At 34.8% G+C, this 143,172-nt stretch overlaps 1 protein-coding gene across 1 annotated transcript; it reads right to left on the reverse strand.

Annotated features, from left to right (window-relative positions):
* Positions 1 to 50,253: 50,253 nt before the first annotated feature.
* On the reverse strand, positions 50,254 to 116,337 carry LOC137388340 (sushi, von Willebrand factor type A, EGF and pentraxin domain-containing protein 1-like). The gene is made up of 37 exons (XM_068074826.1): positions 116,304 to 116,337; positions 101,446 to 101,627; positions 100,341 to 100,482; positions 97,626 to 97,754; positions 93,877 to 94,058; positions 93,010 to 93,165; positions 90,269 to 90,397; positions 88,688 to 88,902; positions 88,151 to 88,275; positions 87,219 to 87,326; positions 85,654 to 85,836; positions 83,621 to 83,803; positions 83,325 to 83,507; positions 83,029 to 83,211; positions 82,733 to 82,915; positions 82,437 to 82,619; positions 81,722 to 81,872; positions 80,734 to 80,843; positions 78,927 to 79,109; positions 76,740 to 76,919; positions 74,216 to 74,397; positions 73,038 to 73,173; positions 70,504 to 70,632; positions 69,181 to 69,363; positions 68,149 to 68,328; positions 66,520 to 66,690; positions 65,716 to 65,895; positions 64,086 to 64,256; positions 63,258 to 63,437; positions 60,558 to 60,728; positions 59,773 to 59,952; positions 58,431 to 58,601; positions 54,013 to 54,192; positions 52,755 to 52,925; positions 51,831 to 52,022; positions 50,692 to 50,818; positions 50,254 to 50,347 (listed from the first exon to the last, which is right to left on the reverse strand). The coding sequence occupies exons 1-37, from the start codon at positions 116,335 to 116,337 to the stop codon at positions 50,254 to 50,256; spliced, it is 5,922 nt and encodes a 1,973-aa protein (XP_067930927.1).
* Between the last annotated feature and the right edge of the window lie 26,835 nt (positions 116,338 to 143,172).

Below are 143,172 nucleotides of genomic sequence, written 5' to 3' on the forward strand. Positions count from 1 at the left end.
CACTGTACTAGATGTCTAACTTATCACACAACTGATCACTGTACTAGATGTCTAACTTATCACACAACTGATCACTGTACTAGATGTCTAACTTATCCCACAAATGATCACTGTACTAGATGTCTAACTTATCACACAACTGATCACTGTACTAGATGTCTAACTTATCACACAACTGATCACTGTACTAGATGTCTAACTTATCACACAACTGATCACTGTACTAGATGTTTAACTTATCATACAACTGATCACTGTACTAGATGTCTAACTTATCACACAACTTATCACTGTACTAGATGTCTAACTTATTACACAACTGATCACTGCACTAGATGTCTAACTTATCACACAACTGATCACTGTACTAGATGTTTAACTTATCTCACAACAGATCGCTGTACTAGATGTCTAACTTATCTCACAACTGATCGCTGTACTAGATGTCTAACTTATCACACAACTGATCACTGTACTAGATGTCTAACTTATCACACAACTGATCACTGTACTAGATGTTTAACTTATCACATAATTGATCACTGTACTAGATGTCTAACTCATCACACAACTGATCACTGTACTAGATGTCTAACTTATCACGCAACTGATCACTGTACTAGATGTCTAACTTATTACACAACTGATCACTGTACTAGATGTCTAACTTATCACACAACTGATCACTGTACTAGATGTCTAACTTATCACACAACTGATCACTGTACTAGATGTCTAACTTATCACACAACTGATCACTGTACTAGATGTCTAACTTGTCTTGCTGCTGATCACTGTACTAGATGTTTAACTTATCACACAACTGATCACTGTACTAGATGTCTAACTTATCACACACCTGATCACTGTACTAGATGTCTAACTTATTACACAACTGATCACTGTACTAGATGTCTAACTTATCACACAACTGATCACTGTACTAGATGTCTAACTTATCACACAACTGATCACTGTACTAGATGTCTAACTTATTACACAACTGATCACTGCACTAGATGTCTAACTTATCACACAACTGATCACTGTACTAGATGTTTAACTTATCACACAACTGATCACTGTACTAGATGTTTAACTTATCTCACAACTGATCGCTGTACTAGATGTCTAACTTATCACACAACTGATCACTGTACTAGATGTCTAACTTATCACACAACTGATCACTGTACTAGATGTTTAACTTATCACATAATTGATCACTGTACTAGATGTCTAACTCATCACACAACTGATCACTGTACTAGATGTCTAACTTATCACGCAACTGATCACTGTACTAGATGTCTAACTTATTACACAACTGATCACTGTACAATATGTCTAACTTATCACACAACTGATCACTGTACTAGATGTCTAACTTATCACACAACTGATCACTGTACTAGATGTCTAACTTATCACACAACTGATCACTGTACTAGATGTCTAACTTGTCTTGCTGCTGATCACTGTACTAGATGTCTAACTTATCACACAACTGATCACTGTACTAGATGTCTAACTTATCACACAATTGATCACTGTACTAGATGTCTAACTTATCACACAACTGATCACTGTACTAGATGTCTAACTTATCACACAACTGATCACTGTACTAGATGTCCAACTTATCACACAACTGATCACTGAACTAGATGTCTAACTTATCACACAATTGATCACTGTACTAGATGTCTAACTTATCACACAGCAGATCACTGTACTAGATGTCTAACTTATTACACAACTGATCACTGTACTAGATGTCTAACTTATCACACAACTGATCACTGTACTAGATGTCTAACTTATCACACAACTGATCACTGTACTAGATGTCTAACTTATCACACAACTGATCACTGCACTAGATGTCTAACTTATCACACAACTGATCACTGTACTAGATGTCTAACTTATCACACAACTGATGACTGTACTAGATGTTTAACTTATCACACAACTGATCACTGTACTAGATGTCTAACTTATCCCACAACTGACCACTGCACTAGATGTCTAACTTATCTCACAACTGATCACTGTACTAGATGTCTAACTTGTCTTGCTGCTGATCACTGTACTAGATGTCTAACTTATCACACAACTGATCACTGTACTAGATGTTTAACTTATCACATAATTGATCACTGTACTAGATGTCTAACTCATCACACAACTGATCACTGTACTAGATGTCTAACTTATCACACAATTGATCACTGTACTAGATGTCTAACTTATCACACAACTGATCACTGTACTAGATGTCTAACTTATCACACAACTGATCACTGTACTAGATGTCCAACTTATCACACAACTGATCACTGAACTAGATGTCTAACTTATCACACAATTGATCACTGTACTAGATGTCTAACTTATCACACAGCAGATCACTGTACTAGATGTCTAACTTATTACACAACTGATCACTGTACTAGATGTCTAACTTATCACACAACTGATCACTGTACTAGATGTCTAACTTATCACACAACTGATCACTGTACTAGATGTCTAACTTATCACACAACTGATCACTGCACTAGATGTCTAACTTATCACACAACTGATCACTGTACTAGATGTCTAACTTATCACACAACTGATGACTGTACTAGATGTTTAACTTATCACACAACTGATCACTGTACTAGATGTCTAACTTATCCCACAACTGACCACTGCACTAGATGTCTAACTTATCTCACAACTGATCGCTGTACTAGATGTCTAACTTATCTCACAACTGATCGCTGTACTAGATGTCTAACTTATCACACAACTGATCACTGTACTAGATGTCTAACTTATCACACAACTGATCACTGTACTAGATGTTTAACTTATCACATAATTGATCACTGTACTAGATGTCTAACTCATCACACAACTGATCACTGTACTAGATGTCTAACTTATCACGCAACTGATCACTGTACTAGATGTCTAACTTATTACACAACTGATCACTGTACTAGATGTCTAACTTATCACACAACTGATCACTGTACTAGATGTCTAACTTATCACACAACTGATCACTGTACTAGATGTCTAACTCATCACACAACTGATCACTGTACTAGATGTCTAACTTGTCTTGCTGCTGATCACTGTACTAGATGTTTAACTTATCACACAACTGATCACTGTACTAGATGTCTAACTTATCACACACCTGATCACTGTACTAGATGTCTAACTTATTACACAACTGATCACTGTACTAGATGTCTAACTTATCACACAACTGATCACTGTACTAGATGTCTAACTTATCACACAACTGATCACTGTACTAGATGTCTAACTTATTACACAACTGATCACTGCACTAGATGTCTAACTTATCACACAACTGATCACTGTACTAGATGTTTAACTTATCACACAACTGATCACTGTACTAGATGTTTAACTTATCTCACAACTGATCGCTGTACTAGATGTCTAACTTATCACACAACTGATCACTGTACTAGATGTCTAACTTATCACACAACTGATCACTGTACTAGATGTTTAACTTATCACATAATTGATCACTGTACTAGATGTCTAACTCATCACACAACTGATCACTGTACTAGATGTCTAACTTATCACGCAACTGATCACTGTACTAGATGTCTAACTTATTACACAACTGATCACTGTACAATATGTCTAACTTATCACACAACTGATCACTGTACTAGATGTCTAACTTATCACACAACTGATCACTGTACTAGATGTCTAACTTATCACACAACTGATCACTGTACTAGATGTCTAACTTGTCTTGCTGCTGATCACTGTACTAGATGTCTAACTTATCACACAACTGATCACTGTACTAGATGTCTAACTTATCACACAATTGATCACTGTACTAGATGTCTAACTTATCACACAACTGATCACTGTACTAGATGTCTAACTTATCACACAACTGATCACTGTACTAGATGTCCAACTTATCACACAACTGATCACTGAACTAGATGTCTAACTTATCACACAATTGATCACTGTACTAGATGTCTAACTTATCACACAGCAGATCACTGTACTAGATGTCTAACTTATTACACAACTGATCACTGTACTAGATGTCTAACTTATCACACAACTGATCACTGTACTAGATGTCTAACTTATCACACAACTGATCACTGTACTAGATGTCTAACTTATCACACAACTGATCACTGCACTAGATGTCTAACTTATCACACAACTGATCACTGTACTAGATGTCTAACTTATCACACAACTGATGACTGTACTAGATGTTTAACTTATCACACAACTGATCACTGTACTAGATGTCTAACTTATCCCACAACTGACCACTGCACTAGATGTCTAACTTATCACACAACTGATCACTGTACTAGATGTCTAACTTATCACACAACTGGTCACTGCACTAGATGTCTAACTTATTACACAACTGATCACTGTACTAGATGTCTAACTTATCACACAACTGATCACTGTACTAGATGTCTAACTTATCACACAACTGATCACTGTACTAGATGTCTAACTTATCACACACCTGATCACTGTACTAGATGTCTAACTTATTACACAACTGATCACTGCACTAGATGTTTAACTTATCACACAACTGATCACTGTACTAGATGTCTAACTTATCACACAACTGATCACTCTACTAGATGTCTAACTTATCACACACCTGATCACTGTACTAGATGTCTAACTTATTACACAACTGATCACTGCACTAGATGTTTAACTTATCACACAACTGATCACTGTACTAGATGTCTAACTTATCACACAACTGATCACTGTACTAGATGTCTAACTTATCACACACCTGATCACTGTACTAGATGTCTAACTCATTACACAACTGATCACTGCACTAGATGTTTAACTTATCACACAACTGATCACTGTACTAGATGTCTAACTTATCACACAACTGATCACTGTACTAGATGTCTAACTTGTCTTGCTGCTGATCACTGTACTAGATGTCTAACTTATCACACAACTGATCACTGTACTAGATGTCTAACTTATCACACAATTGATCACTGTACTAGATGTCTAACTTATCACACAACTGATCACTGTACTAGATGTCTAACTTATCACACAACTGATCACTGTACTAGATGTCTAACTTATCCCACAAATGGTCACTGTACTAGATGTCTAACTTATCACACAACTGATCACTGTACTAGATGTCTAACTTATCACACAACTGATCACTGTACTAGATGTCTAACTTATCACACAACTGATCACTGTACTAGATGTCTAACTTATCACGCAACTGATAACTGTACTAGATGTCTAACTTATCCCACAAATGATCACTGTACTAGATGTCTAACTTATCACACACCTGATCACTGTACTAGATGTCTAACTTATTACACAACTGATCACTGCACTAGATGTTTAACTTATCACACAACTGATCACTGTACTAGATGTCTAACTTATCACACAACTGATCACTGTACTAGATGTCTAACTTATCCCACAAATGATCACTGTACTAGATGTCTAACTTATCACACAACTGATCACTGTACTAGATGTCTAACTTATCACACAACTGATCACTGTACTAGATGTCTAACTTATCACACAACTGATCACTGTACCAGATGTCTAACTTACCTCACAACTGATCACTGTACTAGATGTCTAACTTATCACACAACTGATCACTGTACTAGATGTCTAACTTATCACACAACTGATCACTGTACTAGATGTCTAACTTATCACACAACTGATCACTGTACTAGATGTCTAACTTACCTCACAACTGATCACCGTACTAGATGTCTAACTTATCACACACCTGATCACTGTACTAGATGTCTAACTTATTACACAACTGATCACTGCACTAGATGTTTAACTTATCACACAACTGATCACTGTACTAGATGTCTAACTTATCACACAACTGATCACTGTACTAGATGTCTAACTTATCCCACAAATGATCACTGTACTAGATGTCTAACTTATCACACAACTGATCACTGTACTAGATGTCTAACTTATCACACAACTGATCACTTCACTAGATGTTTAACTTATCACACAACTGATCATGGTACTAGATGTCTAACTTATCACACAACTGATCACTGTACTAGATGTCTAACATATCACACACCTGATCACTGTACTAGATGTCTAACTTATTACACAACTGATCACTGCACTAGATGTTTAACTTATCACACAACTGATCACTGTACTAGATGTCTAACTTATCACACAACTGATCACTGCACTAGATGTCTAACTTATTACACAACTGATCACTGCACTAGATGTTTAACTTATCACACAACTGATCACTGTACTAGATGTCTAACTTATCACACAACTGATCACTGTACTAGATGTCTAACTTATCACACAACTGATCACTGTACTAGATGTCTAACTTATCACACAACTGATCACTGTACTAGATGTCTAACTTATCACACAACTGATCACTGTACTAGATGTCTAACTTATCCCACAAATGATCACTGTACTAGATGTCTAACTTATCACACAACTGATCACTGTACTAGATGTCTAACTTATCACACAACTGATCACTGTACTAGATGTCTAACTTATCTCACAACTGATCACTGTACTAGATGTCTAACTTATCACACAACTGATCACTGTACTAGATGTCTAACTTATCACACAACTGATCACTGTACTAAATGTCTAACTTATCACACAACTGATCACTGTACTAGATGTCTAACTTATCACACAACTGATCACTGTACTCGATGTCTAACTTATCACACAACTGATCACTGTACTAGATGTCTAACTTATCCCACAAATGATCACTGTACTAGATGTCTAACTTATCACACAACTGATCACTGTACTAGATGTCTAACTTATCACACAACTGATCACTGTACTAGATGTCTAACTTATCACACAACTGATCACTGTACTAGATGTTTAACTTATCATACAACTGATCACTGTACTAGATGTCTAACTTATCACACAACTTATCACTGTACTAGATGTCTAACTTATTACACAACTGATCACTGCACTAGATGTCTAACTTATCACACAACTGATAACTGTACTAGATGTTTAACTTATCTCACAACTGATCGCTGTACTAGATGTCTAACTTATCTCACAACTGATCGCTGTACTAGATGTCTAACTTATCACACAACTGATCACTGTACTAGATGTCTAACTTATCACACAACTGATCACTGTACTAGATGTTTAACTTATCACATAATTGATCACTGTACTAGATGTCTAACTCATCACACAACTGATCACTGTACTAGATGTCTAACTTATCACGCAACTGATCACTGCACTAGATGTCTAACTTATTACACAACTGATCACTGTACTAGATGTCTAACTTATCACACAACTGATCACTGTACTAGATGTCTAACTTGTCTTGCTGCTGATCACTGTACTAGATGTCTAACTTATCACACAACTGATCACTGTACTAGATGTCTAACTTATCACACAATTGATCACTGTACTAGATGTCTAACTTATCACACAACTGATCACTGTACTAGATGTCTAACTTATCACACAACTGATCACTGTACTAGATGTCTAACTTATCCCACAAATGGTCACTGTACTAGATGTCTAACTTATCCCACAAATGATCACTGTACTAGATGTCTAACTTATCACACAACTGATCACTGTACTAGATGTCTAACTTATCACACAACTGATCACTGTACTAGATGTCTAACTTATCACACAACTGATCACTGTACTAGATGTCTAACTTATCACACAACTGATCACTGTACTAGATGTCTAACTTGTCTTGCTGCTGATCACTGTACTAGATGTCTAACTTATCACACAACTGATCACTGTACTAGATGTCTAACTTATCACACAATTGATCACTGTACTAGATGTCTAACTTATCACACAACTGATCACTGTACTAGATGTCTAACTTATCACACAACTGATCACTGTACTAGATGTCTAACTTATCCCACAAATGGTCACTGTACTAGATGTCTAACTTATCACACAACTGATCACTGTACTAGATGTCTAACTTATCACACAACTGATCACTGTACTAGATGTCTAACTTATCACACAACTGATCACTGTACTAGATGTCTAACTTATCACGCAACTGATAACTGTACTAGATGTCTAACTTATCCCACAAATGATCACTGTACTAGATGTCTAACTTATCACACACCTGATCACTGTACTAGATGTCTAACTTATTACACAACTGATCACTGCACTAGATGTTTAACTTATCACACAACTGATCACTGTACTAGATGTCTAACTTATCACACAACTGATCACTGTACTAGATGTCTAACTTATCCCACAAATGATCACTGTACTAGATGTCTAACTTATCACACAACTGATCACTGTACTAGATGTCTAACTTATCACACAACTGATCACTGTACTAGATGTCTAACTTATCACACAACTGATCACTGTACTAGATGTCTAACTTACCTCACAACTGATCACTGTACTAGATGTCTAACTTATCACACAACTGATCACTGTACTAGATGTCTAACTTATCACACAACTGATCACTGTACTAGATGTTTAACTTATCACACAACTGATCACTGTACTAGATGTCTAACTTACCTCACAACTGATCACTGTACTAGATGTCTAACTTATCACACACCTGATCACTGTACTAGATGTCTAACTTATTACACAACTGATCACTGCACTAGATGTTTAACTTATCACACAACTGATCACTGTACTAGATGTCTAACTTATCACACAACTGATCACTGTACTAGATGTCTAACTTATCCCACAAATGATCACTGTACTAGATGTCTAACTTATCACACAACTGATCACTGTACTAGATGTCTAACTTATCACACAACTGATCACTTCACTAGATGTTTAACTTATCACACAACTGATCATGGTACTAGATGTCTAACTTATCACACAACTGATCACTGTACTAGATGTCTAACATATCACACACCTGATCACTGTACTAGATGTCTAACTTATTACACAACTGATCACTGCACTAGATGTTTAACTTATCACACAACTGATCACTGTACTAGATGTCTAACTTATCACACAACTGATCACTGCACTAGATGTCTAACTTATTACACAACTGATCACTGCACTAGATGTTTAACTTATCACACAACTGATCACTGTACTAGATGTCTAACTTATCACACAACTGATCACTGTACTAGATGTCTAACTTATCACACAACTGATCACTGTACTAGATGTCTAACTTATCACACAACTGATCACTGTACTAGATGTCTAACTTATCACACAACTGATCACTGTACTAGATGTCTAACCTATCCCACAAATGATCACTGTACTAGATGTCTAACTTATCACACAACTGATCACTGTACTAGATGTCTAACTTATCACACAACTGATCACTGTACTAGATGTCTAACTTATCTCACAACTGATCACTGTACTAGATGTCTAACTTATCACACAACTGATCACTGTACTAGATGTCTAACTTATCACACAACTGATCACTGTACTAAATGTCTAACTTATCACACAACTGATCACTGTACTAGATGTCTAACTTATCCCACAAATGATCACTGTACTAGATGTCTAACTTATCACACAACTGATCACTGTACTAGATGTCTAACTTATCACACAACTGATCACTGTACTAGATGTCTAACTTATCACACAACTGATCACTGTACTAGATGTCTAACTTATCCCACAAATGATCACTGTACTAGATGTCTAACTTATCACACAACTGATCACTGTACTAGATGTCTAACTTATCACACAACTGATCACTGTACTAGATGTCTAACTTATCACACAACTGATCACTGTACTAGATGTTTAACTTATCATACAACTGATCACTGTACTAGATGTCTAACTTATCACACAACTTATCACTGTACTAGATGTCTAACTTATTACACAACTGATCACTGCACTAGATGTCTAACTTATCACACAACTGATCACTGTACTAGATGTTTAACTTATCTCACAACTGATCGCTGTACTAGATGTCTAACTTATCTCACAACTGATCGCTGTACTAGATGTCTAACTTATCACACAACTGATCACTGTACTAGATGTCTAACTTATCACACAACTGATCACTGTACTAGATGTTTAACTTATCACATAATTGATCACTGTACTAGATGTCTAACTCATCACACAACTGATCACTGTACTAGATGTCTAACTTATCACGCAACTGATCACTGTACTAGATGTCTAACTTATTACACAACTGATCACTGTACTAGATGTCTAACTTATCACACAACTGATCACTGTACTAGATGTCTAACTTATCACACAACTGATCACTGTACTAGATGTCTAACTTATCACACAACTGATCACTGTACTAGATGTCTAACTTGTCTTGCTGCTGATCACTGTACTAGATGTTTAACTTATCACACAACTGATCACTGTACTAGATGTCTAACTTATCACACACCTGATCACTGTACTAGATGTCTAACTTATTACACAACTGATCACTGTACTAGATTTCTAACTTATCACACAACTGATCACTGTACTATATGTCTAACTTATCACACAACTGATCACTGTACTAGATGTCTAACTTATTACACAACTGATCACTGCACTAGATGTCTAACTTATCACACAACTGATCACTGCACTAGATGTTTAACTTATCACACAACTGATCACTGTACTAGATGTTTAACTTATCTCACAACTGATCGCTGTACTAGATGTCTAACTTATCACACAACTGATCACTGTACTAGATGTCTAACTTATCACACAACTGATCACTGTACTAGATGTTTAACTTATCACATAATTGATCACTGTACTAGATGTCTAACTCATCACACAACTGATCACTGTACTAGATGTCTAACTTATCACGCAACTGATCACTGTACTAGATGTCTAACTTATTACACAACTGATCACTGTACAATATGTCTAACTTATCACACAACTGATCACTGTACTAGATGTCTAACTTATCACACAACTGATCACTGTACTAGATGTCTAACTTATCACACAACTGATCACTGTACTAGATGTCTAACTTGTCTTGCTGCTGATCACTGTACTAGATGTCTAACTTATCACACAACTGATCACTGTACTAGATGTCTAACTTATCACACAATTGATCACTGTACTAGATGTCTAACTTATCACACAACTGATCACTGTACTAGATGTCTAACTTATCACACAACTGATCACTGTACTAGATGTCCAACTTATCACACAACTGATCACTGAACTAGATGTCTAACTTATCACACAATTGATCACTGTACTAGATGTCTAACTTATCACACAGCAGATCACTGTACTAGATGTCTAACTTATTACACAACTGATCACTGTACTAGATGTCTAACTTATCACACAACTGATCACTGTACTAGATGTCTAACTTATCACACAACTGATCACTGTACTAGATGTCTAACTTATCACACAACTGATCACTGCACTAGATGTCTAACTTATCACACAACTGATCACTGTACTAGATGTCTAACTTATCACACAACTGATGACTGTACTAGATGTTTAACTTATCACACAACTGATCACTGTACTAGATGTCTAACTTATCCCACAACTGACCACTGCACTAGATGTCTAACTTATCACACAACTGATCACTGTACTAGATGTCTAACTTATCACACAACTGGTCACTGCACTAGATGTCTAACTTATTACACAACTGATCACTGTACTAGATGTCTAACTTATCACACAACTGATCACTGTACTAGATGTCTAACTTATCACACAACTGATCACTGTACTAGATGTCTAACTTATCACACACCTGATCACTGTACTAGATGTCTAACTTATTACACAACTGATCACTGCACTAGATGTTTAACTTATCACACAACTGATCACTGTACTAGATGTCTAACTTATCACACAACTGATCACTCTACTAGATGTCTAACTTATCACACACCTGATCACTGTACTAGATGTCTAACTTATTACACAACTGATCACTGCACTAGATGTTTAACTTATCACACAACTGATCACTGTACTAGATGTCTAACTTATCACACAACTGATCACTGTACTAGATGTCTAACTTATCACACACCTGATCACTGTACTAGATGTCTAACTTATTACACAACTGATCACTGCACTAGATGTTTAACTTATCACACAACTGATCACTGTACTAGATGTCTAACTTATCACACAACTGATCACTGTACTAGATGTCTAACTTGTCTTGCTGCTGATCACTGTACTAGATGTCTAACTTATCACACAACTGATCACTGTACTAGATGTCTAACTTATCACACAATTGATCACTGTACTAGATGTCTAACTTATCACACAACTGATCACTGTACTAGATGTCTAACTTATCACACAACTGATCACTGTACTAGATGTCTAACTTATCCCACAAATAGTCACTGTACTAGATGTCTAACTTATCACACAACTGATCACTGTACTAGATGTCTAACTTATCACACAACTGATCACTGTACTAGATGTCTAACTTATCACACAACTGATCACTGTACTAGATGTCTAACTTATCACGCAACTGATAACTGTACTAGATGTCTAACTTATCCCACAAATGATCACTGTACTAGATGTCTAACTTATCACACACCTGATCACTGTACTAGATGTCTAACTTATTACACAACTGATCACTGCACTAGATGTTTAACTTATCACACAACTGATCACTGTACTAGATGTCTAACTTATCACACAACTGATCACTGTACTAGATGTCTAACTTATCCCACAAATGATCACTGTACTAGATGTCTAACTTATCACACAACTGATCACTGTACTAGATGTCTAACTTATCACACAACTGATCACTGTACTAGATGTCTAACTTATCACACAACTGATCACTGTACTAGATGTCTAACTTACCTCACAACTGATCACTGTACTAGATGTCTAACTTATCACACAACTGATCACTGTACTAGATGTCTAACTTATCACACAACTGATCACTGTACTAGATGTCTAACTTACCTCACAACTGATCACTGAACTAGATGTCTAACTTATCACACACCTGATCACTGTACTAGATGTCTAACTTATTACACAACTGATCACTGCACTAGATGTTTAACTTATCACACAACTGATCACTGTACTAGATGTCTAACTTATCACACAACTGATCACTGTACTAGATGTCTAACATATCACACACCTGATCACTGTACTAGATGTCTAACTTATTACACAACTGATCACTGCACTAGATGTTTAACTTATCACACAACTGATCACTGTACTAGATGTCTAACTTATCACACAACTGATCACTGCACTAGATGTCTAACTTATTACACAACTGATCACTGCACTAGATGTTTAACTTGTCACAGAACCGATCACTGTACTAGATGTCTAACTTATCACACAACTGATCACTGTACTAGATGTCTAACTTATCACACAACTGATCACTGTACTAGATGTCTAACTTATCACACAACTGATCACTGTACTAGATGTCTAACTTATCACACAACTGATCACTGTACTAGATGTCTAACTTATCCCACAAATGATCACTGTACTAGATGTCTAACTTATCACACAACTGATCACTGTACTAGATGTCTAACTTATCACACAACTGATCACTGTACTAGATGTCTAACTTATCACACAACTGATCACTGTACTAGATGTCTAACTTATCACACAACTGATCACTGTACTAGATGTCTAACTTATCACACAACTGATCACTGTACTAAATGTCTAACTTATCACACAACTGATCACTGTACTAGATGTCTAACTTATCCCTCAAATGATCACTGTACTAGATGTCTAACTTATCACACAACTGATCACTGTACTAGATGTCTAACTTATCACACAACTGATCACTGTACTAAATGTCTAACTTATCACACAACTGATCACTGTACTAGATGTCTAACTTATCCCACAAATGATCACTGTACTAGATGTCTAACTTATCACACAACTGATCACTGTACTAGATGTCTAACTTATCACACAACTGATCACTGTACTAGATGTCTAACTTATCACACAACTGATCACTGTACTAGATGTTTAACTTATCATACAACTGATCACTGTACTAGATGTCTAACTTATCACACAACTTATCACTGTACTAGATGTCTAACTTATTACACAACTGATCACTGCACTAGATGTCTAACTTATCACACCACTGATCACTGTACTAGATGTTTAACTTATCTCACAACTGATCGCTGTACTAGATGTCAAACTTATCTCACAACTGATCGCTGTACTAGATGTCTAACTTATCACACAACTGATCACTGTACTAGATGTCTAACTTATCACACAACTGATCACTGTACTAGATGTTTAACTTATCATATAATTGATCACTGTACTAGATGTCTAACTCATCACACAACTGATCACTGTACTAGATGTCTAACTTATCACGCAACTGATCACTGTACTAGATGTCTAACTTATTACACAACTGATCACTGTACAATATGTCTAACTTATCACACAACTGATCACTGTACTAGATGTCTAACTTATCACACAACTGATCACTGTACTAGATGTCTAACTTATCACACAACTGATCACTGTACTAGATGTCTAACTTGTCTTGCTGCTGATCACTGTACTAGATGTTTAACTTATCACACAACTGATCACTGTACTAGATGTCTAACTTATCACACACCTGATCACTGTACTAGATGTCTAACTTATTACACAACTGATCACTGTACTAGATGTCTAACTTATCACACAACTGATCACTGTACTATATGTCTAACTTATCACACAACTGATCACTGTACTAGATGTCTAACTTATTACACAACTGATCACTGTACAATATGTCTAACTTATCACACAACTGATCACTGTACTAGATGTCTAACTTATCACACAACTGATCACTGTACTAGATGTCTAACTTATCACACAACTGATCACTGTACTAGATGTCTAACTTGTCTTGCTGCTGATCACTGTACTAGATGTTTAACTTATCACACAACTGATCACTGTACTAGATGTTTAACTTATCACATAATTGATCACTGTACTAGATGTCTAACTCATCACACAACTGATCACTGTACTAGATGTCTAACTTATCACGCAACTGATCACTGTACTAGATGTCTAACTTATTACACAACTGATCACTGTACAATATGTCTAACTTATCACACAACTGATCACTGTACTATATGTCTAACTTATCACACAACTGATCACTGTACTAGATGTCTAACTTATTACACAACTGATCACTGCACTAGATGTCTAACTTATCACACAACCGATCACTGTACTAGATGTTTAACTTATCACACAACTGATCACTGTACTAGATGTTTAACTTATCTCACAACTGATCGCTGTACTAGATGTCTAACTTATCACACAACTGATCACTGTACTAGATGTCTAACTTATCACACAACTGATCACTGTACTAGATGTTTAACTTATCACATAATTGATCACTGTACTAGATGTCTAACTCATCACACAACTGATCACTGTACTAGATGTCTAACTTATCACGCAACTGATCACTGTACTAGATGTCTAACTTATTACACAACTGATCACTGTACAATATGTCTAACTTATCACACAACTGATCACTGTACTAGATGTCTAACTTATCACACAACTGATCACTGTACTAGATGTCTATTTTATCACACAACTGATCACTGTACTAGATGTCTAACTTGTCTTGCTGCTGATCACTGTACTAGATGTCTAACTTATCACACAACTGATCACTGTACTAGATGTCTAACTTATCACACACCTGATCACTGTACTAGATGTCTAACTTATTACACAACTGATCACTGTACTAGATGTCTAACTTATCACACAACTGATCACTGTACTATATGTCTAACTTATCACACAACTGATCACTGTACTAGATGTCTAACTTATCACACAACTGATCACTGTACTAGATGTCTAACTTGTCACACAACTGATCACTGTACTAGATGTCTAACTTATCACGCAACTGATCACTGTACTAGATGTCTAACTTATTACACAACTGATCACTGTACAATATGTCTAACTTATCACACAACTGATCACTGTACTAGATGTCTAACTTATCACACAACTGATCACTGCACTAAATGTCTAACTTATCCCACAACTGATCACTGTACTAGATGTCTAACTTATCACACAACTGACCACTGCACTAGATGTCTAACTTATCCCACAACTGACCACTGCACTAGATGTCTAACTTATCACACAACTGATCACTGTACTAGATGTCTAACTTATCACACAACTGATCACTGTACTAGATGTCTAACTTATCACACAACTGACCACTGTACTAGATGTCTAACTTATTACACAACTGATCACTGTACTAGATGTCTAACTTATCACACAACTGATCACTGTACTAGATGTCTAACTTATTACACAACTGATCACTGTACTAGATGTCTAACTTATCACACAACTGATCACTGTACTAGATGTCTAACTTATTACACAACTGATCACTGTACTAGATGTCTAACTTATCACACAACTGATCACTGTACTAGATGTCTAACTTATTACACAACTGATCACTGTACTAGATGTCTAACTTATCACACAACTGACCACTGTACTAGATGTCTAACTTATCACACAACTGATCACTGTACTAGATGTCTAACTTATCACACAACTGACCACTGTACTAGATGTCTAACTTATCACACAACTGATCACTGTACTAGATGTATAGCTTATTACACAACTGATCACTGTACTAGATGTCTAACTTATCACACACCTGATCATTGTACTAGATGTCTAACTTATCCCACAACTGATCACTGTACTAGATGTCTAACTTATCACACAACTGATCACTGTACTAGATGTCTAACTTATCACACAACTGATCATTGTACTAGATGTCTAACTTATCTCACAACTGATCACTGTACTAGATGTCTAACTTATCACACAACTGATCATTGTACTAGATGTCTAACTTATTACACAACTGATCACTGTACTAGATGTCTAACTTGTCTTGCTGCTGATCACTGTACTAAATGTCTAACTTATCATACAACTGATCACTGTACTAGATGTCTAACTTATTACACAACTGATCACTGTACTAGATGTTTAACTTATCACACAACTAATCACTGTACTAGATGTCTAACTTATTACACAACTGATCACTGTACTAGATGTCTAACTTGTCTTGCTGCTGATCACTGTACTAAATGTCTAACTTATCATACAACTGATCACTGTACTAGATGTCTAACTTATTACACAACTGATCACTGTACTAGATGTTTAACTTATCACATAATTGATCACTGTACTAGAGGTCTAACTCATCACACAACTGATCACTGTACTAGATGTCTAACTTATCACACAACTGATCATTGTACTAGATGTCTAACTTATTACACAACTGATCACTGTACTAGATGTCTAACTTGTCTTGCTGCTGATCACTGTACTAAATGTCTAACTTATCATACAACTGATCACTGTACTAGATGTATAGCTTATTACACAACTGATCACTGTACTAGATGTCTAACTTGTCTTGCTGCTGATCACTGTACTAGATGTCTAACTTATCACACAACTGATCACTGTACTAGATGTCTAACTTATCACACAATTGATCACTGTACTAGATGTCTTACTTATCACACAACTGATCACTGTACTAGATGTCTAACTTGTCTTGCTGCTGATCACTGTACTAGATGTCTAACTTATCACACAACTGATCACTGTACTAGATGTCTAACTTATCACACAATTGATCACTGTACTAGATGTCTAACTTATCACAAAACTGATCACTGTACTAGATATCTAACTTATCACACAACTGATCACTGTACTAGATGTCTAACTTATCCCACAAATGGTCACTGTACTAGATGTCTAACTTATCACACAACTGATCACTGTACTAGATGTCTAACTTATCACACAACTGATCACTGTACTAGATGTCTAACTTATCACACAACTGATCACTGTACTAGATGTCTAACTTATCACGCAACTGATAACTGTACTAGATGTCTAACTTATCCCACAAATGATCACTGTACTAGATGTCTAACTTATCACACACCTGATCACTGTACTAGATGTCTAACTTATTACACAACTGATCACTGCACTAGATGTTTAACTTATCACACAACTGATCACTGTACTAGATGTCTAACTTATCACACAACTGATCACTGTACTAGATGTCTAACTTATCCCACAAATGATCACTGTACTAGATGTCTAACTTATCACACATCTGATCACTGTACTAGATGTCTAACTTATCACACAACTGATCACTGTACTAGATGTCTAACTTATCACACAACTGATCACTGTACTAGATGTCTAACTTACCTCACAACTGATCACTGTACTAGATGTCTAACTTATCACACAACTGATCACTGTACTAGATGTCTAACTTATCACACAACTGATCACTGTACTAGATGTCTAACTTACCTCACAACTGATCACTGAACTAGATGTCTAACTTATCACACACCTGATCACTGTACTAGATGTCTAACTTATTACACAACTGATCACTGCACTAGATGTTTAACTTATCACACAACTGATCACTGTACTAGATGTCTAACTTATCACACAACTGATCACTGTACTAGATGTCTAACATATCACACACCTGATCTCTGTACTAGATGTCTAACTTATTACACAACTGATCACTGCACTAGATGTTTAACTTATCACACAACTGATCACTGTACTAGATGTCTAACTTATCACACAACTGATCACTGCACTAGATGTCTAACTTATTACACAACTGATCACTGCACTAGATGTTTAACTTATCACAGAACCGATCACTGTACTAGATGTCTAACTTATCACACAACTGATCACTGTACTAGATGTCTAACTTATCACACAACTGATCACTGTACTAGATGTCTAACTTATCACACAACTGATCACTGTACTAGATGTCTAACTTATCACACAACTGATCACTGTACTAGATGTCTAACTTATCCCACAAATGATCACTGTACTAGATGTCTAACTTATCACACAACTGATCACTGTACTAGATGTCTAACTTATCACACAACTGATCACTGTACTAGATGTCTAACTTATCACACAACTGATCACTGTACTAGATGTCTAACTTATCACACAACTGATCACTGTACTAGATGTCTAACTTATCACACAACTGATCACTGTACTAAATGTCTAACTTATCACACAACTGATCACTGTACTAGATGTCTAACTTATCCCACAAATGATCACTGTACTAGATGTCTAACTTATCACACAACTGATCACTGTACTAGATGTCTAACTTATCACACAACTGATCACTGTACTAAATGTCTAACTTATCACACAACTGATCACTGTACTAGATGTCTAACTTATCCCACAAATGATCACTGTACTAGATGTCTAACTTATCACACAACTGATCACTGTACTAGATGTCTAACTTATCACACAACTGATCACTGTACTAGATGTCTAACTTATCACACAACTGATCACTGTACTAGATGTTTAACTTATCATACAACTGATCACTGTACTAGATGTCTAACTTATCACACAACTTATCACTGTACTAGATGTCTAACTTATTACACAACTGATCACTGCACTAGATGTCTAACTTATCACACCACTGATCACTGTACTAGATGTTTAACTTATCTCACAACTGATCGCTGTACTAGATGTCAAACTTATCTCACAACTGATCGCTGTACTAGATGTCTAACTTATCACACAACTGATCACTGTACTAGATGTCTAACTTATCACACAACTGATCACTGTACTAGATGTTTAACTTATCATATAATTGATCACTGTACTAGATGTCTAACTCATCACACAACTGATCACTGTACTAGATGTCTAACTTATCACGCAACTGATCACTGTACTAGATGTCTAACTTATTACACAACTGATCACTGTACAATATGTCTAACTTATCACACAACTGATCACTGTACTAGATGTCTAACTTATCACACAACTGATCACTGTACTAGATGTCTAACTTATCACACAACTGATCACTGTACTAGATGTCTAACTTGTCTTGCTGCTGATCACTGTACTAGATGTTTAACTTATCACACAACTGATCACTGTACTAGATGTCTAACTTATCACACACCTGATCACTGTACTAGATGTCTAACTTATTACACAACTGATCACTGTACTAGATGTCTAACTTATCACACAACTGATCACTGTACTATATGTCTAACTTATCACACAACTGATCACTGTACTAGATGTCTAACTTATTACACAACTGATCACTGTACAATATGTCTAACTTATCACACAACTGATCACTGTACTAGATGTCTAACTTATCACACAACTGATCACTGTACTAGATGTCTAACTTATCACACAACTGATCACTGTACTAGATGTCTAACTTGTCTTGCTGCTGATCACTGTACTAGATGTTTAACTTATCACACAACTGATCACTGTACTAGATGTTTAACTTATCACATAATTGATCACTGTACTAGATGTCTAACTCATCACACAACTGATCACTGTACTAGATGTCTAACTTATCACGCAACTGATCACTGTACTAGATGTCTAACTTATTACACAACTGATCACTGTACAATATGTCTAACTTATCACACAACTGATCACTGTACTATATGTCTAACTTATCACACAACTGATCACTGTACTAGATGTCTAACTTATTACACAACTGATCACTGCACTAGATGTCTAACTTATCACACAACTGATCACTGTACTAGATGTTTAACTTATCACACAACTGATCACTGTACTAGATGTTTAACTTATCTCACAACTGATCGCTGTACTAGATGTCTAACTTATCACACAACTGATCACTGTACTAGATGTCTAACTTATCACACAACTGATCACTGTACTAGATGTTTAACTTATCACATAATTGATCACTGTACTAGATGTCTAACTCATCACACAACTGATCACTGTACTAGATGTCTAACTTATCACGCAACTGATCACTGTACTAGATGTCTAACTTATTACACAACTGATCACTGTACAATATGTCTAACTTATCACACAACTGATCACTGTACTAGATGTCTAACTTATCACACAACTGATCACTGTACTAGATGTCTATTTTATCACACAACTGATCACTGTACTAGATGTCTAACTTGTCTTGCTGCTGATCACTGTACTAGATGTCTAACTTATCACACAACTGATCACTGTACTAGATGTCTAACTTATCACACACCTGATCACTGTACTAGATGTCTAACTTATTACACAACTGATCACTGTACTAGATGTCTAACTTATCACACAACTGATCACTGTACTATATGTCTAACTTATCACACAACTGATCACTGTACTAGATGTCTAACTTATCACACAACTGATCACTGTACTAGATGTCTAACTTGTCACACAACTGATCACTGTACTAGATGTCTAACTTATCACGCAACTGATCACTGTACTAGATGTCTAACTTATTACACAACTGATCACTGTACAATATGTCTAACTTATCACACAACTGATCACTGTACTAGATGTCTAACTTATCACACAACTGATCACTGCACTAAATGTCTAACTTATCCCACAACTGATCACTGTACTAGATGTCTAACTTATCACACAACTGACCACTGCACTAGATGTCTAACTTATCCCACAACTGACCACTGCACTAGATGTCTAACTTATCACACAACTGATCACTGTACTAGATGTCTAACTTATCACACAACTGATCACTGTACTAGATGTCTAACTTATCACACAACTGACCACTGTACTAGATGTCTAACTTATTACACAACTGATCACTGTACTAGATGTCTAACTTATCACACAACTGATCACTGTACTAGATGTCTAACTTATTACACAACTGATCACTGTACTAGATGTCTAACTTATCACACAACTGATCACTGTACTAGATGTCTAACTTATTACACAACTGATCACTGTACTAGATGTCTAACTTATCACACAACTGATCACTGTACTAGATGTCTAACTTATTACACAACTGATCACTGTACTAGATGTCTAACTTATCACACAACTGACCACTGTACTAGATGTCTAACTTATCACACAACTGATCACTGTACTAGATGTCTAACTTATCACACAACTGACCACTGTACTAGATGTCTAACTTATCACACAACTGATCACTGTACTAGATGTATAGCTTATTACACAACTGATCACTGTACTAGATGTCTAACTTATCACACACCTGATCATTGTACTAGATGTCTAACTTATCCCACAACTGATCACTGTACTAGATGTCTAACTTATCACACAACTGATCACTGTACTAGATGTCTAACTTATCACACAACTGATCATTGTACTAGATGTCTAACTTATCTCACAACTGATCACTGTACTAGATGTCTAACTTATCACACAACTGATCATTGTACTAGATGTCTAACTTATTACACAACTGATCACTGTACTAGATGTCTAACTTGTCTTGCTGCTGATCACTGTACTAAATGTCTAACTTATCATACAACTGATCACTGTACTAGATGTCTAACTTATTACACAACTGATCACTGTACTAGATGTTTAACTTATCACACAACTAATCACTGTACTAGATGTCTAACTTATTACACAACTGATCACTGTACTAGATGTCTAACTTGTCTTGCTGCTGATCACTGTACTAAATGTCTAACTTATCATACAACTGATCACTGTACTAGATGTCTAACTTATTACACAACTGATCACTGTACTAGATGTTTAACTTATCACATAATTGATCACTGTACTAGAGGTCTAACTCATCACACAACTGATCACTGTACTAGATGTCTAACTTGTCTTGCTGCTGATCACTGTACTAGATGTCTAACTTATCACACAACTGATCACTGTACTAGATGTCTAACTTATCACACAATTGATCACTGTACTAGATGTCTAACTTATCACACAACTGATCACTGTACTAGATGTCTAACTTGTCTTGCTGCTGATCACTGTACTAGATGTCTAACTTATCACACAACTGATCACTGTACTAGATGTCTAACTTATCACACAATTGATCACTGTACTAGATGTCTAACTTATCACACAACTGATCACTGTACTAGATGTCTAACTTATCACACAACTGATCACTGTACTAGATGTCTAACTTATCCCACAAATGGTCACTGTACTAGATGTCTAACTTATCACACAACTGATCACTGTACTAGATGTCTAACTTATCACACAACTGATCACTGTACTAGATGTCTAACTTATCACACAACTGATCACTGTACTAGATGTCTAACTTATCACGCAACTGATAACTGTACTAGATGTCTAACTTATCCCACAAATGATCACTGTACTAGATGTCTAACTTATCACACACCTGATCACTGTACTAGATGTCTAACTTATTACACAACTGATCACTGCACTAGATGTTTAACTTATCACACAACTGATCACTGTACTAGATGTCTAACTTATCACACAACTGATCACTGTACTAGATGTCTAACTTATCCCACAAATGATCACTGTACTAGATGTCTAACTTATCACACAACTGATCACTGTACTAGATGTCTAACTTATCACACAACTGATCACTGTACTAGATGTCTAACTTATCACACAACTGATCACTGTACTAGATGTCTAACTTACCTCACAACTGATCACTGTACTAGATGTCTAACTTATCACACAACTGATCACTGTACTAGATGTCTAACTTATCACACAACTGATCACTGTACTAGATGTCTAACTTACCTCACAACTGATCACTGAACTAGATGTCTAACTTATCACACACCTGATCACTGTACTAGACGTCTAACTTATTACACAACTGATCACTGCACTAGATGTTTAACTTATCACACAACTGATCACTGTACTAGATGTCTAACTTATCACACAACTGATCACTGTACTAGATGTCTAACATATCACACACCTGATCACTGTACTAGATGTCTAACTTATTACACAACTGATCACTGCACTAGATGTTTAACTTATCACACAACTGATCACTGTACTAGATGTCTAACTTATCACACAACTGATCACTGCACTAGATGTCTAACTTATTACACAACTGATCACTGCACTAGATGTTTAACTTATCACAGAACCGATCACTGTACTAGATGTCTAACTTATCACACAACTGATCACTGTACTAGATGTCTAACTTATCACACAACTGATCACTGTACTAGATGTCTAACTTATCACACAACTGATCACTGTACTAGATGTCTAACTTATCACACAACTGATCACTGTACTAGATGTCTAACTTATCCCACAAATGATCACTGTACTAGATGTCTAACTTATCACACAACTGATCACTGTACTAGATGTCTAACTTATCACACAACTGATCACTGTACTAGATGTCTAACTTATCACACAACTGATCACTGTACTAGATGTCTAACTTATCACACAACTGATCACTGTACTAGATGTCTAACTTATCACACAACTGATCACTGTACTAAATGTCTAACTTATCACACAACTGATCACTGTACTAGATGTCTAACTTATCCCACAAATGATCACTGTACTAGATGTCTAACTTATCACACAACTGATCACTGTACTAGATGTCTAACTTATCACACAACTGATCACTGTACTAAATGTCTAACTTATCACACAACTGATCACTGTACTAGATGTCTAACTTATCCCACAAATGATCACTGTACTAGATGTCTAACTTATCACACAACTGATCACTGTACTAGATGTCTAACTTATCACACAACTGATCACTGTACTAGATGTCTAACTTATCACACAACTGATCACTGTACTAGATGTTTAACTTATCATACAACTGATCACTGTACTAGATGTCTAACTTATCACACAACTTATCACTGTACTAGATGTCTAACTTATTACACAACTGATCACTGCACTAGATGTCTAACTTATCACACCACTGATCACTGTACTAGATGTTTAACTTATCTCACAACTGATCGCTGTACTAGATGTCAAACTTATCTCACAACTGATCGCTGTACTAGATGTCTAACTTATCACACAACTGATCACTGTACTAGATGTCTAACTTATCACACAACTGATCACTGTACTAGATGTTTAACTTATCATATAATTGATCACTGTACTAGATGTCTAACTCATCACACAACTGATCACTGTACTAGATGTCTAACTTATCACGCAACTGATCACTGTACTAGATGTCTAACTTATTACACAACTGATCACTGTACAATATGTCTAACTTATCACACAACTGATCACTGTACTAGATGTCTAACTTATCACACAACTGATCACTGTACTAGATGTCTAACTTATCACACAACTGATCACTGTACTAGATGTCTAACTTGTCTTGCTGCTGATCACTGTACTAGATGTTTAACTTATCACACAACTGATCACTGTACTAGATGTCTAACTTATCACACACCTGATCACTGTACTAGATGTCTAACTTATTACACAACTGATCACTGTACTAGATGTCTAACTTATCACACAACTGATCACTGTACTATATGTCTAACTTATCACACAACTGATCACTGTACTAGATGTCTAACTTATTACACAACTGATCACTGTACAATATGTCTAACTTATCACACAACTGATCACTGTACTAGATGTCTAACTTATCACACAACTGATCACTGTACTAGATGTCTAACTTATCACACAACTGATCACTGTACTAGATGTCTAACTTGTCTTGCTGCTGATCACTGTACTAGATGTTTAACTTATCACACAACTGATCACTGTACTAGATGTTTAACTTATCACATAATTGATCACTGTACTAGATGTCTAACTCATCACACAACTGATCACTGTACTAGATGTCTAACTTATCACGCAACTGATCACTGTACTAGATGTCTAACTTATTACACAACTGATCACTGTACAATATGTCTAACTTATCACACAACTGATCACTGTACTATATGTCTAACTTATCACACAACTGATCACTGTACTAGATGTCTAACTTATTACACAACTGATCACTGCACTAGATGTCTAACTTATCACACAACTGATCACTGTACTAGATGTTTAACTTATCACACAACTGATCACTGTACTAGATGTTTAACTTATCTCACAACTGATCGCTGTACTAGATGTCTAACTTATCACACAACTGATCACTGTACTAGATGTCTAACTTATCACACAACTGATCACTGTACTAGATGTTTAACTTATCACATAATTGATCACTGTACTAGATGTCTAACTCATCACACAACTGATCACTGTACTAGATGTCTAACTTATCACGCAACTGATCACTGTACTAGATGTCTAACTTATTACACAACTGATCACTGTACAATATGTCTAACTTATCACACAACTGATCACTGTACTAGATGTCTAACTTATCACACAACTGATCACTGTACTAGATGTCTATTTTATCACACAACTGATCACTGTACTAGATGTCTAACTTGTCTTGCTGCTGATCACTGTACTAGATGTCTAACTTATCACACAACTGATCACTGTACTAGATGTTTAACTTATCACACACCTGATCACTGTACTAGATGTCTAACTTATTACACAACTGATCACTGTACTAGATGTCTAACTTATCACACAACTGATCACTGTACTATATGTCTAACTTATCACACAACTGATCACTGTACTAGATGTCTAACTTATCACACAACTGATCACTGTACTAGATGTCTAACTTGTCACACAACTGATCACTGTACTAGATGTCTAACTTATCACGCAACTGATCACTGTACTAGATGTCTAACTTATTACACAACTGATCACTGTACAATATGTCTAACTTATCACACAACTGATCACTGTACTAGATGTCTAACTTATCACACAACTGATCACTGCACTAAATGTCTAACTTATCCCACAACTGATCACTGTACTAGATGTCTAACTTATCACACAACTGACCACTGCACTAGATGTCTAACTTATCCCACAACTGACCACTGCACTAGATGTCTAACTTATCACACAACTGATCACTGTACTAGATGTCTAACTTATCACACAACTGATCACTGTACTAGATGTCTAACTTATCACACAACTGACCACTGTACTAGATGTCTAACTTATTACACAACTGATCACTGTACTAGATGTCTAACTTATCACACAACTGATCACTGTACTAGATGTCTAACTTATTACACAACTGATCACTGTACTAGATGTCTAACTTATCACACAACTGATAACTGTACTAGATGTCTAACTTATCACACAACTGATCACTGTACTAGATGTCTAACTTATCACACAACTGATCACTGTACTAGATGTTTAACTTATCATACAACTGATCACTGTACTAGATGTCTAACTTATCACACAACTTATCACTGTACTAGATGTCTAACTTATTACACAACTGATCACTGCACTAGATGTCTAACTTATCACACCACTGATCACTGTACTAGATGTTTAACTTATCTCACAACTGATCGCTGTACTAGATGTCAAACTTATCTCACAACTGATCGCTGTACTAGATGTCTAACTTATCACACAACTGATCACTGTACTAGATGTCTAACTTATCACACAACTGATCACTGTACTAGATGTTTAACTTATCATATAATTGATCACTGTACTAGATGTCTAACTCATCACACAACTGATCACTGTACTAGATGTCTAACTTATCACGCAACTGATCACTGTACTAGATGTCTAACTTATTACACAACTGATCACTGTACAATATGTCTAACTTATCACACAACTGATCACTGTACTAGATGTCTAACTTATCACACAACTGATCACTGTACTAGATGTCTAACTTATCACACAACTGATCACTGTACTAGATGTCTAACTTGTCTTGCTGCTGATCACTGTACTAGATGTTTAACTCATCACACAACTGATCACTGTACTAGATGTCTAACTTATCACACACCTGATCACTGTACTAGATGTCTAACTTATTACACAACTGATCACTGTACTAGATGTCTAACTTATCACACAACTGATCACTGTACTATATGTCTAACTTATCACACAACTGATCACTGTACTAGATGTCTAACTTATTACACAACTGATCACTGTACAATATGTCTAACTTATCACACAACTGATCACTGTACTAGATGTCTAACTTATCACATAATTGATCACTGTACTAGATGTCTAACTCATCACACAACTGATCACTGTACTAGATGTCTAACTTATCACGCAACTGATCACTGTACTAGATGTCTAACTTATTACACAACTGATCACTGTACAATATGTCTAACTTATCACACAACTGATCACTGTACTATATGTCTAACTTATCACACAACTGATCACTGTACTAGATGTCTAACTTATTACACAACTGATCACTGCACTAGATGTCTAACTTATCACACAACTGATCACTGTACTAGATGTTTAACTTATCACACAACTGATCACTGTACTAGATGTTTAACTCATCTCACAACTGATCGCTGTACTAGATGTCTAACTTATCACACAACTGATCACTGTACTAGATGTCTAACTTATCACACAACTGATCACTGTACTAGATGTTTAACTTATCACATAATTGATCACTGTACTAGATGTCTAACTCATCACACAACTGATCACTGTACTAGATGTCTAACTTATCACGCAACTGATCACTGTACTAGATGTCTAACTTATTACACAACTGATCACTGTACAATATGTCTAACTTATCACACAACTGATCACTGTACTAGATGTCTAACTTATCACACAACTGATCACTGTACTAGATGTCTATTTTATCACACAACTGATCACTGTACTAGATGTCTAACTTGTCTTGCTGCTGATCACTGTACTAGATGTCTAACTTATCACACAACTGATCACTGTACTAGATGTCTAACTTATCACACACCTGATCACTGTACTAGATGTCTAACTTATTACACAACTGATCACTGTACTAGATGTCTAACTTATCACACAACTGATCACTGTACTATATGTCTAACTTATCACACAACTGATCACTGTACTAGATGTCTAACTTATCACACAACTGATCACTGTACTAGATGTCTAACTTGTCACACAACTGATCACTGTACTAGATGTCTAACTTATCACGCAACTGATCACTGTACTAGATGTCTAACTTATTACACAACTGATCACTGTACAATATGTCTAACTTATCACACAACTGATCACTGTACTAGATGTCTAACTTATCACACAACTGATCACTGCACTAAATGTCTAACTTATCCCACAACTGATCACTGTACTAGATGTCTAACTTATCACACAACTGACCACTGCACTAGATGTCTAACTTATCCCACAACTGACCACTGCACTAGATGTCTAACTTATCACACAACTGATCACTGTACTAGATGTCTAACTTATCACACAACTGATCACTGTACTAGATGTCTAACTTATCACACAACTGACCACTGTACTAGATGTCTAACTTATTACACAACTGATCACTGTACTAGATGTCTAACTTATCACACAACTGATCACTGTACTAGATGTCTAACTTATTACACAACTGATCACTGTACTAGATGTCTAACTTATCACACAACTGATAACTGTACTAGATGTCTAACTTATTACACAACTGATCACTGTACTAGATGTCTAACTTATCACACAACTGATCACTGTACTAGATGTCTAACTTATTACACAACTGATCACTGTACTAGATGTCTAACTTATCACACAACTGACCACTGTACTAGATGTCTAACTTATCACACAACTGATCACTGTACTAGATGTCTAACTTATCACACAACTGACCACTGTACTAGATGTCTAACTTATCACACAACTGATCACTGTACTAGATGTATAGCTTATTACACAACTGATCACTGTACTAGATGTCTAACTTATCACACACCTGATCATTGTACTAGATGTCTAACTTATCCCACAACTGATCACTGTACTAGATGTCTAACTTATCACACAACTGATCACTGTACTAGATGTCTAACTTATCACACAACTGATCATTGTACTAGATGTCTAACTTATCTCACAACTGATCACTGTACTAGATGTCTAACTTATCACACAACTGATCATTGTACTAGATGTCTAACTTATTACACAACTGATCACTGTACTAGATGTCTAACTTGTCTTGCTGCTGATCACTGTACTAAATGTCTAACTTATCATACAACTGATCACTGTACTAGATGTCTAACTTATTACACAACTGATCACTGTACTAGATGTTTAACTTATCACACAACTAATCACTGTACTAGATGTCTAACTTATTACACAACTGATCACTGTACTAGATGTCTAACTTGTCTTGCTGCTGATCACTGTACTAAATGTCTAACTTATCATACAACTGATCACTGTACTAGATGTCTAACTTATTACACAACTGATCACTGTACTAGATGTTTAACTTATCACATAATTGATCACTGTACTAGAGGTCTAACTCATCACACAACTGATCACTGTACTAGATGTCTAACTTATCACACAACTGATCATTGTACTAGATGTCTAACTTATTACACAACTGATCACTGTACTAGATGTCTAACTTGTCTTGCTGCTGATCACTGTACTAAATGTCTAACTTATCATACAACTGATCACTGTACTAGATGTATAGCTTATTACACAACTGATCACTGTACTAGATGTCTAACTTATCACACACCTGATCACTGTACTAGATGTCTAACTTATCGCACAACTGATCACTGTACTAGATGTTTAACTTATCACACAACTGATCACTGTACTAGATGTCTAACTTATCGCACAACTGATCACTGTACTAAATGTCTAACTTATCACACAACTGATCACTGTACTAGATGTCTAACTTATCACACAACTGATCATTGTACTAGATGTCTAACTTATTACACAACTGATCACTGTACTAGATGTCTAACTTGTCTTGCTGCTGATCACTGTACTAAATGTCTAACTTATCATACAACTGATCACTGTACTAGATGTCTAACTTATTACACAACTGATCACTGTACTAGATGTTTAACTTATCACACAACTGATCACTGTACTAGATGTCTAACTTATCCCACAAATGATCACTGTACTAGATGTCTAACTTATCACACAACTGATCACTGTACTAGATGTCTAACTTATCACACAACTGATCACTGTACTAGATGTCTAACTTAGCACACAACTGATCACTGTACTAGATGTCTAACTTACCTCACAACTGATCACTGTACTAGATGTCTAACTTATCACACAACTGATCACTGTACTAGATGTCTAACTTATCACACAACTGATCACTGTACTAGATGTCTAACTTACCTCACAACTGATCACTGAACTAGATGTCTAACTTATCACACACCTGATCACTGTACTAGATGTCTAACTTATTACACAACTGATCACTGCACTAGATGTTTAACTTATCACACAACTGATCACTGTACTAGATGTCTAACTTATCACACAACTGATCACTGTACTAGATGTCTAACATATCACACACCTGATCACTGTACTAGATGTCTAACTTATTACACAACTGATCACTGCACTAGATGTTTAACTTATCACACAACTGATCACTGTACTAGATGTCTAACTTATCACACAACTGATCACTGCACTAGATGTCTAACTTATTACACAACTGATCACTGCACTAGATGTTTAACTTATCACACAACCGATCACTGTACTAGATGTCTAACTTATCACACAACTGATCACTGTACTAGATGTCTAACTTATCACACAACTGATCACTGCACTAGATGTTTAACTTATCACACAACCGATCACTGTACTAGATGTCTAACTTATCACACAACTGATCACTGTACTAGATGTCTAACTTATCACACAACTGATCACTGTACTAGATGTCTAACTTATCACACAATTGATCACTGTACTAGATGTCTAACTTATCACACAACTGATCACTGTACTAGATGTCTAACTTATCACACAACTGATCACTGTACTAGATGTCTAACTTATCCCACAAATGGTCACTGTACTAGATGTCTAACTTATCACACAACTGATCACTGTACTAGATGTCTAACTTATCACACAACTGATCACTGTACTAGATGTCTAACTTATCACACAACTGATCACTGTACTAGATGTCTAACTTATCACGCAACTGATAACTGTACTAGATGTCTAACTTCTCCCACAAATGATCACTGTACTAGATGTCTAACTTATCACACACCTGATCACTGTACTAGATGTCTAACTTATTACACAACTGATCACTGCACTAGATGTTTAACTTATCACACAACTGATCACTGTACTAGATGTCTAACTTATCACACAACTGATCACTGTACTAGATGTCTAACTTATCCCACAAATGATCACTGTACTAGATGTCTAACTTATCACACAACTGATCACTGTACTAGATGTCTAACTTATCACACAACTGATCACTGTACTAGATGTCTAACTTATCACACAACTGATCACTGTACTAGATGTCTAACTTACCTCACAACTGATCACTGTACTAGATGTCTAACTTATCACACAACTGATCACTGTACTAGATGTCTAACTTATCACACAACTGATCACTGTACTAGATGTCTAACTTACCTCACAACTGATCACTGAACTAGATGTCTAACTTATCACACACCTGATCACTGTACTAGATGTCTAACTTATTACACAACTGATCACTGCACTAGATGTTTAACTTATCACACAACTGATCACTGTACTAGATGTCTAACTTATCACACAACTGATCACTGTACTAGATGTCTAACATATCACACACCTGATCACTGTACTAGATGTCTAACTTATTACACAACTGATCACTGCACTAGATGTTTAACTTATCACACAACTGATCACTGTACTAGATGTCTAACTTATCACACAACTGATCACTGCACTAGATGTCTAACTTATTACACAACTGATCACTGCACTAGATGTTTAACTTATCACAGAACCGATCACTGTACTAGATGTCTAACTTATCACACAACTGATCACTGTACTAGATGTCTAACTTATCACACAACTGATCACTGTACTAGATGTCTAACTTATCACACAACTGATCACTGTATTAGATGTCTAACTTATCACACAACTGATCACTGTACTAGATGTCTAACTTATCCCACAAATGATCACTGTACTAGATGTCTAACTTATCACACAACTGATCACTGTACTAGATGTCTAACTTATCACACAACTGATCACTGTACTAGATGTCTAACTTATCACACAACTGATCACTGTACTAGATGTCTAACTCATCACACAACTGATCACTGTACTAGATGTCTAACTTATCACACAACTGATCACTGTACTAAATGTCTAACTTATCACACAACTGATCACTGTACTAGATGTCTAACTTATCCCACAAATGATCACTGTACTAGATGTCTAACTTATCACACAACTGATCACTGTACTAGATGTCTAACTTATCACACAACTGATCACTGTACTAAATGTCTAACTTATCACACAACTGATCACTGTACTAGATGTCTAACTTATCCCACAAATGATCACTGTACTAGATGTCTAACTTATCACACAACTGATCACTGTACTAGATGTCTAACTTATCACACAACTGATCACTGTACTAGATGTCTAACTTATCACACAACTGATCACTGTACTAGATGTTTAACTTATCATACAACTGATCACTGTACTAGATGTCTAACTTATCACACAACTTATCACTGTACTAGATGTCTAACTTATTACACAACTGATCACTGCACTAGATGTCTAACTTATCACACCACTGATCACTGTACTAGATGTTTAACTTATCTCACAACTGATCGCTGTACTAGATGTCAAACTTATCTCACAACTGATCGCTGTACTAGATGTCTAACTTATCACACAACTGATCACTGTACTAGATGTCTAACTTATCACACAACTGATCACTGTACTAGATGTTTAACTTATCATATAATTGATCACTGTACTAGATGTCTAACTCATCACACAACTGATCACTGTACTAGATGTCTAACTTATCACGCAACTGATCACTGTACTAGATGTCTAACTTATTACACAACTGATCACTGTACAATATGTCTAACTTATCACACAACTGATCACTGTACTAGATGTCTAACTTATCACACAACTGATCACTGTACTAGATGTCTAACTTATCACACAACTGATCACTGTACTAGATGTCTAACTTGTCTTGCTGCTGATCACTGTACTAGATGTTTAACTCATCACACAACTGATCACTGTACTAGATGTCTAACTTATCACACACCTGATCACTGTACTAGATGTCTAACTTATTACACAACTGATCACTGTACTAGATGTCTAACTTATCACACAACTGATCACTGTACTATATGTCTAACTTATCACACAACTGATCACTGTACTAGATGTCTAACTTATTACACAACTGATCACTGTACAATATGTCTAACTTATCACACAACTGATCACTGTACTAGATGTCTAACTTATCACATAATTGATCACTGTACTAGATGTCTAACTCATCACACAACTGATCACTGTACTAGATGTCTAACTTATCACGCAACTGATCACTGTACTAGATGTCTAACTTATTACACAACTGATCACTGTACAATATGTCTAACTTATCACACAACTGATCACTGTACTATATGTCTAACTTATCACACAACTGATCACTGTACTAGATGTCTAACTTATTACACAACTGATCACTGCACTAGATGTCTAACTTATCACACAACTGATCACTGTACTAGATGTTTAACTTATCACACAACTGATCACTGTACTAGATGTTTAACTCATCTCACAACTGATCGCTGTACTAGATGTCTAACTTATCACACAACTGATCACTGTACTAGATGTCTAACTTATCACACAACTGATCACTGTACTAGATGTTTAACTTATCACATAATTGATCACTGTACTAGATGTCTAACTCATCACACAACTGATCACTGTACTAGATGTCTAACTTATCACGCAACTGATCACTGTACTAGATGTCTAACTTATTACACAACTGATCACTGTACAATATGTCTAACTTATCACACAACTGATCACTGTACTAGATGTCTAACTTATCACACAACTGATCACTGTACTAGATGTCTATTTTATCACACAACTGATCACTGTACTAGATGTCTAACTTGTCTTGCTGCTGATCACTGTACTAGATGTCTAACTTATCACACAACTGATCACTGTACTAGATGTCTAACTTATCACACACCTGATCACTGTACTAGATGTCTAACTTATTACACAACTGATCACTGTACTAGATGTCTAACTTATCACACAACTGATCACTGTACTATATGTCTAACTTATCACACAACTGATCACTGTACTAGATGTCTAACTTATCACACAACTGATCACTGTACTAGATGTCTAACTTGTCACACAACTGATCACTGTACTAGATGTCTAACTTATCACGCAACTGATCACTGTACTAGATGTCTAACTTATTACACAACTGATCACTGTACAATATGTCTAACTTATCACACAACTGATCACTGTACTAGATGTCTAACTTATCACACAATTGATCACTGCACTAAATGTCTAACTTATCCCACAACTGATCACTGTACTAGATGTCTAACTTATCACACAACTGACCACTGCACTAGATGTCTAACTTATCCCACAACTGACCACTGCACTAGATGTCTAACTTATCACACAACTGATCACTGTACTAGATGTCTAACTTATCACACAACTGATCACTGTACTAGATGTCTAACTTATCACACAACTGACCACTGTACTAGATGTCTAACTTATTACACAACTGATCACTGTACTAGATGTCTAACTTATCACACAACTGATCACTGTACTAGATGTCTAACTTATTACACAACTGATCACTGTACTAGATGTCTAACTTATCACACAACTGATAACTGTACTAGATGTCTAACTTATTACACAACTGATCACTGTACTAGATGTCTAACTTATCACACAACTGATCACTGTACTAGATGTCTAACTTATTACACAACTGATCACTGTACTAGATGTCTAACTTATCACACAACTGACCACTGTACTAGATGTCTAACTTATCACACAACTGATCACTGTACTAGATGTCTAACTTATCACACAACTGACCACTGTACTAGATGTCTAACTTATCACACAACTGATCACTGTACTAGATGTATAGCTTATTACACAACTGATCACTGTACTAGATGTCTAACTTATCACACACCTGATCATTGTACTAGATGTCTAACTTATCCCACAACTGATCACTGTACTAGATGTCTAACTTATCACACAACTGATCACTGTACTAGATGTCTAACTTATCACACAACTGATCATTGTACTAGATGTCTAACTTATCTCACAACTGATCACTGTACTAGATGTCTAACTTATCACACAACTGATCATTGTACTAGATGTCTAACTTATTACACAACTGATCACTGTACTAGATGTCTAACTTGTCTTGCTGCTGATCACTGTACTAAATGTCTAACTTATCATACAACTGATCACTGTACTAGATGTCTAACTTATTACACAACTGATCACTGTACTAGATGTTTAACTTATCACACAACTAATCACTGTACTAGATGTCTAACTTATTACACAACTGATCACTGTACTAGATGTCTAACTTGTCTTGCTGCTGATCACTGTACTAAATGTCTAACTTATCATACAACTGATCACTGTACTAGATGTCTAACTTATTACACAACTGATCACTGTACTAGATGTTTAACTTATCACATAATTGATCACTGTACTAGAGGTCTAACTCATCACACAACTGATCACTGTACTAGATGTCTAACTTATCACACAACTGATCATTGTACTAGATGTCTAACTTATTACACAACTGATCACTGTACTAGATGTCTAACTTGTCTTGCTGCTGATCACTGTACTAAATGTCTAACTTATCATACAACTGATCACTGTACTAGATGTATAGCTTATTACACAACTGATCACTGTACTAGATGTCTAACTTATCACACACCTGATCACTGTACTAGATGTCTAACTTATCGCACAACTGATCACTGTACTAGATGTTTAACTTATCACACAACTGATCACTGTACTAGATGTCTAACTTATCGCACAACTGATCACTGTACTAAATGTCTAACTTATCACACAACTGATCACTGTACTAGATGTCTAACTTATCACACAACTGATCATTGTACTAGATGTCTAACTTATTACACAACTGATCACTGTACTAGATGTCTAACTTGTCTTGCTGCTGATCACTGTACTAAATGTCTAACTTATCATACAACTGATCACTGTACTAGATGTCTAACTTATTACACAACTGATCACTGTACTAGATGTTTAACTTATCACACAACTGATCACTGTACTAGATGTCTAACTTATCCCACAAATGATCACTGTACTAGATGTCTAACTTATCACACAACTGATCACTGTACTAGATGTCTAACTTATCACACAACTGATCACTGTACTAGATGTCTAACTTATCACACAACTGATCACTGTACTAGATGTCTAACTTACCTCACAACTGATCACTGTACTAGATGTCTAACTTATCACACAACTGATCACTGTACTAGATGTCTAACTTATCACACAACTGATCACTGTACTAGATGTCTAACTTACCTCACAACTGATCACTGAACTAGATGTCTAACTTATCACACACCTGATCACTGTACTAGATGTCTAACTTATTACACAACTGATCACTGCACTAGATGTTTAACTTATCACACAACTGATCACTGTACTAGATGTCTAACTTATAACACAACTGATCACTGTACTAGATGTCTAACATATCACACACCTGATCACTGTACTAGATGTCTAACTTATTACACAACTGATCACTGCACTAGATGTTTAACTTATCACACAACTGATCACTGTACTAGATGTCTAACTTATCACACAACTGATCACTGCACTAGATGTCTAACTTATTACACAACTGATCACTGCACTAGATGTTTAACTTATCACACAACCGATCACTGTACTAGATGTCTAACTTATCACACAACTGATCACTGTACTAGATGTCTAACTTATCACACAACTGATCACTGTACTAGATGTCTAACTTATCACACAACTGATCACTGTACTAGATGTCTAACTTATCACACAACTGATCACTGTACTAGATGTCTAACTTATCCCACAAATGATCACTGTACTAGATGTCTAACTTATCACACAACTGATCACTGTACTAGATGTCTAACTTATCACACAACTGATCACTGTACTAGATGTCTAACTTATCACACAACTGATCACTGTACTAGATGTCTAACTTATCACACAACTGATCACTGTACTAGATGTCTAACTTATCACACAACTGATCACTGTACTAAATGTCTAACTTATCACACAACTGATCACTGTACTAGATGTCTAACTTATCCCACAAATGATCACTGTACTAGATGTCTAACTTATCACACAACTGATCACTGTACTAGATGTCTAACTTATCACACAACTGATCACTGTACTAAATGTCTAACTTATCACACAACTGATCACTGTACTAGATGTCTAACTTATCCCACAAATGATCACTGTACTAGATGTCTAACTTATCACACAACTGATCACTGTACTAGATGTCTAACTTATCACACAACTGATCACTGTACTAGATGTCTAACTTATCACACAACTATTCACTGTACTAGATGTTTAACTTATCATACAACTGATCACTGTACTAGATGTCTAACTTATCACACAACTTATCACTGTACTAGATGTCTAACTTATTACACAACTGATCACTGCACTAGATGTCTAACTTATCACACCACTGATCACTGTACTAGATGTTTAACTTATCTCACAACTGATCGCTGTACTAGATGTCAAACTTATCTCACAACTGATCGCTGTACTAGATGTCTAACTTATCACACAACTGATCACTGTACTAGATGTCTAACTTATCACACAACTGATCACTGTACTAGATGTTTAACTTATCATATAATTGATCACTGTACTAGATGTCTAACTCATCACACAACTGATCACTGTACTAGATGTCTAACTTATCACGCAACTGATCACTGTACTAGATGTCTAACTTATTACACAACTGATCACTGTACAATATGTCTAACTTATCACACAACTGATCACTGTACTAGATGTCTAACTTATCACACAACTGATCACTGTACTAGATGTCTAACTTATCACACAACTGATCACTGTACTAGATGTCTAACTTGTCTTGCTGCTGATCACTGTACTAGATGTTTAACTTATCACACAACTGATCACTGTACTAGATGTCTAACTTATCACACACCTGATCACTGTACTAGATGTCTAACTTATTACACAACTGATCACTGTACTAGATGTCTAACTTATCACACAACTGATCACTGTACTATATGTCTAACTTATCACACAACTGATCACTGTACTAGATGTCTAACTTATTACACAACTGATCACTGTACAATATGTCTAACTTATCACACAACTGATCACTGTACTAGATGTCTAACTTATCACACAACTGATCACTGTACTAGATGTCTAACTTATCACACAACTGATCACTGTACTAGATGTCTAACTTGTCTTGCTGCTGATCACTGTACTAGATGTTTAACTTATCACACAACTGATCACTGTACTAGATGTTTAACTTATCACATAATTGATCACTGTACTAGATGTCTAACTCATCACACAACTGATCACTGTACTAGATGTCTAACTTATCACGCAACTGATCACTGTACTAGATGTCTAACTTATTACACAACTGATCACTGTACAATATGTCTAACTTATCACACAACTGATCACTGTACTATATGTCTAACTTATCACCCAACTGATCACTGTACTAGATGTCTAACTTATTACACAACTGATCACTGCACTAGATGTCTAACTTATCACACAACTGATCACTGTACTAGATGTTTAACTTATCACACAACTGATCACTGTACTAGATGTTTAACTTATCTCACAACTGATCGCTGTACTAGATGTCTAACTTATCACACAACTGATCACTGTACTAGATGTCTAACTTATCACACAACTGATCACTGTACTAGATGTTTAACTTATCACATAATTGATCACTGTACTAGATGTCTAACTCATCACACAACTGATCACTGTACTAGATGTCTAACTTATCACGCAACTGATCACTGTACTAGATGTCTAACTTATTACACAACTGATCACTGTACAATATGTCTAACTTATCACACAACTGATCACTGTACTAGATGTCTAACTTATCACACAACTGATCACTGTACTAGATGTCTATTTTATCACACAACTGATCACTGTACTAGATGTCTAACTTGTCTTGCTGCTGATCACTGTACTAGATGTCTAACTTATCACACAACTGATCACTGTACTAGATGTCTAACTTATCACACACCTGATCACTGTACTAGATGTCTAACTTATCACACAACTGATCACTGTACTATATGTCTAACTTGTCACACAACTGATCACTGTACTAGATGTCTAACTTATCACGCAACTGATCACTGTACTAGATGTCTAACTTATTACACAACTGATCACTGTACTAGATGTCTAACTTATCACACAACTGATCACTGTACTATATGTCTAACTTATCACACAACTGATCACTGTACTAGATGTCTAACTTATCACACAACTGATCACTGTACTAGATGTCTAACTTGTCACACAACTGATCACTGTACTAGATGTCTAACTTATCACGCAACTGATCACTGTACTAGATGTCTAACTTATTACACAACTGATCACTGTACAATATGTCTAACTTATCACACAACTGATCACTGTACTAGATGTCTAACTTATCACACAACTGATCACTGCACTAAATGTCTAACTTATCCCACAACTGATCACTGTACTAGATGTCTAACTTATCACACAACTGACCACTGCACTAGATGTCTAACTTATCCCACAACTGACCACTGCACTAGATGTCTAACTTATCACACAACTGATCACTGTACTAGATGTCTAACTTATCACACAACTGATCACTGTACTAGATGTCTAACTTATCACACAACTGACCACTGTACTAGATGTTTAACTTATTACACAACTGATCACTGTACTAGATGTCTAACTTATCACACAACTGATCACTGTACTAGATGTCTAACTTATTACACAACTGATCACTGTACTAGATGTCTAACTTATCACACAACTAATCACTGTACTAGATGTCTAACTTATTACACAACTGATCACTGTACTAGATGTCTAACTTGTCTTGCTGCTGATCACTGTACTAAATGTCTAACTTATCATACAACTGATCACTGTACTAGATGTCTAACTTATTACACAACTGATCACTGTACTAGATGTTTAACTTATCACATAATTGATCACTGTACTAGAGGTCTAACTCATCACACAACTGATCACTGTACTAGATGTCTAACTTATCACACAACTGATCATTGTACTAGATGTCTAACTTATTACACAACTGATCACTGTACTAGATGTCTAACTTGTCTTGCTGCTGATCACTGTACTAAATGTCTAACTTATCATACAACTGATCACTGTACTAGATGTATAGCTTATTACACAACTGATCACTGTACTAGATGTCTAACTTATCACACACCTGATCACTGTACTAGATGTCTAACTTATCGCACAACTGATCACTGTACTAGATGTTTAACTTATCACACAACTGATCACTGTACTAGATGTCTAACTTATCACACAACTGATCACTGTACTAGATGTCTAACATATCACACACCTGATCACTGTACTAGATGTCTAACTTATTACACAACTGATCACTGCACTAGATGTTTAACTTATCACACAACTGATCACTGTACTAGATGTCTAACTTATCACACAACTGATCACTGCACTAGATGTCTAACTTATTACACAACTGATCACTGCACTAGATGTTTAACTTATCACACAACCGATCACTGTACTAGATGTCTAACTTATCACACAACTGATCACTGTACTAGATGTCTAACTTATCACACAACTGATCACTGTACTAGATGTCTAACTTATCACACAACTGATCACTGTACTAGATGTCTAACTTATCACACAACTGATCACTGTACTAGATGTCTAACTTATCCCACAAATGATCACTGTACTAGATGTCTAACTTATCACACAACTGATCACTGTACTAGATGTCTAACTTATCACACAACTGATCACTGTACTAGATGTCTAACTTATCACACAACTGATCACTGTACTAGATGTCTAACTTATCACACAACTGATCACTGTACTAGATGTCTAACTTATCACACAACTGATCACTGTACTAAATGTCTAACTTATCACACAACTGATCACTGTACTAGATGTCTAACTTATCCCACAAATGATCACTGTACTAGATGTCTAACTTATCACACAACTGATCACTGTACTAGATGTCTAACTTATCACACAACTGATCACTGTACTAAATGTCTAACTTATCACACAACTGATCACTGTACTAGATGTCTAACTTATCCCACAAATGATCACTGTACTAGATGTCTAACTTATCACACAACTGATCACTGTACTAGATGTCTAACTTATCACACAACTGATCACTGTACTAGATGTCTAACTTATCACACAACTGATCACTGTACTAGATGTTTAACTTATCATACAACTGATCACTGTACTAGATGTCTAACTTATCACACAACTTATCACTGTACTAGATGTCTAACTTATTACACAACTGATCACTGCACTAGATGTCTAACTTATCACACCACTGATCACTGTACTAGATGTTTAACTTATCTCACAACTGATCGCTGTACTAGATGTCAAACTTATCTCACAACTGATCGCTGTACTAGATGTCTAACTTATCACACAACTGATCACTGTACTAGATGTCTAACTTATCACACAACTGATCACTGTACTAGATGTTTAACTTATCATATAATTGATCACTGTACTAGATGTCTAACTCATCACACAACTGATCACTGTACTAGATGTCTAACTTATCACGCAACTGATCACTGTACTAGATGTCTAACTTATTACACAACTGATCACTGTACAATATGTCTAACTTATCACACAACTGATCACTGTACTAGATGTCTAACTTATCACACAACTGATCACTGTACTAGATGTCTAACTTATCACACAACTGATCACTGTACTAGATGTCTAACTTGTCTTGCTGCTGATCACTGTACTAGATGTTTAACTTATCACACAACTGATCACTGTACTAGATGTCTAACTTATCACACACCTGATCACTGTACTAGATGTCTAACTTATTACACAACTGATCACTGTACTAGATGTCTAACTTATCACACAACTGATCACTGTACTATATGTCTAACTTATCACACAACTGATCACTGTACTAGATGTCTAACTTATTACACAACTGATCACTGTACAATATGTCTAACTTATCACACAACTGATCACTGTACTAGATGTCTAACTTATCACACAACTGATCACTGTACTAGATGTCTAACTTATCACACAACTGATCACTGTACTAGATGTCTAACTTGTCTTGCTGCTGATCACTGTACTAGATGTTTAACTTATCACACAACTGATCACTGTACTAGATGTTTAACTTATCACATAATTGATCACTGTACTAGATGTCTAACTCATCACACAACTGATCACTGTACTAGATGTCTAACTTATCACGCAACTGATCACTGTACTAGATGTCTAACTTATTACACAACTGATCACTGTACAATATGTCTAACTTATCACACAACTGATCACTGTACTATATGTCTAACTTATCACACAACTGATCACTGTACTAGATGTCTAACTTATTACACAACTGATCACTGCACTAGATGTCTAACTTATCACACAACTGATCACTGTACTAGATGTTTAACTTATCACACAACTGATCACTGTACTAGATGTTTAACTTATCTCACAACTGATCGCTGTACTAGATGTCTAACTTATCACACAACTGATCACTGTACTAGATGTCTAACTTATCACACAACTGATCACTGTACTAGATGTTTAACTTATCACATAATTGATCACTGTACTAGATGTCTAACTCATCACACAACTGATCACTGTACTAGATGTCTAACTTATCACGCAACTGATCACTGTACTAGATGTCTAACTTATTACACAACTGATCACTGTACAATATGTCTAACTTATCACACAACTGATCACTGTACTAGATGTCTAACTTATCACACAACTGATCACTGTACTAGATGTCTATTTTATCACACAACTGATCACTGTACTAGATGTCTAACTTGTCTTGCTGCTGATCACTGTACTAGATGTCTAACTTATCACACAACTGATCACTGTACTAGATGTCTAACTTATCACACACCTGATCACTGTACTAGATGTCTAACTTATTACACAACTGATCACTGTACTAGATGTCTAACTTATCACACAACTGATCACTGTACTATATGTCTAACTTATCACACAACTGATCACTGTACTAGATGTCTAACTTATCACACAACTGATCACTGTACTAGATGTCTAACTTGTCACACAACTGATCACTGTACTAGATGTCTAACTTATCACGCAACTGATCACTGTACTAGATGTCTAACTTATTACACAACTGATCACTGTACAATATGTCTAACTTATCACACAACTGATCACTGTACTAGATGTCTAACTTATCACACAACTGATCACTGCACTAAATGTCTAACTTATCCCACAACTGATCACTGTACTAGATGTCTAACTTATCACACAACTGACCACTGCACTAGATGTCTAACTTATCCCACAACTGACCACTGCACTAGATGTCTAACTTATCACACAACTGATCACTGTACTAGATGTCTAACTTATCACACAACTGATCACTGTACTAGATGTCTAACTTATCACACAACTGACCACTGTACTAGATGTCTAACTTATTACACAACTGATCACTGTACTAGATGTCTAACTTATCACACAACTGATCACTGTACTAGATGTCTAACTTATTACACAACTGATCACTGTACTAGATGTCTAACTTATCACACAACTGATCACTGTACTAGATGTCTAACTTATTACACAACTGATCACTGTACTAGATGTCTAACTTATCACACAACTGATCACTGTACTAGATGTCTAACTTATTACACAACTGATCACTGTACTAGATGTCTAACTTATCACACAACTGACCACTGTACTAGATGTCTAACTTATCACACAACTGATCACTGTACTAGATGTCTAACTTATCACACAACTGACCACTGTACTAGATGTCTAACTTATCACACAACTGATCACTGTACTAGATGTATAGCTTATTACACAACTGATCACTGTACTAGATGTCTAACTTATCACACACCTGATCATTGTACTAGATGTCTAACTTATCCCACAACTGATCACTGTACTAGACGTCTAACTTATCACACAACTGATCACTGTACTAGATGTCTAACTTATCACACAACTGATCATTGTACTAGATGTCTAACTTATCTCACAACTGATCACTGTACTAGATGTCTAACTTATCACACAACTGATCATTGTACTAGATGTCTAACTTATTACACAACTGATCACTGTACTAGATGTCTAACTTGTCTTGCTGCTGATCACTGTACTAAATGTCTAACTTATCATACAACTGATCACTGTACTAGATGTCTAACTTATTACACAACTGATCACTGTACTAGATGTTTAACTTATCACACAACTAATCACTGTACTAGATGTCTAACTTATTACACAACTGATCACTGTACTAGATGTCTAACTTGTCTTGCTGCTGATCACTGTACTAAATGTCTAACTTATCATTCAACTGATCACTGTACTAGATGTCTAACTTATTACACAACTGATCACTGTACTAGATGTTTAACTTATCACATAATTGATCACTGTACTAGAGGTCTAACTCATCACACAACTGATCACTGTACTAGATGTCTAACTTATCACACAACTGATCATTGTACTAGATGTCTAACTTATTACACAACTGATCACTGTACTAGATGTCTAACTTGTCTTGCTGCTGATCACTGTACTAAATGTCTAACTTATCATACAACTGATCACTGTACTAGATGTATAGCTTATTACACAACTGATCACTGTACTAGATGTCTAACTTATCACACACCTGATCACTGTACTAGATGTCTAACTTATCGCACAACTGATCACTGTACTAGATGTTTAACTTATCCCACAACTGATCACTGTACTAGATGTCTAACTTATCGCACAACTGATCACTGTACTAAATGTCTAACTTATCACACAACTGATCACTGTACTAGATGTCTAACTTATCACACAACTGATCATTGTACTAGATGTCTAACTTATTACACAACTGATCACTGTACTAGATGTCTAACTTGTCTTGCTGCTGATCACTGTACTAAATGTCTAACTTATCATACAACTGATCACTGTACTAGATGTCTAACTTATTACACAACTGATCACTGTACTAGATGTTTAACTTATCACACAACTGATCACTGTACTAGATGTCTAACTTATTACACAACTGATCACTGTACTAGATGTCTAACTTGTCTTGCTGCTGATCACTGTACTAAATGTCTAACTTATCATACAACTGATCACTGTACTAGATGTCTAACTTATTACACAACTGATCACTGTACTAGATGTTTAACTTATCACATAATTGATCACTGTACTAGAGGTCTAACTCATCACACAACTGATCACTGTACTAGATGTCTAACTTATCACACAACTGATCATTGTACTAGATGTCTAACTTATCACACAACTGATCACTGCACTAGATGTTTAACTTATCACACAACTGATCACTGTACTAGATGTCTAACTTATCACACAACTGATCACTGTACTAGATGTCTAACTTATCCCACAACTGATCACTGTACTAGATGTCTAACTTATCACACAACTGATCACTGCACTAGATGTTTAACTTATCACACAACTGATCACTGTACTAGATGTCTAACTTATTACACAACTGATCACTGTACTAGATGTCTAACTTGTCTTGCTGCTGATCACTGTACTAAATGTCTATCTTATCATACAACTGATCACTGTACTAGATGTATAGCTTATTACACAACTGATCACTGTACTAGATGTCTAACTTATCACACACCTGATCACTGTACTAGATGTCTAACTTATCGCACAACTGATCACTGTACTAGATGTCTAACTTATCCCACAACTGATCACTGTACTAGATGTCTAACTTATCACACAACTGATCACTGTACTAGATGTCTAACTTATCACACACCTGATCACTGTACTAGATGTCTAACTTATCGCACAACTGATCACTGTACTAGATGTATAACTTATCACACACCTGATCACTGTACTAGATGTCTAACTTATCGCACAACTGATCACTGTACTAGATGTTTAACTTATCCCACAACTGATCACTGTACTAGATGTCTAACTTATCACACAACTGATCACTGTACTAGATGTCTAACTTATCCCACAACTGATCACTGTACTAGATGTCTAACTTATCACACAACTGATCACTGCACTAGATGTTTAACTTATCACACAACTGATCACTGTACTAGATGTCTAACTTATCACACAACTGATCACTGTACTAGATGTCTAACTTATCCCACAACTGATCACTGTACTAGATGTCTAACTTATCACACAACTGATCACTGCACTAGATGTTTAACTTATCACACAACTGATCACTGTACTAGATGTCTAACTTATTACACAACTGATCACTGTACTAGATGTCTAACTTGTCTTGCTGCTGATCACTGTACTAAATGTCTAACTTATCATACAACTGATCACTGTACTAGATGTCTAACTTATTACACAACTGATCACTGTACTAGATGTTTAACTTATCACATAATTGATCACTGTACTAGAGGTCTAACTCATCACACAACTGATCACTGTACTAGATGTCTAACTCATCACACAACTGATCACTGTACTAGATGTCTAACTTATCACACACCTGATCATTGTACTAGATGTCTAGCTTATTACACAACTGATCACTGTACTAGATGCCTAGGTTATCATACAACTGATCACTGTACTACATGTCTTATGTAGACCCCTTAATGTTCACAATAATTATCAAGGCAACAACCACTATTTTATTTAAAAGTATTTACTTGTCCACTTCATTCTACAATTTCATTTATTGATTTCGAAGCCCTGTGGTGAGGCAAAATTTCGGCTTTTCCACACCTTCCTGTTACATCTAGTAATAGTGCATAGTTATTTATTCTAGAACTGTGAATCTGCAATAGTGCTCCGCATGTCGTTTTCCTCTGATTGATTGGATATAGCGGTAACATGTTCAGTTTGTTTTAAAAATGATTTAATGATTTGAATGAAGAATGATTTGAAGTGGTGATTTCTTATACATTTTCATAAAAACGAACTTTGATGATACTTTTAAAAGTTTAAGCAAGAGTGATGCTGATCATTTCATCACATGCAAGTTGTCTGAGGATCATACGTGCCACGAAAGAAGCAAGAACGCCCTTTTTTGTTGTAGTCCACTGGGATTGTCATACTTTGTGCTTAGTAGTAAGGTGGCTATTTAACTATTTTGAATGCAAGATTCTGCTATCAAAATTTTGAACTTTTCCAATAGCTTTTCATGTGCTTTTCATGTGATCTCGCAATGAACTTGCACCCTTAACTCATTTTTAGCACATTATGTTTAGCAGCAATGTTAATATAATACTGGCAATCATGTTCTGGTTACTATTAAAATTAAAAGGAACATCCGAACTACGCTTTGATTTGTGAAGACAATGAATCTAAATCATTAATCGGTAGTACTAGTCCTGTTTAGATTTTATTTCCATGGCTAAAAATTATTTCATAATTTGCAACTCGGAAACGCTCATGGGCAGTTTGTTGAGCTCAGATCTAGATGTGCTAGTCTAGTTAATATACACATGTTAATTTAACTTCTGGCAGCAATATTATTCTAGGATCAGCTGTAAAAACCCACTTGTAGTCATATAGTTATAGAGCATATTTAAATCCCATAATTGAGCTTTGAACAGATCGAACTGAACTAAAAAGGCTACACAATTTTTAGCGATTGTCAATATGCATTTTATAATAATAGTCTACTTTCTCAAAATTAGTTGGTTTACAGCTGCATCTATATTATTTTACTGAGAGTTGTAAAAATACCTTTGAACTAACAAAATACACTCACATATAGATAAGCTTGCTCAAAGTGCTGACTAATACAAAGCTTGAAATAGTTATTATGATTGTGCAATAATACATGCAATTCATGTTACACTGATATGTGATCATAACTAAGAACTAACAGTATGTGATTAAAGTCAGAATAAGCAGATACAGAGCAAAAAACAGGATCATTATGATGTATGAACATGGCCTTCCTGTTGAAATATAAATGTGATTTAGTACTCACTGCTCTGGAATATTTTGTTCGTTGCACTGAAAGTAATTATAGACTCAAGCAAAGCTTAAATTGATTTTCTTTTTTTGTTTGATTGTGCAACACTAATGAGAATAACTTTTAGCAATTTCTGATAAAACTAAGATTATACAAGCTGCTCATACTGTCTCTCTAGTTCTTTTCATTATGCTACTTATTCAACCAGTATGAATTATTCACTGTTGCTTTGGAGAAGGAGTGGATTCCTCCTGTACAACTGGATAATAAAGGGCATTGTGTACTGTAGTTGTGTTGTGATCCATTCTTTTCCTATAACATAAATAATGCATTTCAAAGGTCCTGATAACTTTCAGTAATCTACCCAAGATAAATAATACACTACACTGTAATGCTAGATGATAATTTATCCATAAAACTAAATAGATTAAATAAAAAGTACAATAAGACATTTTATAGGCAAAAAAGTGAGTAAATTTAATTAACGCCTACTTAGTTGTTCTTGTGCAATAATATAATAATAATAATTGGATCACAGTGACTTTGTTTTGGTATCTATGAATTAGGGTCTACATAATTTTCAGTAATAATAATCAATATTTTCTTACAAATACTGCATTGCCAATAAAACTTTATCTACCACAGAAAGTATTTACCTTTTTCTAAGGATTAAGTACAGTAAGGCCATGATGATGATGATGCAAGCCGACAGGACTGCTGATGTGCAGATGATTAGAACAACCAGGTTGATAGGCAGTGTTGATTGACCTTCTGACTTGACCTCTTTAAAACCATAAGTTGGCATTATGTTACGATAATTCAGTAGTTCCATACCACCTGATGTTTGCATGCTCAGGTGTTACGGAACTGCAAACAAATTGAGTAACTCTAACATGTTTATTTACATGCAGTTAGTTTTACTAGGATTGATTTATGTTGGTACACCGCAGCAAATACTGAGCACTCATTAGTTACTGTGATTTCTGACACAAAATTTATGCAATTCTCTTTCCATCACTATCTACTAAAAATACTTTTTGCTTAGAAAGCTTTAGCAAGTTATTAATCACTTATTGGTGATTAATAATTGATCACAAGCTTCCTAGCACGGATTCTGTTTGATTAAACCACAAAAACCAGTAAAGTCAGTTTAATATAGACACATTTAGTGCTATTACGTAGAAATAATAATAAAAAATTCAAATATTGTAGCATTATTAAAATATTGCACCTTAAATGCAAACAAGACAAAAAGTTGTGAATAATGAGAAGAAAATCGTACGCATTAAAAAGATTTTCTGAAAGGTTTTTGTTTTAAATAGATAAAACTACATAAAACCCAAACTTGTTAGTCAAGGTGCTAAGCAAAAACTTAGTATATGGCTTTATGTCACAGCCAAGTAATAGCAATAAATTAAAGCTAAGCAACAATAGATATCATATTAATATAGACTAATAGAAGAAGACCAGATACTAGTTGTTATTTGAGAGATGGAGTATACTAAACACAAAGTTGTGCAGGTTGATACAGTTTAAAATTATGAGTAAACTCAGCATACAAAAACTAATCAAGCTGACGAGAATAAACTGAAGGAACATTTCCAAAAAGAATTGCCCACACTAAAAAACCAGCAGACTACTAAAAAAAGTATTAGTTAACTTTTTGTTTATATAAAAAGCTGAACTACAAAATGAAAAAGGCCTCAGCAGTTTACGATAGAACACTTGCTAGGAATAATTAACTTATTTTAATCTAGAATAAAAAAATTACTACACTAATAAATAGTTTCATTACTTTTGAGTTTTTGATCAAAAGCACAGTTAGGAGCAATACTCCATTCTCCATTCAACTGACATGTTCTGTGTTTAGAATCGTCAGTGGTGTAACCAGGAAAACATTGAAAAGAGGCTATCTGACACAACTTCGTGCCAGCAATGAAATCTAATTCAGCATTTTCAGGGATTTTAGGCCAATCACAAGATAATGCTACAACAATGAAACATACAGCATCAGTGATATACAGCTATTAAAATATGTACTTCTGTTATGTGAATAGTTAGAAGAAAGTTTTGTTTTACTATTTATGGTTCTGAAGTGAAGAATTAATTTTTATTTGAACTAGTTTTGCATTGTTACTGCTTATAAAGTGTCTACAGCAATCCATTAATTGTGTGTTTCACAACTTTACAATGACTTTAAATCATGAGACAGAAACCTATCAAAATGAGATATTCTGAATACAGCTAACAGAGACTTGATATCTGGAGATAGTACAACTTAAAAATAAACATTTTAAGTTTACATAAACACTGACTTATACAAACCAAAAAAGGTGCATTTTTACTGCAACCAAAATTCACTGAAGTTTCAAATAAAACAAGGTTTTCTATCAGCTCAAACCATCATTGGATAACACGTTTTTGTATGACACAAAATTGGGAAAAGTAAAAGATATTTGTATGATGGTTATTTATGAGGGGGTAAAATAGTTAAAACATTTATCACGAGATTTTCTTTAAAAAAGTTAAAGAATGCTTTCAATTTTTAACTAGGCACAAATTAAAATCTGCAACATTATTTTAGAATGTCTGTGAAAATGTTTATGGAAATTAATATCAGATAGACCTTGTAGAACTTGCATGAAAAAGCAAAATTGCAAAACTATAATTTGTTCTGAAAGAAGATTATGGCATAATTTTTTCTTTTTTAGACTTTTACCCTTGCAATAAGGTGGTACTGTCCAGTGCCCTGTGTTTTGGCAGCTTATGGAGTTGTCTCCTTCCTTCATATATCCCTCATGACAAACATAATCAACTGTATCATTGTGTTCCTGTCCTGATACATGTCTCTCTGAGTTTAGCACAACTGGTGGAGGTCCACAATTTACTTCTGTAATTAAAGATAGACAATTAAATTTTAAAAAATTACCCAGAAATCAGTGAAATTAAGTTTTGAAGTTTTAAATCTTGTTTGTGATAACACTGCTATATGACTAAGCATGTGCAATAAAATCACTATTTTTAACCTCGCAACCACTACTAAAATGATAAATGAAAAAATGTCTCAAACTTTTACATAACGATGCATTTAGTGCATTTAGTCTATCTTGTAATTTGAACCAAGTTTGTAAGTGAACTTTCGAAAATAATTGAGTTTTCCAAAGACCTGAATAAAAATCAAAAAGCTTTAATTTAAAGACTATCAAAAGATTTTCCAAATTAATTTTAAACCAACTATATATTAGTATGAGTTTTTATTCTATAAAAATGCGTAACATCTATACGCAGAAGTTAGCATCAAAAACATTGCATATTTATGTTTCAATGTTGCATTAAACATTTCAAATTTAATCAGAAGACACAATTTTATTATAATTTCTATTAAACATTTTGCGTTTCGATAAAAATTGATCTAAATCAACGCCGTTGGAATGTGACCAGACAGTAAAATAAAACTGTTTAATTTCAGTCAGTAAATAGATCTAATAATTACACCAGACAAAGCTGGTTGTGTAGAAAGTAATTTTAAATGTAGTCTATTGAATTCCATGGCCAGGTTTTCATAGAAACATTTGAAATCAAAAACAACAGAAATCAGTGGAGTTAAGTTTTGAAAATTTAAATCTTGTTTGTGATAAGACTATTAAAGACTGCACTCTCCCATTCCGTGTCAGGTCATACGTGGGTTATGTTTCAGGTTTCACAGAAAAGAACTTTTTTCAACTAACCTGGTAACTAACAAATACGCATTTTAATCACTTCAAATCACTTTTCAACGATCGCCTCCTTGATTGACTTTAACATTTGCCATGTATTTATTTTTATCTAAATAAATCAACAAACTACTAAACAACTGCTCAGCTCTGTGACTAGCTAAGCTAATTTTTTATTTCTGCCTGATCTGTAATTTTAAATAAAATAAACTGACATATCTGGGTAATAGGATGTTTATAGACAAAAAATAGAGGCATTCTTACTGTAGCAAAGTGGTAGGGCTGACCATGATCCATCCTCAGTACATCGTACAAATTCAGAGCCAAGCATGTGATACTCTAGCCCAATGCATTCATAGATAAGGATGGATCCAAATGTGGTGTTGCCATAGAGACTGGATGGTTGTCCTTTTTCTACTTCTGGTGAATTTCCGCAGTCCACAGCTTAAATCAATCGAGTATTCGTAATCAACATGTTTATCGTAAGAAAAATCATTTTCAAATGATTTTCATGAAAGTTGGTGTGCTTGCGTGTGCACACACATGTGTTGGTGTGTATGCTATAAATAGCAAATCAGAAGTAGTAGTTCATAGGTTGAAGGTCAAAAGTTGTACGCCACAACTAGTAGGTCATAGTAGGTTACAAGCAGCAAATCAAATGTAGTTAGTCAAAGGTTACAGGTTACAGGAGGCAGGTTATAAGCAGCAGGTCTTAAGTAGCCGGCTATCTGTGGAAACCCAAAATAGACAATAAATAGAAAGTCAGAATTAGCATGTCACAAATAACATGACATATGTACACGTAGGACGAATGTAAATAAACCGCATCTTAATTTCTAAATTTTCATTTTGACTGTGAAACTCAGAAAATACCTTCAACAAAATAAAAATAAAAATCTGCAATAGCTTTTAATTTGTTTGACAAATGTTTTGTGAAAGGTAATATCAGAAAGACCTTGTAGAATTTGTATCAAAAATCAAAATCGCAAAACTGTAATTGGTTCTGAAAGAAGATTATTGCATAAGTTTTATTTTGTTCAGACATTTACCTTTGCACTTTGGCGGTACTGTCCAGTAGCCTGTGCTTTGGCAACTTACGGAGTTTTCTCCTTCTATCATATATCCATCCTGGCAAACATAATAAATTGTATCATTGTGTTTGTGTCCTGATTCCTGTCTCTTTGAGTTTAGCACTACTGGTTGAGGTCCACAATTAACTTCTGTAAATAATGATAGACAAGTAAATTTTAAAAGATTACCCAGAAATCAGTGAAGTTAAGTTTTGAAGTTTTAAATATGGTTTTGGTAATAAGACTACTATACGATCAAACAAAGGCAATAAAAATCACTACTTTTACCCTGGCAGCAACAACTAAAACAAAACTAAATAAATATTATGTCTCAAACCTCTACATAAAGACGCATTTAGTCTATCTTGGGACTTGAAGCAAGTTTGTAAGTAGACTTTCAAAACTAACTGAGTTTCAAAAATGCTAAATAAAAGTCAAAAGGCTTTAATTTAAACACCATCAAGAATATTCCAATTTTATTTTAAACTAAGTATATATTAGTATAAATTAATATCTATAAAATACATAAAATCTATATGCAGGAATTAGCATCAAAAACATTGCACCAATTATGTTTTAACGTTGCATTCAACATTTCAAATTTGAGCAGAAGACTCAATTCTAATATACCCTAGGACACTTATATTTCGCTAGTATTTAGTTTCATGAGTAGCTCGCAGAGTAAAATTTTGGAGCAACTTAATTTCGCAGCTCTGATGAGTGCGAAAATATAGTGATGTGAAAATAAATCCAGCGGAGCAAACATAATTAGATTCTTCAGGTTCAGTTCACCGATAAAAAAAAATTTCAATTTGCGACTAGTTTATAATTGTGAACCGCAGGTAGAATGGTGTGGGCAAGGTCGATAATGCAATTAGATCGCTTGCTGCCATTTGTTTCTTGGACTATCAACAGGCCCATTCTCACTGGGGCAGCTAGCTGGCCGGCTGAGCCGCCCCAACTTTTTGGGAATTTTTTACGGTAAGTGCAGTCCAACTCGGATAACTCGCCCTCAGATAAAATGTAACATTTCATCTCAAACACAAGGTCAACTCAAACAGATTTGTTTGGTCAGTTCCAACGCAATGATAAATTCCTTCAGATAACTCGACCTCAACATCATTTATTCGAAAAGTTATTTGCCCAACAGCCATGGACGCGGTTTTTATCGCTGTGGAATATCACTTCATTCCAAGCCATAGAGACAAACATCAACTTCTAGTAGTTCTTAGGCATCATTATTATCATCATCAGAGGCAAAATATTTTTGTTAACGACTTTTATAAAGGTTTGCAGAAGATTAATTTTATCAAACACCCGCTTGGCCATGTCCCATCGAAAACGTAAAAGCCTCCGAATGAACTTAAAATAAAATCCGCAAAACTGATCTTTGTTAAAACGCTAAAAAAAAAGATGTATTTTTCTGAGCGTTTTAACTGCGGTCATGTTTTGCCTATTTTAATTTAAAAACGTCTCGTCAGTCACATCACTTAAAACAAAACAAATCTCAAAAAATTACAAGTTATTGAAGAGGTGTCAGTGGTGAATCCAAACCTTTCCAGAGCCATGCTGCTTGTGTAGTACTGCGAGTGTCAGTGCATGTGTCTTATTTTCTTTCAACACACGGTGCTCACTGCATTGATTTATGTCCCCAGCAAACGATAATCTACTAATTCGTGTGCATTGACATCAAATTCCTATCATATAAATCATTCTTAATGGGAAAATAATCATAATTAATTGCAAAATAATAACGTAATAAATTTTGACAGTCAAATTATTTTGTTGGTTTATATTTTAACGATGCTATAGTGGTCGTTAAAAACGTTAAAATAAATGTCGTTATAAAATTCCATTCTACAGTATCAATGAACAAAGCTATTTAGTTTCGCTTTTTCGCTCGTTTGTTATGATAGTTTAGTTTCGCACATGAAACTTTCGCGAGAGGATGACATCGCGAAAACGCAAAAGTTAGATGCCGCGAATACATAAGTGTCCTAGGGTAGTCTCCATGAAACGAAGGTAACAGGTTACAAGAGGCAGCTAATAAGCAGCAGGTTTTAGGTAGCAGACTATATGTAGAAACACAAAGTAGGCAATAGATAAAAAGTCATAATTAGCATGTCACAAATAACATGTCTTATGTACATGTAAGTCAAATGTAAATAAACGGCATCCTAATTTCTAAATTATTATTTTAACTGTGAAAATTAAAAAATGCTTTTAACCGGTTAAAATAAAAATCTGTATTAGCTTTTGAATTGTTTTACAGATGCTTTATGAAAAGTAATACAGTCATACTTCAACTTACGAGCTTAATGCGTTCCGAGACTGAGCTCGTATGTCAATTTACTCGCATGTTGGTGCAATTTATTTATATATAGAACAATTAAATATATATTTATTGGATTCCAAACTCTGAAAAATGCAAATAGAACACTCAAAACAAGATATTGTAACAGAAATAACATGTTGGTTGTTGTCCTAACTTACCACTTGCTTTCAAAAAGCAACAAATAAAAATAATGCAAAGAAATGTGTTAAATTAAAATGTAAAATTAAATACAATAGCAGCTAACGCTAGCATTTGCCAGAGAGAGATATATGAGTTATCCTTCATTACAACAGTTGACTTTGATCAATTTGGATTTTATCAAAGTCTTAAAAGACAAACTTGGAAGCAAATCTAAAAGCAAACTTTCATTTTTAACTTGACGTAATTAAAATTTCTTCGGCGTTCATAGTTGAAGTTTCTTGCTAGTTAGCTAATTTTTCCTGCATTTCGCTTTCACGACTAGCCGGCCGTTTTAAGATGAACCTATCTAAGGACGTTTGCCTTTGTCGCCCTTTTCATATGTTGCGATTAGGACGAACCTTTGTGCCGTCACAAAGGTTTAATGCACGACCACTAGCCAACTTGTCCGAATATTTTTATAGTTTTGATAGATAGCAACGGCCTTTTCAAATAGCATAGTTTAAGTTACGCTGTCACCGGCCAATTGTTTATCTTTTATTCAATGCCTGAGCGGTCTCTCCATCAGCGGTAGTGAAGATCGCTGCGCCGTTTAGAAACTACGGTTAGTCCTTTTGCGAGCTAAATGACCTGATTATAATCCTTCTGTTTGATAATTGTGGATGTATTTCTGTCATATTGCTGAGCTAGCTCAATCATGCATACACATTTTGCATATTTCTCAATAATTTTCCGTTTAATATCAATTGTTATAATTTGCTTTTTTTTGCATTATTCTTCATTTTACTGGCAAACTTTCGGTCTACGCACAGTACTTTTAATTCACATAATTCTGCACTAAAAAGCGCGCACAAAAACGCGGTACAAAAGTATAACCTGTGCAGTTGAAAAATACAGATTGATGCTGTTGTCATAAAACACCTCCGGCATACTTGGCAACTGACTCACGTGCTCGTATCTCAAACATGGCTCGCATGTTAGTGCTAAAACTTGCTTAAAAGCTGGCTCGTATCTCAAGTTTCTCGTACGTTGGAACACTCGTAAGTTGAAGTATTACTGTATCAGAAAAATCTTGTGATATTTGCATGAAAAATCAAAATCGTTTATTTGAAAAAAGTTTATTTTGTTTAGATATTTACCTTTGCACTCTGGCGGTACTGTCCAGTAGCCTGTGTTTTGGCAGCTTACAGAGTTTTCTCCTTCTATCGTATATCCATCATGGCAAACATAATCAGCTGTATCATTGTGTTCGTGTCCTGATACATGTCTCTCTGAGTTTAGCACCACTGGTGGAGGTCCACAATTTACTTCTGTAATCGAAGATAGGCAATTAAATTTTAAGAAATTACCCAGAATTCAGTGAATTTAAGTTTTGAAGTTTTAAATCTTGTTTGTGATAAGACAACTATATGACCAATAGTAAGCAATAAAATTATTATTTTTAGCTTGGCAACAGCTACTAAAACAAAACTAAATGAGAAATATGTCTCTACATAAACTTCTACATAAACACAAATTTAGTGCATTTAGTTTTAATAAATATTGATCTAAATCAACGCTGTTTGAATGTGACCAAACAGTAAAATAAAACTGTTTAATTTCAGTCAGTAAATAGATCTAATATTCACACCAGACAAAGCTGATTGTGTAGAAAGTAATTTTAAGTGTGGTCTATTGAATTCCAAGGCCAGGTTTTCATAGAAACATTTATATTAATTTTGAACTATGTTATTAAATAATTTTTATGTTCACTTTAAACATTGTTTAAAAAACGTAAAGTTGAGTTTAAATTTATGTCGCTCTTTTACTGTTGTTTGTAGAGTAAAACCTCACTAGTATTTTACTTAATGATGAAATGAAATAATTTATATATTTTTCTTCTACTCAACAAAATGAGTAAAAGCTATAATTTCGAAATACTACAATTATTGGTTTCACTTTGTAATCTGGTTAGGAATCAGCAAAGCATCAGCTTCTATCAGGTCGCAAAATTGGATGCCTACTTTGACAACTAGATGAACCGTTACCTTTGTACCATCGATACATTAATTATGTATGCTAAATTAATAAACCCAATTGATTATATTTAATAACACAATTTCACTGTTTATATATAACATATATAAGTCGTCACTCTTTGTTGGTTGTACCATGTGCACTTTCCTATTCCGTGTCAGGTCATATGTGGGTTATGTTTCAGGTTTCACAGAATGGAACTCTTTTTCAACTAACCTGGTAACTAACAAATACGCATTTTAATCACTTCAAATCACTTTTCAACCATCACCTCCTTGATTGACTTTAACATTTGCCAAGTATTTAATTTTATCTAAATAAATCAACAAATTGCTAAACAGCTGCTCAGCTCTGTGACTAGCTAAGCTAATTTTTTATTTCTGCCTGATCTGTACATTTAAATGAGATAAACCGACATATCTGGGTAATAGGATGTTTATAGACAAAAAATAGAGGCCCTCTTACTGTAGCAAAGTGGTAGGGCTGACCATGATCCATCCTCAGTACATCGTACAAATTCAGAGCCAAGCATGCGATACTCTAGCCCAATGCATTCATAGGTAAGGATGGACCCAAATGTGGTGTTGCCATAGAGACTGGATGGTTGTCCTTTTTCTACTTCTGGTGGCTTTCCGCAGTCCACAGCTTAAATCAATCGAGTATTCATAATCAACATGTTTATCATAAAAAAAATCATTTTCAAATGATTTTCATGAAAGTTGGTGTGCTTGGGTGTGCACACACATGTGTTGGTGTGTATGCTGTAAATTGCAAATCAGAAGTAGTAGTTCATAGGTTGAAGGTCAAAAGTTGTACGCCACAACTAGTAGGTCATAGTAGGTTACAAGCAGCAAATCAAATGTAGTTAGTCAAAGGTTACAGGTTACAGGAGACAGGTTATAAGCAGCAGGTCTTAAGTAGCCGGCTATCTGTGAAAACCCAAAATAGACAATAAATAGAAAGTCAGAATTAGCATGTCACAAATAACATGACATATGTACATGTAGGACGAATGTAAATGAACCGCATCTTAATTTCTAAATTTTCATTTTGACTGTGAAACTCAGAAAATACCTTCAACAAAATAAAAATAAAAATCTGCAATAGCTTTTAATTTGTTTGACAAATGTTTTGTGAAAGGTAATATCAGAAAGACCTTGTAGAATTTGCATTTAAAAACAGAATCGCAAAACTATAATTCGTTCTGAAAGAAGATTATTGCAGAAGTTTTATTTTGTTCAGACATTTACCTTTGCACTCTGGCGGTACTGTCCAGTAGCCTGTGCTTTGGCAGCTTACAGAGTTTTCTCCTTCCATTGTATATCCATCATGACAAACATAATCAACTGTATCATTGTGTTCATGTCCTGATTCCTGTCTCTTTGAGTTTAGCACTATTGGTGGAGGTCCACAATTTACTTCTGTAATTAAAGATAGACAAGTAAATTTTAAAAGATTACCCAGAAATCAGTGAAGTTAAGTTTTGAAGTTTTAAATATGGTTTTGGTAATAAGACTACTATACAATCAAACAAAGGCAATAAAAACCACTACTTTTACCCTGGCAGCAACAACTAAAACAAAACTAAATAAATATTATGTCTCAAACCTCTACAAAAAGACGCATTTGATCTATCTTGGGACTTGAAGCAAGTTTGTAAGTAGACTTTCAAAACTGAGTTTCAAAAATGCTAAATAAAAGTCAAAAGGCTTTAATTTAAACACCATCAAGAATATTCCAATTTTATTTTAAACTAAGTATATATTAGTATGAATTAATATATATAAAATACATAAAATCTATATGCAGTAATTAGCATCAAAAACATTGCACCAATTATGTTTTAATGTTGCATTCAACATTTCAAATTTGAGCAGAAGACTCAATTCTAATATAGTCTCCATGAAACGAAGGTAACAGGTTACAGGAGGCAGGTAATAAGCAGCAGGTTTTAGGTAGCAGACTATCTGTAGAAACCCAAAGTAGGCAATAGATAAAAAGTCATAATTAGCATGTCACAAATAACATGTCTTATGTACATGTAAGTCAAATGTAAATAAACGGCATCCTAATTTCTAAATTATCATTTTAACTGTGAAAATTAGAAAATGCTTTTAACCGGTTAAAATAAAAATCTGTATTAGCTTTTGAATTGTTTTACAGATGCTTTATGAAAAGTAATATCAGAAAGATCTTGTGATATTTGCATAGAAAATCAAAATCGTTTATTTGAAAAAAGTTTATTTTGTTCAGCCATTTACCTTTGCACTCTGGCGGTACTGTTCAGTAGCCTGTGCTTTGGCAGTTTACAGAGCTTTCTCCTTCTATCATATACCCATCATGACAAACATAATCAGCTGTATCATTGTGTTCATGTCCTGATTCATGTCTCTCTGAGTTTAGCACTACTGGTGGAGGTCCACAATTTACTTCTGTAAATAAAGATGAAGAATTAAAATTTAAAAATTACCCAGAAATCAGTGAAGTTAAGTTTACAAGTTTTAAATCTTGTTTGTGATAAGACTACTATATGACCAATAGTAGGCAATAAAAATCACTATTTTAACCTTGGCAACTACTACTAAAACAATACTAAATGAAAAATATGTCTCCAACTTTTAGATAAAGACGAATTTAGTGCATTTAGTCTATCTTGTGATTTGTCCCAAATTTGTAAGTTGACTTTCAAAAATAATTGAGTTTCAAAAATACCTGAATAAAACTCAAAAGGCTTTAATTTAAACACCATCAAGAAATATTCCGATTTTATTTTAAACCAACTATAGGTTAGTATGAGTTTTTATTCTATAAAAATACGTAACATCTATACGCAAGAGTTAGCATCAAAAACATTGCATATTTATGTTTTATTGTTGCATTAAACATTTTAAATCTAACCAGAAGACTCGATTCTATTATAGTCTCCATTAAACGTTTTGCGTTTCAATAAAAATTGATCTAAATCAGCGCCGTTGGAATGTGACCAAACAGTAAAATAAAGCTATTTAATTTCAGTCGGTAAATAGATCTAATATTCACACCAGACAAAGCTGATTGTGTAGAAAGTAATTTTAAATGTGGTCTATTGAATTCCAAGGCCAGGTTTTCATAGAAACATTTATATTTATTTTGAACTATGCTAGTAAATAATTTTTTATGTTAAATTTAAAACTTTGTTTGAAAGACATAAAATTGGGTTTAAACTTATGTTGCTCTTTTACTGTTGTTTGTAGAGTAAAACCTCACTAGTATTTTACTTAATGACAAAATGAAATAATTTATATATTTTTCTTCTACTTAACAGAATGAGTAAAAGTTATACATTCGAATTACTACAGTTATTGGTTTCACTTTGTATTCTGGTTAGGAATCAGCAAATCATCAGCTTCTATCAGATCACAAAATTGAATACCTTCTTTAATAACTATATGAACTGTTACCTTTGTACCATCAATATATTAATTATAATGTATGCTAAACTAATAAAAACAATTGACCATATTTATTAACACAATTTCATAGTTTACATTTAACGCGCGTCATTCTTTGTTGGTTGTACCATGTGCACTTTCTTAATCCGCGTTAGGTCATACGTGGGTTATGCTTCGGGTTCCACAGAATGGAACTCTTTTTCAACTAACCTGGTAACTAACAAATAAGCATTTTAATTACTTCAAATCACTTTTCAACCATCACCTCCTTGGTTAACTTCAACATTTGCCTTGTATTTAATCTCATCTAAATAAATTGACAAATTGCTGAGCAGCTGCTCAGCAATTTGTCAATTTTGTCAAAAAAAGTTAGCTCGGCTAGTCAAAGCTGAGCAGCTGCTCAGCTTTGACTAGCTGAGCTAACTTTTTTATTTTTGCCTGATCTGTACTTTTTAATGAAATAAACCGACATATCTGGGTAATAGGATGTTTATAGACAAAAAATAGAAGCGTTCTTACTGTAGCAAAGTGGTGGGGCTGACCATGATCCATCCTCAGTACATCGTACAAATTCGGGGCCAAGCATGCGATACTCTAGCCCAATGCATTCATAGGTAAGGATGGACCCAAATGTGGTGTTGCCATAGAGATTGGATGGTTGTCCATTTTCTACTTCTGGTGGCTTTCCGCAGTCCACAGCTTAAATCAATCGAGTATTCGTAATCAACATGTTTATCACAAAAACAAATCATTTTGAAATGAATTTCATAAATGTGGGTGTGGTTGCGTGTGCACGCACATGTGTGTGCACACTGTTGGTGTGTGTAAATGCATTTATGTGTATGCCGAAAATAGCACATCAGAAATAGCAGTTCATAGGTGAAAGGTCAAAGGTTGTACTCCACAACTAGTAGGTCATAGTAGGTTACAAGCAGCAAATCAAATGTGGTTAGTCAAAGATAACAGGTTAATAGAAGGTAATAGGTTACAGGAGGCAAGTAATAAGCAGCAGGTCTTAGCAGACTATTTGTAGAAACCCAAAGTAGGCAATAGATAAAACGTCATAACTAGCATGTCACAAATAACGTGTCATATGTACATGTAGGTCGAATGTAAATGAATGACATCCTAAATTCTAAATTATTATTTTAACTGTGAAACTTAAAAAATGCTTACAACAAGATAAAAATCAAAATCTGCAATAGCTTTGAAATTGTTTTACAAATGCTTTATGAAAGGTAATATCAGAAAGACCTTATGAAATTTGCATGAAAAATCAAAATCACAAAACTATAATTTGTTCTGAAAAAAATTATTGCATAAGTTTTATTTTGTTCAGACATTTACCTTTGCACTCTGGCGGTACTGTCCAGTAGCCTGTGCTTTGGCATCTTAAAGAGTTTTCTCCTTCCATCGTATATCCATCATGACAAACATAATCAACTGTATCATTGTGTTCGTGTCCTGATACATATCTCTCTGAGTTTAGCACCACTGGTGGAGATCCACAATTTACTTCTGTAAGTAAAGATGGACAATTAAATTTTAAAAAATTACCCAGAAATCAGTGAAGTTAAGCTTTGAAGTTTTAAATCTTGTTTGTGATAAGACAATTATATGACCAATAGTAGGCAATAAAATTACTACTTTTACCCTGGCAACAACTACTAAAACAATACTAAATGAAAAAGATGTCTCAAACTTCTAGATAAAGAAGAATTTAGTGCATTTAGTCTATCTTGTAATTTGATCCAAATTTGTAAGTTGACTTTCAAAAATAATTGAGTTTCAAAAAGACCTGAATAAAAATCAAAAGGCTTTAATTTAAACACCATCAAGAAATATTTTAAACTAATTTTAAACCAAGTATATATTAGTATGAGTTTTTATTCTATAAAAATACGTAACATCTATACGCAAGAGTTAGCATCGAAAACATTGAATATTTATGTTTTATTGTTGCATTAAACATTTTAAATTTAACCAGAAGACTCGATTCTATTATAGTTTCTATTAAACATTTTGCGTTTCAATGAATATTGATCTAAATCAACGCCGTTGGAATGTGACCAAACAGTAAAATAAAACTGTTTAATTTCAGTCAGTAAATAGATCTAATAACCACACCAGACAAAGCTGATTGTGTAGAAAGTAGTTTTAAATGTGGTCTATTGAATTCCAAGGCCAGGTTTTCATAGAAACATTTATATTAATTTTGAACTATGTTATTAAATAATTTTTTATTTTCAATTTTAAACTTTGTATGAAAGACATAAAGTTGGGTTTAAACTCATGTTGCTCTTTTTCTGTTGTTTGTAGAGTAAAACCTCACTAGTATTTTATGAAATTTGACGAAATTAAATAATTTATATATTTTTCTTCTATTCAACAGAATGAGTAAAAGCTATAATTTCGAATTACTAAAATTATTGGTTTCACTTTGTAATCTGGTTAGGAATCAGCAAAGCATCAGCTGCTATCAGATTGCAAAATTGAATACCTTCTTTAATAACTATATGAACCGTTACCTTTGAACCATCAAAATATTAATTATAATGTATGCTAAATTAATAAAACCAATTGACTATATTTAATAACACAATTTCATAGTTTACATATAACACGTGTCATTCTTTGTGGGTTGTACTATGTGCACTTTCCTATTCCGTGTCTGGTCTTATGCGGGTTATGTTTCAGGCTTCACAGAATGGAAAGGTTTTCAACTAACCTGGTAACTAACAAATATGCATTTTAATTACTTCAAATAACTTTCCAACCATCACCTCCTTGATTAACTTTAACATTTGCCTTGTATTTAATTTTATCTAAATAAATTAACAAAATGCTAAACAACTGCTCGGCTCTGTGACTAGCTAAGCTAATTTTTTAATTCTGCCCGATCTGTACATTTAAATGAAATAAACCGACATATCTGGGTAATAGGATGTTTATAGACAAAAAATAAAAACGTTCTTACTGTAGCAAAGTGGTAGGGCTGACCATGATCCATCCTCAGTACATTGTACAAATTCAGAGCCAAGCATGCGATACTCTAGGCCAATGCATTCATAGGTAAGGATGGACCCAAATGTGGTGTTGCCATAGAGACTGGATGGTTGTCCATTTTCTACTTCTGGTGGCTTTCCGCAGTCCACAGCTTAAATCAATCAAGTATTCGTAATCAAGATTTGTATCACAAAAACAAATCATTTTGAAATGATTTTCATAAATGTGGGTGGGCTTGCGTGTGCCCACACGTGTGTGCACACTGTTGGTGTGTAAATGCATGTATGTGTATGCCGAAAATAGCACATCTGAAGTAGTAGTTCATAGGTGAAAGGTCAAATGTTGTACGCCACAACTAGTAGCTCATAGTAGGTTACAAGCAGCAAGTCAAATGTAGTTAGTCAAAGTTAACAGTTTACAGGAGGCAGGTAATAAGCAGCAGGTCTTAAGTAGCCGGCTATCTGTGGAAACCCAAAGTAGGCAATAGATAAAAAAGTCATAACTAGCATGTCACAAATAACATGTCATATGTACATGTAGGTCGAATGTAATTGAACGACATTCTAAATTATTATTTTAACTGTGAAACTTGAAAAATACTTGTAACAAAATAAAAATCAAAATCTGCAATAGCTTTTAAATTGTTTTACAAATGCTTTATGAAAGGTAATATCAGAAAGACCTTGTAAAATTTGCATTTAAAAACAGAATCGCAAAACAATAATTCGTTCTGAAAGAAGATTATTGCATAAGTTTTATTTTGTTTAGACTTTACCTTTGCACTCTGGTGGTACTGTCCAGTAGCCTGTGTTTTGGCAGCTTACGGTGTTTTCTCCTTCCATCGTATATCCATCATGGCAAACATAATCAACTGTATCATTGTGCTCATGTCCTGATTCATGTCTCTCTGAGTTTAGCACCACTGGTGGAGGCCCACAATTTACTTCTGTAAAAAAGATGGACAATTAAGTTTTTAAAAATTACCCAGAAATCAGTAAAGTTAAGCTTTGAAGTTTTAAATCTTGTTTGTAATAAGACTACTATATGGCCAATAGTAGGCAATAAAATTACTATTTTGACCCTGGCAACAACTACTAAAACAATACTAAATAAAAAATATGTCTCAAACTTCTACATAAAAACGAATTTAGTGCATTTAGTCTATTTTGTGATTTGAACCAAATTTGTAGGTGGGCTTTCAAAAATAATTGAGTTTCAAAAAGACTTGAATAAAAGTCAAAAGGCTTTAATTTAAACACCATCAAGAAATATTCCAAATTAATTTTAAACCAACTATATATTAGTATGAATTTCTCTTCTAGAAAAATGCGTAACATCTATACGCAGAAGGCAACATCAAAAAAATTGCATCAATTATGTTTTAATGTTGCATTAAACATTTCAAATTTAACTAGAAGACTCATTTTTATTCTAGTCTTTGTTAAACATTTTTCGTGTCAATAAAGCTTCCTCTAAATCAACGCCGTTGGAATGTGACCAAACAGTAAAATAAAACTGTTTAATTTCAGTCAGTAAATAGATCTAATAATAACACCAGACAAAGTTGATTGTGTAGAAAGTAGTTTTAAATGTGGTCTATTGAATTCCAAGGCCAGGTTTTCATAGAAACATTCATACTAATTTTGAACTATATTATTAAATAATTTTTTATGTTCAATTTAGACTTTGTTTAAAAGACATAAAGTTGAGTTTAAACTTATGTCGCACTTTTACTGTTGTTTCCAGAGTAAAACCTCGCTAGTATTTTACTTAATGACGAAATGAAGTAGTTTATATATTTTTTCTTCTAATTAACATAATAAGTAAAAGTTATACTTTAGAAATACTACAATTATTGGATTCACTTTGTAATCTGGTTAGGAATCAGCAAAGCATCAGCTTCTATCAGATCTCAAGATTGAATACCTACTTTAACAACTATATGAACAGTTACCTTTGTACCATCAATATATTAATTATAATGTATGCTAAATTAATAAAACCAGTTGACTATATTTAATAACACAATTTCATAGTTTACATTTAACACGCGTTATTCTTATTTGGTTGTACTATGTGCACTTTCCTATTCCGTGTCTGGTCTTATGCGGGTTATGTTTCAGGTTTCACAGGATGGAACTCTTTTTCAACTAACCTGGTAACTAACAAATAAGCATTTTAATCACTTCAAATCACTTTTCAACCCTCACCTCCTTGATTGACTTTAACATTTGCCTTGTATTTAATTTTATCTAAATAAATTAACAAAATGTTAAACAAATGCTCGGCTCTGTGACTAGCTAAGCTAATTTTTTAGTTCTGCCTGATATGTACATTTAAATAAAATAAACCGACATATCTGGGTAATAGGATGTTTATAGACAAAAAATAAAAGCGTTCTTACTGTAGCAAAGTGGTAGGGCTGACCATGATCCATCCTCAGTACATCGTACAAATTCAGAGCCAAGCATGCGATACTCTAGCCCAATGCATTCATAGGTAAGGATGGACCCAAATGTGGTGTTGCCATAGAGACTGGATGGTTGTCCATTTTCTACTTCTGGTGGCTTTCCGCAGTCCACAGCTTAAATCAATCAAGTATTCGTAATCAAGATTTGTATCACAAAAACAAATCATTTTGAAATGATTTTCATAAATGTAGGTGTGTTTGCGTGTGCTCACTGTTGGTGTGTAAATGCATGTATGTGTATGCCGAAAATAGCACATCAGAAATACTACACGTGAACACATGTGGTAGTTCATAGGTGGAAGGTCAAAGATTGTTCGTCACAACTGGTAGCTCATAGTAGGTTACAAGCAGGAAGTCAAATGTAGTCAGTCATTAATAATAGGTTACAGGAGGCAAGTAATAAGCAGCAGGTATTAGGTAGCAGACTATCTGTAGAAACCCAAAGTAGGAAATAGATAAAAAGTCATAACCAACATGTCACAAATAACATGTCATATGTACATGTAGGTCGAATGTAAATGAATGGCATTTTAGTTTCTAAATTATCATTTCATCTGTGAAACTTAAAAACATGGTTGGTACAGTCTTACATGTAATGATTTGATAACCACAGACTAGCTTGAAATGACGACTATTGACAAGTAAACTATTTTTGTAACAAATTGCAACTAAGAGTACTGCAGCCCATAACATGTATTTGTAAGTAGTTATTATGAATGTTTATATCCATCATTTCAGTATGAAGCTGAATGCACAAATTATTCATATGTAAAGTTGGCTGGTTATTTACTTGATAAAAATCTTTGTAATGAGTCGCAGAGTTTGAGCTACTGATCTGCTAGTTAGTAGATTACCATCTAGGCTAAAATGATAGCTGCTACTAACTGTAGAGAATCTTGTGTTTCCTACCTTGATGAAAAACCTTACATGTGCACCTATTTTATGAACAAGAATAAGTTATCTAACCATTGCATGTTGGAGGATTTGTCCATGTTCGATTGCTTTGACAGATGGTAGGTTCCCTTCCAGCTCTAATCTCATATCCAGACAGACAAGTATAGATTACCGTATCCATATACTTAGTCCCTGTTATAACTGTGGCTTGAGCATCTGATTTCTCAATAAGTGGTGGAGGGCCACAGGATACCCCTAAAACAGGGTTCATCAGTTTAGTTATTTAATAGAAAAGATTTCCAATACTAATATGTTAGCAAATAATACTTATTCCACTTAGAACATTTTTGATGAATTCATTGCTATATTACTTACCACAAATACACATATCTGTGTAAGGTTAAAACAGACTATTGTACAAGGTTATGAAAATATGTAGGTAAACATAAGTAACAATGGTTCGCACAAAATGCATATATTTCAGTTGAGTCTGTCGTTGACTAGAGTACTCTGAGAAAAAACTTTGTGTTATCTACTCACTAGCGCTACCATATGTATGCAATTGCGCTGAATAAGCATACAAAGAGATTTGATCATAGTATGTATATTACGAAAATTGCAAAATAAATTTTACTGAAACTACAAAATGAAGAGTATTTTGCGAGGTTATGTGTGCCAGTAATACCAGCTTAGTACGTATTACTGGTAATACCAGTAATACATAAACGTGTATGGTTATGTTATGCATACGCATAACAAAGACTTTAGACAAACTTAGAGCTAAGCTTGTATTTTCAAGTAATGCTTGTATTTTTCAAATGTATTTTCAAGTGTTTTAATGAGTTTCAACTTTTTTTCACTAGAATTTTTATCATTTATCAATTTTGGTCTTCGTTTTTACTGTAGCTTTTAGCGGAACCATTTAAAACTTTTTTTCAACTTCCCACCTTTCAGCCACATTTTGTCGAGTTCAAATAGAGAAAAAAGATTTGTATGGTGAGGTAAAAAAAATTTCATGTTCCACTCCTTCCAGTGAAAAAATTGTATATCCGGGTAAATGTATTCTGAGGGTGCACAGTATGATAATATAAGTATATGAATAAACTAAATTAATCTTCTTAACTATTTTTATTTTGTGAAATGCTTGTAGTCTGTTATTGCCACATCAAATTTAACCTTGATGGATGAATATTGATTTATACTTCTATTTTCTCAACAAGTTCTCATTAGTATAGTTCATTATTAGTTTTAATAACAGCATCGCAAAGAAGATAATAATAAGCTCAGTTGCTTTGCTACTTTCTTGGTATTGTAAAACTAAAAGACAAGTTACAACGCTCAAGACAAAATAATATAACACCAACAAGTAGGTAAAAAGTGTAAGCTATTACATACGTTTGCAGTTGCTCTCATCCATTTCATAGCCGTTGCTGTAGCATATACATTTGTTTGAGTCGTATGGATCAGTGCAAATTGCATTTACATCACACTCATCTGTTTCATGTCTGCAGGAATTGTAGTTACCTAACAGAAAATAAATAGAACAACCGGTCACCATTTATAAATGCAGTCTGAGCGTAAGGAGTGAAGCACATTGTACTGTTAATAATCAGGATTTTCTTTTCACACTTTTACTACGACTACAATAACAGGAGCTCACATATTCTTGATGATAACAACCTTTTAAAATAAGCATGAGGTTATTGTTCAACTATTAATAGCAATAAAGATGTCTAAACTTCCACGTTACTAGTATTTGCTGTAGCAAATGAGAAGTATATAAACACTAACTACTAAAAGATTTAATTCTAAGCTATAGCTTTTTATAATTTTTTTGTTTATTTTGTTTATTAAACAAACCTAACTTTAAATACCTAATAAAATTTATGACATAAAAACTGTCTAATAAAATTTTTGGTATTGTAAAACTAAAAGACGAGTTATTTATAATAAACTAAAGTTTAGTATAAATAAACATATCAAATTCAGATTTTTTGTTTAAGTGACAGTAAAGTTTGTTATAAACTTACTTATTAAAAACACATTAAGAAAAGTTTAACAGTAACTGGAAGCTAATAACTTTTTAATTCTTTTATTAGTTAATTAGAATTGTTAAGAATAAGGTTACAAACAAATGAGAAGCAAAACTGTATAATAACCGATACTGTTGCACCAATAAGTTGCACCTGTTGAAAAATCAATAAATTTATAAGTACTTTTAATAAGAACAACAATTTACACTTTATACTCATAATACCTCTCAAGGCGTTATTGTTTTTACAATTTATTTGGCTGAGGCAAACTTCATTTACTAATAGCTTTCCAGTTTATTTTTAGCTATCAAATGTCATCAAGGCACTTGAAGGACTTTGAAATATAATATTTTGATGTTTTTAATATTTGGGAATAAAAATTAACTTTGTATAATCAAAAAGCGGTATATAAAATTTCATTTTTTTAGCCGTTTCACTGCTATCCATGTACAAATTTAGTTATCGACCTACTATCAGTCATTTTATCAAAAGTTGCCAATTTTGTTTCATGATATGTATACTATTTTTGTCAACTTCCTACTCTATCTATAACATCTTTGTTATATATTTTGCTTTCCCAACATATTAACAAATAGTGCTATGCAAAAAAATCAAGTTATCTACATTCATCTGTATACTTTGTGCATTGTTAAAGTTATGTGAAGCTATGATCGCCACAAAGCTAAAACGATCCTCTACAATTTTCCTTACTCTTACAAAACTATTACTTTCATCACCATCAGAGTTAGTGCTGCTACTTTATCTGTGTAATCACAAAAATCTGAATTGGCTATAATGTCAGCAACATAAGTAATTCTTGGTTTTCTAACTCAAGAGGTACTTATGGAAGCCATAATAATACTAAATAGTTTGAATGTCAGCAAAAACAATTGGACGTTTTCGAGTTGAAAATTTTGAAATAAAAATTTTAAGCTGCGTCGTGAATTCAGAATAAATAAAAAATTTTTTTTTGAACGACACTATCGTTTTCATAAAAAGTCTTACAAATGGTTGGTTAAGTTGTCAAGAAATAACAAAATTAAATTACTGCGCAAATGCTGGAAAGTTCGCAAAAAAGCGCTTAAAGCATTCGACCATAGATTTCGTATAAATGCGCATACGGCAGTAAAAGGGTTAAATCAAAACTTGACTTAAAATGGAACTGCTATATCAGATAACAACTATCAACAGTTAGACATGACAATAGTAAGATAACACCTGTACAAGTTACAACCCATTGCAACCTTTATGTGATCCATCACGCTTACATTACCCTCAAATTCTGGAGAAGCCATAACAACCCAAACCATAACACACCCATGTTATGGTAGCAGTATTGAATCATTTGCCTTAGAAAAGTTTAGACAACCATAAAAGCTTGCAATTAAATCACAAAACAAAACAGTGAATAAAATCCTAAAGAAAGCAATTTAATATCTACGCCTAACTAACCTCCCTATCAACAATGTCATCTAGATTACAACGGCTTGAATCATTTCGTTTGATCAAGGTATGAGATGAGCATTTGATATTGCCTGACAGTTATTTGTTATTATAAATTCCATACCATGAAATCTGTGCTGACATAAAATGTAGTAAGTAGCTAGAGACATCTTAAACTACAAGATTCGTTGGTTATGTTGTCAAAGAATAATGAAATTAAATTACTACGCAAATGTTGGAAAGTTCGCCAAAATTCGCATAAAGCAGTCAACCATAGATTTCATATAAATGCACATACGGCAGAAAAAGGGTTAAATCAAAACTTGACTTAAAATGGAACCGCTAAATCACATATCCACTATCTACATTTTGCCATGAAAATAATAAGATGACACCTGTACAAGTTACACTTCATTGTAACCATGTAAATCACTCTGAAACCTAATGACTCACCTTGCCAGGACATGCTGAAACCTTTCAATACTCTTGATTTGTCTGTAGTGAAGGCAACCTTTACAAAGTCTCCTGGTACCTCTATAGTTTCTTGTGTTGTAAACTGTTGCAAAAGGGTTCCATTTTGTGTGTATACCTAAAAGAAATGCTGAGTTTTATTTTAAACTGGTTCCTTCTGTTACATACAATCATTATAAATTGTTAAATATACTTTTGGCTAAACAAACAAATCTAAAAAATCATCTCTTATACTGTTAAAGAATCTAGAGTAAATACTATTTTTAAATTATTGATTAATCTTAACTCAATAAAGATATTTTAGTTATAAATAGAACTAAATTCTGGAACTAAATTGAACTAATAGAACTAGTTCCTGTTAAATACAAAGCAGTGTTAACTTCCTTATAATCATTTTTTGTCTTCCTGAATAAATGTGAAACCTGAAAACTAATAACAACTACGTAGTACAAACAGATAATTTATTGCACCTGTTCAATGTTTTAATTGAAAAGAAATGCGAAAGTTTGGTAGTTCCTGCTCGTACTTTGTTAACTATGTAAGTATAAACTGGTTTCCTATTTGTCTGATATAATAATTGTTTTTACTTAAAATTTGCGAATCTTTTTAGTAAAAAAAACCTGTATAACTTCCTTAAAGTTGGAAGTAAACTTTTAGTGAATGCGATTTAGAATTTAGAGTACAATTTGAGAGTATTTACTTTAACTTATGACATTTCCCAAAACTTTAATATTATAGCGTAGACTACAGAACTTGGCAAACACGGACACAGTAAAAAATCATTGTGAGGAATGAGTGTGGGCTTAATGATTTCATGAAATAGCAATGTGACTGAGTGTTGCAGTAGGTAAGTTCAAAAGGAAACACCCAAACTAAAATCATATACAATGAAATATTTCCACCGCCATAAGTTTGAGTTTGGACAAACAGACAAACAAACGAATAGACACAGCTTTTCTCATAGTAAAGATTTTGATGGAAAATAGCCAAGAAAGAATCTCCAGCAAAAAACTTTTGGTCAAAAGAGATTTTAAAGCTGCAGATAACTTATGCTAGAAATACATTTTCATCAAAATGTTATACTTAATAAATAACTTAGACACATTTTAAATTATACAAAAACTAAAAGTAGTGTTTAAGTAGAATATTAAAGGACTTACACGTAGATAATCACAGCAGGACTCTAAATAAATATCATCTACTGTAAGTGTAATACTGATAGCCCCAGGCATAGCAATCTCTGTCTCACAGTGTTCATTGTTTTTGTAGTCAGCAGGATAGTTTGTAGATGTCAAAGTTCCAGATAAGCCCGTTACCGACTGACCACAGGTGTGGGCTGATGCTAAAATAAATGGTGATATATTTTATAGCATTTATAATACAAACGTAAAAAAGCTCATTGCTGTTTCTTAATTATGTTGATACAACCATAGCTCGACATACAAGCTAAATGGGTTTTTAGATTGAGATAGTATGTGAATTATCCTGTATCTCAAACCAACTTTTTTATACAGTTACTAAAAAAATATTGATTCATTCCCATCCTCCAATTTTTTTTTATAAAAACATGATATTACAAGGGAAAAGTAGATTTTAAATTGTTCCAATTCACAACCTATGCCCATCATTTAAAATGTATCTATCAAGTAGTTATGATCTGCAATGAAATGTAACACTACTATGTACAATACTCTATGGAGTTCTTACATTTACAGCAAATGATAGTGGTTTAAAACAGAGTCAGAGAAACTCTACAGAAACACGTTCAGTTCCCTACACTTTTGTGACACTATGTAACAGAGCGTGAGTTTTAAACTTAACTTAAATGAACTTGGATTATTATACCCACTGGAAAAAATTTACTTTAAAATTTTAAGGAATGTTAAATTTATTTAAATTCGGCATTCATTTTTAGTTTATTTACTTTTTTTAATTTTTGATTTGTATGTATTTTGAATTTTTATGTAAAATTAAAGTTTATGCAAAATTTAATTAAATAATTTAAGTGTTGATGCGCTTATTTTTAGGCCAATAATAATTTATTGGCCTAAAAATAAGTGGTATAATACAAATTAATTATTAAATAATAATTAATTTGTATTATACCACAGTTTAATTTCTTATTTAATTATTATAACAATTAAACTTCAAAATATTTGTTAATTTAATCCTTATTTGAATTTAATCAAAAAATAGTTTGGTAATTCAATAGTAAGGGCAAGTTCACACACACAAAATTGATTAAAGTTTATTTTATTAAAGCACTTTTGAACTACTAAATAATTATTAATTCAATTACAATTTCTGCCATTGTCTCAACATTTATAACAACCTAGTTTGCAGGTAGCAATATTTAATGAAATATCCACTTCACCTATTTCACAGTACAGAACATTGATGAATCATATACACATTATTGAAACGATAAAAGTTCATTACATTTTATTACTAGAACTAGTAAGTTTACTTTTTTTGTTAACTTTGGGCAAACTATCAGTTTGTATCTGACAAAAACATTGCATACCTATTTGAACAATGTATCGAGTGTTATCAACGCGGCTTCAGTTTTTTTAATAACAGTGTACTTTAGATTCTGAGAGATAAGTTGAAGATTTGACATAAAACTTCCTGCTTAAAAATCCACACTCAGTTTTTTCTGACAATCACATTTTTATGACACAAATTCTGGTAAAATTCAACTTCCAGCAAGCATTGCAAATCAATATTACATAATATGATATATAGGGATTTGTTTATAATACAGTAAAATACCACCAGTCCTACACAACGAGAAATGAACCAACCGCAACGTCTCATTCTTAAACATTCAACTTGTCATTGCAAAGATTCTCTTCTGGAAAAATGTATTTTTTTCAAAGTTGATGCTTTTTGTAGTATCTGCCAAAAAGCCAACACTTTAGTAATCCATTTGACAGATCTACTATTGTCTATCCAGTCATTTTCTTGAACATGAATCACTAGTTCTGGCAGAAATATATGTTGTGCCACAAATTTTTGGTTAAAATTGTACATATTATTAACAATTGCAGCTTCGTGCAATTGGTTAGGTAGGCCAATACAATGGTGAAGCACTGTTTTTCACGACTTGTCTTTTTCTGAAATTGTCGTTTCTCGTTCTCTTATCAGCTGTTGTACATATTGCCGATGTCACAGAAGCGCATGGGGATTTTTCTGTGGCAGGCTCTTACTGTGTGGGATAGGCTCCGAACGCAGTAGGAGATCATCACACGCAGTAGAAGCATCGGCTCCGCCTTTTTTTTATTGCTTCCTAGAATTTTTTTTGTAGCTCGGTGTGTCGAGCCAGCTCACCAGTGGCAGTGTCTCCTAGTGTGATAATAATATTTGGCCATGCTGTGGCATCAATGGCTAAATTGGCCTTGCCGGCCCTGGACATCACGCTCTGCAGTTGCAAAATTTTTTTTTTGAACTACTCATCGCTGCATCTGATGTCAACTGATCTATCAACATTCAAATGATTTGAGAAAGAAAATGAAGCTAGCTTATATGGCAGGTACATGTCAAAACCAGAAATTTTAAACCCTACTCTAGACCTCAACTTATGCCCCAGGTAGACTTGTATGCAAGATTTTTCAGTATGTTAGTTTAATAAAAGAATATCGACGTAACATATTCTTATGGAAAGAATATGGAGACAGGTCTTACTGTAGCAAAGTGGTAGGGCTGACCATGATCCATCCTCTGTACATCGTACAAGCTCAGAGCCAAGCATTTGGTATTCTGGACCAATGCATGTATAGGTAACGATCGACTCAAATGTTGTGTCACCATAATGGTTAAGTGGCAGTCCATTTTCTACTTTTGGTAGTTTCCCACAGTCGACGGCTGCAACCAAACCAAATACTTATAATCAACTTGTTATTGCTAAAACAAATCATTTTGAATTGATGGTCAAAAATGTGTGTCAGTGTGCATGTGAATGCAAAAGCGTGTGTGCATGCATGTGCGCAAACATGTTGGTTTGTATGTGAAAAAATAGTGCATCATATATAGGTAGCAGTTCATAGATTGAATGGCATAAGTAGCGCACCAGAACTATTAGGTCATAGGAAGTAGGTTATAACCATCATCCCAATGTAGTTAGTCATGGGCAACAAGTTACAGGCAGCACGTTATGAGCAGCAGATCTTAGGTAGCAGACTATTGGTAAAAAACTATAGTAGGCCATAATTTTATGGGTTACAGGCTCAATCGCAACAAGTAGAATGTCTGTAAAAATTTGAGCATAGCCTTGGTCTAAAGCTAAATAGGTAACTTTGTATCTTGTTCACTTAACCGCAGTCTCTTGGTAGACCGATCCAGTCTTGCCAGAGTTTTGCCTACATGCAAGGACCTAGATTTTGCCCACTATACTGGTTACCACATGAGCTACTCCAGCCACGGTCCAACACTAAGTTCTATTGCAAATGGGCCTGTCCAGTCACGGTTTGCCAATCAATAAGTGGGGAGTGCCCGCCCACGGATCAATAAAACTAACTTAGTGTTGAGGTAGACAATCCGTCCACTGCTCATCGGGTTATTTCTATTGCAAGAGTACAGCCTAGATTCTGGCTAGTACTTTTACTAACTTGATTCTATAAATAATTTAGAGGCCATATTCGGTTCAACTCTAGACCATGTGCATGGAACAGTGCAAAGCCAATTTAATCAAACCTACTAAATAGGGAGAGTTTTGGGAATTGTATGAGGTTCACACATATTCTGATTCTATTATACCAGAGCAGCTGCTTATATACTTCTCATTTTACTCTGATTGGCTGGACTGCATCATCAAACGATACCCAATGAGAAAACAAAAACCAGATGCAGCATTGACTAATCAATTCCAGTATTTCTGAAAACAGCCAATCAACAAAATGCTTAAAACAAGATATAGCTAATACTCAAACAGGAAATATAGGGGGCGTTTCTGGTTAGTAACAAGTACACAACGTGGCTACCCATGAGTTACTAGTATAGAGACTTATAATAGGCGATCTGCAAACGTCCGTAACTCGGCAGCCGTTGGTCTGCTTTCAAAATCCTTTATACCATTGGATAGCTCATTTTCTACTTTATTTTGCTGTATAAATTTGAATATTATTTATAAAAGAACGTCTAAAAAAGGGCCTGTTTTAGCCCACCCACAAAAGGCAATGGTAGAAAGTAAAAAAAGAGAACCACCACGTATAAAATAAAATGATTAAAAACGAGTATTCAATTTTGGCAATGAGACTTTAGAAGAATTAAAATACAAGATAAAATGCGATAATGGTACTACTGAGAATATTCATCAAATCTATATATATATATATATATATATATATACACAAAGTACCAAACGGTACAATAAATACGTCAAAGCACAGAGTAAAATTTACATGTAGATTAAATGTAAATAAAAAAATGTATGCGTTTAATCAATGATTTCACTGTAAAACTTCAAAAAGTTGTTGATACTTTAGTTAGTTAATAACCACAAACCAGCTTGAAATGGCTGACTATTGGTAAGTAAACTAGTTGTGTAATAAACTGCAACTGAGAGTACTGCAGCACATAACACACAAGTATTTGCAGGTAGTTATTCTGAATGTTTGAATTCATCATTTAAGTATGAATCTATATGCACAGATTATTAATATATAATATTTTTTATTTTTTTACATGAGTAATTATTACGATGAGTTGCAGAGATCGAGTATCATTTTGATGATGCCTAACTACTGTCCTAGTTAATAGATCACCAAATGGACAAAACATCATAGGTACTACTAATTACAACAAACCTCGTGTTTTACCAGATCGATGAAAAAAACGTTTATTAATTTTATAGAAGAAATGAAATTGTCTTACCATCACATGTTGGTGGATTTGTCCATGAACTATTGCTTTGACAGGTGATAGTGTTTCTTCCACCTCTAATCTCATATCCAGGAAGACAAGTATAGTTAGCTGTATCCATATACTTAGTCCCTGTTATAACTGTGGCCAAAGGATCTGATTTCTCAATAAGTGGTGGGAGACTACAGGATATGTCTAAAACAGGTTTCACCATTTTGATTATTTAATAGAGAAGAATTTTAATATTAATATGTTAGAAAATGGTACATATCCCACTAGGGAAATTTTTGATGAACTCATTGCCATTAAACTCATCACAAATACATATCTTCATGTAAGAATAAAAAACATTATGCAAATATGTACATGTAGTTTACACAAAATTATATTTTTAATTCAATACATATTCGGCTATCTTTATTTCTGTCTGACTACAACATTGTAGGCCTATTTCAACAAAATATCAAGTGTTTTATCGTGCTATCAGTTTATTAATAACATCGTACTCTAGAATCTGACAAATAAGTTAATGACTTGAAACCAAACTTCAAGCTTAAAAATCCATCCTCGGCTTGCACGACAATCACCTTTCAAAGACACAAATTCTAGTAAAATTAATCTACAAACAACCATTGCAAATCAAAATTACATGATGTTACGTATAAGAATTTATTAGATCTATTTATTATTATTAGATACATAAGTAGTAAAATACCAGTAATCCTACACAGGGCCGTATCCTCCTATACTGCAGCTACTGCCATGGCAGTACCATTTTTTGAGGCTCAAAATCCCGGAATTCACTTCATTTTGCTTGATTTTAACACTTTGGCTGGGGAAATGGCCAAACTGTCATTTATCAGTTGGGCGGGGAAACGGCATTTACGTCGCTTTCATAAAGCTGCAAGTATAAAGCTGCCGTCTCGTAACGTTAAACAAAGGGTATGAATGCTAGTAAGTTTTAAATATCATCAACAAGATATTAGTCGATAAATTGAGATATGAAACGATTATCCAACAGGCGTTGCTTTGTGCTAATGAAATCGCGCCTTCTTGGAAAGGAATAAAAGCTAGAAATACCAGTCAACATCGGCTCGACTTTCAAAACGATAAAATAAAATATTATTTGATTCTCCGATTGTAAGTGATTTTTGGTGTGATAAGAATAACAATAATTCAGATGATGGAAGTGATGTAAACTTTTTAGACTTTTATAATACTTGGAATTTACAGAGAAAAACTATCGTTGTGGTAGCTCGCACGGCAACGTTATAGCGTTGGACTCTACCGAAAGGAATGCTTCCACGCATTTCATACAGAGACAATTGTAAATGGTTGTATTTTTTGTAGTAGTAGGTATGTAAATGAATGCTTATGTACAGAAGATTTTGTTCATAGAAATAAATTAAGTTTGAGCTATGCATGTAACATGCATAGCTCAAACTTAAATCTACTACTACTACTTGCTCAGTACTATAGACTATAGTATAAGTACATTATTTTTAACATGGTGCTCTATTAGTTTTACTTTTTAACTCTACAATATTATTTAATTAAATTATTTCATAGGAGACTACTCCTCTCCTACACCATTCATCATTGTACCCGGTGATAATTCTACATTATGCTAGCTGTGGCCAACCCCTTTAGCAGCTCTCATTCACATTATATTTTTAATAAGTGTGTTAAAGACAATCTCAATAAACAGTTTTATATTTAGAAAACTGGATTATAATGTCAAATTTTCTGTTAGAACATGTGCCCCATCAGGAGCCAAGTGTGCTTGATTTGCACCATTTTGACTAGTTATACTAAAAACTTTCCCGGAGGAGAACCCCTGGACCCCCTCCCCCTCCAAGAGGGCGCTCGGTATCCCTCTTGGACTCTCCCTGCAGTACCATTTTCAAACAGGTGGATACTGCCCTAATCCTACAGAACAAGAGATGGACCAACACACAAAGTCCCGTTCTTAACCATTCCAATGGTAATCGCAAAAACTCTCTTCTGAAATGATGTATTTTTTTAAAGTTGAAGGTTTTTGTAGTATCTCCCATTAAGCCAACAATTTGGTAATTCCTTTGACACTTATATTATTGTCTATCCAGTCATATTCTCGTACATGAATCACAAATCCTGACAGACATTTGTGTTGTATCATGGATTTTCTGTTAAAAATTTCCAAATTGTCAAAGGTTGCAGTTTTCTCCTATTGGTTAAGTGGGCCAATATAATGGTGAAGTATTGTTTTTCATGACTTGTTGTTTTTCCTAAGGCTGTCGCTTTTCATTCTTTTGTTACCTGTTGTACGTATTACCAATGGCACTAAAAGTTATGGATATTTTTGCTGATAGCAGTTTTGACTGTAAACTAAGGAAACTGCCAATTTACTTTAATCTCCACAAAGAATGCAAGAATACATACACCGAGTGTGTTAACACCAATAATACATATTCCCGATATATATAAATACATGAAATCAATATATGCGACAGAGAACAATCATGCAGAAAGACTGAGCTAGCTTTGCTGGGTTGATGTTACCGAGCACCTTTCTTATCTACTGCGTGCAATAGATGCAATGATGCATGCGTGCAATGATTTGAACCAACAAATTAAGCTGGTTTATATGACAAGTACATGTCTAAACCAGAATTTTCAAACCATACTTTAGACACCAACTTATATGCCAGGTTAACATGTATTCCAGATTTTTCAGTATGTTAATTTAAAAAAACACATCGAAGTAAAATATTATCATAGACAGAACATGAAGGCAGTTCTTACTGTAGCAATGTGGTAGGGCTGACCATGATCCATCCTCAGTACATCGTACAAGCTCAGAGCCAAGCATTTGGTATTCTGGAGTAATGCACATATAGGCAATGATGGACCCAAATGTTGTGTTGCCATAGCGATTCAGTGGTTGTCCATTTTCTACTTCAGGCGCATTTCCGCAGTCTACAACTTAAACCAAATCGCATACCTATAATCAGCTTGTTTATCACTAAAACAAATCATTTTGAATTAATAGCTAAACATGTGTGTGCACACACATGTGCAAACACATGTGTTTGCACATGTGAATGTACACGTGTTTGTCCAAAATAGTGCATCATAGGTATGAGTATAGGTGGAATGTAATAAGTAGCACACCAGAACTATTAGGTCATAGGTAGTAGGTTATAAGCATTAAGTAAATTGTAGTTAGTCATAGGTAACAGGTTACAGGCAGCAGGTTATGAGCAGCAGGTCTTTGGTAGCATAATATTTGTAGAAGACTCCAGGAATCACATTGTATAGTAAGTCACAAGTAAAAAGTTATAACTAACAGGTCATAAAAAGCAGGTCACAAGTACATGTTGATCAAATGTAAATGAGTGAAAACTTGCGAATTAAATCATTAATTACACTGTAAAACTTTAAAAATGGTTGATACAGTAATAATTCATTGCTAACCACAGACCAGCTTGTGGTCTTAACTTATGGACAACTTATTCTATAAAAAAGAATAAGTTGTCTTACCATCACATGTTGAAGGATTTGTCCATGACCGATTGCTTTTACAGGTGATAGTGTCCCTTCGATCTCTAAACTCATAACCAGGAAAACAAGTATAGTTGGCTGTATCCATATACTTAGTTCCTGTTATAACTGTGGCCTGAGCATCTGATTTCTCAATAAGTGGTGGAGGGCCACAGGATACCCCTAAACAGGTTTCATCATGTTATCCATTTAAAAGAGAATATTTCCAATAATATAATACTATTTCTAATACATTCACGTAAACTTATTTTATAAAAGAGAATAAGTTGTCTTACCATCACATGTTGGAGAACTCGTCCATGACCGATTGTTTTGACAGATGATAGTGTTCCTTCCATCTCTAAACTCATAACCAGGAAGACAAGTATAGTTGGCTGTATCCATATACTTAGTCCCTGTTATAACTGAGGCCTGAGCATCTGATTTCTCAATAAGTGGTGGAGGGCCACAGGATACCCCTAAACAGGTTTCATCATGTTATTCAGTTGAAAGAGAATATTTCCATTACTAAAATACTATTTCTAAAACTTTCATGTACACTTGTTTTATAAAAGAGAATAAGTTGTCTTACCATCACATGTTGGAGAACTTGTCGATGACCGATTGCTTTGACAGATGATAGTGTTCCTTCCATCTCTAAACTCATAACCAGGAAGACAAGTATAGTTGGCTGTATCCATATACTTAGTTCCTGTTATAACTGTGGCCTGAGCATCTGATTTCTCAATAAGTGGTGGAGGGCCACAGGATACCCCTAAACAGGTTTCATCATGTTATCCATTTAAAAGAGAATATTTCCAATAATATAATACTATTTCTAATACATTCACGTAAACTTATTTTATAAAAGAGAATAAGTTGTCTTACCATCACATGTTGGAGAACTCGTCCATGACCGATTGTTTTGACAGATGATAGTGTTCCTTCCATCTCTAAACTCATAACCAGGAAGACAAGTATAGTTGGCTGTATCCATATACTTAGTCCCTGTTATAACTGAGGCCTGAGCATCTGATTTCTCAATAAGTGGTGGAGGGCCACAGGATACCCCTAAACAGGTTTCATCATGTTATTCAGTTGAAAGAGAATATTTCCATTACTAAAATACTATTTCTAAAACTTTCATGTACACTTGTTTTATAAAAGAGAATAAGTTGTCTTACCATCACATGTTGGAGAACTTGTCCATGACCGATTGCTTTGACAGATGATAGTGTTCCTTCCATCTCTAAACTCATAACCAGGAAGACAAGTATAGTTGGCTGTATCCATATACTTAGTCCCTGTTATAACTGTGGCCTGAGCATCTGATTTCTCAATAAGTGGTGGAGGACCACAGGATATCCCTAAAACGCGTTTGACCATTATAGTTAGTAAATAGAGAAGATTTCTAATATCGATATGTTAGCCAATAGTACATATCTCACTAGTAAAATGTTTGATGAATTCATTGCCATTACACTCATCCCAAATACATATTTACATGTAAGTTTAAAACGTATTATGCAAACCTGTAGGTATTTATAGTTTACACAAAATTATATTTTTAGTTCAATCAATAGTCGGCTATTTCTATTTGTATCTAACTATAACTATTTCAACAACATATTAACTATTATCATTGTGCCATCAATTTCCTCATACCATTAGCAGTGTACTTTAGATTCTGACAAATAAGTTAAAGATTTAACACCAAGTTTCAAGCTTAAAAAACCCTCCTCGGCTCGTACGGCCACCACTTTTTATGAGACAAATTCCAGTAAAAGTCAACTTCAAACAACCATTGCCAATCAAAATTACATGTTATTATATATAAGGAGTTATTAGATTTATTATTATTAGATTTATAAGTAATAAAATAGCAGTAAACCTACACAACAAGAGATGGACCAAACACAAAATGCCAATTTTAATAATTTATATGGTCATCACAAGAATTCTCTTCTGGAATAATGCATTATTTTATTTTGCATGCATGTGCGCACACGGGTTGGTGTGTGTGGGTATTCGTGTGTATGTTTGTCGTAAATGTGCATCATATGTAGCAGTTCATAGATCGAAGGTCATAAGTAGCACGCCAGAACTATTAGGTCATAGGTAGTAGGTTATAAGCATTAAGTAAATTGTAGTTAGTCATAGGTAACAGGTTACAGGCAGCAGGTTATGATCAGCAGGTCTTTAGTAGCCAGCTATCTGTAGAAAACCCAAGAAACACATTGTATAGTAAGTCATATGTAGAATGTTATAACTAACATAACTAACTAACGGTCATAAACAGCAAGTCACAAATCACAGGTCATAAGTACATGTTGATCAAATGTAAATGAGAGACAACCTATGAATAAAATCAATAATTACGCTGTAAAACTTTAAAAACGGTTAATACAGTAATAATTCAGTGCTAACTACAAACCAGTTTGAATTGTCTGACCATTGGTAAGTAAACTATTGGTCTAATAAGTTCCAACTGAGAGTACTGCAGCACATAACACACACATATTTGTAAGTAGATACTCTGAATGTTTATATTCATTGTTTAGGTATGAAATTATATGCACAGATTATTTATATATAAAGTAGGGTGGTCATTTACATAATAAGATTTATTACAATGAGTTGAAGAAATTGAGCTACCGCTGTTTTACTTAAGAGATTACTATCTAGGCTAAAGTTATAGCTGCTACTAATTTTAGAGAACCTTTTGTTTTACCACCACAATTACAAACCTCCTGCTTATGTTATAGAAAAAACAGTTGCCTCACCGTCACAAGTCGGAGGATTGTTTGAAAAATTGTTGGTACTTTAATTTGTTAATAACCACAGACCAGCTTGAAATGACTAACTATTGGTGAATAAACTATTTGTGTACTAAGATGCAACTGAGAGTACTGCAGCACATAACACACTCATATTTGTAAGTAGATACTCTGAATGTTTATATTCATTGTTTAAGTATGAAGTTACATGCACAGGTTATTAATATAAAGCCTTGTCTAGTCTTTGTCATGATAATAATTCTTGCATTGAGTTGCAAAGATTTAGTATCATTTTTTATAATGGCTAACTGCTGTACTAGCTAGTAGATTACCAAATCAAACAAAATTATAGGCACTGCCAACTACAGAGAACCTCGTGTTCTACCACATCGATGAAAGAAACTATTACTTATTTTATAGAAAAAATTAATTTGTCTTACCATCACATGTTGGTGGAATTGTCCATGAACTATTGCTTTGACAAGTGATAGTGTTCCTTCCAGCTCCAATTTCATATTCAGGAAGACAAGTATAGTTTGCTGTATCCATATACTTAGTCCCTGTTATAACTGTGAACTGAGCATCTGATTTTTCAATAAGCGGTGGAGGACCACAGGACACCCCTAAAACAGGTTTCATCAGTTTAGTTATTTAATAGAGAAGACTAAATTGCCATTTTACTCATCTCAAATACATACCTCCATGTAAGATTATAAAATATTTTGCAAATATGCAGGTACTAATAGTTTACAATAAATTATATTTTTAGTTAAATCAATTATAGTTGGCTACAGTACTATAATAACAAAAATATGGGTTACTAGTCACCAGTGGTAGTACTTGCAAGCAAATGCGCAGAATGACTATGAAACTCTTCATAGGAAAGTGACGAAAGAATGAAGTCAGTTAGTCTCTTAAACAATTTTTTGATTGTGAAATCCTTGTAGTATGCTGTTGTCGCATCAACTTCGATTTTGATGGACAAATACGGATTTATATTTTCATGTTCTCAACAAATTATTTCTGGCATGGTTCACTATTAACTTAGCTAACACCATCGTAACAAAAATAATACTACTAGAAATTTCCCTGTTTTACAGATGGTGTTAGCTAAATTAATAGTAAATCATACTAGAAAGAATTTGCTTTGAACATGGAAATATAAATCCATATTGAAATATATAAAAAATTTATAAAACATACAACCTTGTCCTTTCATTATTGCTGTTTGTTGTACATAATAACACCCAGTACATTACAGCTACCATTGCAGCTACCATAGATTATATATATAAAATAAGAAAAAATAGTTTCCTCACCCAGTATGGGTGATAAATTCTGCTCTAACTTGGGTCTCCTACCAGAGACCTGGGAGTTTGAGCACTCGCCTCAAGATCTTAGCTGTTCCCAATAGCGCACTTTTCTGCAACTCACCTGAGTTGATTGTTGTTGGTATTTGGGCAAGCCACATTTTAGGCGCCGGTGTTATTGCACCCAGTGCCCCAATGACTACTGGGATTACAGTTGTTCTTACATTCCAGCATTTTTCAATCTCTTCTCCAAGAGGGAGATTTTTCTTTACCTTTACTTTTTCTTTGCTGGCTATATCATAGTCATTGGGTACTGCTATATCTATTATAGTAGCCCTCTTGTTCTCCTTGTCTACCACCACTATATCTGGTTGGTTTGCTAGGGCATGCTTGTCAGTTCGGATGTAGAAGTCCAAGAGGATCTTAGCGCGGTCATTTTTATTGACCTTACCAGGAGCTTCCCACCAGTGTTGTGGTTTATTAAGGCCATACCCATCACATAGACTTCTATACACAACACCTGAGACATGATTATGCCGCTCAGTGTATGCGTTTCCTGCTAGCTGCTTGCATCCACTGATGATGTGTTGGATGGTCTCAGGTGCATCTTTGCACAGTCTGCATCTAAGATCGTCTCTAGTGTGATACATTTTTGTTTGGAGTTGCCTTATTGGGACAACTGCACCTGGACTCACCTGCCTTATTGGGAGCACTTACTCCTGGGCTGCCATGATTAGCGACTCTGTATTGGCCGTTAGGTTTCCTTTGTTCAGCCACATATATGTCTGGTGAAGATCTCCAACCTTAAATATTTGTTGGTGGTAATCACCATGAAGAGGTTTCGTGTGCCAGTCAATTTGCTCATCTTCAGGGCGTAGGTCCATTGTAAGAGCAGCCGATTGAAATTCAGCTAGCAACTTATCTAAAATAGCCCTGGAAGCTGCACATGCTTTGATGCTTTGCTCCTCCTCTTACACTGTCTGCTGTACACTTTTGAGTCTCCTACCGCCATCTTTCCTATCAAGATCTAATCTAGTAGTATCAGATTTTGGGTGGAGTGCTCCATGCATGGTCAGCAGTTTACGAGTTGCTATATCTGTTTCTTTGATGGCTTCCTCAGTCCACTTTATTATGCCTGCTAGATATCTTATTACTGACAGTGCGTAGGTATTTATTGCCATGACTTGGTTTTTGGCATTGAGCTGGCTCCGTAAGACCTGCCGAAGGCGTTTCTTGTATTCGGTAATGGCTTTGTGACGTACCTCGGCTTCGTGGTTGAGGTTGCTTTGCATAATCCCCAAGTACTTGTACCCTTCTTCTATATCTTTGATGGTACCATTTGGCATTCTTAGGCCATCTGTGAGCATAGAATGGTCTTTTTTAAGAATTAGCCTTCCATATTTCTCAATACCAAAGGTCATTCCGATGTCCTTGCTGTATACCTGAGTGAGGTGTATTAGCGAATCAATGTCCCTTTCTTTGTTAGCGTACAACTTGATGTCATCCATGTAGAAGAGGTGGTTTATCTTGGTGCCACTCTTAAACTGGTACCCATATTGAGTCTCCTCCAGCATATTGCTTAGAGGGTTTAGGCATATGCAGAAGAGCAGCGGTGATAAGGAGTCACCTTGATAGATGCCTCGCTTAATTTTGACGCTCGCCAGCTTTTTGCCATTATCCTCCAGTTCCTTCTTCCATTTGGTCATTGACATCTTGATGAATGCCACAAGAGCAGAGTGAACATTGTACATACTGAAGCATTCAAGTATCCAACTATGAGGAATTGAGTCATAGGCCTTTTTGTAGTCAGTCCAAGCCATGGCAAGATTGGTTTGCCTTCTCCTGCTGTCTTGACAGACCATCCGATCCACCAGTAACTGATGTTTGGCTCCTCGGGTGTTGCGCCCAATTCCTTTCTGAGAACTGGTCATATAGTGACTCATGTGCTCTTCCAGTTTGTCTGCAACTATTCCTGAGAGCAGTTTCCAAGTGGTAGGCAAGCACGTTATTGGTCGATAGTTTTTTGGGAATCGGCCCCTGCTTTGGATCTTTTATCAGAAGTACAGTTCGTCCTTTGGTCAGCCATTCTGGATGGTCACCTTGTTCTATTAGGCATTCCATCTGCTTAGCCATTCTAGCGTGAAGTGATGTTAATTTCTTCAACCAGAAGGCTTGAATCATGTCATGGCCAGGTGCTGCCCAGTTCTTCATACGCTGCACTTTGTACTTGATGTCCTTTTTGCTGATGGTGAGTCCTTGCTGAGCCACAGTGTGTTGATGGCTCTCTTTAAGCCTCTTCAGCCAATTTGCAGTGGTGTTACGAGTAGTCTCCTTCTCCCAGATGTCCTTCCAGAACTTTGAAGAGCTAGATCGGGGAGGCTAAGACATTGGCCTCTGCAGTTCACCTTTGAACTGGGAATACACTCTAGATGGATTATTGATGAACAGTTTGATGAACAGTTTGTTCATTCTCTTGTTATGCCGCTCTTTGGTGTACCTCTTCAGTCATGCCGAAAGTGCTACTAGCTGCTGTTTAGCAGATTCTAGAGCTTCTATTGTGGCTTCCCTTTTTGGACGCTCCAAATTGTGGTTAGATCTCTCACTGAGCCTACTAACTTTCTTGCGCAAGTCCTTGATCTTATTTTGTAGCCTCAGCTGCCAGGATAGAATGGCTTGAAGCCTTGTTGGCAGAGGCTTAATATCCATCTCCTCCAAGATGACGGTTGCTGTACTGTAGATTAAGGCATTAGTCTCACTGAATGATCCAGTTGAGATCGACTCCAGTGCCAAGTTAAAGTCTTCTAACAGCTTCTTAGGTATGGCCTTTTTAACTCTTCGTAGTGGTACCCTGCTTCCATAATCATTAGCACCTGACATCTTGTTGATGATATTTTCCGCAAGCTCTCTCACCCTTGGGTCAAGGTCCAAGTGCATGTGTTTTTCAACCCTTGAGTCAACACATGATCGTGTATGCGTGACAGTGTGTGTTGATATGCACTCCTCGTTTGTTGAGGTTACTTGGGTGAACTGTTCCCTAATTTCATCTACCTCAAGTTCCGATATGAGGTAGATTCGCTTGATTATGTTACTCCTCTGAGCTACAAGTTGCTTAGCGGCAATTCAGGGCGCATGTTTATCCACAGTTGACGCATCCTTCCCATGTAGCCCCACTTTTGAGGTTCACTCATAAAGTAGCACTGCATGAGTCCGAGTCAGTCCGAGTCCATTTCATCCGTTTTGAACCAGTAGCCCATTTTTCACTGCCTTGTCCTGGTTCAGCTACAGGCAGCGCGAACTTTGTTTGACCGGGCGAAGTCCGAGCCGGCATGGCTTTGGTTATTGCACTCATCATAGTGGTTGTAGGCGTTATACAAGCAAGGGTCTTTTCTAAGGACCACCAGAAAAGTGCAGTTGTTGGGGTTTGAACCGAGGACCTAATGATCACGGCCCCAATACCTTACCAACTGAGCTATCTGTCCTGTGTATATATACATGTATACACTAAAATATATATATATACTAAAATATATATATATTAAAATATATATATACTAAAATATATATTTTGTGTGCGCATATGCATTTATCATAAAGCTCCCAAACAATCACTTCACATGTGTTTGGTAATGGGAAAATAATTTTCTCTGCATTTTTGCTACATGCAAAACCAAAGCACAAATCAAAACCTCAAAGTCAGAATAAGATAACGCTAGCATACTAAATAAAAGTGAGAGATATTACATACATGTGCAGTTTCTCCCATTAATTCCATAACCAATGCCGTTGCATATACATTTGCTGGAGTCCAATGGGTCAGTGCAAATTGTGTTTTCATCACAGTCATATGATGCGTGTCTGCAGGGTTTATAGTTACCTACAGAAAAGAAATAAAACAATGAATGATTGCAGTCTGAGCTTAACGAATGGAGCAAGTTCTACAGTTAACAATCATGATTTTGTTCTAGCACTTCTATAACTACCAAATTAACATGAGTTCACATATTCTTGCTGATAAAATTCCGTCGAACATGGGCATAAAGTGTTTTCATCTATCAATAATTGCAATATTTATATGACAATTTAATAACATCAACTTTATATTCATTTTGATGTATTCAATAAGTTCTGCAAGTCATTTTTTGCATTGTTTTTAACCATATTGTTTTATTATATAATTTTTACAAGACAGAAAAGTTTTCATTGCAGCATAAAATTTCCATTAAAAACACCCATCCAAGTTGTGACCGCTCACATAGTTTTAGCCCACATAATAGGAAAATTAATCTACTGCAGCAAACTCAAAGAAAACGTATTATGGTCTGTCCAGCACACATTCAAGGGTCTCTTCCCCATTTATGGCAGTTTCCAGACTGACACGACTGCTCGGCTAATGAACCACATAAACATTATGTAACCATAAAACAAATGTAACAAATGTCATTCATATATATATGTCGTTCTAACACGTATCTACTGAAAGGTTTGAGAGTTAGATAGCCTGTGAGAGAAAATTTTAAAATGGATAAATTTTCAACAAAAGCATAAATACTCCAAGCCAACAATTTGAAGCTTTGTTTCTGAGAGCTAAAAATGAGCATTGATCAATCGATTTTCCTCATTTTCTACAAGTGAAAAATGAACATAAATTCTAATCACAAATCTAATTTACTAGCTGAAAATGTCAAAAAATCTTTTAAGAAAATGTTATAATTAGGTGAAACGATAAAAAGTTGTGAAACAATTAAAAAGTTATGAAACGATGTTTTGTGATAGCAAAAAATTATAATTAAAGTTCACTTATTAGTAGACGTATTCATGAGTACTAGGATTATTACCATTAGTTTAGAATATATGAAAAGGGTACTCATAGTTAAAGATAAATTTCCCATCATTCTCCTATTTTTCTCTGCAGCATAACGCTGCTGACGCCTGTCAGCTCTAACCATCACCTGTCTAACCCAATCTTTAATCACCTGATGCTCAGAAAACTTTGAGTACCTTTTGCTGAACACTGTTACAACTCTGTTGTTTGTCAATAAAACGTGTCGAGAGAGTAATTCAGTAAATTAACAATGTCAATTATTTCAGTAAATTAAATATCGATGTCGGTGCACGTAGTTACTACAATCTACCACTAGTCAATGCCTGCAACCAACTAGTAATTGAGCAAAATCCCTAACAACGAGAATTCGAAATCGCAGACAACGCGTTTTGCAAGCAACAACATTTAATATGACCTATATAAAAATTTTGTGCTGATGGATTGGCTAAAGAAGAGATCTTATATTTATCGCTTGTGGACTCTTTTTACAAATGTCACTCGTCACTCGTTATGAAGCGCCCGATCAAATCGGAGCATTTAAAAAGATAGCCTCAATCAAACGTTTATATCTCTGCACATGGTTAGTCTACAAAGACAAAAATGACATCAAATTGTAGCTGATGTTTTAGCCTTATATCAGTTTTAATTTCATTTGATCGATGGTTTTGACCCAATCACATCTTTAACCTGTGAAGCTAGCTCTGGTGATTTTACACAAACACACAATGCCTGTATGCATGTTTTAACCGGTATAATATTCATGGCCAAGATTATTCCAAATAATGGCAAGTATCCTGTGTGATTTAATGGGTTTGCTTGCATGACCCAGAATTGGAGGTGCCAGGCTTAAATCCAGCACAAGACACATTTTCATTCATAAAACTTGGTTGCTATAACCGAACACTCAACAGACATACGAATGCCATTCACCAAAATTTATATATATATATATATATATATATATATATATATATATATATATATATATATATATATATATATATATATATATATAAAGTTGTATATATGCAGATTGGGAAACTGAACACAATACAAAATTAGCTAGAATTTGCTGAAAAGCAAAGCTTTAAAATAGCCTTTTTTAAGTGCTTTAGTTATTTTTGCGCAACGTCAAAATTTAAACGGATTATTTCTTTACTATTTGTATGCCTCTAAAAAGTTGTCACTGTTGAACCAGCAAGTAACCTAACTTAACCAAAAGTAATATTTTACACTTTATATTATCAATACCTCTAAAGATATAATTGCCTTGTTACAAATGTCTGGCTGTTACAAACTACACTTCCTAAAAAATCTTTGGTTTACTTTTAGGGTTCTAGAAAAATTAATTATAAACTAGCTCATTTCATACACAGAGCTTTTGAAATACCAACCAAGGCACTGAAAGTACATTGACTTATAATATTATAAATGCAATGTTTTTTAATATCCCGTAACAAAAATCAACTCTCTACATTCAAGTGACAGTACATGTATATAAAATGTGAACAATTTTAAGATCAGAACCTGACTTAAAACCACATGTCAAAGAAGTTCATATGCATAACAACTCAAGCAAGTCTGTTTCCTAGCTAGTTTAAAACTTAAAGCTACAAATACAATGCATTATATGATGAACAAAAATGCTACAATGGAAAACTTACCCTGATGTCTAAGGACTCACCTTGCCAGTGCAGTCTGAAACGTCTCCCTCTACCTGAACCATTTGTAGTAAATGTAACCTTTGCAAACCCTCCTTTTATCACTAGAGTTTCTTCTGTTGTAAACTGTCGTAACAGAGTGCCATTCTGTGCATATGCCTAAAGGAAATACTATTCTTTACTCTTAACTGGCCTTTTAGTTATAAATAGTCCTCATAAGTTGGAAAATATTCTCTGTTGGTAAACATACAAGTCTAAAGAACCATATTTTGTATTGTTAGGGAGTTCATTGTAGTGTAGACACTTTTTTCAAATGATTTATCCTTTTTAACTCAGTGAAAATATTTAGTTCCTGTTATAACGAGAGCAGTGTTAGCTTCCTTATAACCATTTTATTGTTTTTCTGAATAAATTCAAAGCCTGAAGACTAATAACAACTACATGTAGGTAGTACAAACTACAGCTGTAGTAATTCACTGCATGCGTTTAATGTTTTAATTGTGATATAGCAAATGTTTTTTAACAGTACATATTCACATATTTTAATGCTAAAAATACAGGTATAACAGTTTTAGTAGTGATAATTAGTTTTTTAGGAAAGTGACTTAAAATGCATCTTATTTAACCTAAAAATACCTGCTCAAGTTTTTGACATTCCGTGACGCTTCAGTATTGTAGTCATCTAGCATAAAACAACAGAGTAAAGATTTCAAGCAATAAACCTTTGAGCAAAGGAGATTTTAAAGCTGTAGATATTTTATGATTGAAATAAGCTCCCATCGAAAGTTTATACTTAACCAATAACTTGCTTACATGTAACTTATACAAAAACCCCGAGGTGGTGTTTATATACAATATTGAAAGACTCACACGTAGATAGTCACTGCGGTACGATACATCAAATTCATCTACTCTGAGTGTGATACTGACGACCCCAGGTATAACAATCTCTGTCTCACAGTTTTCATTGTTTCCGAAGAAATCAGGGTAATTTGGGGATGTCAAATTTCCAGATAAGCCTGTTACTGGCTGACCACAGTCGTAGGATGATACTGAAATAGATGGTAAAAAATGTTTAAACATTTATAACGCAAACATGAAAGCTCATATCACTTTTCGAACTGTATGGAGTACTAAGCAGGTAGGCTGCTGTCTAGCATTCAGATTATTGTAACTAAAGTGTTGTTTTAAAAGGGCAGCAATTATTCATGAAACCTTTTGATGAAGTAAAAAACTAGACCATTTAATTTGTTTAGTCAATTTTTCTTAATTGATTTGGTTCAAGAAAAGCACATGTTGGCACTCGTGAATGATAATATTATGAAAGATATCATGAATGATAGGCACTATGTGAACTATCACATCACAAAATATTTAAACATATTGCCTTATCCCAACTTTGCTAATTTCTGGATCTGTGTAACAGGTTTCAAAGTTATGCATGAAATATGCCCAGAGTATCTATATTTATCCTTCCAAATTTAACATATTACATCACCAAAGTGTGACACCAACATATTACATCACCAAAGTGTGACACCAACATATTACATCACCAGAGTGTGACACCAACATATTACATCACCAGAGTGTGACACCAACATATTACATCACCAGAGCGTGACACCAACATATTACATCACCAAAGTGTGACACCAACATATTACATCACCAGAGTGCGACACCAACATATTACATCACCAGAGTGCGACACCAACATATTACATCACCAGAGTGCGACACCAACATATTACATCACCAAAGTGCGACACCAACATATTACATCACCAGAGTGCGACACCAACATATTACATCACCAGAGTGCGACACCAACATATTACATCACCAGAGTGCGACACCAACATATTACATCACCAGAGTGTGACACCAAAATATTACATCACCAAAGTGCGACACCAACATATTACATCACCAGAGTGTGACACCAACATGTTACATCACCAGAGTGTGACACCAACATATTACATGACCAGAGTGTGACACCAACATATTACATCACCAGAGTGTGACACCAACATATTACATCACCAGAGTGTGACACCAACATATTGCATCACCAGAGTGTGACACCAACATATTACATCACCAGAGTGTGACACCAACATATTACATCATCAGAGTGTGACACCAAAATATTACATCACCAGAGTGTGACACCAACATATTACATCACCAGAGTGTGACACCAACATATTACATCACCAGAGTGTGACACCAACGTATTACATCCATCATGGTAAATTTCATTTGAGAATTTTTGATTAGTACAACCTTCCATTCACTATGTTGACACCTTATCAATGTTATTATATTGCTAACTTTTAGAACACATCTGTTCATCACACAGTATTTCTCGATTTACATTGTATGTTTTTCCATTTTTTCTTTTTTGGCATGTATTAGCAAACATCACTTGTTGATTACTAGCAACAACAATAAAGTTACACAAACATTAGCAAGTTTCAATCAATTAAATTTGAACCATATGATAGCTGAGTAAAAGAAAGAGCATTGTTACAACTCATGGATTTCTCAAGATGAGTTATATAGCTGCTGTAATTCTTACTTTTACACCTTGGTGTGAATAACTTCAAAATTTAAAATAGTATGAAATTTAGCTTATTTTTGATTAGGTTTACAAACACATTGAGATTGATGACAATGGAATTTGCAGGTTAATTACCTTGCAATCATCTGCTTTTACAACCCAAACTGAATTAATGATAAATTTCAAAAGAGTCAGTAAAGTAAAAGCTCAAGTAACCAGGTTTGTGTAACTTTAGTTTTTCACCAGCAAACAGTGTTTGCAAAGATCACTGAAATTTTGTCTCTTCTACATACTTGTAGTCTTGTGTTTGTTCCTATCTAAATGTGTAGGCGCAAATTAGTAGTGAGAATACACTCGTGTAAATTGTGATTCACTGTGCATGTACATGTACACTTTACATAAATAATAGGCATTGCTGTAACCTAGAATCTAAATCAATAGTTTTTTGCAGTTATGTCAAAGCAAGCTCATCCATCATACATCTATGAATCAAATTTGTTACAAAACAGGTTAAGTTAACAAATTTAACAAGTTTAACAAATGGTTAAGTAAGCTGTGTGTGTGTGTGTGTGTGGTGTGTGGTGTGTGCGTGCGTGTGTGTTTGTGTGTGTTTGCTCAGCTATAGCTATTAAAATCTTGGAATAGAAAATCTGTATAGCAGATGATTTTAGAACCTCCCATTCTCCACATGATATGCTAAACAGCTGAGCTACATGAGACTTATGGATTCATCGAGCGATATATGTCACTATGTCGATGCAAATATGCGTACCACCTTGCGCTAGAACACAACCTCATTCTATGCTTACTCGCACAGCTCCTTCTAGTGAGTTTGGCAAAAAGGATACTAGCTTACTTAAACTAACCATTGGCAATGTGCCAGGTTAATGGCAAGTGGCTGGCAACTACAATATCTGCAACTCTTTATAAGCTGTTTTTAATACCCGCAAAATGCCGGGTATTTGGCTGGTAAATAGTATACAAATATTTTTATATTTTCATATATAAAAACCCCAAATTTTATTTCATGAAAACTTATCAAATAAAGTTTGTTTCTGTTTTGTTTATGCTTTTTGGCATAGTTTTAAATGCAACATTAAAATTGATTTGCAAAACATCAAGACTATACTTATAACTTACAGAATCTTTGCTAAACTGGTATCAGAGTTTTCTACTAGCATACAGAATATTGTTAAAATAGAAGCTTGAAGATAACTTTTAGCACACTAATAATATGTTTTTCATAAAAATACTTGCATGTACTTTTCTCATAAAGATTTACTTTGAATACCAAATCTTTTCAGTGGGTGTGAAAAACAAAAACCTGGTCAAAGAACCTTTGGATACCTTTTTAGTTTTCATTTTAACTTAATTTTTTCAATACACCAAATTTAGTGTATTTTAACACTAAAATAAAATCTTTCAAGGTAATTTTGTTTTTCGCCAAGTTTTTTTAAATATTTCTTTAAATCCTTTATCTCAAATGTTTGAGTCATTACAGTAATGTGAAATGAAGCCAACTGAAGTGCCTAAAATGTCTGCAGGTTTTAATTTAACATATTTTATTATGCATAATTAAATGCCATTTGAAACAAAAGTGGCTACTACGTGTTTAATCTAGAAATAGTTATAGTTTCCTTTTATTTGTCTCAGAGCTCATTGCCAGAGAAATTTAGACATACGTAACATATTAGAAGAATTCATGCATATGTGCAGAATGACTATGAACCTTTTCATAAGAAAATTACCAAATAATGAAATCAGTTGGTCTCCTTAACAGTTTTTCTATTGTGAAATCCTTGTAGTATGCTACTGTCACATCAAATTTAACTTTGACGGACAAATATGGATTGATATTTCAATGTTCTCAACAAATTCTTTCTGGTACAGTTTATTATTAACTTAGTTAACACCATCGTAACAAAAATAATAATAAAATCACCTTTTTTGCAAAATTTTGCCACATGCAAAACTAAAGCACAAATCAAAGCCCCAAAGTCAGAATAAAATAACACCAACATGTTAAGTGAAATTGAGAGATATTACATACGTGTGCAGTTTCTTCCATCTATTTCGTAACCATCTCTGTTGCATATACATTTACTAGAGTCATATGAGTCCGTGCAAATGGCATTTTCGTCACAGTCATATGCTGCATGTCTGCAGGAGGTATAAGCACCTAACAGAAAAGAAATAAAGCAACCTGTCATCATTCATGTATGCAGTCTGAGCTTAACGAATGAAGAAAATCTTCTCAAAACTCTACAACAAGCAAAATAACATGAGTTCACATATTCTTGATGATAAAATTTTATGAAACATAGTCACAAAGTGTGTTTATGTTTCAATAATTATGACATTTAAGTGACATTTTAACAAGACATAGAATGGTACTTTGTAACACATTTGATACATTCATGTTAAGTTTTTTAAAATTACAAAAACCTTCAACATCTATCTTTAACAGAAACAACTCAAATAATTTTACACGCCGAAGAAAAAAGATTAATATATTGTTGAAATTAGTTGCAAAACAAACTAAAAAATAGTCAAATGAAGCTTTTAGGCTTTTATTTGAAACAAGTGAGAATGTTTTTTATCACCAAGTAAATGTGAGTTGCAAAATACGAACAGTAATACATGAAATTTCACTTCGATTTTTTGTAATGGCTCTGTGGTACCTTTGTGTAGGAAGTATTTGTATATGGGCTTGCTATTAACTTGAACCAGAGGCTATGGTTGACCTAAATTTATTTTGGTCAACTATGAATATTGTTAGAGTCAGAATGATTTTAGACAGAACAAGAAATAATATAATATTAATATATATTAATATATGTATATTTTAATATATATATATATATAGTACACTGCTGTATTATCTTTGTAGAAAGAGCTTCAACATTCTCTCTCCGTTCAGTCAGACAAAGACAGTACGATATCTCATTTTCACGTTTTCACCATTGTTGAGAGGTACCATTATCGTTGTATTCAAACATTTGATGGACAGCTTCTGGTAGAACATTAACCTTTTTTACAAACACGCACAAACACAGGCACACACACAGGCACACACACAGGCACACACACAGGCACACACACAGGCACACACACAGGCACACACACAGGCACACACACAGGCACACACACAGGCACACACACAGGCACACACACAGGCACGCACACAGGCACGCACACAGGCACGCACACAGGCACGCACACAGGCACACACACAGGCACACAAACACTTCTACGCAATAAGTTTTATTATTAGTTCAACATATTCAAGATTTTTATTTTATTTTTTCACTGGTATTCAGTGTATCATTACCAAATCATCTTTTATTGTAATTGGAGCAAAACAAACTTCATTTATAAAATCTTTTTACAGTTGTTCTATTTTTTAAATTTTCTTGAGCTGCATAAAGGGTTTTCTTTATAATATGAAGTTTGAAAGTTACAGTTGCTTTACTTTGAATACCTTCACAATGTTTTTAATTTTCTCTCCTAATTTATTTCAACTACACAAACCACTTTTCTCATGATATGTAATCTGAAAAGTAGAATTGCAAATGTTGTTATATGTTAAATACAAAACAATTTTCTGTTCAATGACTTTTTATTACCCGGGCAATGCCGGGTAGTACAGCTAGTACTAGTATATAGATACGTGGTACACTGCTGTGAGAGTTGTGACGCATTGTTACTAAAGATATATTTACACTGAACTGCTAATTAACCTTGATTAAACAATGTTCTTGTGTAATTACCTTTAAAGAAATTTCACGAAAAATAGAAGCAGGAGCAAATTTGGTAAATTGAGTAAATTAGGCTAGTGTATTTGCTAAACTTACAATAATAAGAGCTGAGAGTCATTAAGGTTGTTAGCCATGAATGCTAGTGACGTTACGTGAACACACAACTCCAAGCACATTTTCACGATATAATGTGTATGGCAACAAGTAATTCAACACATGGCAAGTATCCTCTGTGGCTTAAGGGGTTAGCTTGCATGATGCAGTACTGGAGGTGCCAAGCTCAAATCCAGCAAAAGACACAATTTTTATTGATAAAATTTTCTGGCTTCAACTGAACACTCAGCAGACAGACCAACAGACCAAGGAAAGCATCGAGCGAAACTGAAAAGCGGACCTTTAAAATAGCCTGTGTTAACTGCTTTAGTTATTTTTGCGCAAAGTCAAATTTTAAGCTGAGTACTTTTTTAATATTTGTACGGCTCTACAAATTGTAAACGTTGAACCAGCAGTAACTTAATATGCTTAAAATTACTTAACCAAAACCATATTTTACACTTTATATTATTAGTATCTCTAAAGACATAATTGCCTTGTTACAAGTATTTGGCTGTTACAAGCTACACTCACTTTAAAATCTTTGGTTTATTTTCAGAGTACTAGAAAAATTGATTATAAACTAGCCTATTTAATATACAAAGTTTTTGAAATACCAATCAAGGCACTTGAAGTAAACTCACTTATCACTGCAATGTACAACTGCAATGTTTAAACATTTGATACTAAAAATTAACTATCTACAATCAAGTGACGGTATAAAAATATGAATATTTTAAAGATTAAAAACCTGACTTAAAATGACATGTCAATATATTCCTTATACATAACAACTCAATCAAGTATGTTTCCTAGCTACATGTAGATTAAAGTTAAAGTTATTTAACACAATGCATTATATAATTACCAAAAATGTTACAATAGAAAACTCACCCCGAAGCTTAATCCCTCACCTTCCCAGTCCATACTGAAACCTTTCCTCACACTTGAACCATCTGTAGTGAAAGTAACCTTTACAAAATCTTTATATACAAACATCACTTTGACTCCTTCGCTTGTAAACTGTCGTAAAAGAGTGCCATTCCGTGTGTACACCTAAAGAAAATGCTATTCTTTACTCTCAATTGACTCTTTTAGTTATAAATAGTTTTTATAGGTTGAAAATTATTCTCTGTTGGTAATAAAAAAAATCTAAAGAACCATATTTTTGTATTGCTAAGCAATTTATGGTAGAGACTTTTTTCAAATGGTTTATCACTTTCAAATCAATAAAATATTTTAGTTCCTGTTATAACTAAAGCTGTGTTAGCTTCCTTATAATCACTTTATTGTTTTTCTGAATAAATGCAGAACCTGAAAACTAATAACAAATTCATATTACAAACTACTGTGATAATTAACTGTGTGTGTTTAATGTTTTAATTAAAAACAAAATGCTTAAAATTGGTAATTTCTGCTCATATTTTGCTAATTATTTATTCATCAACTTTTTCATGCATTTGCAATATAGTAATTGTTTTTTAACATTGCATACTCATGTAATAATTTACTGTGTGTGTTCAATGATTTAATTGAAAAGTAAATGCTAGAGTTTGATAATTTCAGATCATAGTTTTCTAATTAGTTAATCATCCATTAGTTTGATATTTGTGTAATTTAGTAATTTTAAAAACTTTATTTAAAAATGCCAATTTGTATATCCGCTATAATTGTATAATTGCTATATTGTATACGATGCTAAAAATACATGAATAACTCTTTTAGGATTAGTGGCTAATTTCTATTGAAAGTGATTTAAAATTCATATGATATAACTTAAACATATTTTCAAAAACATTTGACATTTTAAGAAGGTTTTGTAGTATAGTAAATTAACATAGATAATAGCAAAGCAAAGACCAACAATAAACTTTTATTCAAAAGAAAACTTGAAGCTTCAGATTATTTTTGATCGAAATATACTTTTATCAAAAGTTTATACTTAACCAATAATTTGCATACATGTAGCTGATGCAAAAACCAAAAACTGGTGTTTATATACAATATTGAAGGGCTCACACTTAGATAGTCACAGCAGAGCTCTACTGAAATATCATATACTATAAGTGTGATATAGACAGCCCCAGGTATAGCAATCTCTGTCTCACAGTGTTCATTGTTTCTGTAGTCAGCAGGATAATTCGGAGAAATTAAAGTTCCAGATAAGCCCGTTACTGATTGGCCGCAGGTGTAGGTTGATGCTAAAATAAATGATAATATATTTTTTAATGTTTATAACACAAACATGAAGAGCTCATTGCACTTCTCAAACTACATGTATATGGAGTACTAAGTAGATGAGCCGCTATTAAACATTCAGAATATTGTAATTAATGTAATTAAAACGCTGTTTTTAATAAACAGCAATTGCTCATGAAACATTTTCACAAAAGTTAACAACCAGATCGTGTTATTTGTTTGGTAAATTTTTAGAAATTGATTTGGTTCTCAGAAAGCACATGATAGCGTTCATGAGTGATAAAATTATGAAAGATATCATAAATGATAGGCAGTATGTGCACTATCACAACGCAAAATCTTTTAACATATGGCTTTATCCCAAAATTGCTAACTTCTGAATTTGTGTTATGCCCGGAAAATTTATATTTAGCCTTCCAAATTTAACATATCACATCTCCAGAGTGTGACACCAAAATATTACATCACCAGAGTGTGACACCAACATATTACAACACCAGAGTACGACACCAACATATTACATCACCAGAGTGTGACCCTAAAATATTACATCACCAGAGTGCGACACCAACATATTACATCACCAGAGTGTGACACCAACACAATACATCACCAGAGTGTGACACCAACATACTACATAACCAAAGTGTCACACCAACATATTACATCACCAGAGTGTGACACCAACATACTACATAACCAAAGTGTCACACCAACATATTACATCACCAGAGTGTGACACCAACATACTACATAACCAAAGTGTCACACCAACATATTACATCACCAGAGTGTGACACCAACATACTACATAACCAAAGTGTCACACCAACATATTACATCACCAGAGTGTGACACCAACATACTACATAACCAAAGTGTCACACCAACATATTACATCACCAGAGTGTGACACCAACATACTACATAACCAAAGTGTCACACCAACATATTACATCACCAGAGTGTGACACCAAAATATTACATCACCAGAGTGTGACACCAACATATTACATCACCAGAGTGTGACACCAAAATATTACATCACCAGAGTGTGACACCACATATTACATCACCAGAGTGTGACACCCACATATTACATCACAAGAGTGCGACACCAACATATTACATCACCAGAGTGTGACACCAACATATTACATAACCAAAGTGTCACACCAACATATTACATCACCAGAGTGTGACACCAAAATATTACATCACCAGAGTGTGACACCAACATGTTACATCACCAGAGTGTGACACCAACATTTTACATCTGCTGTTGTATATTTCCTTTTATGATCTTTCGATTAATATAACCTTCAATTCACTATATTGACTCCTCATCAACATTATTAAGTTGTTAACATTTAGAACACATCTGTTCAACTCACCCAATAATTCCCAATTTCTGTCTTTTCATTTTTTTCTTTTTGGCATGTAAGGAAAAACATCAGTTTTTGATGACTACCACTAACAATAACGTTACAGAAACATTAGGAAGTTTCATTCCCAACAATTTGAATCATATGATAGTTGACTAAAAGAAAGAGCACTGTTGCAACTCCTAGATTACTCAAGAAGAGTTATATAGCTGCTGTAATTCTTATTTCATCAGTTTTGTTTGAATAGCTTCAGTTTTTAAAATAGTAAGAACTTTAACTTATTTTGTGATTAGGTTTACAAACTCATTAAAATAGTTGCAAATACAGGTATAACTTGCAAGTTACTTGTCCCACAATCATCTGCTGTTGCAACAAGAACTGAATTAATGCTAGGTTTCACGAGAGTTGTTAGTTTTTCTTCAGCAAACAACATTTGCAAAGATCAATGAAATACCGTCTTTTCTACACAATCGTAGTCTTGTTTTTATTCATGGATATGTGCAAACTAGTAGTGAAAATACACATGTGTAAATTGTGATTAGCTGTGCTTGTACGTGTACACCTTAATGTAAATAATAAGCATTGCTGTAACTGAGATTCGAGATCAGTAGTCTTCTGCAATTATGCCGAAGCAAGCTCATCAAACATAAATCAAGTTCGTTATTAAAAAGTTGGTAAGTAAGCTGTGCGTGTGTGCGTGCGTGTGTGCATGTGTGTGTTTGCGTGTGTGCATGCGTGTGTGTGTTCAGTTATAGATATTTACCTCTTGAACTAGAGAATCTGTATCACAGAAGATTTCAGACTCTCATTCTCCAGTTGATAGGCTAACCCATCGAGCTACACAAGATTACTTGATTCATTGGGCCATATATGTCAATATGTGGATGAAAATATGCATACCGCCCTGTGTTACGGCACAACATCATTTTATTCTTGCTCTCACGACTCTTATTTGTAAGTGTAGCAATAGGGATACCAGTTTAATCAAATTAGTCATTGACAATGTGCCAGGCTCATGACAAGTGCAGGCAACTACATTACTTGCCACTGTTTGTAAGCTGTTTAAATACCCATGCAACGCCGAGTATTCAGCTAGTGAATTCAATACAAATATTCTCCTTTTCTTATACATGAAACCAAAAAGCTTTTCTCATTTAAAAAATTATCAAATAGGAATTACTTTTGTTTTGTTTATGTTTTTTGACAAGTTTCTAAATGCAATGCAAAAATTAAATCAAAAACATACAAGGCTGTATTTATAACCTACAGAATTTTTACTAAACTGGTATTAGGTTTTCATATTAACATACAGGGCATCGTTAAAACAGAAACTTGAAGATAATTGTCACACCACCGATAAATGGTTTTTTACAAAATATACCAAAACGAAATTGTTTTCAGTAAGTGTGAGAAGTAAAAACCTGCTTAAAGAGCATTTGGATACTGTTTTAGCTTTCAAGCTTACCTTATTAGTTCAATAAGAAATATTTATTCTATTTTAATGCTAAAGATATTTGGAGAATATTCTAGTGAATCTTTTCTTGAAACAAATAATAAAATTGTTCAAGATACTTTTGTTGTTTACCAAGTCCTTTTAAAGAATTATTTAAATCCTTTATCTGAAACGCTTGAGTCATTACAGTAATGTGAAATGAAGCCAGCTGAAATGCCAAAGTTATCTACAGGTGTTAATCTAAAATAACTTACAATGAGAGTACTCATAGTTGAAAGCTATTTTGACAAGAATATCAAGCAGGTATTCAACCTAAAAATAATTGCAGTTTATTTTGTTTGTCCTAAATCTCGTTGCTGAAAAGTTTCAGAGATAACATGACACAAAAAATCTTGATATGTACATGTATATTACTAATATGGTATTAAAAAGAGTAAGTGAAATCTCTATCATTATAATATGAGACTAAAAGCAGTGAAAATAAAAAAAAGATTATATGAGAATATGTTTTTGCTCTGTTGCTTACAGATTTTGAAATTTCATAGGGCAAAAAACTCATAGCAAAATAATTTTGGTTGGTAGGTAAGTTAAGAAACTTCAGAATGGTTTGAAATATTGTGGAAACTGCAGATATCAAACTGTGTTCATTTTTACGCCTAAGCGTCAGAAATCTCAGTTTGTCACTGAAAAAATAATTTGAATTAATTGCTACTTTCTTGAAGAAGTTCAAAATTATTTTGTTCAAAATTTAAACTTGTTAACTGCTGGAATAATTCAACCTTTAAGACAACAGAAAAAATTCTGTTGAGCCACATTGGCTGTGTGCATTTAAAAAAACAAATTCTGTTTATCATTTTTCCTTTTTACAGCAAAATATTAATTATTGGCTCATTTATTTTTGTTATAAATTTTAGTTAACACCCTACATAGCTTGTTACGTTGGATTTAATATAATCCATCAGAACAGTGTAAGAGTTTTCTTAAGAAAAAGCTAAAATGTAAATTTGACATGCTGTAGTTTAATATTAACTTGCATAAAACAGTCTAAGTGTTTTTAAATGAATCAAAAAGAAACACTAGTGATTTGACCAACACTATTATTTAAAGAAAAAACTAGAAAACATGTTACTGCTATTCAGGAGCTACTTTCATGTATTAATTAATAAATGCAGCACTTCTTAATTATTTTAAAATTCTGTCAATAGACGGCATACACGTAGTTATATTGGATAGTAAAATACTCACCAAAGCAATTTTTATTCAATGTTATAAGAACTATCAACAACAGTTGGTTCAGCATACTCAAAGAAGTCAACTTCTGTCTCTCCTGTAGCAGTTGTGAAAATTAAAAGAACAGTAATAATATGTTATGGAGAAATACTAAGCATGCAATAGGTTACATTGTTGTGACAGCTAAATCATATATTATGATGCCTATTTTACTTATATGTTGATAGAGAGAGAGGGAGAGAGAGAGAAAGAGAGGAGAGAGGAGAGAGGAGAGGAGAGAGGAGAGAAGAGAGAGGAGAGAGGAGAGGAGAGGAGAGAGGATAGAGGAGAGGAGAGAGGAGAGGAGAGAGGAGAGGAGAGGAGAGAGGAGAGGAGAGAGGAGAGAGAAGAGAGAGAGAGGAGAGAGAGAGGAAAGAGAGGAGAGAGAGGAGAGAGAGAGAGAGAGGAAAGAGAGAGGAGAGAGGAGAGAGAGGAAAGAGAGAGGAAAGAGAGAGGAGAGAGAAGAGAGAGAGGGAGAGAGAGAAGAGAGAGAGAGGAAAGAGAGAGAGGAGAGAGAGAAGAGAGAGAGGAGAGAGGAGAGAGGAGAGAGGAGAGAAGAGAGAGGAGAGAGAGGAGAGAGAGGAGAGAGAGAAGAGAGAAGGCCTATTCTAATTTACCAACAATACAATGAAACATAGCAAGAAGACCTTACCTAAGAAAATTGGTTGAATTTCTATTGTAAGAAAAAGACACTGATGGTAAACAAAATGGCACCCTACCAAAATGGCAGGGTCAAACTTTTAAAAATTTATAAATAGAGAGCACAATAACGCCATTGCATATGACATACATATACTCAGTACAGATACCGTACGACTATGTAAAACTACTAATTACACAAGAGGTACTACTGCATGGAGCTACTAATTACACAAATAGTTTGACTAGGTTAAACAACCAATTACGTAAAATGTATGCTATGTCAAATGCATAGAAACAGTCAAATTATACAATGTATGCTGTGAACGTCCTAAACACTCATACAACAACACTGGTGGCAATGTTTCTTATAATAAATTGATGACTGTTTCTCCATATTTCCAAAAACATGCTAAAAGTTTAAGAAAAAATATTGTTTTACACAGGAATTCAACTCACTTGTTTCATTTTGCATGCAGGTTCACTAAACACTTCCTGAGAGTGTTCATGTATGTTCATGCTTGCGTGTAGGTGTACATGTGTGTGTGCGCGCGTGCGTGTATTCAAGTGTGTGTGTGTACATGTGTGCGTGTGTGCGTGTGTGTACATGTGTGCATGTGTGTGTGTGTGCCCGCGCGCGTGTGTGTGTGTGTGCATGTGTGCATGTTTGGATGTGTGTGTGTGCGTGCGTGCGTGCGTGCTTGTTCTCATGCATGTGCGTGTTCATCAGCCTGTTTTTGAGCGTGTGTGGGTGCATGCATCTGCATGTGCGCATGCATCTGTGTTCACAATGGACTCATAACTTTGGACACTTTAGTATGTATTAAAAACTACTAATTTTTATGAATGAGGTTTGTCATCATCATCATGTCAATGCAGCTTGGCCAAAATTTTCAATGTAAAAATGTCAACAACTTCAGCAAGTATAAGAAAGGGCGTCAGTGAAAAATCAATAGATGTCTATTTAATATGTCATAAAATCCTAGAACACGTTAAAAACAGTTTTTTCAGCAAAAAAACGTTTAGTAGAGATTGTCACTATAGTATTACTAAAGAACCATAATTGTGGTTGCCAAAGTTAGCTCATGGTAACTAGAATACCCAAAGATAAGATTTCAGATCCTATAGTTAAATAACGGTAGAAGTAGTGAAATAATAGTTGTCATTTAGGTCATAGAAAGCAAATATAGTAAGCTGTTATTAGAGTTTTATTTCTGTTTGCACATCACGTGACTTTTACTCATTCATGTCGAAATTTCAGTTTTTTAACACCAGTCTTTGTCTTTGGTAATTTGCTTTCAGTTAAGTTGTTGTTCCAAAAAGGTTCACAGTGTATCTCAATACTAGAAATACTAAAAGTTGAGCTTAATTGAATTCTTAAAGTCACTATTTTTCTAAATTTGGAAAAGGTAACACAAATATGTTTTGCTTATAAGGCTTTTTTTCTCATCCCAGCTTGTCTATCAGACTCTATCGATATCACTCAGGCATTTTGTGATGGAGTGCACAACTCCAAACTGTTTTAAAGACTAAGCTATCTTGTAACACATTTTAAACCTCGGATGTAGCTGTATGAAAACTACTATAAGCTAATTTCGAAACTTTTCAGAACTCTAAATGAATATGCATTAGAAAGTTGGAAAGTTTCTATGCAGTCTGATATTTTTGTTTGCATTTATCATAATATAATAACTGTAAAAATATTTAATTGTAAATGTGAAACTTTTAGCAAATAAAGAGATAAATATAATCTATTTTTTCTATGAAAACAGAAGCTATCCATCAAAACTTTGAGTATGATGATACTGGTACCTCTCAATGCTAGTACAAGTTAAATAGACTCTTTTTGTCTGGTACTTTGTCTGACCAAATGGAGAGAGAATGTAGAGGTTATTCTTACTCGAGATAATACAATTGTCGACGTGAATTATTGGCCTTTATTGATTTAGTAATGGAGCCTTACAAAAATCGGAAACAGATGCGGGATTTGAAAGTGATATGGCAATTTTAAAAATTACAGTATAAAAAATAAGTAAGGGTAGCGAAAAATTAGTTTTAAAAATATTCAAAATAGAAGCAATGCAAAAGCTAGTATTAGCTAATAATAAAAAGTGCACATTTAGTGTGTACATAGGGTATATGGTATATGATAAGAGCATATTAAGGCTAAGGACTGTATAGCTCAGTGGTTAGATGCGTGATCTAAAATTCAGAGGGAGTTCAAATACAACATGCATGGATATTTTATATCTAAATTTTAGTTAGCTAATTTTAATAGCACATAATTACTAATGTGCTATTAAAAAAGTAAGTAGAATCTCTATCATTATAATATGAGACTAAAAGCATTGAATATGAAAGAGGATTAAATGAGAATATGTTTTTGCTCTATTGCTTACAGATTTTGGGATTTCATGTGCAAAAGATCTTCACCAAATAAATCTGGTTAGTAAGTTATGAAATTTCAAAATGGTTTGAAATGTTGTTGACAGTGCAGGTAACAAACTTTGTTCAATTTTACAACTAGACATGAGAACATTATATTTATCACAAGCAAAATAATTTGAAATGATTGCTACTTGAAAAAACTCAAAAAGCTTTTGGTTCAAAATTTTTTTCGTTCAAAATTTTAAACATTCCGCTGGAATAAATTTGCTAGAATAATTCAACCTTTAGGACACTTTTCGAAAAAACTTTGTTGAGCAACATTTGGCCTGTGCATTTAAAAAAAACTCAATTTTGTTCATCATTTTGCCTTCTCACAGGAAATTAATAACTATTAGGTCATTTACTTTAAATTATAATTTTCAGCTAACAACCTGAATAGCTTGTGGCTAGACAATTAGTACATTCCATCAAAACAGTGTAAAGTTTACTTAAGATAAAAGCTAAAAAGTAAATCTGATGCACTTCATTGTCAAATCTACTTGCCTGTAAACAGTCTAATTGTTATTAAATGAATCACTAAAAACATTAAGTATTTGAACAACACTAATGGAGAGACGCTAAATATTTTTATAAAATGATTAATCAAAGAAATAACTAGAACATAAGTTACTGCTATTCAAGAGCTACTTTTATGTATTTCTATAAGCAGCACTTTAGAATTCTTTTAAAATTCTGTCAATAGAAGAGGATACACGTAGTTATATTGGATAATAAAATACTCACCAAAGCAATTTATGTTCAAAGTTATGAGAAGCATTAACAGCAGTTGTGTCAGCATTTTCAAAGTGGCAGGCAACTTATTATCTCTCATTGTTCATAAGCTGCTTTTTATTACCTGGGCAATGCCAAGTAGCACAGCTAGAAGCTTCATCAAGGTCATTGCGCTGATTCATTTAATTGTTTACGGAATGCAGCAAAGTTTTCTAACGTAGTCGCATTGTTTTGTTACTGCTATCAGTCTCGGTTCACATAGCTAGCATACAGTGATGTAGCGGAACCTAAACTTTATGGCAAACATGTCAAAGATATTTCTAAGTGCAAATAAACTATTCAGTAAAAATATAAATCCAGAGAGTTATGACGAGTAATTTTAGGCTATAGAGAACAATAAGTTTTGATGTGTCTGAATATCTGCAATTTAATCGACTATTTTACATACCAAACCTTACGAACCACAGCTAAACCGTACCTAAAGAATACCCTCAAGCATAAAAATATAAACGTTCTGCATATCTGCTATTTAGAGCATCCTTATATCAAAAGAAGTTCTTTTTTAAATCCTGTCGAATCCTAAGAATAATATTTTAATATTATATTTTTACAAGTTGCTAAAGAATAGGCTGAAAAACTTTAAATACACTAAACAAACCAGAAGGTTATAAAAGGCCTACCACATGCAAGCTGTTCTCATAATCCTGGAGAGCTTTGTACGTAGTGAGAACTACTAATTCTGATTGCAGTTGTTTTTGTAGATCTCAACTTCCTCTGCCAGTGCAGGTCACATGCTCTTCACATTTTGATTAAATCAATACAACTTGATCAAAGTAAATGTTCTTCTTGCTGGATTTTTCAATTGGCCTTATCATATCTTATTGGCCTTACAAAACAATGAGAGCAGTTTTGGTTTTAATTAAGTTATGTGCTTATAATAACAAGTGCTATGTAACTAAATTGGATAACAAGTCGGCTTAGCGTTTTTGAAGCGTAGCTGTCGCATTGCTGTAGTTTGAAAAAAATTCTAATCAGTTGGCTGTACTTCACAAAGTCAAAGAGGAACTAGCTGTGATCACATCTTTGGCTGTTTAATTTACTTCCTACTCTGAAGAATGTCTTGTAAATTTGGTTTTAATATTATATTAATTTAAATTAGAAACATAACTATCACATTGCTGTTTGCTGATAAACTGCTAACATGTAGGCAGTATTTCACAAAGTCAAGGAGGAACTAGTTGTGATCACAACTTTGGTCGTTCAACTTTGATCCTACTCATAGGAATTTTTATTTAATTTTTTGGGCAGTGTTGACAAGTTTGTCAGCATCAGGTCATAATAGCTTGGCAGAATTTCAAATGTTAAAAGGTCAATAATTTTAGCAAGTATAGGGAAGTGAGCCAGTAAAACTTACAGATGTTTATTCAATATGTCTGAGAATTGGTTAAAAATATTTTGCCAGCCATAAACATCTAGCATAAGAAGTCACTGGAGTATCGCCGATGTTGTCAGTTTGGTAACTATGATCGTTGTTGCCAAAGTTATCTTATGGTAGCTAGCCTACCCATATATAAGATTGTAGGTTGTATTGTCAAATGATAGTGGAAGTAGTGGATGTATTAGAAGAATAGATGTGATGTAGGTCATACAAAGTGGAAACATTAAACTGTTATTAAATTTTAGTTTCTGTTTGCACATCGTGTGACTCTTTTTCATTCCTTTGAAAATTCAGTTTCAAAATGCCAGTCTTTGTCCTTTGTAATTTACTTTCAGTTAATTTATTGATCCATAAAGCTCACAGAATATCTCAATGTTAGAAATATTGAGCGGTGAACCTATTTGATCTCTCCGAATTAAACTTCTTTAGATTTAAAAAGCATCTGACAAACCCATTCAGCAGGAAAGGCTTTTTTTGCAACCCAACTTGTCTATCTTTTGGCATCACTTGAACATTTTGTGACGGAGGGCACACAATTCCAAAGTTTCTTAAAGGCTCTGCTATCTTGTAGCATATTTTAAACCTTAGACATAGCTGCAAGGAACCTACTATAGCTTGCTTTCAAATTTTTGTAGGGCTTTGAATAAATATGCATTAGAAAGTTGGGAAATTTCTATACAGTCTGATATTTTTGCCTGCTGGTATCTTATGGAGAAGTTAAAATTATTTTATTGAGAAATTACAATTTCTGATGGAATATTGGCAGATAGGAATTTTTATCTCAGTATGCAAAATTTGAAAGAATTTAAAAATTTTATGTACATATTTAACATAGTGACATGAAGCTCATTTCACTAGTTCATATGATTGCGCATTGTATACGCGTTTTACCGACCTAAGATGCACCAATACCGTAATTCTTAACAAATTTGACCAGCATTGCCGGTCAACTTCTGAAAACATTAGGTAATAAAATATCGTCAATAACAGCTTTTTAACTAATTGACAGTATTCATAACATAAATATAAAAACTATTTATCATGTTCATGAGAGGTTTGTATACCTTCTTTCTAAGAGTTTTACATTTTCTCAGTTTTTCTTTACAAAGCTGACGCCTTTACCACTATACCCACTGCCTAAATTACACATTGCTTTAGGTATTAAGAGAAGGTTCTTAGCATGACACATAACAAAAATCTTTCGTTTTATTGTGCGTACTAAAAAAAGTATAAAGTGTATTATTTGTATTTTATTACATTGAAAAGAAGTAGTTTTTGTATATTTTCTGTTTGCCACTATTGTTAATTAATATAATAAAATAACTACTGAGTGTCTATATAGCCTGTGTTAAAAGCAAAACGTCTTTTTGTGGAACAAAACAAATTGCTTTGTATTTTTGAGTATAAGTTTACCAAATTAGCGTTTATATCAAAAAAGATTTGGCTGAATCAAGGAGCTTGTGATATAAAGTTAAAATTGAACATAGTCTTCAATAGGTTGCAGTTTGTAAGCAGGGGTCAAAGATAGATGAACTCAAAGTGAATAAAAATCTGCTAAGTAAATTAATATTTAAACAAGTTAAGTAATACACATACTACTATTGTATGTAAACTATGAGCTGTAGTAAAAGACAAAATATGCTGCCATAATGCTGCTAGAATTACAATCTTTACTTATTTGAGAGCTCTCTTTTCTATGATGAAACAGTTGATATGTGACAGTAGCATATAAGTAATTGCAAAACTAAATGGGGTGACAGCTTTGCTTGGTATGTAATCTGCTTGGATGCTTAAATACCTATCAAATCTTTGACAGCTGGATGTAGCCAATCAAGTTTAACACGTGGCAACAGTTTGCATATATTATGCAAGCTGTTGTATCACATGCTTAAAAGTTGGTTCACTATATATTGCCATATCTAGGCATTGATATTAGAATATTTAGACACTGATTGATCATTACAATGTTCACACTATCACAAACCCATCTTGTTTGCTACAGCCAATACTCTGTTATGTAATGTTTTTATTTTTATTTGCTAAGAAACCTCTTTGTTTTGCATGCTCGCATCAAATACTAATCCAGCAGCAACTATCAAACATATTAATAAATAGTGATCACGCTGCCTGACCACGAATTATCATAGCCAAAATAGTCCACACTGTATAGGCTGCCCTCAAGCTTGTTGAACTATCAGGAAAGCTTGACCGACGCAAAGTTTTCCAACATACTCGTGTTGCTTTGTCACTGATATCTGTCCCTGGTGCACATAGTTGTTGATGAAAACCAACAAAGGACCACACCAACATATGGTAATATAGTGGAAACCAGGCTTTACAGCCAGCATGGCAAACATATTTCTAAATGCAGACCAACTATACAGTCAAATTATGAATTTTAGAGAGCTTTGTATGTAGAGAGAACTACTAATTCTGATTGCAGTTGTTTTTGTGGATCTCAACTTCCTTTGCCAGCGCAGGTCACATGATCCTCACATTTTGATTAAATCAATATAACTTGATCAGAGGAAATTTTCTTCTTGCTGGATTTATCAATTGGCCTCATCATATCTTATTGGTCTTACAAAACAATGAGAGCAGTTTTGGTTTTAATTAAGTTATGTGCTCATAATAACAAGTGCTATGGAACTAAATTTGATAACAAGTCGGCTTAGGTTTTTAAAGAGTAACTGTGGCATTGCTGTGGTTTGATAAAAATTCTAATCTTTTGGCAGTACTTCACAAAGTCAAAGAGGAACTAGCTGTTATCACAACTATGGCTGTTTAATTTAGTTCCTACTCTGAAGAATGTCTTTTAAATTTGGTTTTAAATTTAGATTAAATTAAATTAGAAACATAACTATCACATTGCTGTTTGCTGATAAACTGCTAACATGTAGGCAGTACTTCACAAAATCAAGGAGGAACTAGGTGTTATCACAACTTTGGTCGTTCAACTTTGATCCTACTCATAGGAATTTTTTTTTTAATTTTTTGGGCAGTGTTGACAAGTTTGTCAGCATCAGGTCATAATAGCTTGGCAAAATTTCAAATGTTAAAAGGTCAATAATTTTAGCAAGTATAGGGAAGTGAGTCAGTAAAACTTACAGATGTTTATTCAATCAGTCTGAGAATTGGTTAAAAATATTTTGCTAGCCATAAACATCTAGCAGAAGAAGTCACTGGAGTATCGCCGATGTTGTCAGTTTGGTAACTATGTATAATTGTTGTTGCCAAAGTTATCTTATGGTAGCTAGCCTACCCATATATAAAATTGTAGGTTGTATGGTCCAATAATAGTGGAAGTTGCAGATGTATTAGAAAATTAGATGTGATATAGGTCATACAAAGTAGAAATATTAAACTTATTAGATATTAGCTTCTGTTTGAATAGCATGTGACTCTTTCATTCTTTCGAAAATTCAGTTTTAAAATGCCAGCCTTTGTCCTTTGTAATTTACTTTCGGTTAATTTATTAATCCAGTTAGAAATGTTGATATTTCGAATATTTGATATTTCCGAAACTTTGCTAGATTTAAAAAGGATCTGACAGACCAATTCAGCATGAAAGGCTTCTTTTTGCAACTCAACTTGTCTATCTCTTAGCATCACTTGAACATTTTGTGACGGAGGGCACACAACTCCAAAGTTTCTTAAGGGCTATGCTATCTTGTAGCATAATTTAAACCTCAGACGTAGCTGTATAGAAACTACTATAGCTTGCTTTCAAATTTTCGCAGGGGTTTGAATGAATATGCATTAGAAAGTTGGGAAATTTCTATACAGTCTGATATTTTTGTTTGCTGGTATTTTATGGAGAAGTTAAAATTGTTTTATGGAAAAATTACGATTTCTGTTGGAATATTGGCAGATAGGAATTTTTATCTCAGTATGCAAAACTTGAAAGGATTTTAAATTTTTATGTATACATTTAACATAGTTACATGAAGCTCATTTCACTGGTTCATATGATTGCGCATTTTATGCGCATTTGAACGAACTAAGATGCACCGTTACCATAATTCTTAACAATTTTGACCAGCATTGCCGGTCAACTTCTGAAAACATTAGGTAATAAAATAGTGTCAATAACAGCTTTTTAACTACTTGAAAGTATTCATAATAGAAGTATAAAGAATATTAATCATGTTCATGAGAGGTTTGTATACCTTCTTTCTAAAAGTTTTACATCTTTTCAGTTTTTTTACAAAGCTGACGCCTGTACCACTACACCAACTGCCTAAATTACACATATGGTTTAGGTATTAAGAGGGTTCTAACATGACACATAACAAAAATGTTTTGTTATATTTTGCATACTAAAAGTATAAAGTGTATTCTTTGTATTTTATTACATCAAAAAAAGTAGCTATCGTATATTGTCTGTTTACCACTGTTGTTAATTATTAACATAAAATAACTAATATGTGTTTATATAGCCTGTGTCAAAAGCAAATTTTCTTATGGAACAAAACAATTTGCTTTGTATTTTTGTGTATAAGTTTACTAAATTAGCTTTTATATCACAAAAGTGTTGACTGAATCAAGGAGCTTGTGATATAAAGTTAAAAATGAACATAGTCTTCTATAGGTTGAAGTTTGTAAGCAGGGGATCAAAGATGGATGAACTCTAAGTAAATAAAAATCTGCTAAAGAAATTAATATTTGAACAAGTTAAATTCAGTAATAAGCATACTACTATTCTATGTAAACTATGAACCGTAGTAAAATACAAAAATTGCTGCCGTAATGCTGCAAGAATTACAATCCTTAATTTTCTGAGAGCTCCCTTTTCTATGATGAAACAGTTGATATGTGACATTAGTATATGAGTAATTGCAGAACTAGATGGGGTGACAGCTTTGCTTGGTATGTAATTTGATTTGATGCCTAAATACCTATCAAATCTTTGACAGCTGCGTGTAGCCAGTCAACTGTAGCAAATGGCAATAGTTTGTGTCTTTTTTGTGCTGTTGTATCACATGCTTAAAGGTTGGTTCACACTGTATTGCCATATATCAGCATTGATACCAGAATATTTAGGTAATGGTTGATCATTACAATTGTAGTGTCTTAGTTCCCACATATTGTATGTTTTCATTAGCATGCCGAGAAAACCATTATGTTGGTCATTATGTTTAGTCAGCTTATTTACCTTGGTTGCATTATTGTCTCATCAAGTTTTATGGCACATTGTATGCCTTGGATATATGTACATAATCCAGTTCTTGTATAGACGGCAACCAAGCAAGTGCCTCTCTAGTTCTGATTATTATGCACAATATTGGCGACGAGGATTAAACTAACTCTTTGATTAAACCATTGGATTACATACCACTGATCTGCGATAGAGACTGTTTTCTGACCATGGCTATGGCGGGGCTTCCAGCATTTTCAGAGAGAGAGGTGGATGGTTATGTAGAAAGGCTAAACAGTTATTTCATTGTCAGCAAGACTAAAGATGAACACAAAGTGCATGTGTTGGTCGCGGGTCTACCTGCATGCATGTATGGTGTACTGAGGGACTTGTGCAGTCCAAGAATGCCTAGTGAGATGGCATTCGATGAACTGCCAAAACTTCCCAAAGATCATTACGAAGGCTCTACAAATCCTATATTAGAGCGCTAGAAGTTTAGGCAAGTGGAGAGGAGGCCAGATGGGAAGGTAAATGAATACGTAGTAAGGCTAAGAAAAGCAGCGAGAGGGTGTGACTTTAAAACAAATCTCAGCGAAAACCTTTTCGAACAGTTTCGAAGAGGTATCAACCATTCTCACATTGCTTCATGTCTTGTTAGAATACCTAATGATAAACAGTTTGACTTAGACACAGTGCTTAAGATGGCTGTAGAGGCAGAGTTGTATGCTGATGGTAGCAGTGGCACAGCGAGTAAAGACAAAACTGAAATCCTATCCGATGGTATACACAGGATTGGTAACACAACCAATCGTCAGCCTCGACAGGGTAAAGACAAAGATGTCAACTGCTTCCGGTGCAACCGCAGAGGCCCTATTGGAAGTGACCCATCCTGTCAGGCTCGAGGTAGAACTTGTAACACTTGTAAAAGACGAGGGCATTTCTCGGGCTCGAAATACTGTACAAACAGCTCATCAACACAGAAAGTATGTACAGTTGGCAGTGAGGAGACAACTCCAACCGAATGTAGCAACACTCAATTTCAGGAGAATCAACTATTTACAATTGGTGAGGCATCAACGTCGACAAAGTGTAGCCAACAAATAGCTGGAGTTTCAAGTGGCATGCCAAAAGTACAACTGTCTGTTGCCGGAAAGACTGTGACATTTTTGATCGATTCAGGAGCTTGCGCCAACGTCATAGACATTAAGACATATGATCGGATACACAAGGATGCAACACTGATTCCTACTAGCCGTGAGCTGTTTGCTTATGAAAGTAACACTAGGCTAGACCCCAAGGGAGAAATAAACACTAATGTTGCATGTGCTGCTAATGGTAGAGTAGTGAGTACAAAACTATATGTATTTAGCAATGCTACCATGTGTTTATTGAGCTATGAAACTGCTAGAGATTTAGGCATTTTGTCTATCAACGACAATGTTGTATATGCTGTTAGTGGTTGTCACAAAGATATAGTAGATAGATTTCCCAAGGTTTTTGAGGGTGTAGGGAAATTAAAGGATGTTTCTGTAAAGTTTCATGCAGACCATAGTGTGCCTCCTGTAGCACAGCCTGTACGTAGGTTACCTTTTGGATATAGAGAAAAGGTTAAACAGAATTTAGACAATTTGTTAGCCAATGACATCATTGAGCCAGTGGAGGGAGGGGGTACTTCTTAGGTGAGCCCACTTGTATGTGTGATGAAAGACTCTGGTGAGATTAGGCAAACCATTGACATGCGTCTGGCAAATAAGGCCATCCTTCGTGAAAGACACCCTGTCCCTACTGTTAAGGAAATGCTTGCTGGGTTAGAGGGTGCGAAATTGTTTTCTAAGCTAGATATCAATCAAGGTTTCCACCAAGTTGAGCTTGACCCTAACTCACGTGACATAACAACATTCATTACTCCATTTGGTCTTTTTAGATATAAACGTCTAATACAAGGTGCAAATGCTAGCCCTGAGATATTTCAGCATGTAATAAGACAGACACTGGTAGGTTTGGAAGGGGTGCAAAACTTAGCAGATGATATCATTCTATATGGGTCTAGTGCTGAAGAGCATGATAGACGACTGCACAGCCTGCTTTGTAGGTTAGAACAAGTAGGACTGACACTGAATGGAAAGAAATGCGCTTTTTGAATGTCTTCTATTAGATTTCTAGGGTTTATTGTTTCAGCTGCAGGTATCTCTGCAGACCCTAGTAAAGTTGAGTCTATAGTCAACTTTAGGCGACCAGATAATGTGACAGACTGTAGGAGTTTTCTTGGCTTGGTAAATTTTGTGGGCAGATTTTTGCCAAATCTTGCTACAATTTCTGAACCACTACGACGCATAACACACAAAGACCAGGCCTTCAAATGGACCAATGAACAGCAAAAGGCATTTGAGCTCATCAAAAATGCAATGTCACAAGCACAAACATTAGCACACTTTGAACCCCAAGCTGCTACTCGAGTTGTAGCAGATGCAAGTCCCTATGGTCTTGGTGCTATCCTTATTCAGACACAAGGTGCCTCTGAGAGGATAGTTAGTTACGGTCATAGAAGCCTCTCTGCAGTAGAAAGGAAGTATAGTCAAACGGAGAAAGAGGCCTTAGCATTGGTGTGGGCATGTGAACATTTTATGCTGTATTTGTTAGGCACTGAGTTTGAGCTAGTGACTGACCATAAGCCCCTTGACTTTATTTTTAATAGTGCATCAAGTAAACCAACCCCTAGAATTGAGCGGTGGGCTCTAAGGCTGCAGTAATTTAGGTATAAGGTAGTCCACAAACCATGTCTACTGACCCCCTGTCTAGACTGAGCATCTAAACCGATGCAGAGTACATAGGGAAGCAAAGCATAGCCTCAGTTGTAGCCAAACAATACATAAACATAATTGCTAGGGAGTCTGTACCATGTGCTCTAACATGGAGTGAAATTGCCTCAGCGACTAAGGACTGTCTAGAGATACAGTCAGTTATTAGAGCTGTTGAGCAGAGCGATTTTAAGAGTTGTGCACTCTCCTATCAGAGTATCAAAGAAGAGCTGAGTGTGTGTGATGGTGTGCTACTACGTAATAACAAGATTGTTGTGCCGCTAAGCCTTAAACCTAGGTGTGTTGAACTAGCTCATGAGGGCCACCAAGGCATAGTGAAGTCAAAACAAAGACTGAGATCCAAACTGTGGTGGCCTAAAATGGATTATGAGACAGAAAAGTTCTGCAGAAAATGCATTGACTGTGTAAAAGTGTCCGCCCCAGATCCTCCAGAACCTATGTCAATGAGCAAGTTTCCTAGCAAGCCATGGCAGCAGCTAAGCTGTGACCTCTTAGGCCCATTACCTGATGGAAGGTCAGTGATTGCTGTTATTGATTACTACAGCAAATACTTTGAGTGCGCATTCCTTGGATCCACTACTACAGACAAAGTTATTGAGTTCTTAGATACAGTATTTTCAAGGTTCGGGTTCCCTGACAGCCTTAGAACAGATAATGGCCCACAGTTTGTGTCAGATGTCTTGCGGAAGTATATGCATGACTGTGGAATTCGGTGGGTGTCTACAACACCTCTGTGGCCCCAGGCCAACGGTGAAATAGAAAGGACCAATAAAACACTACTGAAAACTTTAAAAATTGCAAAATTGAACAACCTTGATATGTCATTTGAGCTGCGAAAGTTTCTCATGGCATACCGCTCAACACCCCCCTCGTCTACAGGTGTTGCACCTTATACACTGCTGTTTGGTAGAGACATGAAAACAAAGCTGCCTTCCGTGCAGACTACTAGTGCTGACATTGACAGGACATTACATGATAAAGCAGCAGATAATGATGCATTGAAAAAAGTTGTCATCTAAGCTCAATGTGAAAGGAAAAAATGGGGCAGTCGAAAACCAAATCACAGTAGGTGACAGTGTCTATCTAAAACAACCAAAACAAAAGCCAACTAGATGCAAACTTTGGTAATGAAAAGTTCTACGTCACAGGAAGGGTAGGGTCAGAAATTGTATGTGAGAATGCTGAAAGTGGTAGTGTAGTGAGACGAAATGTGTCTTTTGCGAAGCGGTGTGTAGAATCTAACGATCACAACTGCGCCCAGTCTGGCCAGTCTGAATCCCATGGGGGTGGGTTTGCTGGGAAGCGCACTCAAACCCAACCACTGGTTCAAAGGTGAAGGGCTTTACCTCTTAGGTTTGGCAATCCTGTATCACATTGAGGCTCATGTAGTAGTAGTGTTTATAAACACAGTTATACATTTATATCTTCATATTTTAGCTTAGGTGTGCCGCAATTAGATTTAGCTGATGCTTACTTGACATTTATGATGAATGGTTTTTCAATGCTGTATATCAAATTTTAAATTAGCCAGTTGAGTGAAATTAAATGCTATTACATTTACTGTGTTTATTTTCCAAAGAAGGAAAGGATTGTAGTGTCTTAGTTCCCACATATTGTATGTTTTTATTAGCATGCCGAGAAAACCATTATGTTGGTCATTATGTTTAGTCAGCTTATTTACCTTGGTTGCATTATTGTCTCATCAAGTTTTATGGCACATTGAATGCCTTGGATATATGTGCATAATACAGTTCTTGTATAGACAGCAACCAAGCAAGTGCCTCTCTAGTTCTGATTATCATGCACAATAACAATGTTTACACTATCACAAACCCATCTCGTTTGCTACAGCCAATACTCCGTAACGTAGTGTTTTAATTGTTTTTTTTGGCCAAAAAACCTATTTGCTTTGCATGCTGAAATCAAACACTAATCTGGCAGCAACTATCATAAATATAAATAAATAATGATCACGCTGCTCACGACCACAAATTATCGTTGCCAAAATAGTTCATACTGTGTAGACTGCCTGCAAGCTTGCTGATTTATTGGAAAAGCTTGACAGCTGCCAAGTTTTCCAACATACTCGTACTGTTTTTGTCACTGCCAATGAGCTGTAATGTTGTGTTTTTATTTTTATTTGTAAAGAAACCTCTTTGTTTTGCATGCTCGCATCAAATACTAATCTGACAGCAACTATCAAAAATATAAATAAATAATTATCACGCTACCAACGACCACGGATTATCATCCACAAAATAGTTCACACTGTTTAGGCTGCTGTCAAGCTAGTCGAACTATTGGGAAAGCTTGACCGCTGCAAAGTTTGCCAACATACTCGTGTTGCATTGTCTCTGAGACCTTTCCCTTGGTACACATAGTTATTGATGAAAACCAACAAAGGACAAAGCGGACATATGGTAATAGAGTGGAACCCAAGCTTTACTGCAAACATGTCAAACATATTTCTACATGTGAGGCTGTAAGTGTAGACCAACTATTCAGTCAAATTGTGAATTCAGAGAGTTATTACGAATGACCATTAAAGGTATAAACATATTGCATTTCCTATATTTAGAAAATATTTGTATCACGGTACTTTCTTTTTTTAAACCTAATTGAATCCTAAAATTAATATCTTATTTTATTTGTATTCAACATGCTTGAATAGTTTTTTCAGCTTTGGCCATTGAAATGCTGTTAAGATTGACACGGGTATTTTGCTGGTATTACAGCTTATGGCATTCCAACAATTTAGTATTTGTATCAAATACACACTTTTGAGGTTGTCACCTAAAATATTTTGACAGATATCACCAAAGGAACAAATTCATGGCAAAACCGACTGAACACAATATTATTCTTTGTAAAACAAGAGACAGTTCTGACTTGATTCTTGTTTACTACTCACGTATATGTAGTTCAGAATCTGCACGACTTAACTCTGTCATGCTTGCTTGGCATTCTGCGCAGTTTTAAAAATGATTAAAAAGCTTTCTAAAATAAAAACACCATCAAGTATTACCACTATTATAATTGTCGTCTGGTGCCATGATATTTTACCTTATTGAAACATGCTTCATTTCATTACCTGTAAAAACTGTTCCTTTTTGCAGAAAAATGAAGCAAAAATCTCTGGTAGCCTTCAATAATAGAAAGGATAGAATGAATGTACTTAAGCTCACTTCAGGGTTTCATGACTGAACTTGTTGGTAGTAAAAAACGTTGGCATAATTCTGTGTTGAATTTTTTGTAATCACACTGCGGTACTAGCGCCAAATCTGCTTATTTATCTGTTTGGTTCAGTAAACTTGTATTTAAACACAAAAAATGTCTTGCAACATATAAAATATTACCGAATTGCTGCACCTTATATCAGAGCAAAAATGTTTAGCTATTTGCTTTCTCACAGCTTGCCATTTGCCATGAAAAATGTGTGATGCATCAATACTTCAAAACAAGTGTCAATATTACCATTAATGAAACTTAGAAACCATTGGAGTAGATGAGACATCTGAATGAAGAAAATCATATGGCACAAAATGCTATAATGGTACATTGACCTTGGTACAGCTTTCCTTCAGAAAATGTTGATTAACCAGCACCAATTTCTACTTCAAGTTTTATAAGTCAGCTGATGCTGACCTAATCTTAACTTTACTTTACCTGCTGACGAAAGAAAACCAGGTTGTGCGGACAAAATAGATATATGATTATGTTGCTTCTTCAATAATTTGAAAAAATTCTTAAGGAATAGGCTAAACAGATCAAATGCAATATACAAACTATAAAGTTATAGGAGGACTACCTCATGTGATTGGGTCTTATTATTTTGGAGAGCTTTGCACGTAGTCAGAACCACTATTTTTTAATGGAGTCTTTTTGGTGAGTACTAGTTTGCTCTGTTAAAGCAGGTCACATGCTCCTTGCACTGATTATTACTGACCTATTGCTTGATCAAAGTCAATCTTATTTTGCTGGAACTGCTACTTGGCTCTATTATATTACCAATAATCAAAACAATGAGAACAGTTTATGGATAAAATCAAGTTACATGTATGTGCTCATATTAGGAAGGACAATGTACTGTAAGTAAACTGAAAAGAAGCGAGATCTGCCTTTGGACGTATTGCCATCATAATGATGTTGTAAGATAAAACTGCTAAAATGTATGCAGTACTTTGCAAAGTCAAAGAGAAACTAATTGTGATAACAACTTTGATTGTTCTTTTTACTTCCAACTTCCAGAAATGCCTTTTAAATTTTATAAATTAGTGTTGCCAAGTTTGCCAGCATCAGGTCATCATAATGGCTTGGCATGAGTTTTAAGTGTCAAAAGGTCAATGATTTTAGAAAGTATAGGGAAGGGGGTCAGTAAAACCCAACACAATTTTATTCAATATTCAGATGTCTATTTAATATGATATAGAGCTAATTAAAAAGTCAAGTCAAACCTGACAATGACAACACAGTTTGAAAATGCTAAAAATACTACAATATCAGCTTATTTGGATTCCTAAAAATAGTATATATTTAGACTAAAAAAGTCAGGCAAACAAGGTTTGCATGAAAAACTTTTTTTATCGACCTGAACTTGCCTATCTCGTACTATCAGCTAACCCTTTTACAACTGGGTGCACAAAATTTTAAACTGTCAGAAAAGATCGAGCTATGTCGTAGCACAATTGTGTTTTTAGATGCAGTCGTACGGAAGCCACTACAGCTTGTTTCAAAGTTTCTTAGAACCCAATATGAATATACATTGAAAAGTTTTGACATTTCTCTAGTCTGATATTTTAGGCTTGCTATTATCATAAAAAAATTTTAAATTCCATATTAGAATTTTTAATTGTTTTGAATCTCTTTTCAGGAGGTTTTTTATTTATCGATACATTTAATAGTTGATTTTATGAAACTCAATGTACTGCTTTAATTGGTTGCTCACAGAGTGCAGTTAAAATTGAGTTTACATGTGCAATAAAATCTAACTTATGAGCTTCTATTCATTGTCAAGAGAAGTTAATTAACAGCTTTGAGATTATCGAGTGCGCTAAGTATGGGCATGTTTATAAGATACATGATACTAATTTATCAACTTTTATAGAGTATCGAAAAACACATGTACTAAAACTGAAAATTTTTTATGCCCATACAGACCAATTATTAAAATACTTATTTTATATCCTACATCATTTTTTAACCTGCAAAAGTTCCAAAAATGCAATATCAGAATTTCGTAATATAGCAAAATAAAAATTTTAAATAGGACTTTATGAACCCATCATCATCAGACTGCATCAGAATTAGCTCTGCTAAAATAGGTCCTCAACACGATGTTGTATGGATCTCTCTAAAAATCGTTATCTTTAAAAAATACTCCAGAAAGTATACCAATTATAAAGATCCAATTACCTTGCATGTAACTGTTGAAAATGTTTATTCGATTTGTGTAGACAAAATTAAAACAAATTAAAATTTACTTAAAATGCCTTTCCAATAGAAAATTTGTTATGCAACGTACACTTTCTCTAGACAAAAATTTGTTTTTATTCAAAGTAAGTTTCTTGCTCCTATGAATTTAGCTGACTACACCAACAGGAATCCTTTAGAAAAAATTGCAAAATAACCTTGAGAAATTTTTTTGAAAGAAATGATGGATCAAACAAATTGGTAATGCGTATCTACTGGATTAAGCTGAAACTTGCTTTAAATTCAAATATAATATTACTTTTTTGAAAGTATGAGGTTTTGCAGCATTTATAAAAACAAAAGTTAGAAGCTTTTTTAATTTAAGCTAGGATTTGTGCAATGATACCAATGAGTTTTTTATTACAAACAGTCGGATATAGGAGTGGTTTTTATCTTATTAAATCGATATTGTTAGTGCGTTATAAGAAACATATTAAATACTAAGTTAATGCCTGCAGCTGCTTAGGTAATAATATTATATTGTACAGAATGTTTATTTTTATTAAACATATAACAACAGCTACTATTCTAGCTTTCAATCTTCATGTTAAGAAAAATTTGTTTTGTGCCAGTGAAACGAATTTAGAAAAAATATATTTTAAATGTGTTTAAATGTAAAATAATCATTAACTAATGGCTGCATAGAGTCTGTTTTGCTATGATTACATTGAAAAACTATATGGCAATGATAAAATTGGGTCAAACTAAGAAAACAATAAATGAAGATATACCAATTAATTAATATACATGTATGAAATTATTAATACCAATGATTGCATGGAAGAGCGTGCGTAAAAAGGATCCTGTTACACCAAAAGCTACCCATCAAATCTTGAATATGATGATACCTTCCGATCCTGCCACAAATGTAATTATGAGATATTGGACTTTTTTGTCTGATACTGTGTCTGACCAAAAAAAGAGAGAATGTAGAGATGATTCCTACTTGAGATGACAACAATTTCTACTTGAAGAAACTTTAGCTTCAAAAGATTTAGCAATCAAATCTTAAGTAAAACCGCAAGTAGTAGTGTAGCAAAACATTTGAAATTGGAAATGCACATTTGAAAATTAAATTACAAGTTAAAAATAGTTAATGAGTAATGACAGAAAACTTTTAAAACAATTTAAAAGTAAAATGAAAACGTAATATTGTTTAATAATAAAAAGTGCATGTTTAATGTGTGCAATAGCGTTAAGGATAAATAAAGAGTTTGAAATGTTAAAAATGGCCTAGTGGTTACGCTAACTTATTAGTAGATTAGCGGTTTGAATATTGCAAGTTCAAATTCAGCATAAAAAGGATTTTCTGTTGTTATAATTTTAGCGCTATGAATAAACAGACAAATGAGAGACAGGCAGAAGTCAGACAAAAATTGACAAACACAAAATGCATATATAGATAAACCAAAGTGGTATCAATATCAGTTTTGCATTATGCGATGGTATACATTAAAGTAGCAGAAAAAAATGAAAATTAATTATTATGTTTTTCCCAATCTTTATAGGCCTATAAATTTTTCATAAAAGGTTAAAGGTCCGGCCACACGTAACGAATTATTCGTTCAATTTGACCGAATCCACGAATTTCACAGAATTCACAGACTTATTCCGCCGAATATCATAGATTCGTCTGAGCTGTGCATGCACACCGAATTCGTTAACGAAACGCGTTTAATTGGCTAACCAACTTTTTTGGCGAGCACGATTCTAGTAGCTTTGACAAGTGGTATAGTCCAAAACACGTACGACGACATACAATAAAAGTATCACAGTGTTGTATAATCGAGTTGGTGGGCCGCGGGCTACACTAATGCCCGAGGTCATGGTAGTTAAAAGGTAGTTACGAGAGGTTACGGGAAGGTACGAGAAGTCAGGGTTAGTATAAAGGCGTCGGGAGATTGAGAGAGCTTTCTTCTTTGCTTCAACCACATGTGAGTACGCACATTTATATAACATGGTGCAGTTGACGAAGCTCTGATTTTTTTTCTTGTTTGTTATCATTAGCGATAATTTTTCTGGTTGCGGGGTAAGTTTAAACGGTTGAATAGACCCTTTCACGAGCGTGCAGGTGAGGTAACGTGGGGTAGGGTAGTGTTGTGAGGTGTTGTAGCGGTGAAGTAGCGGTGTTGGTGAGGTGTAGTTATTTATTACATATTCGGAGGTGGGAGTTACACTAATTATACGAGTGTGGTAGAGTGTATTTGTGGCGAGGGAGATATTGTATCGGGTAGAGATGGAAAGTGGGTTTCCGAAGCTGGTGTTTGGAGAGCACGGTGATGGGTCGTGGGAGAGATTCATAGAGGAGATGAATTTATGTATAGAGAGTGCTGTTGAGAGAAGAGGTTACGAAGGTGAAGGTGGTGATAGACGCCCTATTATGAGAGGTAGAGGTAGGTTAGTGCCACTATTGGGAGAGAGCTATTGGGCACAGTGGTCGAGAAGTATTGAGGGGTGCAGGGTTTGACGTAGATGGCGTAAATTCTACTTATGAAGGGGCAGTGGAGGTTTTACAGGATTATTATGGTAGACAGGAGAGTATGTTCGTAAAGGGGCATAAGTTCCTTACGGCTAGGCAGACACTTGGGGAAAGTGATAGAGAGTTTTTACAACGGGTAGAGAGTTTGAGCAGATATGCAGAGGTGACTAACAATAATGATAGGGTCAGGTTTGCCCTTATTGTGGCGGTTAACGGGTTGAGAGATAGAGAAGTAAGCAGAGAGTTAATGAAGAATGCCAATCTTACTTGGGCATTATTGCAGGAGGCATTGAGGGCTCGTGAAATAGACAACAGCTCTGATAGATTTTTGAGAAATGAGGGTAGAAGTACCGAGTTAAAGAGTGAGGTTAAGAGAGAAGTAGCAAAGGTATCAGAATTTGATAGCCGAGCGCAGTACAGGAGTAATGATAGAGATAGAAGTTATGATTCAGCAGGTAGATCTTCCCCTAGGGGTAGCCCTAGGAGTAGTAGAGAGTATTATGGTAGTGAAGAGCAAGATACTAGTAGATATGGGACAAGAGGCAGGGAGTATAACAAGGACAGTGACGGTAGAAAGTATAGGGATAATAGCAGGGAGAGGCATGTCTCTAGATATAGAGCAGGCAGTAGAGAAGGCAGTGAAGGTAGAGTATGCTACAACTGCAAACGTAGTGGGCATGAGATGAGGAGTTGTCCCTCCATTAAATGTTTTTGTTGTGGACAACGAGGACATGTATCCCGTTATTGTAGGGATAGGAGAGAAGTAGGTTATGAAAGGCGAGGTAGTAGCAGGAGGTCAGGAGGTAGCCGAGATAACAGCTATGAGCGATATGGTAGCAGGGACAGTAGTAGGGAAAGGTACAGGGGCCGAGAAAGCCCCCGCGAGATTCGAAACAAATTTGGCAGCTACAGGGACAACAGTATGGATAGGTTTGAGGGGGAGAAGTATAAGGAGAGGCGCGCGATGAGCCAGTATGAAGGGTACCAAGATAGTAGTAAGGGCAGAAGTGTTAGGTTCTCTGGTTCTAGGGATAAGTATGAGGATGACAGTTGACTAGGAAGGAGAATTGTAGAGGTTTTGAAGGTCAATGGGAAGAACGTTGAATTTACGTTTGATACTGGGGCAGAGGTGTCGACTGTAACCGCGGGGACGGCCGAACGGCTGAACCTACGGCTAGAGGAGCCATCTACTGTCTTGGCAGGAATAGATGGTCGTAATCTAAGAGTAGTCGGTAAAGCAGGCGTTCAGTTGGAAAGTAAATATAGATTTATGGAGACAGAGGTATACGTGGTGAAAGGATTGAGAACAAACTTCTTGGGCATAACTGAGTTAAGGCAGCTTAAATTATTTGCTGTTGTAAACGCGGTATGCGAAAGTAAGTTTGAGGCTGTTAAGGAGTGTAGAAGTATTAAGCCAGTTAAGCCGTTTTCGTCAAGAACCATTATTGCTGGGTCAAGTTATGTTTCAGATGATGTCGAGTTGCGATACCTGACAAATAAGTCTGACAGAGAGAGCGAAGTTAAGAGAGGTTACACAGGTCAAGATTGGTGGACTTGCAAAACCAAGGAAGTGAAGAGTAGCGAATACGTGGAAATTGGTAGCCAACAGGGGACATCCCAAGGCACCAGAGATGTGCAAGTGTCTATGGGGTGTGATAGAGAACAGAGTCACGATGAGGTAAGGGAAGGTGCTGAGAAAGTAGCTAAACCAGTGTCTGTAATGGAAAAGGTTTGCTCTTTTTTAGCCGAGATATCCAGCAATGGAATGTTAGACAGAGAAGGTCATGAGAAAAAGGTAGCAGAGATTGAAAGAGAGGAAAGGGAGGTGCGGAGGAAGTCGAAAGAGAAATTAACTAAGCTGAAAGCCAAACGGGAGGCAGCAGTCATGGAGTTGGAAAATGTCAAGGCATTCAGGGTAGTGGTGCAGGAGTTAGCCGAGGTTCAGAGGAGAATTGCAAGTAGCAGACCTGCACTGGTTGCAGGTGAGGTCGAGCTAGATAGGTCTGGGCCTATGCCAACTCCCAGCTCTGTGGTGCCATCCCCTGTGCAGCCGGTTACGGCCCAGGTGGAGACTTCCCACAGGAAGCCTGTTGAGCCTGCCTCTTACTGGGGAGAGCGAGGTAAAGACACAAGAGACGAAGATGAGGTTGAAGAGTCATTACTGACCCAACCAAAAGACTCCGGGCTTGTCAGGGTTGGTGGAAGTAGTGTTGGAGATGTTGGTGGAAGGAGTGTTGGTAGTGACAGTGGTCACGGTAAAAGTATTGGTAGCGGCGGAGGTCAGAGTGATGGAAAAGCTAGTGCAGACTGGCAATGGAGCTGGCAGTAGCGAGAAGAGTACACTGATTTATACAACAGTGAGAGTGGAGGATCAGGATAGTGAGGAGAGCAGTGCGGCCGAGTACGACGGCAGCCCCGGGTTGCTCGAGAGCGATGGTACACAGGATGTGTTGATGGACGAAGACCTGGGTTAAAGCGTAAGGTAAACTTCACCAGCAAGGTGATTCGGTGAATGAGTTCCAAGTTATTTCTGGAAGGTTAGTGGCCCATACAAAAAAGAAAAAGAAAAAGGGCATGTTGTATAATCGAGTTGGTGGGCCGCGGGCTACACTAATGCCCGAGGTCATGGTAGTCACAGGTAGTTACGAGAGGTTACGGGAAGGTACGAGAAGTCAGGGTTAGTATAAAGGCGTCGGGAGATTGAGAGAGCTTTCTTTTTTGCTTCAACCGCATGTGAGTACGCACATTTATATAACACACCGCGAAATGACTTGATACATACGATGCAACTGTCTATATGCGCTAGAGATAGCGACTGTTTTTGCGACGGAGCTTTTGTTGCATAAAATAAATTATTATTATTGAAAGAGAAATAAATCATAGCTTTTAAAACATCTAAAATAAAATTCTGGATACACGATGAGAAGTTCCTGTCATGGTGAACCCACGAGAGAGAACCAACAATAGCGCACATAGGCCGTTGCATCGTATGTATCAAGTCATACCGCGGTGATACTTTTATTGTGGGTCGTCGTACGTGTCTTGGACTATACCACTTGTCAAAGCTACTAGAACCGTGCTCGCTAAAAAAAGTTGGTTAGCCAATTAAACGCGTTTCGTTAACGAATTCGGTGTGCATGCACAGCTCAGACGAATCTATGATATTCGGCGGATTAAATCTGTGAATTCTGTGAAATTCGTGGATTCGGTCAGATTGAACGAATAATTCGTTACGTGTGGCCGGACCTTTACACCCTTTTAATAATATCTCGAAGCTGGGGTCTGTATCACTGCCTCATTCACCTAAGTTACACATGCGCCCAGGGCTGCATTGTCCAAAGAAAAAGTGGTCAGGAGACTGTCTGTTAGTAGTTGCCGAGGACCGACTCGGCTATTTAAAAGTTGACTTGCGACAAAATTCACATTACAGCTATTTGGTATCAAAAGATTCACCATGTCTTACTTGTGTTGTAGGTTCCAAACATGTGGAAAAGTGATTACAAGCTCTTAAAAGCTCAAAAACGAAAAGCCGCCGTAGATTGGAATCTCTTTATTTCTCTGACTTAGTCAAGTTTGTTTTACAGTTTGTTATTGTCTTGTCACATGATGTTCTTACGTGAATTGAAAGGCCAATAAAAAGCTCAATATAAACATATCGTAGTACTAGTTTGTGACAAACACTTCGGGTTTTACCGAAGACCACGTATCAAATATAGATGCTCGCTACTTTACAGTTTTGTTTCGGTTTAGTCTAATTAGCAAGTCGTAATCTGATCATGTGACCCAATACTTCGCAAATATACTTCTGCAGCATTTTTTGATTATCACAAGTGACCAACAGGCTCGTCATGATTATCAGACAATGATGTGTACTCCTTCGAGCTAAGGCTATAAAATTAAACAAATTTTTACGGTAAGTTATAAGATATCACTGCTAAAAGTGACAGCATTACAACGATGATAAAACAAACTCATAAGAACAATAGACATGGTTTTATTGAATGCGTGAAGTATATTTTTGAAATTATTTTGACGAATAAGGTTGCATGAAAGTGTAAACAGAAACTATCTACCACAACTACGTTACATTTGAGCCATTTTGGAAAGGGAATTCAAACTATGGCGGTCTCGTGTGGCTGCGATTTTCTTTTCGTTTTTGAGCTTTTAAGAGCTTGTAATCACATTTCCACATATTTTGTACATACAGCACCACAGATTAAGACATGGTGAATCTTTTCATATCAAATAACTGTAACGTGAATTTTGTTGCAAGTCAACCTTTAAGGTTGATATCCAGGTGCTCCCAAGTTGAGTCATTTCAAGTCTTGCAAAGAGAGCTAGCTACAGAATTATATGGTTTGTGTCGTAACCATATATATGTATGTTTACATTTATATTCCTAAATATGCATACATGTACATGTGTACATAGAAGATTAATTGTTATAGCTGGACACTTGTCTTTTAAAATTTAAATTTAAGAGCACCTGTTTCAGTTACATAAATATGTTTAAATAATATATTACATGCACCAGGAAAAGACAACAAATAAATTACTTGGCCTGCTTAAAACTTACGCCGTTTAAATTATGGCCACCTAGGAATACAATGAGCAACAAACTTGGCCTGCAAACACAAACATACATGTACATAGAAGATTGATTGTTGTAGCTTGACACTTGTATTTTAAAAAGCTCTTCTTTTGTCAATGGGTCCATGGCAGAAGTACTTTTCAACTGATTCTGTATCTATTTCATCATTTTTATATATGAGTAACATTAGATTATTATTTAGACAGCCTGCCCATGGTGTTCCTCATCAATCTTTGGATTCGCTTCAATGCAGAAAAGTATCTCTCGCCTACTGCATTGGTGGCAGGCAAAACCAATACTAGATTAGTGAGCCTCTCCACTTCATCACCAGTTGCTAGAGCGCAACGCTGCGCTAGAGCGCTAGGTAATTAGTTGTTGGAAATTCCAAGTGAATGAGCTTAGACTAAAATTCTTACTAATTAGCCGCCGAAGATCACTAAAAGGTCGGGGCTACTCAGCTTCCCAGCCGCCTCAGGGAATACGGGCCTATGAATTTTATTGTCAAGTAATGACTTCCGCGATGTACGCTATGCCGATTTCGCAATTTCCGCGATTTTTGACAGAAGAAAAGTGCTCCGGATGGTTCCGGAGTCTCCTGATAGAACAATACGGTACTGCATGCGCCGTAGGTGTTAGGATAGATTTGTAGCAAAACATATGAGAAATTTTTTTATTTCATACTACAAGCTAAAAAGTATTAAGTTTGTCTTTGAGATTTCACCACAACATCAAAAGTGAGGAGTCATTGTCTTTTTTCTGTTTATCATTGTCAATAATTAGGATAGTTTAATAAAATAACTACTGAGTGTCCATATAGTCTGTATTCAAACATAGTATTTTTTATTGAACCAAACAATTTTCTTTCTGTCTTTGTATATAATTTTACCTAATTAACTTTGTGTTCCAAATAAGGTGACTAAATCAAGGAGCTAATGATATGAAGTTAGAATTCAGAACAGTCTTAAATACTGTAGGTTGCAGTCTCTAAGAAGGGTGTCAAAGATAGGTAGACTCTAAGTAAATAAAAATATGTTAAATAAATGAATGTTTATACAAACTAAAATAAGTAGGCCTGATAAGCATACTGATAATCTATGTAAACTATGAGCCGTAGTAAAAGACACAAGTCACCGTCGTAATGCTGCCACAATTAAAATCCTTACCTCTCTGAGTGCTCCCTTTTTATGATGAAACAGTTGATACGTGACAGTAGGTCATAAGAGCAGAACTACTTATGATGACGACTTTAGCTGCTATGTAAAATACTTCCTCGTTTAAACACATATCGTGTTTTTGACAACTGTCTGTGTGGCCAATCAAGTGTAACAAGTACTAACGATTTGCATTACTCATGCGACATGACTTCAACACAGGGATTCAGCCTCAAGAGGAAGTAAATACCGTTTTAAACTTTATAACAACTGAAGCTACACCAGTAGTTTTGCTCTCAAATTAAAACTAAACATTTTGGCTATGTGTTCCTAAGACCTGTTATAGAGGTCTTATTAAATGGGTAAATTTATAGCAAATATTGTTATGCATTGTGTTACTTTAGCTTCAAGTGACAGGAGATACAACTCCAACTTGGGAATTGATACTACTTGTACAAATGTAACCCAGTATCTGTATAACTAAAGAATATCATAAGAAATTGTTGCTTAGTGGTCTACATGAAAGGAATGAGAGAAGTAAATGTATTATGACTACTATTAATCTGGAGCGCGAGTATTATTTTATGTGCTGCATGTAGTTTGTTCTGGTTCAGGCAGGTCACCTTTTGATTCCTCTATTGATAAATGCAGTGATAATCAAGAAAAAAAATTTTCTGGTTTTGCCTTTGCTGTGACCAGATGCTAACATGTTTTCTCTAAAACAAAATAAGACAGCAATCAGTGAAATCAGCTATAAAAAGTAAGCAAACATTAATGTACAATAAGTAATCATCTGGAAGTACAAGTATATTTTATGAAATTTCTTTACTAAATTTTATATTGATTATTCTTTCTTTGTGAATTTTTATTTTGCAATGAAAGAGAAGATATGCATCATCATTCTAGTTGCTTCTACACTCACCCCTATCAGATTCTCAAAATGTTAACTAACAAAGAACAAAGGGAATAACTTTTATTACGTCACGAAGAAGAATATAAGCCATGATTTTCCAGCAGTTGAGCACACTTTATTCCCACATGTTCACTGTTTTGTATGCGTAGTAAGGAAGTACTAGCAATGTTACCAATTTATCAAAGTTGTCTACAACAACTATATATACGCAGCTTTCACAGAAAGACAATTTAAAAGTTTGTTTGAAGATTAAGTTATGGTATCAAACTCTAAACCATAGCGTAGAATATCAGCTGGTTAACGTAATAGTTTTATTATTTGTATTACTTTCATGGATTTGTTGTAAATATGCTGTAAACTTATTGTCGCCTTTTTACTTCATTTCAATTTACTTCAGCTATAAAGTACTGGTTCATAATCACACATATTTAATCTATTACTTTCTGTTTGATTATTATTACTTCCTTAAGAAGTGCTACGTATTAGATTCTGTCATTCTATTAATATTCTTTGTTTGTTTTACACTCGAGTTGCAGTAAACATTCAGTAATACCCTTAAAGAAATTATATCTTATCGTCCTTTTTACTACATCTACCAAAAAAAGACATATTCATTTAATTCGAAACAGCGCCACCACTAAAATCTGTTGTCTACGTTTGTTGGTGATTCTAATGCAGGTTGTCTTTAACATTCATGACTCGACACAAACTTTTCACTGATAAATATAATGAAGTTTATATACCAGTAGACAGTCCCTTTCTCTTTGCTTTTGTAGTTTTTTTATGTTTCACCTAAAAATTAAATACAATAAAACATTGTGCAGATATAAACATAGTGAGCAGTTGTTGGCCTGTTTTTTTCTTATCTTGAAAACACTCAAAAAAATTAAAGTAATCTGAAGTTCATTCTCCAATGTGTTTTTGGTAGAACAGCGGTGAAACTTTTGATAGAGCCTTAAATCTCTTCATAACCTTTTCTATTTAAAAAGTTTGTTGCTTTAGTTTTTATGTTGTTGCTAGCCTTTTGGCACATTCTTGAAAAAAATGAAGTGATTTTAGTGGTCCGTCTTGAGATATCAACGCAAACGTTAACAAAAAATGGCATGCTAGAGTTGGGCATGCTAGAGCTCTTTGCCACCTCAACGAAATGCCATCAATTAGAAAAAGGCAAGCATGGATTTAAATCATTGTTGCTGAAGCATATTGGTTGCAGTTGAAATAACAGATACCTCATTGGGATTCCCGTTGTTCTACTGTCTAAGACAATGTGCACTTTGCAAGCTGAAGGGTGAGCTGGTCTTACCATTCTACTGCTTGAATAATATTTTATAGTTTAGGGAGCATTGGATTTTAAATGTTTTTTTTAATAATTTGGCTACCTGTATAGATAGCTCATTATAGCAGAAGAGATGGGTGTTTGTCAGGTTATAATGGTTGACTATGCAGACTAAAATAAAAATTATTCTTTTGATTGATCACATCCAATCGCTTGTTCCTTTTCCGTCTTTGTAAACAATTAAGAGACCTGTTGTGGTATGCCATAACACACCCCACTGTACAGTAGAGTAGTATAGTTTTATTCTAATGTATACATTTTATAGTATAAAATCCTCAAAGTGTAAATGATGATTTGTTAGGTTTTGGCCTAAACTATAAAACGCACGAAACTGATAGGAAACTGTAAAAAATTGTCAATTTGAATCATTAAAGCTACAGGTAGAGCTATAACTGGTTGTTGAATATTGTTTATCTAACTTTTTCAAAGTTAATCATTTTCATCTTGGTTTTTATAGTTTTTCATTTTAATAGGCACTTTTGAGAGTCAAAAGTTAATTATTCTAAATTCGCATTTAGCAAGTACTAGCTTTTTGCTTTATCTAAAGAGATCACCATGTGGTACCTAGATTTTCTATTTTATATCATTACCAGCTGAATGCCCGTTGTTGCACTGGTAGTAGAAAAATGATCATAGAACTTAGAAAAACTTAAGCTAGTAAACCTATAAACTCACTATAATAAGAGTCATGTCTACCTCTGACCCCAGCTTGCAACATTACCTTACTCAGAATTGTCTAAAGAGCAATCATAAGCTTGAAGCATGGACATAATTTGCAGGCAATATATAACTATGTGCTATTTATATAGTATGGCAAAGACAGTGTAGTGTATTGGGCTAGCTCGCTAGTTTGTAGTGGTTTGGTTTGAAATTCTGTCTGGTTATAAGTAGACAAATTGAAACACTGAGATTTACATTTAAGTAGATTTAGATGTTTACATGTGAAAACTTAAGTATTAATACTTTTAAATTTCATACTCATTAGTAATATTTATACTTTGGTTTGCATAACAACATCTAAGCTCTAAATAATCATTTAGAGCTTAGCACGCTTAGCGGCTTGCTGTGTTTTTTCACAAAAGCAATGAGCAATTAAAACTTGTACAAACTGTTGTTGTGCTACTGTACCGATTTAAATTCATACTATTCTCACAAAAAGATTTATATAGGCATTTAAATTGAAGAGGCTAGTGCTAAAAGTGCTTAAATCACAAATTCAAAAAAATTGAGTTGTCATCTCTTGTAAATTTTTCTGGGTGTAATCAACATAGTCCTCACTTGTTTTGTATGAAAAATGTGCCTAAGTCCCTGTTTAAAGCAGTGAGATTATTAGGGGTGGATCCCACTCCTAGTTAAAAGTACTTAAGTCCAAGGATTGTATACTATAAGTTCATAAGTCCATAGTTGGCCAATCATGTGTATTGTTGAAGTCATGTGACTCATTGTTGATTTTCAAAATGGCTGACAATGTTGATATAAATGAGAATAGAGAGAATGAGCAGCCAAATTCAGCTAAGAAGAGACGATATACCCCAAGCAAGTGGAAGAGAAATGAAATAAAAACAGCCAAGACTGCAGGTAATTTGATAACAATACAGCCAATAGCTATTTCAAAGCTTTTACCAACCTTTTTTAAACTAGCAATCTGCCTTGTCAGTGTGATGTGACTGTGAGTGTGATTCACTCATGGGCAAGCAAACAAGCTGACTCTAGTTCATCAATCATTTATTACAGCTTTATCTCAGTGAATAGAAGGATGAAATAAATGCAAGCTATGATAATGAGCCCTAGAATGAAACATTTACTACTAATATCATTATATAATTCTGGATAAATTTTCTAAACAATCCTGCAGCTTCCTGTGTCATTGTAACTGTCACTGCACCTAGTGGAGTGCAGTGTCTGTTTTGTGATTTTTGTGTCAAGTTCATGTTGTTTATATTAATATTAATATATTTTCTTATATCTGTTCTAGGGAAGCAGCATGTATCTTATGGAGGCAGAGCGGTGGCTGAAAGAGTCCAGGTGCTGGTACAGTGTCGCTGCAAGTGTAACACTAAGTTTTCGCCAGCTGAACTGTCTAAAATCCTTGAAGACTTCAATGCTTTACTAGATCAAAATGAACAAAATATATATCTACGTAGCTGCATATCAGTGACACCTGATGCCCAGATTAGAAGAAGACCATGCAAAGATGACGCCAAAAAGCGCACTAGTTACATGTACTCTATCACATTACCAACACGTACATAAGATGTCTGCAAGTCAGCTTTTTGTGGCACACTTGGCATCAAAGAGTCACGGTTGAAGAAAAAGGTTCTCGACTTTGCAATAGACATCAAAGATGGACGTGGCAATCATGGAAACTATCCAAAGATAGCAGAAGATATTCGAGATAAGATAAGATCTCATATCAGGCAGTTTCCAGCACAGGAGAGTCAATATAGTCGCTCAAAAAATGAGAATAAAAGCTACCTTGATGCCGAACTCAGCATTGCTGAAATGCACCGGCTATTTATACGAGATACGCCAGAGTGTAATGATGTTAAATACTGGCTGTACCACGATATATTTAACTTTGAGTTTAACATAGCATTCGGATATCCCCGCAGTGATATTTGTGACAAATGTGAAAAGTTCACCGCAGATATTAAAGCTGCCAAGGCGGGTGGGGATCCTGGGAAAGCTAGAGAGCTGACGGCGCAACACGAGCTCCACATTCGAAAGGCAGACGTCTTCAATGTCCAAATGAAAGAAGATTCGGAAGCAGCAAAACTGGCTGGAAATACAGATGTGATATGTATGGACTATGAAAAGAACTTACCACTACTATTAACTGGAATTGGCCAAGAATATTACAAGCGGCAGCTATGGATACACAACCTATGTATACACAACATGGTTACCGATCAGCCCTACATGTACTTATATGCGGAACATTATGCTGGGAAGGGCCCTAATGATGTAATTTCAATCCTTGACGATTACATATCGAAGCTTCCGGACAATATTACTAAGCTTACCATCTTTGCTGACAACTGCTTCTCGCAAAATAAGAACAGGTTAGTATACGTCATGACTTTGTTAGTTACACATCTTTCATTTTAAAGTGTTGTACTGTTTTATTTCTAGTATGAGAATGATAGGCTTATGCATGTGTTCTATTTTTTTCAGATACATCTACGCCTATCTCTGTGGCCTAGTCAACAAGGCTGGATGCACACTCAAGGAGATCGAAGTAAAGTACCCTCTACCAGGACATAGTCGTATGCCTTGTGACCGGTGAGTAGATGTTATTACTGATTATGTGATTCTAAGTTCACATTATTATGGAAAAAAATATATTGCAATCTTGTAATCTTACACGTTCACCAACGTGAGGTGTTTATTATACAGAGACTTTAGCCGCATCAATAAAAGAAGAAAGAAAAAGGACCGGGTGACTTTACCATCGGGGTGGGTCAACTTAATAAAGACGACAGCACAACAGAAACCATTTCGGGTAGCCTTTCTTGAACACCCGTTGACAGATGATATGCTACCAGACGACACACCAGTTATAACTGTCATGAACTATAAAGATGCTTACGAGCCCGTTGTAAAAGCAGTAACTGGTATTGTGGCATTTCGGGGGGTTCGATTCCAACTTGGAAAGACGGTGACAAGCCGAACTGCCATGACAGCTGACTGTACCACTCCAGTATTCATCTTGAAAAGAGGAATGAAGATGGTGAATCTCATCAACCCTACCAATCTTTGCCATTCCTACCCACCAGGAAACTTCCTCGCGATCAATGAGGCTAAATACAACGATGTGAAGGCGCTTCTCGCCCACGTACATCTAGATGCGAGAGTCACTTTTTATGACAAACTTAAGCCATACAGTGCTGCCATTGCAGATCTAGATGATGATAGGGAGTAGAGCACAGAACTTTTACTTTATTACATAAATTCGTTTTATTATTTTAGTCACATTATACTCTCCAGGTCACTCCTTTTAGTATTAATTATCTCAATATTTTAGTCTCATATTCCAGTCATGTATCATATTATCATAATATAACCTCATTATATATTCTGATCATACATTATATTGCACAGTCTCGTATTATGTCGGATACTAGCATTTTAGCGGATTGTATTAGGCCACAGCGATATGTCGCGGTGCAAGAAGTACTCAAGTCCGGAATTTGAGTGGAAAGTACCTAAGTCCATAATTAATTTTTTTGCTCACTCGCCTACCGTTTTTAAAAAAACTCGTAACTCATGTCAAATATCAAGTTAACACAGTAGTCAAGGAAGGTGTAAAAGATGTTTCAAAAAAGCTATTAGTATGATTTACTATAAACTTTAAATCTTTAATGAGCTGCTGATGGAATTGGACATTTTGTGACTTAAGCACTTTTATCGCTAGGCTCTTCAATTACACATCTTGCATAATTTAAATAATTACACAAATTGTTTAATGTTTAATTTAATGATCAATTAATATTCAAACTAATCATTTGAATATCCATGTTCAAATTCTTAATATTGGTACAGTTTTAGTAACTGTGGATTAAGAAACTAAACACTTGGGTCTTTTTTCTACCTATACTAAAACGGTGAAAGTTCTTTGTTTTTGATGAAAAGAAACTTAAGCTTTTACTCTATATGTTAATTTAATAACAATGTGATGAAAAGGAATTATTCTAGTGATAACACATCTAAATAATACACATATCCGTTCTGGCATAGTTGCTATTAGACTAGGAATCCATTGACAATCAGCTTGCATTACATAGCCGATCATCGCAAAAGAGTGTAAACTGAAATATAATAATATTTACATTCGCCAACTACTAATTTTTCTTAAATTATTGTTTCTATCAAAATGCTGAAAGCCATTTAAACCACACAGAAAGTAGCATATATTACAAGGTGCTAAATACATATTACCACATGCTAGCCCTTTTGTATCAGCAATAAAAAGTTAGCCCAAGCCTAAAGGTTCAATCAAAAAGTCATAGTTTAATATTGGGTTAAACTCTAGTGATTGATCAAGAAATCATGGTTCAATGTTTCAATATTTTGATAGTGTCAGGAAATTATCTAGTTTAAGAGTCAGATTGGACTTAAATATTAAATACTGAGTTAGATATAACTTTTAAATTTTAGAATTAATGTGATTAAGGTTAATCAATAAAACGACGGACTTAAACGCTAGTATGCTTTTATATACAGTGTACCTATATTTTATTTGAGTAGATATTATGGGCACTTGTACTACAAATAACTTATAGTGACCTTTAAATATTTATCACAGATCAGTACCACATTTAAAAAACAAATATAAAACAGTTTGTTAGTTATTTTGCGTATTTTTGCAGACACTAGTCAAAGTTGAATGAATAATACAACGTGAGCATGCGTTATGGTTATGAGCATGCGGCAGCAGTCGTACATTATAGCACAGCCTCAGTTAATATATTATTTTTCACTCTGATTATTTTAGAAAAGTTATTTTCATACACGTATATCTACATTTATTTGATAAAATGTCTTTTACTCAGAGCTTTGCATTTAAAGTTGTTTTGATTCCCTTGCCTAACTTTCAAACTTGTGTGGCCCAATCTTGATTATTAATCCAAACTGTCTGAATTTGTTCAGAACTTGTGAATAAATGCTTCACATTTTGACGCTGCCTTTATTTGAGCGCCACTATAGGCGAAAATTTGAAAAATTGAGTGCCACCCTTTAATTGAACACCACCTCAACTTGTGTGCATTTTGACATTCTTTGATTTTTCTTGAAACCGTAAGTGATCAGAAAGGAGTTGCCCGCAAAATAGTACTATTTGTGACTCGGTTACATCAATAACAATTTATTCTTTTGTTGTCACTGTTCGCATTGAAGTTCTTTTTTTAACTTCAATGCTTTACAGTTTTTTCTTGAATCTCTCAAACCGAGACCATAGAAATGATTAGTAACTGTACCAGGCTAATAGTAGTTTTTTGGTTAGCGCGGTCTTAATACTTTGACATATGTCAAAACTCTTTAACATTTAAACTCCCTCAAAGCGTAATTCATTCGCAGATGCACTCTCATATTTTTCATTAGTTTACACACTTTTACGCAGTGCCATGTATAAAAAAAAATTTGAAGCAAACTTTGAGTTCATCAGCTGGAGTTCCGCTAAGTATGATCGTTAGGGTTTGACTAAAATGCCAGCAAAAAGTACACAGACACAGGTTTATCACTGCTATAAAGGTCTTCAAGTGTGTGATCTAGAGCTTTCAATGTTGCTTTATGTGCCATTGTGCATTCACCCTAAACAATTAGTTCTATGGTCTGCAGTAATTGGGCAAATCCAGTATCTTTATGAATGTTGCAAACAGGAGTCTCAAGCCAACCTATCTCCAACAGTAGTTCAGACATAAAATGAGGGATTCTTCCATCTTACAGCAATGTAGAGGCTAAACCCGAAGATGTGACTGCCAGTGCGACTTGTCGGATAAATCTAATTTTTGCAAGCAAAATGTTGAGCAAGAAAGTTTTACCTGCTTCCAAGAGCATCCAAGAAAAATATTGCTCCATGCTCACCATCTACAGCTTCCAAAATTTTTCATAAACTAAAGCCTGATCAAAAGTTAGGTTTGGTTCTGTGCTGCTGAAAATTATATCTAAATTTTCCTTGTCATAGTTGGTTTCTCGTGGCAACTCTGTCTGTTGAAGTTGGACTAAATCTCTGCATAACGATGTGAATGCAAATTTTTCTAGTTTCTAACCGGAAGTGTCAGTGACTTTGCCTTCTGATAAAATAAAATCTTTGTTGAAAATCTTGTTTGTAAAATTTAAAGAGAACTGCAATTGAAATTAATTCAGTTGTGAACATACTGTAGTTCTTCACTCAGGCTTTTTCTCTGATCTAGTCATTACTGTTTAAGATCAGAACGATGGCAGCTATCAAGAATATCAGCAAACGGATTACGAAACTGAGAAAGTGAATCTGAAACTGAAAACGTCCCAAAGAGTGCTGTGCCACTGTCTGTCATCTTCTATAAATCCTCATTTGGGACATGTCTCATTTTGGATTTCATCCACAATTTGAAGCTGCTGAAACAAAGTAGGTTTTTATCAAACTTCTTTAAGTAAAATGCGCAAGTAAAAACACTCTAGTTTTGTTGGAGGAATAATATATACTTTTTCCAGTACATCTGATGCACGTATGTCAGGCCAGTTTTCAACACCCTTCCCTTGTTTCCTAGAATACCACTTTTTCTGTGCTTTCCATGTGTGGTAAGTAGGCATTTGATGATACAGTAGAGTTTGAGCAAACTCATTGATTTAGCATGCTTTAAAAAATTGTCAAAGTAGTCCCTGGTGGTTTCTGTGCATGCTGTTTAATGTTGTATTTATTGAAATATACTCTATGTTCATATTCCAGATGTACACTAAGGTGTATTACTACAGGATGTCTCTGAGGAGTTGACAACCACAAAATTTCCCAAACAGCTTCATTGCTGGAAGTATATTTTATCAGTTTGAAAAGTAGTCACTTTATTCCTGCTATTTTCTATTACAATAGCTGCTTGATCATTACATTTGTGAATGTATTTTCAAATGAACTTTATTGATTTAATCAACCGACAGTATTCCACATTCATATGGGTGCTGAAAATTATTGATAGAAAAGAGCAGTATGCCTCACTACATTTGTTTTTTATTCAAATTTCTGTGCAGCGGTGTTGAATTTTTGCGAAATGCTTTCCCATCACTGGTATTTGTCGTCAGCACTGTGGATATCCTTTATCAGCAGTCAGAGTGTAATGACTGTGTTTGCATGGGTAAGGATTGATGCATTGGTCATACTTAATACATAGAGAAAGCTGTGAATACAGAGTCGGGCCTTCTTCTTTATCTGAAATGGCTGCGGATATTATTGAGTCACTGATATTATTATTCTGCTAGCCATAGAAGCAGATGACAATGAGGCAGACTTCATTTTTGCCATTGAATTGAATAAAAAAATCATTGACCATCACCAAATATTTTCCCTTTGTTAGCAAGTTGTGCAGTAGTTTTAATTTCAGTCAAAACACTCTAGAAACAATCCCATGTCTTTCATGAGCTGCCTGTCCATCTAAAAATTTTTATATTCATTCATTTTGAACTCCACGTTAATGTTATAAAGACATCTGACCTTCCATGTTGTTTGACATAGGCCATAGAAGCATGGACAAACTCATGCATGTATCAAGGGCTACCAGTAAAGGGTGAATGACCAATTAGCCAATGTTCTGTACATCATCATTTTGTATAGCGTCTTT

Source organism: Watersipora subatra, chromosome 2, assembly GCF_963576615.1.
Source record: "Watersipora subatra chromosome 2, tzWatSuba1.1, whole genome shotgun sequence".
Taxonomy (NCBI): domain Eukaryota; kingdom Metazoa; phylum Bryozoa; class Gymnolaemata; order Cheilostomatida; family Watersiporidae; genus Watersipora; species Watersipora subatra.

Excerpts from the sequence above, each read along its gene's own strand:
- LOC137388340 (XM_068074826.1), bottom strand. The coding sequence starts at position 116,337 with ATGGTCAGAAAACAGTCTCTATCGCAGATCAGTG. Across the intron at positions 82,916-83,028 it reads AAGTTCTCCAACATGTGATG|GGGTATCCTGTGGCCCTCCA; the intron begins GTAAGACAACTT and ends AAACCTGTTTAG. Across the intron at positions 76,920-78,926 it reads AAATCCACCAACATGTGATG|CCGTCGACTGTGGGAAACTA; the intron begins GTAAGACAATTT and ends GTTTGGTTGCAG.